Source organism: Oryctolagus cuniculus, chromosome 7 (genome assembly GCF_964237555.1).
Source record: "Oryctolagus cuniculus chromosome 7, mOryCun1.1, whole genome shotgun sequence".
In the NCBI taxonomy this organism is placed as follows: domain Eukaryota; kingdom Metazoa; phylum Chordata; class Mammalia; order Lagomorpha; family Leporidae; genus Oryctolagus; species Oryctolagus cuniculus.
The window spans coordinates 53,464,713-53,606,374 of record NC_091438.1 but is presented as its reverse complement, the minus strand read 5'-3'; the positions used below and the strand labels follow the sequence as shown (position 1 = coordinate 53,606,374).

Below are 141,662 nucleotides of genomic sequence, written 5' to 3'. Positions count from 1 at the left end.
TTGAGGTCTGCCATCATCTAAGGCTCACCTGGATTGGATGAGGCTGGCTGAATGGGCTGTCCACCAGAGAGCCCACAGCCTCTCCAAAACAGCCTGCTCAGGGCAGCTGGACTTCACGCCTAACATCTAGCTTCCCCCAGGACAAGCATTTCGGAAGAACCGGGCACAAACTGCGCACTCAGTCTAATGTAGCTTAAGTCATTGAGCACATTTCCCCTGCATTCTGCGGTTTACAGATAAACCATCAGACAGATTCAAGGACAAGGGCATTGGGTTCCACCTCTCCATGGAGGAGGGGCAAGGTCACACTGGGAAAGAGCACATGGGCTGACAAACGTTGTTTCACCCACCTCTGAAAGACACAGTCTACCTCCCCCATTGGATCCAATGCTTCCCAGTCTTGCTCACCTCATAGCACAGTGGAAGCATGAGTGTGTGTTTGGCTCTTGACAAACCAATTGGGAGGACCTGCTAGGCTAACTGCCTTTGATTAAGGAAGCTTCCTTCCCTTTCTTTATAGAGCTGGTGTGCATTCAAGGGCAAGATTTCTCACATATTTCAGAACGATTCTTGAAATCAGCCAACAGAAAAGAAACTCCCAAGCTCGGATCCCTCTGTGCTTAAGGTATCTCTGCTATGAGGATTTCCTGTCCACAAGATTTGAGACAGCTTTGCGTCCGATCTCTCCTGAGCTCTAAGAGAGAGAAAAGGTGCATTATGCATGCATTGGGCCAGTCTAAAATGTATGCTACTGATCAAAAATAATAACTGCAGTTGATTGAACAATTTGAATACATTAAAATTCATGAGTTCCTAATGACTTCAAAACAGTGACAACAATAGAATCATGACAGCAATGAGGCACCACCTCATGCAGACAACTGGGAAGGACCAAGCATTTCTGTTACCTTTGCGATTGGAACTGCGTGTCACGGGGTGCCGATGAGCAAGGCGCTGCCTCTCAGCTCCCAAACCACCCTTCTTTGCTCTGCTTTGCGATTCTGGTGCTGGACCCTGGGAACATTTCTCGGGTCCCCAGCTGGCATGTGGTCAAGCTGTGGTCAGTAGAGGGTGCTGGAGGACGTGGCAGGAAGAGGCAGTGTCTCTTCTGGCTTTGGTGTGTTTTCCTTCGTTTCCCCACAAAGCGCTGTGTCTTAGCAGCAGCCCTGTGGGTAGCTTTCTATCAAGCATCATTAACACTGTGAGGGGCAGTTTCTTGCATGCCAGCCCCAGCCTGAAGTGCTTCAGTGAACTTCTCCACTATCCTGAGAGCCCCAGTCACACCTGTCTCCATTTGTGGGTGTGCGGAGACTCCCTTCCAGGTTGTCACTTCCTTGGGGACACTGTCTCAGCTCCAGAAGTAGTGTCTGCTCTCTATATCTGCTGTTCCTAAGTTCTTTAGCATTTCTTAATTCCCAGTTAATATTTTCCTATATTAAAAAGTCTCCTGTTGCAATTACTGTGTGGTTTGTATCTGCTGTCTGTACGCTAAGTCACATGGTAGTCAAATAGTTGATGAGGGAAAGTTCTTCTATAATTCAAAAAGACCACCTAATAAAAGTATAAGGAATGAGGTAATTAGTATATTTTACAGTGAAAAAAATACGTCTGTGGGGCTAACACTGTGGCGCAGCAAGCTGAGCTACCATTCGCAAGCTGGCATCTCCTGTCGGAGTGCTGGTTAGGGTACTGGCTGTTTGGCTTCTGATCCAGCTCCCATCTAGAATGCTCCTGGGAAGGCAGTGGGTGATGGCTCAAGTCCCCCAGCTCCTGTTATCCATGTGGGAGGCCAGAATGGGGTTCCTGGCTCCCAGCTCTGGCCTGGCCCAGCCCTGGCCGTTGTAATTATTTAGGCAGTGAACCAGAGCATGGAAGATCTCTTGTTCTTTGTCTCTCCCTCTCTCTCTCTGTCTCTCAGCCTTTCAAACAAATAGATACTGTTTAAAAATAGATCTAGGCAAACATAAGCTGTGGAAAGTTAAAGCCATTAGGTAAAAGATGGGAGACTTTGTGGATAGACCCGATTGCTCTCCCCAGAACTCAGAGGTGGATTTGCCATGAGCTAATTGTGTGAGTTTTAGAACTCTCGCTGGCATGAGGCCAGCCCAAGACCTAGGACCTGATTTTACATTTGTAATTTTGATTCCCTGCTCTTGAAGAAAGCCCCTGAAGTTACACAGAAGTCAGTCTGCACAAAAGCTGGATCCAGCCACTGTGTGAACTGGCTCATTGATTTTAGGTTCATAAGAAGAGAGACAACCAGATGCCCTCAGCCTGCTTATCCGATTCAATAGGGAGAAGTGCCAGCCAGCAAATACTTTGGCCAAAAGTTAAAACCTCCGACTGATCCAGCCTCTAGATACAGTGGCTGGTTTATACAACCACATGGGATAGAAGAAGATGTTAAAGACACTACAAGAATGCAATTGCCAAAAACAAAAGATGGAAGAGTCTGTAGAACAAATTGCCCAGCATTTTCAAAAGATAAGTGGAAAGTTAAAAGAAAAAAAAAAAAGAGGTTAGGGCAGGAAGGGGGGCTTTGTAGTGAGAAGGGGCCGGCACTGTGTCATAGTGGGTAAAGCCTTCACCTGCATTGCCGGCATCCCATATGGGTGTCGATTCGAGTCCCAGCTGCTCCACTTTGGATCCAGCTCCCTGCTAATGTGCCTGGGAAAGCAGCGGAAGATGGTCCAAGTGCTTGGGCACCTACACCCACGTGGGAGACCTGGAGGAAGCTCCTGGATCCTGGCTTCAGACTGGCCCAGCTCCAGCTGTTGTGGCCATTTGGAGAGTGAACTAGATAGATGGAAGATGTCTCTCTCTCTGCCTCTGCCTCTCCTTCTCTGTAACATTCAAATAAATAAACCTTAAAAAAAAAAAAAAAGACTTGAGAAGTATCGCCAAAAGCAATATGTGTACCTTCTTTGGATCCTGATCAGGCTGATAACCATGTATGAGAAATTGAATTTTTATGCTGTTGGATATTAGATGATATTAAGGATTGTTGTTGATTTCTTTTAGATGTAATGGCATTGTGGATAGATTTTTAGAGAGTCCATATCTCTTAGAGATATATAAATATTTTTGAATGAAATGATATAAAGTCTATATTTGTTTTTTAAAATAGTCTAGCAAAGGGTAAGGTAGTGTGGGTTATAAATAAGATGAAATTGGCTTTGTGTTGGTAAATTGGGGAGCTGAGTGGTGCATATATGGGAGCTCTTACACTGTAAATACACTCATCCTATGCAAACACACTTCAGTGTATGTTTGAAAAAATCACAGTAAAGAGTTTAATGATATAAAATACCTGTTACCATACATGGCATATTATCTGCATGTTACTAATAATAAAATTCACATAATATGTTGTAGTTTACAGAGCCTTTTGCATTGTAATGGTTTTTTTATTTATTTTAAAGGCAGAGTTACAGAGAGAGAGAGAGACAGAAACAGAGAGAGAGGTCTTCCATCTGCAGGTTCACTCCCCAAATGGCCTCCACAGCCAGGGCTTGGCCAGGCTGAAGCCAGACGCTTCTTTGGGGTTTCTCATGTGGGTGCAGGAGAAGCTTCCTCTGGGTCTCCCACACAGGTGCAGGGGCCTAAGTACTTGGCCATCTTCCACTGCTTTCCCAGGCACATTACCAGGGACCTGGATAGGAAGTGGAGCAGCCAGGACTTGAACCTGTGTCCATAGGGGACGCTAGTGACGAAGGCAGCAACTTTACTTGCTACACTACAGTGTTGGCCCATTGCATCATAATTTAATGTAATCCTAACCTCAAGCCCACAAGGTAGATTTCATTATCTTCGCTTCACAGGGAACCATTTCAGAATGGTAAGTCAATGGCTCAGAAGCCAGAAGCCAGTACAAAGCAAAAATGGCACTCAGATCCAAGTCTTTGATTTCTGAATTCCATGCTCCGCCTGGTGAGGTAGAAGAAAGGTAGGGTGACACTGGCTAAGTCCCTGGACTTCCAAGCCTGAGAAAAATGAGAGCAGTCATACTTAGCTTGCTTTCTGCCTAGTTACTAGGAAACTAAAGTCAGATAATTTCTGGGAAAGTGCTCCGTAGATTATAAAGTGCCTTGGCAATTCAGATCAGCTAACACACAGCTAGTTTTCCAGCAGGGGCTGCCACAACAAAGGAGGCAGGTGAGCTGCTCTGGGGATGGGTGGTGGGCAATGCAGACTTTGCCCCTGGTGATCTGTGCGTCCCCTTTCTGCAGAGCCCCATCCATTGCTCAAGCCAACCCTTTGGTCACCATGAACCGCTAATGCTGAAGAAGCTTTCTGAGCGGGGTAGCTGAGCGCTTGCCCTGGTCCCTGGTGTGCTGTGTTGCTGGAGCACCCCACAGCTGTTTATAACAGGAAGCTCCACGGCTTGTTTTGGGGTTGCTACAGTAAGTGTGGGATTGCCTGGTATCTTCTGCTCTTGTCAGGAGTCTCTACTGGATGGCTTACATTAAGGCATTGGTTCCATGAATTTTCATCAGGGAACACCTGGCAAACAAAAGCCTCCCTGCAACTGGGTACGGACATCCCAACAGCCCCGTCCAGAGGCAGCATCCAGGCAACCACTTCGGGCACCTGGCCCTGAATCCCACATTCCGTGACGGCAAGGTGAGACTACTGGTGACTGCTGACAGGAGCACTTAAATGTCACTCCAGATTTTGTTTTCAACAGGTCAGCTATTAAGATTCGCATTTGTTTTATTTCTTGTACAGTAGTAGCTCGAGAAGTTAGGAAGTCTCTTTACCTCTCTGTCTCAATTTTCCTAGCCATAAATTAGAAAAAATAATACCACTCCCATCTAGCTCCTGGGTTAAAATGTAACAAGATCGGCCGGCGCCGCGGCTCACTAGGCTAATCCTCCGCCTTGCGGCGCCGGCACACCGGGTTCTAGTCCCGGTCGGGGCGCCGGATTCTGTCCCGGTTGCCCCTCTTCCAGGCCAGCTCTCTGCTGTGGCCAGGGAGTGCAGTGGAGGATGGCCCAAGTGCTTGGGCCCTGCACCCCATGGGAGACCAGGAGAACACCTGGCTCCTGCCATCAGATCAGCGCGGTGCGCCGGCCGCAGCGTGCCGGCCGCGGCGGCCATTGGAGGGTGAACCAACGGCAAAAGGAAGACCTTTCTCTGTGTCTCTCTCTCACTGTCCACTCTGCCTGTCAAAAAAAAAAAAAAAATTGTAACAAGATCATATGTGTAAAAATTTGGCATGCCCTCATTTCTCAGGGCTTGACCCAGTGCAGATACTAAATGGTAGCATCACTATGGATACAAACACAGCTGTCTCTTGGGATCCGAGGGGGGGTGGAACCCCCGTTGGATACCACAATCCATGGATGCTCAAATTCCTTTTATAAAATAGCACAGTATTTTTAAAAACATACATTCCTTTATTTGAAAGGCAGAGTTATAGAGAGGCAGAGGCAGAGGCAGAAGCAGAGAGAGAGGTCTTCCATCTGCTGGTTCACTCCCCAGATGGCCACAACAGCTGCAGCTGGGCTGATCTGAAGCCAGGAGCCTGGAGCTTCTTCAGGGTCTCCCGAGTGGGTGTAGGTGTCCAAGCATTTGGGCCACCTTCTGCTGCTTTTCCAAGGCTATGCACAGGGAGTTGCACTGGAAATGGAGCAGCTGGGACACAAACAACTGCCCATTTAAGATGCCAGCTATGCAAGCATCAGCTTTACCCACTAGGCCACAACCATGGTCCCCAAAATAGCATAGTATTTACATACAATCTATGTACTTGCCGCTAGTATACTTTAAATCATCTCTAGGTCACTTATAATATCTAAAACAACATAAATGCTATGGAAGTAGTTGTTATGGTGTATTCTTTAGGAAATAATGACCCAAACAACTCTGTATGTGTTTAGTAGAGACACCATTTTTGTGTTGAAATATTTCCTCATATTTTAAGGTTTTTGTTTTTTGTTTGTTTGTTTTTTGACAGGCAGAGTGGACAGTGAGAGAGAGAGACAGAGAGAAAGGTCTTCCTTTTGCCGTTGGTTCACCCTCCAATGGCCACCACGGCTGGCACACTGCGGCCGGCGCACCGCGCTGATCCAAAGCCAGGAGCCAGGTGCTTCTTCCTGGTCTCCCATGAGGGTGCAGGGCCCAAGCACTTGGGCCATCCTCCACTGCCTTCCCGGGCCACAGCAGAGAGCTGGCCTGGAAGAGGGGCAACGGAGGCAGAATCTGGTGCCCTGACCGGGACTAGAACCTGGTGTGCCGGCGCCGCTAGGTGGAGGATTAGCCTAGTGTGCCGCGGCGCCGGTCATATTTTCAGTTTTATTTATTTGAGAGGAAGAGAGAGAAAGAGGGAGAGAGAGAGAGAGAAAGAGAGACAGAGCGCGACTGACTCCCATCTGCTGGTTTACTCCCAAAATGCCTGCAACAACTGGCCAAAGGCAGGAGCCAAGAACTCAGTCAAGGTCTCCCATGTGGGTGTCAGGGACTCAGATATCTGAGCATCACCCGCTCCCTCCCAGGCAGCTGGAATCAGGAGCAGAGCAGGGCCTTGAAGCTGCACTTGGATATGGACTGTGGGTATCCCAAGCAGCATCTTAACTGAGCTGAGTTAAACGCCTTTCCTTCACTGCAGTGTGCCCAACCTGCTCTGAGTTGATGTTGGATGTAGAAGCCATAGATCGAGAGGGGGCAGCTACATTTATTAAATTGTGCATTTCATGGGGCTAGTGCTGTGGTATAGTGGGTAAAGCTTCCACCTGCAGTGCTGGCATCCCATATGGGTGCCACTTCAAGTCCCGGCTGCTCCACTTCCAATCCAACTCCCTGCTACTGTGTTTGGGAAAGCAGTAGAAGATGGCTCAAGTCCCTGGGCCCCTGCACTCACGTGGGAGACTGGGAAGAAGCTCCTGGCTCCTGGCTTTGGATCAGCCCAGCTCTGGCCATTGTGGTCATTTGAGGAGTGAACCAGCTGATGGAAGATCCTCCCCCTGCCACTGCTTCTCTGTAACTCTGCTTTTTGAATAAATAAATAAATCTTTTTTTTAAATTGTGCATTTCAGTCTGTGGTCACCATAGGCATTCAGATTAGAATGAGATTTATGTGGATTGAGGATTGAGACAGAATCGTGTGGACACAGCAGGGCCTGGGTATGGTTGTCAAGCACACAGAGGCTGTGCTGGTTCCTGCTCAGTGACAAATCAGAACAGAACAGCAAGTTCAGAACATCAGTGGTGAGTACATGCAGGAGCATTGCTGTACATTTTCTTCAGAATGTTTGAAATTTGTTACAATAAAATGTTAGGAAATCAAATTTAAAGTAGAGGTGGTTGTGGCACAAGTTATGCTGCCTCTTGGATGCTGGCATTTCATATGGATGCTGGTTCGAGTCCTGTCTGCTCCACTTCCAATCCAGCTCCCTGCTAACGTGTCTGGGAAAGCAATGGCAAGGTGTCCCAAGTGCTTGGGCCCCTGCTACCCACATGGTAGACCAGGTGGAGTTCCAAGAGCCTGGTTTTGGGCACAGCACAGCCCAGTCATTTGGGGAGTGAACCAGAGGATGGGAGATCTCTCTCTCCCTTTTCCCTGCTATCCCAATCTGCCTTTCAAATAAATCAATCAAACCTTAAAAAAAAAAAAAAAAGTTTAAAAAAAATCCAGTGGCCCCTCCAAGCTGCACAGCCGTGGTTAGCCTCTCAGAGTAGTGGGGAATCATTGACCAGATCTATAAACTCACTAAATGGATTCGAGGGAGAGAGAGGAGAAGGTGGGGGAGGTCGAGGAAGCAGCCCTCTGCTGATGTGGACGGAGCGCTGGGGCCGCGGTCCGCAGGGCGCATGCGAGCCGCCAGGAACGTCTGCATCGCTTGGACCGGGCGCGGGACTTTCTCCGCCAGACAAGCAGTGATGGTTTCCAGTCCTGCTTCCAGCCCGCCCGGGGAGCAGCGCTATAAACAATTCCTCTGCTCTCCAAATGGAAAATCCAGTCCCAGGATTTCAACAGGAACATCAGGAGCTCCAGAAACGCATCTCGCTCTTCGGAGCAGAGTCAAATGGCAAACGCTCCGAATTACGGTAACAGTGAGTCTCGGAGGGCCTGAAAATGGCAAGTGCGTGACTACCCAGTGTTGTGCAGATGATTCATCGCAGCTCCATTTCTTGCTGTGGTTTAATGGATTGCACAGAACTCGGGATAGGAACCCACCGTGCGGTACTTACGTCAGACAGAGGAGGGGTTGCTACGCACAGTAGCAGGTTACAGTTATAGTTCCTTTGAAATTTCGTCAAACCACAGGATACATGGATATACCTGGACCCTGGACAAAGGCTTAATGTTTTAAATCTTATTGAGGGAGCCAGCGCTGTGTTGTAGTGGACAAAGCCGCTGCCTGCGTGCCAGCATCCCATATGGGCGCCAGTTCGAGTCCTGGCTGCTCCACTTCCAATCCAGCTCTCTGCTAATGGCTTGGGAAAGCAGCAGAGGATGGCCTAAGTCCTTGGACCCCTGCACCCATGTGGGAGACCCAGAAGAAGCTCCAGGATCCTGGCTTCGGATCGGCCCAGCTGCAGCTGTTGTGGCCATTTGGGGAGTTAACCAGTGGATGGAAGACCCCCCCCCCCACCCTCTCTCTTTGCTTCTGCAACTCTGCCTTTCAAATAAATAAATCTTTAAAAAAAATCTTACTGAGGACAATAAGCATCTGTTGAGAACTCACTATCTGCAATGCAAATATATAGAAAATAACCATCTTGCTGTGTGAGGTGAGTTATGTAATTCCAGAACTGTTCACATGTTGCAAGAGTAATCTTTTCCTCCCCTGCACATCCCTTCAAGAATCACCATCATTTTCACAGTCGTGCAGGTATTAAATCTGGGGCAAAGTTGAGATGCTACACTCAACGGGTTAGGAGTCGTTACTGTTCTCCGATTGCATCCTGTGAGTGCTGTAATTCTGAAAAACTAGCTTCAAAAATAAAAAATGCCAGTGGGTTGGAAGGGTATGAGCTAAAGTCAAAGTCCACCTCCCCACAACTCCCCCATCTCTCGTTTCCCAGGGTCACCTTGGTAACAGATCTCTGCATCCCCTTTAAAAACATTTTTGCCCATATACAAACATGTGTGACCCAGATGTTGGCCGTCCATCTCATCTCTTTGGCTGGCTCTCTTTTGGTCCCAGGCCAGGCTTGACACAAAACTCAGCCCTCTGACCAGCACTTACAAGAAATCCAATCACACTAAATATATCCTGATTTTTTAAAGCACGGTTAAAGATTGATGGGCTTGGACAGAAGGGTCACATTGCACAGCATCAGTGTCTCTCTCTCTCTCAAACCACACCAAGCAGGACTGGGCTGAGCATGCCCCTCCCTGGACCTGCAGCCCATGCCACGACCTGGGTGCACTCCTCCTGGCTGTGGTGCGGCAGGTTCTCACGCAGACGGCCTCAGTCTTTCCTGTCACACCTGGGCCGAGATCTCCGTGTTGCTTTCCTTAACCCCACTCCCTGCCAACCACCCTAGCTGCAAGAAGGCACATTTTCGTTCATCAGTCCTTGGAGGGTAGATATCTTGGCAGCTTCTGGTTTTCTTTAAATGCGTTAAGCAATCTGTTATTAGTGTCTTAGAAGATCCTCTCTGTATGCTTGCGATGTGGCGGTTGGGTAAATTATGAGAAGTGCAATGTCCAAATCAAGGACATAGGCATTCACACTCCACATGTATTTTGACAACCTGCTCCATAAAAAATGACAGACTGTTCATTCCCACAGGACATGGGAGCATACACGGGGTTTCTCCTTTTGAATTTTTACTAAACCTTTTCATCTTTACCAATTTCATGGTGAAAGGTAGCATCTCATTATTCTTTTAATCTGCATTTCTTTAATGATGAGTGGAATTAATCACTATCTACACTGTGAACATATATGAAGTCTATATAGCAAATAACACTTTTTCTGTAATATGAAAATTATGTAATTACAGAAATGTATCATATTTTGCAACTATTTATTTGCCACTCATAGATCTTTATTTTAGAAAAAGATTTGTTTACTTGAAAAACAGAATGACAGAGATAGGGAAAGACACAGAGAGAAAGAGATCTTCCATCTGCTGGCTCCTTCCCCAAGTGGCTGGAATGGTCAGGGCTGTCCAGACCGAATCCAGGACCCTAGAACTCCATCTGGGTCTCCCTTGTGGGTGGCAGGGGTGCAGGTACTCGGGCCATCTTCCACTGATTTCCCAGGTGCATTAGCAGGGAGCTGGGTTGAAAGTGGAGCAGCTGGGACTCCAACCAGCAGCCATATGTCTCATGCTAATTCCTCAATAAATGTTAGGGCTTCCTTCCTCCGATATGTGAGGCTGGCGTCATAGGCGGCAGTGTAGCTTGCCGTGCCACAGAGCTAGCCCCTGCCCCTCACACTTCTTTTCCTCTAACTGCCAGTTCTTCTTCTCAGTGTTGGCCGCAGGAAACCCCTCTCCTTCTGGAAGGTTCTTCTCCCTTTGCTCCCAGGGTGTGTCCGTCTCCTGATTTCCTGGGGCACCTTTCTTGTCTTGCTGGCTTCTTTGTGTCTCCCTGTCTCCAGAACATTGCTGTCCCTCAGGGGTCCCTTCCACTGCACCCACTTTCCCTGTGATCTCATCCACTTGCCCTGTTGTAGTCACCTTTTATTGACCTCTTATGTTCCAGATGTCTTGCCAGGTGTGCTAAGTGCTTCTCGTGGTAACTTGTGGAGTCAGCGTTATCATCTCCAGTTTTACAAATGTGGAATTGAGGTCACAGCGTCACCAGGAAGCGAAAGAGCCGGGATTGGATGACAGGGCTCTTTCCATGGTCCACCTTGCCATGGCCTCACTCACAATCTACAGGGAGATAATCCCAAATCTGTATCACCACTTGAGGCCTCTCCCCTGAGCTCCAAGGCCCCCATAACAATTCTCTACCTGGACAGCTGCAGGAACCTCAGAGGCATCATGCTCACTGTGCACCCGCCTTCCCAATGATCCTGGCCTCAGTCAGTCACCAGGGCCTGTGGACCCCAGGCCAGGCAGCTTAGCCCGTTCTGCTTCCCTCTGCCTCCCCATCAGCTCAGAGCCCATTGCTTCTGGCCCGGAATAGACCCTCAGACCCTCCACATTCTAGCTCTTTCCCACTCGGCTGCCAGAGCCGGCTTCTCCAATAGGCATAATATTAAATCCACAGAGGAAGAGAATGCTCTTTATCTTATAAGGCTCTTAGAAAGAATAAGTGAAGCAATCTCTATAAAATACACAAGGGATTTTGCCATGAAAAATGGGTGATATAAAAAAGTATGCATGAATGTCAGAATTTTTTGCACCAAAACGAACTTATCTTCTAGTTCTATTTTTCCACTATGTTTTTGAAGCAACCTCATTTGGCTCATGCTAATTCCTCAATAAATGTTAGCGCTTCCTTCTTCTGACAAAGTTAATCTGGTAATGCAAGTTCCTGTAGTGCAGTAAGATCTAAAGGTCCAAAGACTTTCTAAGGCCCTGCCCTGCCCCCTAGGCTCTTACTACACACCCTCAGTTCCTGTCATCCAAATTCCTCACTTCTGTCTCTGAGCCTTTGCACAGCTCGTTCGCCCTGCCTGGAATTCCCTTCCCCTCCTACTCTTCTAGAGGCATCTTTACATTAAATGACTTTCACCACCATCTGGACCCTGAATCCCTCCAGTTTCCCAGGCATCTGCTCTGTGGCCTATTTATTCTTTTTTTTTTTTTTTAAAGATGTATCTATTTATTTAAAAGTCAGAGTTACATAGAGAGAGGAGAGGCAGAGAGAGAGACTGAGAGAGAGAGAGAGAGAGAGAGAGATCTTCCATCTACTGGTTCACTCCCCAGTTGGCTGCAATGGGCAGAGATGCACCAATCCGAAGCCAGGAGCCAGCAGCTTCTTCTGGGTCTCCCACATGGGTGCAGGGGCCCAAGGACTTGGGCCATCTTCTACTGCTTTCCCAGGCCATGGCAGAGAGCTAGATTGGAAGTGGAGCAGCCAGGACTTGAACCGGTGCCTATATGGGATGCCAGCACTGCAGGCAGCGGCTTTACCTGCTATGCCACAGCGCAGGGCCCATCTTTTATTTAATCTTACAACATTGCATTGCAATTTCTCACTTGCCTGCCTATGTCTACAACAAGGCTGAGAACTTTGGCTGTGTCTTTCCTGTCAGTGCATCCTTAGTGTGTGGCTCTCAGGAGGTGCTTTAAAATGGGGGTGGTGGGGGAGGGAAACAGGTGTTTGGTAGAGTGGTTCAGACATGGTGCGGAATTCCCACATCCCATATCAGAGCGCCTGGGTTTGAATCCCGCCTCCACTCCTGATTCCAGCTTCCTACCAGCGCATGCTTTGGAAAACAGCAGGTGATGGCTCCAGTAGTTGGTCCCTGTTACCCATGTGGAAGACCCATTTTGAGTTCTTAGCTCCTGGCTTTGGTGTGGCCCAGTCCTGGCTGTTGCAGGCATTTGGGGGAGTGAACCAATGGATGGAAAAATCTCTGTCTCTTTGTCTTTGAAATCAATTAACTTTTTTAAAAGCATAGAAATATGTTTGTGGCACGAATGTATCACGTGTATTGATAAGTGCCCATCACGCCTTCTCCTCTTCTAACACACCAGCTACGAAGAAAAGGAATAACAAGTACTCCGGCAGCGTGAAAGCCCGCAGGCCACAGCTCACACTCCCGTCCTCAGCACGCCGACCTGCAGTGTGAAGTTAGCCCACTCACCGCACCCTCCGAAACCTCACATTTAAACCTGCAAAGTCAGCGTCAGCCAGGACAGCCAGGCTGGTCAAAGGACATGGCGAATCTGAGAAGCCCCAGTGCAGACAGGACACAGATGTTAAGTTGCTAGCTGTATGGCGAGAAAGATGAGCAGTTTTTCCTCATCCATCTTGGTGATCACAGACAACATTTCTATACCAAAAGGTAGGCTAATAAAAAAAAATAATAAATGTATGTACTCAGGTTTTATATGACATGGGAGACTTCAGAAACGAAGACCAAGGGCTGGCATTTGGCACAGCAGGTGAGATGCCCCTTAGGATACCCACATCCCATATAGGAATTCCTGGGTTGCTGGAGTTGCCACTCTGCTCTTGATTCCGGTTCCTGCTAACGCACACCCTGGGAGGCAGCATGTGATGACTCAGGTAGTCGGGTCCCTGCCACCCACATGAAAGGCACAGACTGAGCTCCTGGGGCCTACTTTTTGGCCTGACCTAGCAGTGACTGTTGCAGGCATTTGAGGAGTGAACCAGTGGGTGGATAGGAGATGCTGAGTGTCTAAGTGCGTTTACCTTTCAGATAGACTAAATGAATAAACAAACAAGTCTCTGTACGTGTGTCTGCCTTTCAAATAGATTAGGCAAACGAATAAACAAAGAAAAAAGAAGTAAAGACCTAAAGATCCAGGGAAAACTGTTCTTATGTGTAGGTTTGATGAAGAATGGACAGCCACGTAGAAACGTGATTGGACCAAAGGGTATGATGTAATCGAAACAGAGCGAGCGGGCACCCAGCAAGCCTGTCGAGATTCTTCTCGGCCCCTGGGCAGCAACCCTGCCTCCCAGGTATGGGGCTGGACCCTTCTGGAAAGAGGATCTTCAAGGCAGAAGGGAGAAGGGGGAGTGACCTTTCTAGGAGATATGGCTTGTGTTGGGGGCGAAGGGCTCTAGTTTCTATGATCTGCCTTGGGGAGGAGGAATTCTGGTTTCTATGAATAGCTTCGGGGAAGAAAGACAGGCAGGAGACAGGAGGGCGGGAGAAGGTCAGAGAGACTTTGCCTTTGAGGCCGCCTCTGCGGGCTTCCCACGTCCTTTGGTTCAAAGGGCTCCGCGTGCTGAAGTGCCACACTTTGCAGTATCAGTTCCTGAGCCCCGACCCAGCCAACGCCAGAGGAAGAGCAATCATTTTTAGGAAATGGAATGACACCTGGAAAGAATGCAGGCTTTGGAGTCAGGCAGAATTTGATTCACAAGGTTCTTCTATTGTAACAAATGAGCCCCGGGATCACAACACCGGGTTAGCGTTTGCTTACGGGACAGGTCCACCATGGCCACGCGGCTCCTGCTCTGCTCAGCGCCCCAGAAGTCGTCCTAGATGGAGTGTGGCAGACAGGGATCCCCCAAAAGCAAACTCTGAGAAAACATTAACATTAATATGAATGACGCTTGTGAGGCTGCACCCTTGGGTTGACACCCGTGCAAAAGCAGAAGGAAACAGGCTGAGCAGGGACAGAAGCTGAGCTGCAGTGTAAGTCCAGTGCCAGCCTTGACCTAACCTGTGGGCTCTCTGTACACGGAACAGCCCTCCAGATCTGTCCTCAGTGGGGCCAAGGCAGCTGGAGCCTCATGCCCCCAAGCCAATCAGGGGTGGTCCTCGGGCAAGGCGGCTCTCTGTGGCTGAGGCAACCTCACAGAGCCTGACAGCTGGCGGCCACCTGTGGACAGCACTCCTGGTCCTTGGGACCATACAGCCTTCATGGAAAGGGACACAAGGTCACATGTGGAGGTTCCTAAGCATATGTAGCTGAACCCTAGGGACACATTCCAGCTGCAAGACGGAGACGTGAGCACAAGTGGTTTGTTTAGGAATATGGAAGTGAGTTCGGGGAGGAGAAGAAGGGAGAAGGGGGAGTGACCTTTCTAGGAGATATGGCTTGCGTTGGGGGCGAAGGGCTCTAGTTTCTATGATCTGCTTTGGGGAGGAGGAATTCTGGTTTCTATGAATAGCTTCAGGGAAGAAAGACTAAATTCAGAAGTTGCTTTATCTTTGTAAGCTTCAATCTACTTATCTGTAAAGTGTGAGAAATGCATCTAGTGCACCTTAAGAATCTACCATAGGGCCCCGGGTTGTGGCACAACAGGTTAAGCCTCCACTTGCAACCCAGTATCCCATACCGAAGTACAGGTTCAAGTCCTGGATGCTGCATTTCAGTCCAGCTCTCAACTAATGTGCCTTGGAGGGCAGTGGAAGATGGCCCATAATACTTGGATGGCCCTGATGGAGTTCCTGGCTCCTGGCTTTGGCTTGGCCCAGCTCTGTTGGTTATAGCCATTTCGGGGAGTCAATCAGGGGGTGGAAGATTCTCTCTCTCTCTCTCTCTCTCTCTGTCACTGTGCCTTTTAAATAAACAAATAAATCTTTTTTAAGTGAAAGAAAGCTATTAAAAAATCTATGATAATGAAACAACAGTTGATGTTCAGTTACTAATTTTGAGTCAAATGAAAGAAACAGAGCTTCCACAATTCATTTCACTCATTTTATTATTATAATTTACAACAAACACATTCCCTGTATTCTTCTTGTGTATCATATAACACTAAAATCATAAATAAAGGTCATTCCTTTGACACCACATTTTGAAATTTCCAGACTGATTTCAAATATGTAAATAAATAGAAGCAGATTTTTAAATAGTGTTCCACAGTGGACACACGGCAAATAGGAACTATTACTAGGACTCAGGAACTACTAAACCTCAGGCTCACTAATCACAGCCCACAATGCATTTGGATGTGAGTTTCCCAGATCAATAACCTGCTCGAGGGTCTACTTGGTGGCAGGGGAGCTGACCTATCCCTGTGAGGCCTTATGTACACACAAGTCCTGGCAACTGACCGAGAGCAAGACCTGTCTCAGGCTGAGCACTCCGGGCCAGGCTCTGCTCCAGACACCAAGGAAGAGGTCAAGTGTGCTCCAGGGGAGCCTGAGCTCCTGCCAGCAAGAGGCTCCCTGTTGCAATGTCATCACAATGAGACTTGGAGATTCCTCACCTGCCACAAGCCAGACAGAGCTTTTGAGATGCAAACCATATACGCTCTCAGAGGAGAGCATTGAAAGCAAAGAGAGAAGTCACTTTCAAAGAACCAGCCCCCCCCCACCCATACACATGCTAAGCACACAGAGCTTTGGCAATCTGCTACGGAAACAGAATTTTAAAATACACCTTGGTCTACTTCTTCACATCAGAATTGAGAAGAAACTGGATTTATGGAAGGTGAATTTGTGCTCCCAGATTAGTCTCATCCACACACATGGACACATGCGCCACACTCACACGTGCAGACACGTGTGACTCCTTTCATTAGGAGGTCAAATAAGGAACGAGCATGTGTACCCTCAGCAAGAGAGCAACATTCGATAATTATGAGGACGGGCTTGAAACTACATAAAAATAAAATCCACAGAAGCCAGCAGATGGCACTTACTCATAATTTTTGTTATGATTTCTATTAATTGTCAAATATTCTTCATCCTGCCTTCCCAGTAAGACGGGTGCTTTGCTAACATGGCACAGTAAGTAATGTTTTCCCTTTGAGATATTAAACAGGCCTGTTACATAAAATGTCTCCACCTACATCACTAGCCCAAGACCCATTTTTCTCATGCATATATTTATCACATCATTCTAGGCGCATGCGTGTCCAGATATCTGTGTGCTTCCAAGCGTGCAGGACACTTGACAGATGTAGAAAGTAAAAGCTAACACCTTCATTTACCTCCAGAAGCAAATCCAAATCAAAGAATTGGTGTTTCTAAAACAGTCACAATAAAACCATTTAAACCGCATTGTCTGCCAGAAATAGAAGTGCAGAAATACCACAGGGAAGCCACTTGGGTGATTTCCTTCAGTCTCCTGTTAGAAGCAGGAACAAGGTGTAGGCCCCCCCAGGCTGATCTGCCTCACCCGCCAATCCCTTCGCTGTCTCCCCACATGGGCTCCTCTCCCCCCACCACACCTGCACCGTGCCTCATCTCTTTCAGCCTTCCAGTTCCCTCTGTTTCTCCTTCTTCTCCTGGTTTCCTTCACCTCCCCCTCTCCGGCTTATACACTGGTCTTGTGATCCTAAGTCTTGCAGGGACAGATGCTAGACCAGTCAGGGTTCTTGGTTTCTGACACCAGAAATTGACTCTGTTAAGAAAAAAAAAATATTGGCGAGCATTCAGATAGTTTACAGAATCGACAGGAAGCCTGGAAAATCTGGCTCAGTGAACAGGCGAGAACCAAGGGGGCTGGCACCAGAGTAAACAGCCAAGGTCACACCACAGAAGCCACTTGCTTGGTTGGGGACAGTCACCGGCGCCACGGCCACCAGCTGCTAAGGACCATCTCTCCCACTTGACTCTGGCATCCCGTGCATGCTCCTGCGGGTTTGCTTCCTTCCTGCTGACTTCATGCAGACTGGAGAGCCCAGTGCCAGCACTGGGAGGGCAGGCCGTGCATGCTCCTGCGGGTTTGCTTCCTTCCTGCTGACTTCCATGCAGACTGGAGAGCCCAGTGCTAACACTGGGAGGGCAGGCCTCGGGAGCTGCTCTCCAAGAGCAGAGCTGTTGTTCTGGCTCAGGCCAAGGCAGTTGGAGGGCCCAAGGCCAAGGTGCTGGCGCGGCCTACCAGGAGTGCGGGAAAAGGCAGAGCTCAGGGAGTGCTGGAGCTTCGTGAGCACAGATGTCACAGATACTGCCTGTTTCAAAGTTTTGTGTATTTATTTATTTACTGGAGATTGAGAGAGAGAAAGAAAGGAAGACAGATAGGGCTCTCATCCACTGGTTCATTCCCCCAAATGGCTACAGCACCCAGGGCTGGTGCAGGCCTAAAGCCAAGAGCCAGGAACTCCATCCAATTCTCCCACCTGAGTGGCAGGACCTTCACTACTTGAGCCGGCACAGCTTCCTCCCAGGGTCTGCATTAGGAGGAAGTCGAAATGAGGAGCCAGAGCCAGGTATGGAACCAGGCCAATGCTCCTCATGTTGAACCTGCTCTCTCCTGGTCACAGAAGGAAAGATCTGTATTTCCAAGCTGAGGGGGCGCAACATTTAGGGGAAGGACTGGTATGGGGTGGGGGTTGGGGTTGGGGGTGGGGTATGAGATCAGCTATGCCAGCTCTGGAAAGACAAACCATAAAGTGCAATGCAGCAGAGGCTGCAGCCCTGTGCCTGGTTAGCTCACATCCATTCTGCCCTAGACAAAGCAAAGAGTGATCGTGGCTGTTGAGCACAACTCTTTATTTTTGGGTTCTGTTTAGCCAATTTACATTCCAGCTCTTAAACACTACTCCTTTGACCTCCCACATCTTAACCCTTAATGGATCTGGACCGGCCTCTTTCTAGGGATGAAATCTGAAACATGATTCCTAGCTCAGTGCAGGGCCTCATTTGCTCATGCTGCCAGCTGGTCCCAATTACGAGCTGGTTTGGGTAATTTGAGAGTGGAGGGTGTCCGTGCAGTAGGAGGAGTATTTTCTAAGCATGCCTCTTCCCCTAGGACCCCCAAGCCCAAGTAGGACTAATGAATCCCTTAATATTCTAAATTATGAGGTGATTTTTGCTGGTTTTCCCAAAAAAGGAAATAAAATATATAGAAATGAAATCATCTGGTGGCATGCCTGATTGCCATGACCGGAGCAGAGTGGGGAACGAAGGCAGCTGCCTACATCTGGCACTGCTTCAGCCTTGCCTGCGTTCCTTGGCCAATTACCTCAATTTTCCTCTGTGTTTTCACACAGGGGGCCTGCGCTGCTACAAGTTTCCTTTGTAGTAGGCTATTCCCAGGCAAGTCTTTGGGGGAGCTCCAGCCTGAATTTTAAAGAGCTGTACACATATCTGAGTTCAATTTTGTGTTATTTTTAAAAACTTGATGCTTATTGAGCATTTATTATGTCCAAGGCATATTCTGGGAATTTGAAACTGGACGAAGTTCACAGTCTAACAAGATGGATCTCTTTCCAAGGGGGCAGAGGGTGGAAGAGTCTGTCCTTGGCTGGGAGGAGCGTTTTGCCACTGGCGTTACTTAGAATTGCCACGGAACACGGTGATTATACAAGCCAGATGGATTTTGGTTGGTTTTGTTATCATTTTTAACCTCTCTACAGTCATACATCCCTTATTGCCTGTACTTGGGTTGTCTTCTTCCCTGGACCCCCTCCCCATCTGCCACTCCTCCAAGCTGATGCCATCACAGGTACTTTGAGGAAGTAACAGAGGAAAAAAATGGCATCTGCAGATCTCAATGTCTCTGGAAGACAAGTCCTCGTGCCTAAGCAGACTCGTGTTGCACTGGCTGGTGAGTGCCAGCCTGAGTGCTGAGACTTGGTCGTTAGGGGCCTGTGTGAGACACTGACCCCACCCACATAGTGCTCCCATTAAAAGTGAATTTATGCCGGCGCCACGGCTCAGTAGGCTAATCCTCCGCCTAGCGGCGCTGGCACACCAGGTTCTACTCCTGGTCGGGGCACCGGATTCTGTCCCAGTTGCCCCTCTTCCAGGCCAGCTCTCTGCTGTGGCCCAGGAGTGCAGTGGAGGATGGCCCAAGTGCTTGGGCCCTGCACCCCATGGGAGACCAGGAGAAGCACCTGGCTCCTGCCTTTGGATCAGCACGGTGCGCCAGCCGCAGCAGCCATTGGAGGGTGAACCAACGGCTAAGGAAGACCTTTCTCTCTCTCTCTCTCTCACTGTCCATTCTGCCTGTCAAAAAAAAAAAAAAAGTGAATTTATTCAGAGACAAAAATGTGGTCCTAGAGACACGCACAGGTCCTAGAGCCAGATTATCAGTGTTTGTAAGCCTGTTCCCTTGTCTCACCAAATTTTCAGTTGGTATCTTTGGGCCTAAGTGTCCTTCTGAATGAAGCATGGGTAGGAATACTCTTTCCTGGAAGGATTCTTGTAAGGATGAAATCAGGGAATACACAAAAAGCACCTGGCTCATGGCAAGCACTCAACACGAATGCTTGCTGTGATGATATCATCATTGTGTTAGAAGATGTTTGATACCATGTGTAAGTCCAAGAACAGTTTAAAAAAATATTTCCCTGAGGGATGGATGTTTGGCACAGTGGTTAAGACACCTGCATCCCACATTGGAGTGCTTGAGCTTGAGTCCTGGTTCTGCGTCCAGTTCCAACTCTGTGCTAATGCACACCCTGGGAGGCAGCAACAGATGGCCTGGGTCCCTGCCTCTCACATGGGAGAGCCGGATGGAGTTCCTGGCTCCTGACTTTGGCCTGGCCTAGCTCCAGCTGTTGCAGGTACTTGGGGAGTAGATCAGTGGGTGGAAGATCTCTGTCTGTCTGTCTCTCTCTCTCTCTGCATGTGTGTGTGTCTCTATCTCTTTGCCTTTCAAATAAACTAAAAAAATAAATAAATGTTTTTTTATACGTTCTTCATAAAACTCTGTTCAGGTCCGTGAATTGGACAGGTCATGCGGGATGAGGAGACAGACCAGGGAGTCAGACAGGTGTGTGCCCCGAGGCGAGCTGTATCCACACAGGTGCAGAGCTGAGGGGTGTCCGTCACAGCACTGCCGCTCACCCTGGTCTGGAGATGCCCCAAAACAAGGTGGGTGTGTCCTGGGCTCTGTCCTCAACCACACTGACCCACATTCACCATCCACCTGTGACGATTCTTGCCTAAGTTAACAATTACACTAATAGCGTCTTCTCATACAACTATCTGTTCTGCATTTATTAGCAGACTTTCTATACTAGGAAACAATTTTCTTCACACTCATATGCTCATTTATGTAACTGTATCTCTGCGTGAACACCCAGACTTCCGCTGGATCCCATGGATCATCATGATTTATTTCAAGCCTCCAGTGGTTCCAGCCCGAGTCAGTGGAAGCCCCTGCAGGACAGCTTTGTTGTGTTTTGGGACGCATCCTTCTCATTCTTGGGGAAGCCTCTTACCCTGCAGCACAGCAAGACACTCCGGTCTTCCATCGTCCCTTCCCTGACTCACTCTGGAAGCAACCATTTGTCCAGGGAGTGGCGCGGGGACCTGCTCTGAGCACCAAGTGCACCTAGTCTTCAGTGCCCACTGCCCCAGCGAGGTCAGTGCCTCTAGGCTGTGTGTGTGTGTGCACATGCCTTTTGTTCCTGAGTATAATGTGTGTGTACATACATATCTTTTATTTCTGTGTATACTGTATGTGTGCACACATCTTGTGTCTGTGTGTACTATGTATGTACACATCTTTTGTTTCTGTGTATACTGTGTATATGCGTATATGTCATGTTCCTCTGTGTACTATATAGCATACACTATCTGTGTGCTAGGTGTGTGTACATACATGTCTTCTGTTTCTGTATATACTATGTGTATATACATATCTTTATTTCTGCATGTACTGTGTGTGCACACATGTCTTTTTTCTGTATGCACTGTGTGTACACACATGTGTTTTATGTACTGAGTGTGTACACACACGTCTTTTGTTTCTGTGTGTACTCTCTCTGTTTACGTCTCTCCAAGCTATAGTTTATAATAATCATTGCAGTTTCAGTCCAGCACCATGAGCTTTACTTGAGCTCCCCTTCCCATATTTGTGCCTCACTTCTCCAGTGGTGAGAAACCTAGGTCCCGTTATCTTTTTTAAGGTCTATTTATCTATTTGCATTCACCTGAAATGAAGAGAGATTCATTTTCCCATCCACTGACTCATTCCCCAAGTGGCCACAACAGCCAGGGCTGGGACAAGCCAAAGCCAGGATCCTGTAGCTCTATCCTGGTCTCCCACATGGGTGGCAGGGGCCCGGGAATTTGAGCTGCCTTCCCAGGATGTATTAGTGGGAAGCTGGTCTGGAGGTGGAGTAGCTGGGACTGCAGCCGGAACTCTGGTATGGGGTGCGGGCTCCACAGCGCCTACCCCTAGCTCCTACTATCCTAATCTGCCTGTGTTCCGCCTAACTCCCAACACCGCTGGGTCACACCCCAGCTTTTAGCCCTCCTTGGGCCTGCTTACCTACCTTGTTCAGGTTCTTTGATGAAGAAAGGGAGCAAAGGAGCCAGTAAATATTTTTTAAAGATAGGAAAGAGAAAGGATGGGAAAGGAAGGGGAGGGGAGAAGGAGGGAGGACAGGGGAGGGGAGCATGAGTGGCTTCTCCTCCTGCTTATCTTGGCCTCCCTCGTGTGTTAGTGGCATGCTGGAGGAAGGCACCATTCCAATGTTTAGGGAAGGAAGAAGAGAGGGGAGTTGGAGAAGAAGACAAGATAGAGGGGCCAGAGGCTTATCCAAAGAAATGCACCAAGAATAAATGTGTTTTTCTTTTCTGTATTTGTAGTGGCTTCCCTCCATAGTCAAGGATAAAAAAAAATCACATTGAAGTGTGTTTTTGCTGTTCTGTGAAGCATCTCTGAAGTGCTTCCCGTAGTTGCTTACATAAACGTCGCGGCTCGGGCCCATTGTCCTGGAGAAGGGGAAATCACCTGGGAGTAGATGTTCTTGTTCAGTGACAAAAATGCGCAGTCCCTCTCAGCTCCGTAAATGCAGAGCGAGGAGGCCCCTGGTCTCAGAGAAGCTGTGACGGGGTGTTTTCTCCCTTCCCTCTCTCTCTCTCTCTCTCTGGTCCTTAAACGTCCTCCAGTCTTTCCTAGGCAGAGCTGGGCCCTCTGGAAGTGGGGAAACTAATTTCCTGAGAGCCCGGCGTCTCCGGGGAGGGAAGGGACCGAAACTCAAGGTACAAAGTTAGAAGTGTAGTGCTCACAGGCGGTGCCAGGGTCACAGAGCCCTGTAGGAAGGGCTTTGGCCTCCCTGCGGGGTCACAGGAAGACTCCGAGCTTCTGATTTAACAAAAGGAGGTGAGGGAAAACCAGGGTTCATAGGAGCTTTTGTGACAATGCAGAAGGGAGAACGCATGGTGGCTCGGGCGAGGAGATTACCTCTGGCTTTGTTTGGAAAGTATCGTTGGGGGACCAGTGTTGTGGCATTCATGTGCACCCCAACCTCTGTAACCGCTTTGCTGAGCATCTCGCTGGTGCACTCTGGCCAGTCCGTCGGCCTCTCTGCTGCCCCCTGACTGCACCAGGCACACTCCCACCTCTGGGTCTTTGCAGCGAGTTTGCCTCCTGGAGTGCTCATTCCCGAGTGGCCATGTGCCTAACTCCACACTTCTCTCAGCCCTTGGCTCAGACATCTTCACTCAGTGAGCCCTTCCCTGGCCACCCAAGACTTCCCCGCCCCATCGCCCCCATATCACATGGTCCCTGTTTCTTCCTTACTTTCTCTCCTTGGCCTCCATTTCCATGTGTAAATTTTATCTTTTTGATTGACTGTCTCTCTCAATCACACATGGGGTCATGAAGGTATCCATCTGTATTTGTTTTGTTCACTGTCCAGATTCTAGAAAAGTGTGTGGCTCACGGTAAATGCTTGCCTAAATTACCTTTTGTGTATCACAAACCATCCTAAAACAGTGACTTTAAGCAGCAGTTGATTATACTGTTACAATCCCACAGGTTGATGGGAATCAAGCCACTGGCATGGGGTACTACAGGCTGTTGGCTAGGAGTTCAAGTGCGACTGTTGTCTGGAGTGCCCCGTGTGACCCCTCCAAGTTCACTGGGCACCACTGCAGCCAGTGAGTGTTTGTGGGAGGAAGGAGGACTGTAAGGGAGGGGCGGTGGTAGGAAAGAAGGCATTGGAATATTTAGAAAGAAAGAAATGAAGAAGGTGAAGAGGAGAAGAGGAAGAAGGGGAGACATGGATTTCTGGGTACAACGGCATTGTGATGGCCCCAGAATATGCCCTATCCTTTTCCTGCCTGCCCCTCCTTCCCCATCTCCAAGTTGCACAATGACCTGGCTTGGCAACAGAAATTCATCTAACGCTGCCTATCAGAACTGGAGTACTCTTGGCAGAATCTTTCACAGTGTATGCCCCAAGTTCAAATTGGAGCCCAGGCACGATTCCAAGAGAAGAACAACACAGCACTTTATCTTGATGTTGCTCTTTCCTCTCGCTTATAAATAAGCAAGCGTTATCCTTGTACAAGAGAGGAAGCGGAAGCGAACCAGTCCTATTTGGATAACCAATAACAAAATCTTTGAATCAATATTATACTGAAGTGGTTAAGTAATTAGCTGGAATCAGAGGCAGGCTACGGCGGCGTCCAATTCATAAAATGTCATTTGGAAGAAATAAGAAGCAAAATTTCCACATTAAAAACTGAAGTCAGTGAGGGATGTAAGATGCTAGAGAGTAAAAATAGCCTTATACCCAATGAGGTGGAGCAGCGTCTCAACAGTTGCCAGGGTGTTGAAACTGGGCTTACCTTGAAAGAGCTTGGAGTCACTTCTCAGTCCCAGAACCCCCGATGCCCTGTGCCAGGTGGGCACCTGTTCCGAAACCTCCAGCAAACACTTGCCTAATAAGGGGGTTTACAGGCCAACTCCTGGGCAAAACCTCAGGTTTCTGAAGCTGCAGTGTCTCAATTCCAAGACAGATGGAAATTTGTTTTTCCTAGAGATATTGATAAAGATATAGATTGCACATTTCCTGAGCTCGGAATAACTGATGTAACCCAGGTTAAAGTGGCATCCTGTTTATTTACTTCAATTCCTGGTTTCTCGAATGCCCTTTTAACCTCCCAAATCTGCTCATTTTAGGGAAGTTGGAATAACTCAAAAAAGCAGCTTCTCACATATTAGGATTAGGTTTGGATGTAAGCCGTTGAACTTTCCGCACCCCTCCACATCAACGTTTGTTTTTCCTTCACACAAGCCTGCGTAGGTAGACCCCAGAGCGTGAAGTTTCACAGGGGCAGACACTCACTCAGATCCTCCTTCCCCCAATTTTTCTTCCTTGTCTGTACGATCTCCATTTCCTGAATCATCTCCTTGTTCCTAACAGCCACTTCAGCTCCAGCCTCTGTAACCTTATTCTATCCAGGGGGGAAAGGGAACACATGCTGGGGGAGGTGGGGTGTTGTGGGACCGTGGGTTAGGCCACTGCATCCCGTATCAGAGTTCCGGTTTGTGTCCAGCACCTCTGCTTCCTTCCAGTTTCCTGCTAATGCATGCTAGCAGGCAGCAGGTGATGGCTCAACTGCTTAGGCCTCTGCCACCTTTATGGCAATCCAGGATGGAGCCTGACTGTTGTGGGGCATCTGGAGGTTGAAACAGTTGATGGAAAAACGTCTCTCTGTCCCCTCTGCTAGAAGTTGCTCATGTTACGTCTATTTACACCCAACTGACCGTGATGCAAACCTCTGCTATTCCCTGGCTTGGAGGGACTCGGGAAGACTGGGCCTTGGGTCTTTTCCAGCAACACAGGGCTGGCTGAATATTAAGGCTGTAATATTCTAGAATACAAGAAGATAAATGTGGTGGGGCAATGCAACAGTTTCTGCCATGGTTTATTCCTCTGACCTCTTCAAAATATATGTGCACCCCTCTTCTTCCACATAGGATCCACTCCCTCTCCAAGGGAAGACATCCCTAAATCTTCCCAAGGGACTGTCTTCTGCTCAAAATGATGATCTCCGGATGATGTGACCCCAGCTGCAATGTTACACAATCTTGCAAACTATCTTCATCCATTTGGACTGTATAACTCAATACCCCAGATTGGATAATTTATAAATAATAGAAACGTATCACTCACAGTTCTGGACACTGGCAAGTCCAAGGTCAAAGAGCCAGCAGGTGTGTTGTCTGATGGGGGCTCCCTGCTTCAAGGATGGTATCCATTGCTGTGTCCTCACGTGTTGCAAGGCAACCAAGGGCCAAACAGGCTCCCTTTTGTAAGGACGCAATTCCCAAGTGCAAAGGCAGAACCTCAGACCTCTTCACCTCCTACAGACCCTACCTCTTAATCCTGTTACCTTCAGGGTTCAGTCCCATGGCTTTTGGAGGGAATTCGTTCAAACCACAAACTGAAAGACTAGTTATCTGCCTCCCAGCCCACTACTACACAGTAAGAACAGGAACACCACAGCTACAGCACCCATTCAGAAAATGGGATGCGCCAGGAGCCACAGTCTGCAACGGTGGTCAAGTTCTGCTGAGGAAGAATGGAGGGGACTTTCTCAGCAGAAGGGGTCAGCTGTCTGGGGAGGTGCCTCGGCGTCCGTCATCCTCCATGGTGGTATCTGAAGCAGGCGGTGGTGAAGACTCCTTTTTGGGGGTACCCAGCTGTCATTGTTTATTTCCTGCAGATGCAGCCCTGGAGGCATGAGGGTTGCTTTTAGCACTGAATATTCACAGGCTTTGGCAGCTAAGACTTATGGACCTTTGGCAGTGAAATTGCCTCGGAAGTTCAATAGGTGTCTCTTCCATTTGCCTTCTGTCAGTTGCATGCATGATTAACAACAGCCAGAGATCTTGGGCAAAAAGAATTTTTACACTCAAAGACACAGATCTCTTAGTTGTAGCCCTTTGTCCTTGGCCTGCTCCTGCCCCTACTTCTGTGGCAGCTAATTGAGGCCGTCTGAAACATGAGTTAGAAGGAAAGTAGCAGCCTTCATCGGACAGTAACCACTCAGCAGTTGCCAAAGCAGAGCCCTTTGAAAGGCACCTAAATGGAACTTTGGAGCCATTGCCTATGGATATATCTTTTGGGGGTTTGGAACTTTTTTTTTCACTTTTAAGTTCCCAAATGACTGAGCTATTAATCAATTTAGATGACAGACCAAAAGCAGTCAGCATAACCTGTACCTTTTCCCTACCATCTTAAAATTGGGTAAATTTAGCTTTACTTTTCTACTTTCCTCTGCTCATAGACTTTAGTATTTTGTAATCAATTCTTTAATTCCACTCCTGGTACCAACTTATGTTTGATTTAGGGTAGGCTAAAGCGCTACTAGTGACAGACCCAAGAGTTTATTTATTCACTTATCTATTTAAAGATGTATTTATTGATTTGAAAGGCAGAGAGAGAAAGAGAGAGAGAGAGAGAGAGAGAGAGAGAATGAGTAACATCTTCCATGTACTTGTTCACTCCCCAGATGGTCCCAATGGGTAGGTCCAGGCCAAAGCCAGGAGCCTGGAACTCCATCCAGATCTCTTACATGGGTGACAGGGCCCAAATACTTGGACTGTCACCACTGCTTTCTTAGTGCATTAGCAGGGAGCTCAATCTGAGGCAGAGCAACTGGAACTTGGATGGATGCTCCAATATGGGATGCCAGCATTGCGGGCCACAGCTTAGTTTACTGTGCCACAATGCTGGCCAGCAGACCCGAGAATTTAAACACTTGAATATGAAAGAAATGTATTTCCTAGCAAACATTGTGGTGCAGCCGGTTAAGTGCCTACATCCCCTTTCAGAGTGCTGGTTCGAGCCCCAGCTACTCTGCTTCTGATCCAGCTCCCTGCTAATATGCTTGGGAAGCAGTGGATGATGGCTCAGGTACTTGAATTCTTGCTACCCATGTGGGAGACCTGGAGAGAGTTCCTGGTTCCTGGCTTCATCCTGGCCCAGCTTTTGTGGACATTTGGAGAGTGAACCAGTAGATGAAAGATTTCTTTCTCCGTCTCTCTCTCTCTCTCTCTCTCTCTCTCTCTACCTCTTTGTCTTTCAACTAAATAAATAAATCTTTTTTAAAAATTTTTTATTTGACAGGTAGATTTATAGACAGTGAGAGGGAGAGACAGAGAGAAAGGTCTTCCTTCTGTTGGTTCACTCTCCAAATGGCTGCTACAGCTGGCACTGCACCGATCCGAAGCCAGGAGCCAGGTGCCTCCTCCTGGTCTCCCATGCGGGTGCAGGAGCCCAAGCACTTGGGCCATCCTCTACTGCACTCCCAGGCCACAGCAGAGAGCTGGACTGGAAGAGGAGCAGCCGGGACTGGAATCCGGCACCCATATGGGATGCCGGTGCCGCAGGTGGAGGATTAACCAAGTGAGCCACGGTGCTGGCCCCATTCAACTAAATAAGTAAATCTTTAACAAGAAAAAAAGAAGGTTATTTCCCTCTCATGAAACTGTTCAGAACAGGTGTGTCAGGGATTCAGAGACCCAGACTACCTGAGTCTGACTTCATAAGCAGAGCTCCCACACTGGAGATGGTCTCTGTAAGACCTCCTGCCTTAGACATTTGCCTATTAACAAGTATAGATCTGTGGTCTACACAGCAGGAAAATAAACTTTGCTAGGTTGTCAAAACTCAGAGTTTTTAACTAACAGAGTTTTGTGTATGTGGCAATAGGACATCTGTATTAGAGAAAGCCCTTTTAGGCTTTTCTTAATTCCCCCAGTCTGAACTCACAACCCTGTCTGTGCCTCTATTATGAGATTGACACAAACCTGTATTCAAATACCCCCAATACCCATTCCTTATTACCCATGTGACTTGAAGCAAATTATTTAACCTTTCTGAACCTCAGTTCTTTTATTTTGTATTAAAAATAAACCTACCAGGACTGGCATTGTGGCTTAGTGGGTAAAGTTGCCACCTGTAGGGCCACCATCCTTATTGGCACTGGCTAGAGTCCCAGCTGCTCCACTTCTGATCCAGCTCCCTGCTAATGGTCTGGGAAAGCAGTGGAAGATGGCCCAAGTGCTTGGGCCCTACACCCATGTGAGAGACCCATGTGAGAGACCCAGAAGAAGCTCTTGGCTTCTGGCTTTGACCTGGCCCAGCTCTGGACATTGTGGTCATTTGGGGAGTGAACCAGCAGGTGGAAGACCTCTCTGTGTCTCTCCCTCTCTCTTTCTCTCACTATAACTCTGCCTTTCAAATAAATAAAGTAAATCTTATAAAACAAACCTACCCATTTTGTGGAGATTTGATTCATATCAAATATATATATATATATAAAATATGTACTGTTTAGCATTTAGGCCATGTTTAGTAAGTATTTGAGGAGCAGGTGGTTAGGACGTTAGGGTACGCATTTTAATGTGGACAAAGTGTATTTGGGTTCTGCCCCTTGCCAGTGTGTCACCATGGGCAAACTCTCTTTATCAGTTCCTTCTTGGAACTGTTGAATGGAGATGACAAATGCCCGTGCAGAGTGCTGTTGGGGGGGTTACACATAAAGACACCTAGCATAGCCCTGAGCTTATAGCAATCATTCACCATGAAGTTTCCATTTTTTATTACTTCCCTTCTGGTTAAGAATTCAATGTATGCTCAATTAAGTTTGAAAATATAAAAAATTATGAAGGAGAAAATAAAACTTTACTGAACATCTACTACCCAGAGTGCACCGTATTACATCTCAGTGATTTCATGGCAGTCTTTTTCCGTCAGGCTATTATGGTTCGAGCCGTGGAACTTTTGGTTCTATACACAGGGAGTTCCCTGTGTTATAAAAGGGAAGCTGGAGGTCTCTGCCATGTGGACAAAACTCCGCCATTAGGCCCGAAGGCTCCAGTTGTTACCACCGAGCTTCACGTGCAGGGGGGTAGCCTCTCCTCAAGCAGTCAAGGTTGCTTCCATCTTGGGAAGAGATGCTGACGCTGTGGGTGCAGGAGACACTGGAAGACTGGGCGTCTGAGTCAAGGCCCCTGCAGAGGGCCGCTTGGCTGCTCCAGTCTTGCCCTGGGCTACATCCGCTCGGGGAACGTCTAGTGCTCACTCCCATCAATAGCGTATTCTAGTCACAGAGGGATCCTGAGATCTGGCCAAGATCGCAAGACAAGAAGTGCAGACAGAAACACTGAGAAACTGCAACTTGGGGTGGGGCAGAAGGAAAACCCCAGATTCTGGGTTCGCATATTCTCACATACCCAGTCGATCTGAAACATGCGTCCAAAATTTAAATTGGACAGCTATCAGTCAGCACTTATTTCTTCCCCAATGGGCTTGCTTAGTATGGGCACTCAAGGAATAGTTTTGCAATAATCAGTGATAATCTGATAACAGAATAACAGATGAGTTTGTCATTTTTAATTTCTCTACCTCCCCTTAATGTTATCACTGCTTAGACATTTTGCATTAGTCTTTAAAATGTGAATTTACTTACAGCTATTCCTTCTGCCTATTCTAATGCCTGTCAAACCGAGATGAAAGAAAGCTGCACCAAGGCAAGTCTGATTTCCTCCCAATCAGGAGAATCTTCCATGGAACCTGCGCTACTCCAATAAGACAGATCAGAGCTCTCGATACAGTGAGGAGATCTGACCTACTTTAAAACCCAGCAGTGTGTGTGTGATGAAATGAAAGTGAATTGTTTTGCTGAAATCTGACACTAAAAATAGTCCACTGGATCCTTCCCCTGCTTGGGGGAAAAAAAAAAAAAAAACAGCATTAAAATGAGTGTGTGTCTGTATGTCTGGGAATGTCTCCATGGCAACCATTGTCCCACCTCCCCTATCAACAGCATTACCCCACTCGGCGGAAAGAGGGCACATGAACGCTTTTCCCAGCACCCCTCCCAATCCCTTACTCCATGAAATCTAATTAAAGAGTGAAATGAATTTTAGTGATGGTTCTGGAGGCTGGGAGAAGTCCAGCGTTTGGGGTGGGCATATAAAGAGGACCGCCCGGGGGCAGCGGGAGGGGGAGGGCCAGGGAGCCCTGCCCCTGCACACTGGAGCAGCAGCAACTGTGTTCTCATTTTTAGAAAGAACCACAGCTCCCACGCCGAGGAGCTGCAAGGGAGCGATAAACCTGCCACGCAATGGTGTTATTTCTTTAATGGACACCGGACTGCTTGAGCACTTTATTTGCACCAGGGCTTTCTACTTTGCATCTCCTTCCCTGTACACAGCATCCAGTTTGCCTGAGGACTCCCCCCCACCCCCACCCCAACCCTGCTTTATTAATGAAAGTTGTCCCCGTTTCTCCTCCTGCTCTGGTGAGAGGGAGAGAAAGTGTCATTTGAGATAACAGGTCCGTCTCCAGGGGGAGGTGTGAGAGTCGATTGCACTCGTGAACAACCCACCTCCCAACCCCAGACACTTTCGTGGATAGATCAGAAGCCAGGATAGAGAGGGGCAAGGAGTGGTGAGGAAAACACTCTGGGGAGGTTGCAGACGATTTGGGCAAATGAGCTTCAGGGTTTTTTTTTTTAGCTTCTGCTGGGACCTCCCCTCTCCCTTCCCAGCAGCTGCCTCTGCTCCATCCTGCTGCCCCCACCTTCAGTGTCCAGTCAGCTGCGGACCCTCCCACTCTCCCCCTGCGCTCTGGCTCCCCGGCTTTCTGGGCACCTGCTCCTCATTCCTGCATCCAGGTCGGCTGTCAGTCTGGCTTTGTGCTGCGTGGGGTCCCAGGTAGAGCAGAATCGCCCTCACTTGGGCATTGGCTCAGGTCTGAGCTTGTCTCTCTGACAAGTGGAGGCTGGTGGCGGGGAGACTGGGGGCTTCCTGGGAATAAAGGAGGAGGTAGTCAGCCACGGCTTTCAACCCAGGCACTGTTTCAGCAGGACAGAGGGAACTCAGGGCTGGTCACTCACTCTTGCCTTCTGTCCAGGGAACTGAGCACGATGGACTTCATGCACACGGAAAGTCGAAGACGCGTTCACCCAGGTGAGGGTGGCAGGGCCCAGAGGAGGCTGGCACAGGGCAGCTGGCGTGTGACCCGAGGCATCTGTAGGAGACGGTGCCGGCCACAATAGCCACCACCTCTACCTCCAGCCTGCAACCTCAACAGTGGGCATCTCCGTGTCCTTGGGAGGGACAGCCAGGCTGCCCTCCTGCCACAGCTGAGGCAGCAGGGACCCCTTGCTTGCCAAGCCCTCCTGGGACACGATCAGGGAGGCCCCACACAAATGGGTTACTGTCAGGGGCAGAGGCATTCCGAGGACGTGAGTGACGTTGCCCAGGCTGAGGCGCCTGAGGGCGCATGGCTTACCCACCACAGAATCACAAGAACTGACATTTGCTGAGCGCTCACTCTGGGCCTGAGCCTCGGTGAACTCACCTAGACCTGCAAGAGTCTATGAAATTGATCATTTCCTTCTCTCCATTTGACAGGTGAGACAGGAATATTCTCAAGGCCAGAGAGCTAGAAAAGGGCAGAGCAGGGTCTCAACCCACACAGTTCGAATGGCGAGCCCACCCGCCTACCTCCGAGTGGGATTAGCCCATTCACTGGACAAAAACCAACCGCGGGCTTCATCAGTTCATCTCCATCTTTTTCGAAGTCTTTAGAAATGTCCTGAACATCAAAAAATCCATTATATAACCATTATGTAAATCATATCATTAAAAGCATATTCAAATGAGAAAAAGAAGCCACTGCTAAACTCACCAGCCCAAAGCAACTGATTTTACATATGCAAGTTTTTTCTATCCATGCACTTGCATGTTTCATTTGGTGGAATATAATTCTGTATTCTGTTTTTTTTTTCCTGGTTCTACAGCCTTATATTACAAGCATGTTTTCATAAGGTTGTTTTCTTACTTATTTTAATTGCTGTATAGCATGCCTTCAAGTTGATGTACCATAATTGGCTCTGCCAGTCCCCTCTTTTGGACATTGGATTGTTTCCAGCTTGTCACTATTTTAAAAGTTAAAAAAAAAAGTCATCCATTTTTTCCTTTTATTGAATGTCTTGATTCTGTCTGGACAGAACAGAGCCACTTAACCCATGCAATTGGAGCTATTTTGATAACCTCTGGCCCATACTGAAGGTCTACTCAAAGGCTAGAAGTAGGTGAGCTGGAAGGATTTCATTAGGTGCTATTCATCGCTGAAGGACTCGGAAGGAGTGAAAAGACGAATGGAATTACAATCAAAATATTGCTGCCAATGTGCCAGAAACAGCGCAGGCACCAGACTCGGGCCAAGGAGGCTGAGCAGCAGACTAGCCCAGGCAATATTTTTGACTTAACAAATGGCCCGCTGGTCAGAGTTCTAGAGGCCAGGGCTCCTCAAACCAACAGGACACAAGTATACGATCCGAATGCCCTCAGTAACACAAATCCACCTGCCAAGCGCTGCTGTGACATGTGTGAATATGCAAGAGATGTGAATTATTTCTCCTCCTCTTACCTCTGCCATATCATCTTTCCCAGCTCGGATAGAGACTTCCAAAAATCTGACTCGCTACTGACTGCACTGTCAATTTCATCCGGGTTCAGCCCCTCTGGACACATAGAAATGCCTCAAAATCCAACGTAGGCTAGGACCAGATGGGGTTCAGCTTTAACCCTAGTAAAAATGACTCATCTCAGCTGGCGCCACGGCTCACTAGGCTAATCCTCCGCCTTGCGGCGCTGGCACACCGGGTTCTAGTCCCGGTCAGGGTGCTGGATTCTGTCCCGGTTGCCCCTGTTCCAGGCCAGCTCTCTGCTGTGGCCAGGGAGTGCAGTGGAGGATGGCCCAGGTGCTTGGGCCCTGCACCCCATGGGAGACCAGGAGAAGTACCTGGCTCCTGCCATCGGATCAGCGTAGTGTGCCTTCCACAGTGCGCCGGCCGCAGTGGCCATTGAACCAATGGCAAAGGAAGACCTTTCTCTCTTTCTCTCTCACTATCCACTCTGCCTGTCCAAAAAAAAAAAAAAGACTCATCTCCCCATGTCCCAAATGCTCCATTCTGAGCACTAAGTCTAGAGAGGTAGTGAAGTTCAAGCATAGGCAGGGCTGAGTGGAGACGGTCAGGGGCCTGGTGGGTAACATATAAGGAGGCATCACTCTCACCTGCTGACCGTGCACTTGCGTAACCCTGAGAACGCAGCCCTCTGTAAACTTCATGATCCATGCACTTCACCTGCCTCACGCCAGTCCTGGTCCTGACTTGAGGTCACAGCAAGACCCTGGCCTGGCCATTGATGCCCACACTGAGCCCTCACCTCCACTGGGCTTTGAACAACAAGGTGAAAAAATAAGCCACATACAGTGGCAGGGAGCAGGAAAGCCAGGGGATGGGCTGACAGCCTCCTGAGGACCGGCTGGGAACAGGAAGCCTGTGCACTCTAACCAAGGGCCAGCCGGGAATTGCTGGGCCAGACAACACGAGCCATGGCTTCAGGACGGACTAGCACTTGTGTGTTGAAGCCTGCTGAGAGAATTACCATTCCACAGCTGTGTGTACTCACACTGACGAGCGCATATTACACAATATTATCAGACTTTCTCCTACGCAAGCAGCATTATTGGCCCGTTGGGTGATTCACGAGGTTCCAACACAAGCCGCCAGGGAGAGAGAAGCTCCCAAGATGTGGGTGATGAGGGAAATTGTAGCACTTGGGAACACAGAAGACAGACCGGATGTCTTTTCAGGCTGGATCAACAAAAAGCTTTGACAGAATGAGACATGATTTTCCTTTATTGGAAGTAGTGTAGGTCCACAGTTCTTGGTACAATTTGTTCAGTGCAGGAACAATGTGGTGAGTATACCAGCGCTGAGCAGTTGGGAAAGGAGTGAGATGTGAAAAATGAGGAGGGAACCAGGTGAGTTCATGCTTAAATAATAGATTCTCTGGTAACAAAACCAGAGAGAGCACTAGAGCCTGCCCAGGTCTGGTCGCTCCAGCTTAGATTTCCCTGTAGGCTACCTTCAATGTGCCCATGCCCGGGGCAAGGCCCTCCAAGGCTTTCCTGTTGTCTGAGCCAGTGGCTCCAACTGACACTGGATGTGTGTGCATGAGTCTGCTGGGGGTACTTAACAATTATTTGTTCTTGCCTGCCTCCATTTCTATTCTTGGATAGTTTTTTTTTTTTTAAATATTAGTACAGTAGTGATGGATATTCGTTTTGACAGGGAGAACTCAGAAATTTGGTACTAATGGCTTGCATGATAAAAGTAAGAAGATGAAAACCTTTAGCCTGATGATTGAGGTCCCTTGCAATTTAACTATTCAACCCCTTCTGCTTTTTCGCTTCTTAGACCATCCACTGCAATTAAATGAATCTGGTCATCCAGCAATTCCTCTTTTTTTCTTTCTTTCTTTATTTTTTTAATACTTTCCTCCTCTATGTCTAGTTTGATAGAACACCAGCAAATGAGGTCCCATCCGCTAGGATACACTGAGGCTCCAACCACTTTCTTAGTAGGAATTCCAGTCCTGTGTATGACACCCCTTCCCAGATCAGCACTCCAGGGGTAACTGTCAGGTTCACACTTCTCGGTGGAATACAGCCTATCGTTGTCTGAGGGGGAAAGGTGGTGATTCAGCTGAAACCAGTGCTCACCAACATGACTGCTGTCTCCCCCACTGGCAGCTGTCCCCGCAGCTTGGCAGATTAGATACCATCAGCATCATTGGAATTAACGCCAACTGTGCACCCAGGCACACCAGTGTTGATGCTAAGACCTTGGCAACACAAGGGAAGAGTGATTCCAGGAATTACAGTATGGGGATCCAGAAAACACTCCCTGCCTCTATGCTTGACTTGGTCAGGGCCCTCTTGAAACAAAACTTCCAGAAGTGAGGGAGCTTCATGCCTTGCAGTTTGTGTACTGCACAGTGGTGCCCAGGTGCCAGGTGGTATTTTTCCCAAAGTGCTTTGAAGTAACTTGTATTTACTAAAGATGGTATCCACAATAACTCCCATTCCTTAAGTTCATCCAACATGTGACATTGACCCTCCACCCCTTCCCTTTAAATTGGGGTGGATCTTTGTGACTTCCTTTTTCAGATTCATTTATTTATTTGTGAGAGAGAGAGAGAGAGAGAGAGAGCGCTCTTCCATCCACTGGTTCACTCCCAAAATGGCCATAACAGCCAGAGCAGGGCCAAGACAAAGCCAAGAGACAGGAATTCCAACTTGGTCTCCCACATGGGTGTGACGGGCCCAAACATTTGGACCACCTTCCACTGCCTTCTAGGGTGCATAGGCAGGAAGCTGAATTGGAAGCCCAGCAACCAGGACTCAAACTGGCACTCTGATATGGGCTGCTGATGTCGCGAGTGGCAGCTTAGCTGTGCCACAATGCCAGTCCCCTTTGTGACTTCTTTGATTGGTTGAATATAGCAGAAATGATGTATTGTGACTCCCAAGGCTAAGCCATAGAATGTCACGCTCTTCCACAGGGCTCTGTCCCAGATATCTCATCACCTCTGCTATCTAGCACAGTGTGCACCCGGTGAGCTCTGCGAACAAGCTGCCTATGTTGTTGAACCCTCAACTTCCTCATCCACGGGATGGGGATAATATTAGTCCCTATTTCACGAGGATTAAATAAGGTCATCCGTACAAGGGTGTAACATTATGCCTGGCACATAGCAAGCACTTATGTTTGGTAGGTGGCAAATTATTATCTGTTCACTGATCAACCAAATTGTGCTGTACTTAGACTGAAATGGAAATGAAAATCCACTCTGTATCCAGTAGCATAGAAGGCTCTTCATGTCCCTGCTCTAGTGATGTTTCCAGTCTTGTGTGTACCTACTGCCTGCTCTGAGCTACCAGAGGGACCCTCCTCTACCGGCCCCTGCCCCACTTGTCTCTGCCTTTTTCTCAAACGCCGCATTTGCTTTTGCCATTCCCTCCTCCTGGCAGATTCCCTTCAAGTCTTCATTCCCCGTTCAGCTAATTCGCCAGCACTTCCGTCCTCAGTCTGCAGCTACACCTTCTGGAAGTGTTTGTTGACCTGAAGGTGAGATCAAAGGTCCCTTCCTGTTCATCCTATCATGGCAGTGACTCACCACAGGCCCATTGCCTGCTAATCTCTCCACTCCTCCCTCACCTGGAAGCTCCTGGAAGGCAGGATTTATGTAACCTGCACCATGGAATTCCTCCTCATTCCGAGAGTCCAGCCAATAATGCTCATGCCGTGTCCACTGGCTGAACAAATGTCTGTGAATGAATAGCACCATAGACCATGAAAGAAAGGTAACAACACTCCCTCTCTCCACTTTCAGAAGACACAGAGCTGTGTAAAATGTTTTGAAAAGATCGCCATGAAAACAGATTCAAAAATAACCTGGTCACTTAATGGAATAAGCTCCAGTTATCTGGGAAAACAATTTGCTTGTGTTGCTTTAACAGAAGATTCTAAATAAGTGAGGATGTTGTTCTCGACTTTCTCTGTTGGCCTTGCAAATAGATAAGCTCTTGGAGGTCAGGGGATGGCAGTAAGAAAACCCATCACCCCTACAGTCCCAAGGACTCTGCCTTGAAGCCTTAGTTACTTCACACTTAGAACTGAAAGGAACCTCATTAGTGAGTGAAAATTGTTTGATAGAAAACTGAGTCATTTAGGACTTAGGGGGAATGGGCCACAAAGCAGCTGGAGGGCAGAAGACTGGAATACCTTGCTGTTCCCCCAAGGATCTGGGCCCAGGTGTCTGCACTGAATGGCTTTCCAGGCACCCCACCAGCCCTGCCAAGGTTTTAACAGCTAAGGCCTTCTGTGTATGCAACAAGAAAATACCTGTGACACCTTTTGTCTGAAAGTGATTAGCACAGCATTTTGTGATAGTCCTTTCCGAGGAAAGCAGATGACGCTTAGGCTGGGAGAACACCTCCAATTTCCACTGTGATGGGGCCCAGTGGGAGGAGGGGTGGGAGAATGACAGCAATTTCCCACAGAAGGGTTTCTGGCACCCAAGGCTCCACCTTGGTTTGTGTGGCCAGAACTTTGTTGGAGAATCAAGTGCCATAACCGATGCTTCTTGGTGTGTTGCTTGTCCTCAGAAAATCCCGAGACTATGAGACAATGGCAGTAACTTTGAGAACACCCAGTGGGTTTCCTCCCTGCTGGGAAGGCCCTGTTCTGGGCAGGATACAACATGCTGGTTCTGGAGCTCCGAGATGACTGTTTTTCTGCTACCACTCAGGGTGTCCCCTCACTGTCTGTGCCTGCCAGTCCTACGCCTTCCTGAGGTTCTTTTCCCACGGTGGATCCTCCACCGAGTCCCACATGGTGCAGTCCAGTAGAGGAGACTCAAACACTCACAACCAAGCTTCAGCACCCTGTGAAGGAGGGGTGTGTGGGGAGCAACTGAGACTAGACTAAGTTACTGGAATTAAGACTTATTCTATGCATCTGTTCTCCCACAATATGGCGCTGAGGAGTAAACTTCTACGCAGCTGCCTCTTGCCAATTTGACTGATAAGCTGCAGGAGCTGATCCTGCTCCTGATTGGAGGAGAGCAGCGTGCTCGGCGTGTGTGTGTAGCAGAGTTGGGATTGGTGGAAGAGGACTATAAAGGAGGAGAGAGACAACAAGCACGAGGAACATCTGAAGGAACACCTGTGCAGCCCCCGAGAGAGCCGGCCAGCAGTGTGCCGCTCCTCCGCGGAAGTGGGGAAAGTGGCAGGGGGAGCAGCCCCTCCACGGAGGTGGAGGGGCCGGCAGCCAACCCGGGAAGGACCAGCAGCAAACCCGGGAAGGGCCGAGCAGACGAAAGAACAGCGCAGGGTCCTGTGTCGTTCCTCCTCGAATGGGGGAGCGACAGGGGTGCAGGAGTCTGAGCCGCGCGTCTCACAGCTCCGGGGCCTCACTCACACAGGGCTGTTAACCAGCCTCACAGAGAAGCTGCAGGTGGCTGTCTGGCCTTGCTTCTTGGTTCTCTTGGCACAAACAAAAAAATCTTTAACATTAGCGTCCCAGTGGTCTCGCTCATCTACAGTTGCGGCTCCCTAGATTCTGACTTGACATTTGACTTGACTTTTCTTCTGGTTAAAAACAATATTACTCCCAGCGAACAAAACACTTTCAAGTACTTTGTGTCATATGAAACGCAGTACTCCGGGGAAGGGAATGCGGCAGTGATTATTGCCTTATTTTACAAACCAGGCAACCAAGGCCCACAAAGGTCCCTGACTTGCCAATGATCGTCCATGGAAGAAAGAGTAGAGGCCCTGCCTCCTGGCCAATTGCTCATTCCGCCAGAACAAACAGACTTTGGGACCTAAACAGAATCGCCTGGTAGTACTCCTGCTGGCTCTCTCATCAGCCTCAGCCTCACCTACGCATTTCCAGGACCCCAGGAAGGCTCGCGGGTGCCCACGCAGGAGTCTCTCCAGCTGACGTGTGATGTCTTCCATTCTCCTCCCCCTCATCTCTGGCTCCCATCAGGCCCCTGATGCCCCCTTGCTGGTGCCCGCAGTGCCAGATCTGCCATTCAGGGTCAAGTCACCTGTTCCCCAGGGAGAAGGGGAAGGTAGGAAGCCAGGAAATGTCCCAGCAGCCACTACCGTGGCCTAGTGCAGTCAGAGGGGCCGACAGTGAAAGGAAGGTTTCAAGAGAAGTTATGCGTCTCTCTCTTTAGGATGACTCCTTCCCAACAGTCTCTTCTTCTCTAACTTTCCTTGACCCTTCATGTAAACAGTCTGCTGTGGCCTATCCCTTTAATCCTCTGGATAAGCCTATATCATCTGAATTGCACCCAGAGCTGGATTACAAAAATACCTGGACAAGATACTGCCCAAGGAAGCCGAACAGTGTTGATAAGAACTGGAATGACTGCCACGTAACCCAGGCTCCCTCCAGGCCTGGGAATGTTGGTTTCTCTCCCAGAAGCACTCACCATCCTTGAGTGGTAAATTAAAAAAAAAAAAAAAAAAAAAGCAAAAACTCATTACCAGGATTGACCTACCTTTGGGGGCCACATGCAGCTATGCTGTGCACATGTGCCAGCGGCTTGGTGCAGCTATACCTGATACTGGAATCACAATTACATAAATTCAGAACCTCTACAGGGACTTACAGAACTGATTACAAAGATCAAGTAATCTAGTTCTTCTCATTTATACTTATTTACTTTTTAAAAAAGAATTATTTATTTGGAAGAGAGAGAGAGAGAGAGAGTGAAAGATATCTTTCCATCCATTGGCTTAGTCCTAAAAAGACCCTAAACAGCCAGGACTGGGCCAGGCTGGCATCAGGAATTCATTTATGTCTCCCACTTAGGTGACAGGGATTCAAGTACTTGATCTATCATGGGGCTCCCATCAGAAAGCATATGGATCAGAAATGGGCAGGACTCGATCCCAGGCGGATGTGGGCACCACTCATTTACATGTTAAACCCTTTCATATTCATCTTAGGAAATTGTTTTGTTTAGAAAATTGTCAAAGAAAGCTGAAACAAGAACATCAGAAAAGAGGAAAATATTTTGCCACATTACTGGTACCGAGTTGGTTTTGAAGTGGCAGCAAATTAGTGAGAATCTGTTTCCATTTAGAATTTTTATTAATAGAAAATTCAGTTTATTCTTTAAATCACTAAATTTGTACCAAATATTTCAAATCTATCCATATCCAGTGTTGTGGTATAGCCAGTTAAGATCCTGTTTGCAACTCTGGCATCTCATGTGAGCGCCCATTCGAGTCCCAGATGCTTGGCTTCCAATCCAGCTCCCTGCTAATGTGCCTGGGAAGGCAGTGGACGATGGCCCAAGTCCTTGAGCTCCTGCTACCCATGTGTGAGACCTGGATGGAGTTCCTGGATCCTGACTTTGGCCTGGCCCAGCCCTGGGTATTGTTACTATCAGAGGAGTGAACCACTGGATCAAAGATTCTCTCTCTCTCTCTCTCTCTCTCTGTCTCTCCCCTGCTACATTGCCTGTCAAATAAGTAAATAAACAAATCTTAAAATATGTATAGATCAATGTGAATAGGCACAAGCTTTTTAGGCTGCCAAAATGCCCAACATTTTGGTTGGGCTTTTCCCTAGGTGGCAAAGCAGAGCAGATTCCTCCAGCACACCCCGTGTTTGGTTTGCTCTTCATGAAATGAATTAAAGTAGAAGGTTGACAAATGTTTGTGAACCAAGCACCTTTAAAATCATACGAGTCTTTGAAGTTCTTTGAAAGAAGTCGACAGTTGACTGGAGTGCAGAAACCCGCCAGGTAAGGGATTTCGTCGTGACAGTGTTGCTTTGGTAATACGATCTGATGTGAAGAAGCAGCAACTGTTCAAGCGCCCCACCCAGGCAGGCTGGAATCCTCCCTGGAGCCCAGCTCATTCTCCTCTACTCCTCACAAAAGCCCGGTTCAGCCACTGTTTTGGAGGAAAGCTGCGGGCCAGACTGGAGCCAGACGGAGCAATCAGAGCAGACGGTCCCCAGGCTGTCACCCAGGGCCTCCTCCTAGGGGCGGTCAGGACTCCACAAACACAAGTGTGGACACACATCCCAAACCCAGGCTCCCCCTCCGCCTGCACTGCCAAGCCAGGGCGTTGCAAGTCGGAATGTGCTCACCAGATTCCCCGGCCTCCAGTGAGGCTGCAGGTTCTGACGACCCGGGGCTGGGCGAGGCCTGAGAGTCTGCGAAGCTCCAGGGACGCCACAGCTGCTGGCCCTCAGCCCACGCTTGGAGCAGCAAGTGCCCCACCTGATGCTTTAGGGTCGAGAAGAAGGGGCAGGTCAGGATTAAGATCAGCACTCTGGAAGAGGAGCTGAACACAGGGGCCCGTGATTATAGGACGACGTCACAGTGTTCATTAAGGCACATGCCTGCGTGGAGAAGCTGGGGCCGGGAGGTGGGGGTGGGTGTGGGGGTGGGGGACTGACCAGGGAGCTCCAAGGCTTCTGGCAGAGCTTGATGGGTTTCCGGTCTGTGGGTCCTCTGGGCCCAGTTCGGAGACCGCGGCGTGACTGTTTAGCGCCTGGCGTGGCGGCCTCCCCCGCACTCTCGTTGTTCTGCTTAGCACCCGTGTCCAGTAATCCTTCTCCATAAATGCTGGTGGACAGAATGAGTGAATCAATTACTCATTTCATTTTTACTGTGGTGACATATATAACACAAATGTACTATTTAGCCACTTTTAAGTGTGCGATTTGCTGAGGTTAGGTAGATTCAGTGTTGTGCAGCCAGCACCATGCCCACTGCCAGAGCTGTCTCACCCCAAAACACCACTGTGCTTCCCCCAAACAGAAACTCCTGTTCTCCACCACCCCAGCCCCTGTTAATCCTATTCTACTTTCTCTTAGTCTGACTGTTGTACCTACACCAAGTGGACTGAACCACACAGTATTTGTTCAACTGCTGCCTGAAATGCCGGCATCCCATAGGAACACAAGTTCAAATCCCGGCTGCTCCACTTCCAATCTAGCTCCCTGCTAATGCATCTGGGAAAGCAGCAGAAGATGGCCTAAGTCCTTGGGCCCCTGCACCCCTGTGGGAGACCTTGAAGAAGCTCCTGGCTCCTGGCTTCAGCCTGGCCCTGCCTGGGCTGTTGGCAGCAATTTGGGAAGTGAACCAGTGGATGGCAGACCTCTCTCTGTGTATCTCCCTCTCTCTCTCTGAAACTCTGCCTTTCAAATAAATAAAATAAATATTTTTAAAAAGTATTTTTGTGCAAAAAGTTTTTAAAATCTATGCAGTTTTTTCATAATTCACATTTTCCATGAACTTTTTGAAGACCCCTGATGCATCACATTTTATTTATCCATTCATCCCTTGATGGATACTGGTGTTGCCTCTGCCTTTTATTTATTTATTTATTTATTTAAAAATTTTTATTTACTTGAAAGGTAGAGAGACATAACTTTCATCAACTGTCTCAGTTTCTAAATGGCCTCAACAGCTGGGGCGGGGCCAGGCTGGAGCCAGGAGCCCGAAATACCTACCCTCCCACATGGGTGGCAGGGGCCCAAGCACGTGGGTCATCCTCTGCTGTTTCCCCAGGTGCATTAGCAGGGAGGCGGATCAGAAGTGGAGCAGCCAGGACTCAAATCAGCACTCCAGAACATGGAATGCCAGTGTCACAGCTACATCATAAGACTGGCCCCCTGCCTTTTCCATTTCATCTAGTGAACACTGCTGCGATGAACATGGGTGAACAAATTTCTGAATGAGCTCCTATTTCCAAATCTTTGGGTATAGTCCCAGAAGTGGGATTACTGCATCATACAGTCACTGAATCTTTAACTTTTTGAGAAACTGCCTTAACATTTCATATAGTTTTAGATGTTCAATAGCTAATTCTTTGAGTAATACAGGAGATAAGAATTTCAGCATGGAAATTCTCCTTGCTGAGGCATGGTGGGGAGGCCTTGGAATCTGGTGATTTCTGAAATGGGTATCCCTCCTCTACCTTCCCTACCAGATGCTGGGAAGGGCAAGCTGCAGGGTGGTCTGTGTCCCATCATCTCATCTGTGCCTGGTAGGCCACTGGATGGGACTGTCAGGCCTTGGGACTTCCGGACAGAGCAGCTCAGGCCTCGTGGGGAGGTCCTCGCCCAGCCCGCAGCTGCAGAGGAGAGAGATGGCACAGTGTGTGGCCAGTGCTGCGTGGGTTTCTCCCCAGAGGGGAGTACCTCCAGAGCAAAGCTGGCTGGCTCCTCCTGCTACAGGCGAGATGGCTTCCGCCAACGGTGACACTCGCGGTGACATTTTTCCAGGAGCTGATCTAACTCAGAGGCAGCCAAACCTCAGGGAGCACAATCCACCCAAAAGCAGAGAGCTCTGAGGGTGCGGCTGGCTGAGGCTAAGGCGGGAAAGGGCTGGTCCACAGCTGGAGGCCATTAAAATGTGGCAAAGGCTCCCTTCTTTGTTCTCAGATCAATTTAAAGGGCTACCAGCCTGTAGGGCAGGGAGTTAAATTCCTGGAATGGGAAACTCAGGAATACCCAGACAGACTCCTGACTTTCAAACACAGGATGTCTCTCTTTTTTTTTTTAAGTGCTCATTGAAATAACAGATTTCTAAAAAAAATCATTCACACCCCCCACCACCACAGCACACTCAATGTTTTCATTTTTCCATGCTCTCGTCCATAGCTGATGCAATTTTTATTGCTCTTTTTACTCCATCCGTCATGCCTAGATTCTCCTTGTCTCCTTCCTGCTGCTGACAATGGTTGCTGGCGTTGGAGGATAGAAGAGAGAGTCTCCTTCTTTCCCTGTGTCTCTGGGCTCACCACCTTCTCAAAACAGACAGACAGACAGACAGACACACACACACACTCCCTCCAGGTGCTCTCTTGGTAGGTAACATGTTTTCATTCACTTCTTGCAGTTTCTTCTGTAGCATCTGTGCGGGCAGGCACCCGTTTGGAACAGAAACGGGCCCTTTCAGCTGTATGCCTGTCCTGGTCTTCAGGTGACTAGAGCTGAGCAGTGCAAAGGCACGCATAGACGGGGCTTGCTGGTGGACGCCAGCCCGGGCGTTTTGCTGCCGAGTTCTCGCTCTCCCTTCCGCTTCACTGCGAACAGCTCTCAGAAACTGCGCTTGGACTGAATGACGAAGGAGCATGTTTACTAGCAGATCTACGGTGTCAGTGCACTAACAGCACACATCGCAGGTTTCTCCTCTCACAGTCTTTTTTTTTTTTTTTTTTTTTTTTTTTTTTTTTTTTTGACAGGCAGAGTTAGACAGTGAGAGAGAGAGAGAGAGAAAGGTCTTCCTTTTGCCGTTGGTTCACCCTCCAATGGCCGCCGCGGCCGGCACGCTGCGGCCGGCGCACCGCGCTGATCCGATGGCAGGAGCCAGGTGTTCTCCTGGTCTCCCATGGGGTGCAGGGCCCAAGCACTTGGGCCATCCTCCACTGCACTCCCTGGCCACAGCAGAGAGCTGGCCTGGAAGAGGGGCAACCGGGACAGAATCCGGCGCCCCGACCGGGACTAGAACCCGGTGTGCCGGCGCCGCAAGGCGGAGGATTAGCCTAGTGAGCCACGGTGCCGGCCGTTTTTTTTTTTTTTTTTTTAAGATTTATTTATTTATTTGAAAGTCAGAGTTACACAGAGAGGAGAGGCAGAGAGAGAGAGAGAGAGAGAGAGAGAGAGAGAATCTTCCATGCAATGGTTCACTCCCCAGTTGGCCACAATGGCCGGAGCTGCACCGATCCACAGCCAGGAGCCAGGAGCTTCTTTTGGGTCTACTGCGTGGGTGCAGGGGCCCAAAGACTTGGGCCATCCTCTATTGCTTTCTCAGGCCACAGCAGAGAGCTGGATCAGAAGAGGAGCAGCCGGGACTAGAACCGGTGCCCATATGGGGTGCCGGCGCTTTACGCCAGGGCATTAAGCCACTGTGCCACAGCACCGGCCCCATCTCTCACAGTCTTGCAGCTGTGACTTGGGTGTTCCAAGCAGAGACTGGGTCAGATGGAGGACCACAGGCTCTTTCTAGCACCTCTAAACTAGCACTGCTTAGGATCTTGTCTGGACAGTGACACTGGTCCTTGGGGGCTTTTCTCCTGCAATGTTGGTTTCCTGTCTCCCGTGTCACCGACTCTGACTTGGAATGCTCCCCGGTACAGGTACAGGTAGCCCTGATGACACTCTCTCCAGAAAGCTCACTGCTCTTCCGCAGGAGTGGGCATGCAGGGGAGGCTGGGATGGGGACTCAGACGGGAATCCCTCCATCCCCTGCTAAGTCTGGGTGAGCTAGCACGCGGGAGCCCCGGATCCCCTTCCTGTAAGGTACTGGCTTTCATTGATCAGTTTTCTCTTTTAAGTGAAGAGCAGCACAGTTAGATTAAGCTCAGGGATTTGAAAACCAATATTGGGTGAACTAAACCGCAGTGTAACTTTGAAGTCACAGAAGGCTGGGACTGATCCTGGCTGTGCCAGAGATTAAACTTTATAAACTTAGAAAATGGGCTGTTTTCTCAGCCTCATCATTGGCATCTGTAAGCAGGAGTTGTTACTACCACCTCCCTCCTACATTTGCTGTGACGTTCAGTTAGAAAATGTCATTGCCTCTGCAGCACCAATGCTCTACACTTATGGTTTAAAATAACAATTACTGAGCATTATTTTTGTATTAGTTCTCTAATTTGTATTAATTAGAATGATTTTTAACTGCAAAACCCCAACGTAGTTGGTTTAAAATTAAGCAAAGTTTTTTTTCCCTTCTGCTTCTCTTTTTAAAGATTTATTTTATTTATTTGTAAATCAGAGTTACAGAGAGAGAGAGAGGGAGAGAAGACACAGAGAGAGCTCTTCCATCCGCTGGTTCACTCCCCAGATGGCCACAATCACTGGGGCTGGGCCAGGCCAAAGCCAGGAGCCAGGAGCTCCTTCTGCGTCTCCCATGTGGGTGCAGGGGCCCAAGGTCTCTGGCCATCGTCTGCTGCTTTCCCAGGCCACAGCAGAGAGCTGGTTCAGAAGCAGCTGGTTCAGAACTTGCACCCTTATAGGATGCCATCTCAGGCATTGCAGGCAGTGGCTTAACCATTACACCACAATACTGGCCCCGAGAAATTTTTTTCTCATGTAGCAACAATTTTCCAAGGTATGGACAGATCCAGGGCTGGTTAGTTCAGTGTATCATCACCCATTAAGGACCCAAGTAATTTCCATGCTTGCTTCCTGCTGTATTTGTCCCAGTGGCTTTGTCTGCAGACCAGTCTCTCTCTCTCTCTCTCTCTCTCTCTCTCTCTCTCTCTCTCTCTCAATATTTTATTTATTTATTTATTTGAGAGATAGAGAGGAAAAGACAGAGAGAAATGTCTTCCTTCTGCTGGGTCACCCCACAAGGGCCAAAATAGCCAGAGCCGTGCCAATCTGAAGCCAGGAGCCAGGAGCTTCTTCTTCTGGGTCTCTCCTTACAGAGATTGAAGCAATTGGGCCATCTTCCAATGCTTTCCCAGGCCATAGCAGAGCGCTGGATTTGGTGCCCATATGGGATGCCATCACTGCAGGCAGAGGATTAACCTACTGCGCCACAGTGCCAGCCCGAGACTAGCTCTCTTTATGTCTATACCTTGGCTTACACACAGTCAGCATCACAACCAGGCACAATGGCATCCAAGAAAGATGAGACCATGTGTGTCAATGTCTTTAACAATAAAGAGAATCTCCCCCTCTGGCCCTGAACGAGTAGCTGGCATCACTCTTGCTCTCTTGTCACAACTAGAAAACTTGACACAATGCGTGAAGCAACTGCTTTCCAGGGTTGTCCATTTGCAGTCCAGGGCAATCCCTGAAGGAAGAGAAACAAATTAGATGAGTCACACAACTGCTGGCTTCCTGCTTAAGGAGCTTTCAGGACCAAAGAGCAGTGGGGAGACCCAAGCAGAGCATGGCAGACCCCCTGAATTTGGGCGCAAAGATCTGAGTTGAGGAGGTGGGGCTTGAAAAGTATGGGGCAGGGTACAGGAGAGGCGAAAATGATGCAAAGACCCCTCCCCGCCCGAAATATGCCTAAAGGGAAATTTCGAGTCTTTGGAGGATGCTAAGCTGTGCAGACTCAGATTAAAACTGCAGGGAGACAGGCTGTAAATAACTAGCTTTTTTTTTTTTAAAAGATTTATTTATTTGAAAGGTGGAGTTACAGAGAAACAGAGGCAGAGAGAGACAGAGAGAGGTCTTCCATCTGCTGGTTCACTCCCCAGATGGCCACAATGGCCAGAGCTGCACCGATCCGAAGCCAGCAGCCAGGAGCTTCTTCTGGGTCTCCCATGTGGGTGCAGGGGCCCAAAGCCTTGGGCCATCTTCTACTGCTTTCCCAGGCCACAGCAGAGAGCTGGATTGGAAGTGGAACAGCCGGGACTTGAACTGGCAGCCATATGATATGCTGGCTCTGCATGCAACAGCTTTACCCACTACATCACAGTGCCAGCCTCACTCCCAACTCAATTTTAAAATGAGCAAAATACTTTGACATCTCACCAAAAAAAGATATATAGTAGGGTACTCCCAACATTTCACGGAAAAATGGAATGAAAAAACAAGCTTATTTTGGTACAAATTTTGAAATTCATGTATTCTTGTAGTTTTTCATAATATGTATTTTTCAGAAACTTTAAAAAACTCTTTAAAAATCAATTTATATGAAAGGCAGAGAAAGAGAAAGACAGAGTTCCCATCCACTGGTTCATTCCCGAGGTACCCACAAGGACCTGAACTGGGCAGGCCTGAAGCCAGAGGCTGGGATGCAGCCCACGTTTTCTACACTGGCAGCAGGAACTCAATTTTTGAGCCATCGCCACTCTCTCCTCAGGATCTGCAATGGCAGAAACCCAAAGTTCGGAGCTGGAGTCAGAAATCAAACCTAGGTATTTCTTTCTTTTTTTTTTTTTTTTTTTTTTTTTATAGGCAGAGTGGACAGTGAGAGAGAGAGACAGAGAGAGAAAGGTCTTCCTTTTGCCGCTGGTTCACCCTCCAATGGCCGCCGCTGCAGCCGGCGCACCGCGCTGATCCTGGCAGGAGCCAGGATCCAGGTGCTTTTCCTGGTCTCCCATGGGGTGCAGGGCCCAAGCACCTGGGCCATCCTCCACTGCACTCCCTGGCCATAGCAGAGAGCTGGCCTGGAAGAGGGGCAACCGGGACAGAATCCGGCGCCCCGACCGGGACTAGAACCCGGTGTGCCGGCGCCGCAAGGTGGAGGATTAGCCTATTGAGCCACGGCGCCGGCTCCAAACCTAGGTATTTCAATGGAAGATAGGTATTTTATTTTTAAAGTTTAGAAAGATTTATTTATTTTATTTGAATGAAAGGGGAGAGAGGGAGTAAGAGAGAGAAAGAGAGAGAGAGAGATCTTCCATATGTTGGGTTACTCCCCAAATAGCCACAACAACCTGGGCTGGGCCAAACAGAAGCTAGGGGCCTGGGACTTCATCCAGGCCTCCCACATGGGTGCAGGGGTCCAAGCACCCATGCCATCTTCTGATGCTTTCTTGGGCACATTAGCAGGGAGCTGGATGGGATGCAAATGGGTTCTCCAACATGGGCTGCTGGTGTTACAGGTGGCAGCTTAAACCCCTGCATCACAATGCCAGCCCCAGAAAATGAGTATCTTTACCATGGCTAAAGGCCTATTCCTTCAAGAACTGTCTGAAGTCTCCTCACGGATGGCAAATAAGCACCTGGGAGAATGCTCTGCACAATTAATCACGAGGGAACTACAAATCAAAACCCCAATGAGAGATCCTGATACACCACTCGAACAGCTGGTGAGATGTCAGTGTCTGACAACACCAAGTATTGACAAGGAACTGAAATTCTCTTACATTTCCGTTAGAAATTTTAGATAACATTACCCCAGCCTGTTACTTCCAGAAATAGTTGAACAGTTTCTTATAAACTTCAGCATACCTCTACTGCATGATCTAAAAATCCTACTCCCAGATATTTTCCCAAGAGAAATGAATATGCATGTCCACAGAAAAACACGCTCAACTGTTGATAGCACCTTTACTGCTAATGGGCGAAAACTAGAAAGAACCCAAGGGTGCGTCAACGGGTGAGCAGATAAACACATTGTGTTGCAGTCCCCCAGCGGGAGAAGAAGGAATGATCCTGAGCACACCAAGGTTGACTTTCAAGAGCACTGGGCTATGTGATTGAAGTCACCTAACTGTACATTGCAATTTTTAGGAGATTTTAGGAAAAGAAAAACAACAGTGGTTCAAAGCAGGTCATTGGTGGGCTGGGACTGGGTGTGCGGGAGGAGCTGTCCACAAAGGCGCCCAGGGAACTTTCTGGAGAGATGTGAGTCTTTTATCATAAGTGAGGTAGTAGTTACATGACTGTCCACATGTGTCAAACCCCATCAAACCACACACTTAAACTGCTGAGTTTTATTATATGTAAAGTATAATCAATCTTAAAAATTAAAAAACAAAGCAACCCCAAAATGAGTAATGTTAAGAAAGCTGGGTGGGGCCAGCATTGCGGCACAGGGGGTCAAGCCCTGCCTGCAATGCTAGCATCCCATGTGAGAGACATTTCCAGTCCCAGCTGCTGCACTTCTGATCCAGCTCCCTGCTAATGCACCTGGAAAGCTGCGGAAGATGGTCCAAGTGCTTAGGCTCCTGCACCCACGTGGTGGGCTTAGATGGAGTTCCAAGCTCCTGGCTTTGGCCTAATCCAGCCCCAGCCATCACTGCCATTTGAAGAGTGAAGCAGGAGGTGGAAGATCTCTCTCTCTCTCTCTGTCTCTCCCCTTCTCTCTGTAACTCTGCATTTCAAATAAGTAATAAACTTATTTGAAGGTGCATACATCCATAAATGAGGAAGCTGGAGTGGTTGCATTAATAGAAGAGAAAGAAGACTTCCCCAAGAATCCCTCCTACATAAAACTCCTCTTCACAGCTCATGGGCCAGAATTTCCTCCACATGGTCATGCTTAAGCCAATCAGTGGCAAACACTGAGCGCTCAGTGTAGAGCAATCAGGATTCATCCACTGGGACAGAGGGTGGAGCCAGCCTCCTTTGAGACCCCTCATGCAGCAGTGCTGGGAGGACCCCTGAATGCCACTGAGGTTCCATTAAAAAGGAGGACACGGGGTGTGTGCCTGAAGGTAACAGTAGGTGTCACCTCTCGGTGACCCAGCACCATCAAGGCTTACTTCTTCCCGCCATAGCAGCACGAGGCAGGTGCTGGGGTGGAGATGCAGGGCTCCTAGTCCTCCCCTAGCTAGCAGCTCTGTCATCACAGGCCTCAGTCCCCAACTAGCGGCCTGGGGAAGAGAGTACAAAAAAGCCACACAACTGTTCTTAACTTGCCCCCTATTGAATTCACACCTGGCATTTCTGCTCGCACTCCGTAGCGCGCATGAGTCATGCAGAAAACACAGCCCCCAGCAAGACAGCTGATCCCAGGGATGACTGCATCCTGTGGAGCTGGGGCCATGTTCTAGCAGACGTCTCCTCGTCTGCCACGGTGGGGCTGACAGAGTAAAGGTCCAGAGACAATCCAGCAGCTTCAATGACATAAACATTTCTCCTTTCTCAGCCATCTCCAGGCACATCTTTGCCAGAAGCGTTATTATTGTCCCGTTTTGCAGATGTGGAGACTGAGGCCCAGAAAAGTAATCAACTTACCTGAGGCTAGAGAGCTTTTACAACTGGGGGAGCCAAGATGTTCCCCCATATGGCGACGCCACGTCTGGTTCTCTTCACTGCTCTTTTGTGTTGCTTGATGGAAAAGTTCACTGCTTTGGTCATTTGGCTCAGGTGAGTGTCAGAAGGAAAACGTCTGAGAATGGCCACACAGATGAGGAGCAGCTGTCTGCTTTCGCCATGGTGCCACAGACCATGGAAATGCTACCCCAGCCTCTCTTGACCCACGTCTGGATAAATAAGAAAAGCTTGGTATGAGTAGGTCTATTCAAATGAATGGTTCTCTCTCATTTGTCAGGAATCACTATTTCCCAAGACTCTCAGTACTTCTTGCCCCAACCAACATCAAGTGCTTCACTGGCTTTTAACATGCAATGAGAAGTGGTAGACTTTTTTTTTTTATCATAACCGTACACTGTCCTGGCCTTATATGCCTGTTTATCACACACATGCAAGAGGCTGCAGCAAAAGGATGGTATGGAGGCAGGGCAGCAGTCAGGCAGAAGGGAGGGCTGGCAGAGGACAACTACAATTTATTGAGATTGTGGTACTTTCCAGACCCCACTTTTCATTAAAAACAAATGCACCACGCTCCCTACAGCTGTGGGGGCCAGAGAAGCAGGTTGGAGGAAGAGATGTCAGGTGAGTTCATTCTGATACACAGTCCTCGGTGCATTGCCTGAAATGTGTCGCTGAGCCCCTATTTCTTTCCCTAGAAGAGAGAGAGAGCTTCTTTCAAGCCATTCACTTCTTTAATCAGAGCTCAGGAACTTTCCAAGTTAATTTATTTTAAGCAATTTCCTGCTGAAAATCCAGCACAGAGGTGGTCATACCCTCCATTTGAAGTGCTAATAATTCACATTGTAACTCTAGTCGGCTCCCAAGTCTGTATTTGCTGTACTTGGTGGACTCATTTTAATATTCCGTAATCGCCTTAATACACTATGTAATCTTGGACAAGTTACTTAGGTTCTCTGAGCCTCAGGTGCCTCCTATGTGAAATGAGGGGTTTGGGGTAAGTGAGTGGTTTCGCATTAATATTTTACCCCAAATAAAATTATATGTGGACTCCAATGTACAAAAGAGATCAAAGTAGAACTACTCTAATGGGAGCTGAAGTGCTTATTGAGTGGACCTACTGTGTGTCGGGCACTGTGCTGGATGCCAGGGACCCGAAGTTTAATGGAGCTGCATCACTGCTAGACGCAGGCATTAGATGCAGAGCCAGAGGCACGCACAAGGCGTGGGGGGATGGCAGCCTGAGGAAACAGGGGGAGCCCCCAGAGGCGTCATGAGCCACTGCAGCAGAGGCCCCCACTTGTGTCTCTTGGCCACGCTTGGGGTTGCCACACAACCACATGGGTTTCTGTACCTGTCTCCTCCAGAGAGCTGGACTGAAACAGGTGCAAGTTGGAGGCGTGGAGGAGTTAATGTTGCTAGGGGCCACCTCAGTTGCTGAGGGGGAGGGTCAGGGAGTAACAGCCCCGGGGACAACCTGAGACACATCCTCCACAGTATGCCCATGGCTGTACTCACCTGGACAACACACACCTCGCTGGCCTTCTCTTGGCCCCTGGCCTCTTCTCCCTCTTCCCTGTTGCTGCTCTTTGAGATCCTGTCCCAGCTACAGGGCTTACAGCCAAATCAGTATCTCTGGCCATGTGAAGAAGCATGGAGGGCATCCCTGGGAGCCTGGAGACAGCAGAGACTCTGTGGAGGCAGCAAGAGCTCAGAGCTGGCTGGCCCAGCCCCTTTGAGCAGTTGACTGTATAGAGTTGAAGGTCAACTCCCATCCATCTGCCCCAACACTCTCAGACCACTCCCACCCCTCAACCTTGTGTGCTTAGAGAAAGCAAACTGCTTCTAATATTTGCCAACCCGTGCAGCCAGCTGCACGGTGCACTTTTCCAGGGTTAGGAGGGGGGACGGTGAAGTGTCTGCTGCTCTTGGCAACCGTGCCCTTCTCCAGGGGCTCCTGTGCCCTGAGGGGCATGGCAGTGCCCTCCTCACACGGGGCCTCAAGTCCTGCGGGCTGATGCAGCCGAATCACGTTCCAGCCTTTCTCTGGAAGCAGAACTCATTGTGATTATTACCTCATTGTATTTAATCTGCAAATGAGGAGGTAGAATTTAAAACGCCTCTTGAAGGGCAGGAGGTGTGGACTAGAATTTTATAATAGGGAGGATGGTGGGAAAAGAATGCTTCCTACATTGAAACCGTGTGAATACAAAAAAAGAAATGAAAATGAGGGAGAAGGAAAATGAGGGAGAGGGCAAACAATGGTAGCAAGGTAAAAAGGAGCTAGAAGGGGGGTTATACAAAATTTATGCTTAAGTCCTATTCATTGCTAGACAGAAGCCGCAGGTTGGGCCACAAGCTTTCTAACCAGTGCTGTACTATGAAAAGGGAAATACCAGTGATTATAGTATTTACAGAGACCTGAAAATAAAAGGAAAGCAGTCGCTAAGGAAGAGCACACGTTTGTGTGCCTGAGTCCTAAGAGAGAGGCTGCCGCCGTTGCAATGAACAGCTTCTGTGACCCTGTCCTTCTGAGAAGCACAATGACAAACCGCAGCGGGCTGCTTCTCGGGACAGCCCTCGAGACAGGCTGATGGCATCATGACAAAATGCAATTCCGTGAAAGCAACTTTGCAGAGGTGCGGGTGGGCTATATTCGGGCATTATGCTCACTGACGGTCTACTGAATTCATCATTCAGTGGTAGATCTGAGGGGAGCTGGAAGAATGCTCAGACTGTATTTATTTCAGTTAGTCTTCCATAAATATTGTTTTTCCTCAGCTAAGCTTTTAAAAAATACGGAAGGGCAGTAAGTTGGAACTCATCATCTAGGGTAGCTGTTCCAGGTGGTTGCTTAAGCACAAAATCACCTGCTCTATCCATCAATCAGCCCAGCTGGGGCAGATCTCTGACATCCGCTTGTGAACGCGCTGGGGCTGTACCAGGACAGGTCAGAAGTGGACGTCCAGTGTTTTCAGGGATACCCAGGATTCTGCTCAGAAGGTGATTTTGCTATCTAATGTGGAGGTCAGTGGGTCATGGAGACCTCACAAGCTTCGTCATAGAGCATGAGTGCAGTAGTTTTAGGCTGGAAAAAAAAAATTAATGCAAGGGTAACAATCCTGCTTCTGCTGAAGCAGATGTAAAAAGCGTTCAGTAAAAGACTCATGAAGTGGCTGTAAAATGTACATCCTGCAAGACAGACAACGCTGCTAAATGCACCCTGCAGCTGAGTGACTTGCTCAAGGAGATTGAGCTACGAAATGGATCCAAACAGGAAGATGCCTCCTAAAAAATGATAGCCCGGTTCCGGAATGTAGATGTTTCTCAGTATACAATGGAGTAAGATGAGCAGACATAAACTCAGCACACACGGAAAATATCTTAAATCAAAACTGCAATAGGTTAACCTAGCTACCTTAAACATACTCAGAACACTGACATTAGCCGACAGTTGGACAAAGCCTGTTTTACAGTCAAGTGTTGAGTACATCGTGGGGCTGACGGAGAGCTGTGGGAGTATCTTGTATCATCATCAGTCTGGGGGTAAAAAACCAAAACTTAAAGTTTGAAGTGCTATATGGTTTTTTTTTTTTTCCCAAGATTTTTTTTTTTTTATTTGAAAGGCAGAGCTGCAGAGAGAGAGAGGGAAAGACACAGAGAGATCTTCCATCCACTGGTTTGCTCCCCAAATGGTGGCAACAGCTAGAGCTGGGCTGTTCTGAAGCCAGGAGTTAGGAGCTTCCTCTGGATCTCTCATGTGGGTGCAGGGGCCCAGGCACTCAGGACATCTTCCACTGCTTTCCCAGGCCATTAGCAGAGAGCTGAATTGGAAGTGAAGCAGCCGGCACATGAACAGGTGCCCATATGGGATGCTGGCGTCATAGGCTTTACCTGCGATGCGCTGACCCATCCCATGTGGTTTCTACTGAATGTCTTTCACACCATAGCGAAATTGGACAATCTCAAATCCACCTGCCATAAGTCAGGGACCGTCTGTGATTGATCCAGGCCCTCTCCATGGACAGTAGGCAGCAGGAGTGGTAATTCCAGTTTTTCACAATGGACCACAACATCTACATATGAGCTTCTCTGTTCTCTGATGGTAGGCGGTGCACATCTAGCCCAGCCCTAGATCGGGGCATGGGGAAGCACAGCAGAGACCAACAGTGAACTTTGGAAGAGGGATGAGACAAGAGAGTTGGGTAGATGTAGATAAATCACACAATCTTGAGGTTAGAAAGGACCTTTTTGAAGGCCAGCTTGTCTGTACCTCACTCCCCCCCACTCCGTGCAGTGACTCCTTGATGGCCTCCCTTAAAGGGAGGTATTTAACCTCTGGCTAAATGTTTTCCAGAAAAGAGAGGATACCACGATACCACTGTCCGTGAGTGTTTCAAAAAAGGCCATGAGAAAATGGAATTATGCTGCTTGTTTTGGTGCAAAAATTTTTCGAAATCATGCAGTTTTTTTCATAATACAAACTTTTCATAATTTTTTTGAAGACCTTTGAATAACGTACCTCCTGCAAACTAGGCCAATTCCATCTCCTGCAATTTTTACCCAGTGACTCAAGTCTACATCTCCTTTATAATTTTTATTTTTTTCTTCATGTCTATTTGAAAGGTAGACAGAGAAAGAGAAATATCTTCCAGCCACTGGTTTACTCCCAGATTTCCCCAATAGCCAGGGCTGGGCCAGGTCAAATTCCAGAGCCCAGAATTCCCTCTAGGTCTCAAGTTCTTGAACCATTATCTGCTGCCTCACAGTGAGCAAATTAGCAGGAGGCTAGGTTGGAGGCAGAGCAGCTAGAATTCAAAGCAGTCCCTGAGATATAAGATACGGGCACCCCAAGCAGCTCTTTAACTGCTGTGCCAAATGCCCGCCCCATACTGCATTCAACATGCAAAGCTTCACAACAACCTGAAAATAGCTTACTCAGCGTTCTCTTCTCCACCTCTTTCGGAAGAACCTATTTCCATAAAGGAACGCCTCTCTGGATGAGGGTTGCCAAATTTAGCAAATAAAGACATAGGATGCCCACTTAAATTTGAGTTTCAGATAAGCAAGGAACGTGGTTTCCGTAAAAGTGGGCTCCATGTAGTATCTGGGACATACTTATACTGAAAAAGGATTCCTCTTTTACCTGAAATTCAAGTTGTGCTGGCCATCTTGCATTTTACCCAGCAAGCCCATGGTAGGTGCATTTTAGACTGAAAGGTTGACTTTGAAAGGTGCCGAGAACTTAAGATTCCAGCTGAAGCCCCAAGTGCAGCTCGAGGGCAGGGAGAAAGTGGCTGGGGAGATGAGGACACGCCCCACTCTCTCCTTCCTCTTTCTCATTCCCCTGCCCTCCAGCTTGCTTGTGAAAACCAGGATGGAGCTCTTGCCCAGCGAACCAGCTGGGTGCCAGGGCAGGTGGAGAATCAGATGGACCTCCTGTAGCCTTGCCGGCCGTTGCTAACCTCGGCGACACGGCAGCCCTTCCTTCTCACAGTGGATCATGCTGTCTCTATTCATTTTAGAAGCTTCTCTCAGCCCAGCGATGCCCACGCACGATGGCGGTGGCCAGTGCCTCCCTTTCTGCTCACCTTCCTTTCCATTGCCTTTGCTCTTCTGGCGTCAGTCTTCTCCCAGGCCTCTGGATCTCGCAGCTCTTTGGACACACTGCATTTGAAGACAAGCTCCGCCAGGGCAAGGCCAAGGGCATTTCCCACCTAATAACGTGGCCTTGCTCTGGTAGAACACTTTGACTGCAAAGACCTCATCTCATCCTGTCCCCGCTTTGTTTCTTTTTCTTTTTGACAGGCAGAGTGGACAGTGAGAGAGAGAGACAGAGAGAAAGGTCTTCCTTTTTGCCATTGGTTTACCCCCCAGTGGCTGCAGCGCGCCAGCCGCAGCGGCCAGCACTCCACACTGATCCGAAGCCAGGAGCCAGGTGCTTCTCCTGGTCTCCCATGGGGTGCAGGGCCCAAGCACTTGGGCCATCCTCCACTGCACTCCCTGGCCACAGCAGAGAGCTGGACAGGAAGAGGAGCAACCAGGACAGAATCCAGCGCTCTGACCAGGACTAGAAACCGGGGTGCCGGTGCTGCAGGCGGAGGATTAGCCTAGTGAGCCATGGCGCCGGCCCCTGTCCCTGCTTTTCCCCTTTCACGTTTTGACCCTGTGTGGCTGCAGCAACAGCCCCGTGTGAAGTGGGTGCCTGCAGTGTGGGTGGATGCTCTGGAGACACTGTGGGCTCATCATAGGCAGTTGTCAGGACATTTTTTCCCCACGATCTCCCTTTCAGGCTAAAGAACGGATGAAAAGAATGGGTAGTTGGGAGGTCACAGAGCAGCGCCAGCACTCAGCAGAGGCCTGCCTAACCAATTCAGAATAAATGAGGCCCCTTGCTGTTCTGAAGCTAGTCCGATGGGCATTCCATTACCTTCTCTGTGGCCTCACCAGACTGACTCTCACTCTCAGGAAATCAAAGTTTCTTCCCCCCACCTCTCCCATTTCAATTCTTAGTCTCATTCTCTAATTCTAATATTAAGTGTTAAATTTCCTTGTGGTTAGTAAATCCTTATTTAACTTTACTAGGGGAAATATGAAGGCGCTTCAATAAATTTGTGGCCAAATGGAATTAAAAGATGTTTATTTGGGGAGCACAAAATTTTTGAAATCCTTCCATACAAGGAATCTTCAAAAAGGTCATGGAAAATATGTCTCATGAAAGAACTGTGCATAGATTTTATTTTTTTTTGCATCAAAGTAAACTTAGCTTTTATAATTCCATGAACTTTTTGAAGTACCTTCATATATGTATACATATTTATGTACACAGAACAAGGGATACTTTGCTTAAAAATGACTGATGAAATGAAATGTTGCTGGGAACACAGTCCTTCCTCTGAGAATCTGCTGAAGCAGGGGTCAGGGCCATTGGTAGAACTGTCAGTTTCAACATACTAAGCCTGGGTTAACCTTAGAACAATCAGCAAATTCATTCCTTGGGAAGCTTTTAACATTTCCATTCTCAAAGTTAAATAATGTGGTGTTTTTGTCTGCTCTCAGCAGGAAAACGTGTTCAGAGTGAGAGTGTGAGGACCCACATGGGGTTTTCAAGGCAACACCTGTAGATGGACAGATGATGTGTGTAGGCAAGTGCCAATAACGGCTGGTTGACCAGCACCCCTAAAGAAAATCGTCGGGATTCACCCTCCTGGGGAGTGGGTGTGGGTTAGTAAGAATTATTGGAGAGTGAGCGAGTGAGTTCTCCTGCTCCTGGCAAGCTCGCAGACTAATCAAACTGAGAACAATTGGTTGGGGCAAAAGTCTGACCCGTATAGGAGTTTACTCACCCTGGCAAATGAATCTCTCTCATAATAAAAGCTTCATCAAATTCCAGAATCATGAATTAACAAATTGCGCTGGCGCACTGTTGCAGGTGCCCTCTTTCTTTAGGTAGAAGCATTTTTTTATCCTTTAGCAGTCCAGGCTACGCAAAAGGTATGGTGGTTGTGGCCGGCTGTCTGGGGTTACTCATTTATGCTTGTCTTCTGCTACAAAAACGGCTTTTTGCTTAACTCACGACACAGGTGACTACCCGCCACCAACAGGTATCCACTTCAGGCCTCATTCTATTTGCCTTGCCTGGATAGTCTTATTTATTCTTACCATTTCAACTGTTAACCACTGTTACTTCCATGGCTGTAAGATGCACCATTAATTTAATAACACCTGGGGACAGTAGTGGGCGAAGAGAAGAATCCCTAGCACATTAGATATACAACACCGACTGTGAACTCATCCCTAGATTCATACCACAGCTAAAGACCTTGACACTCCATAATGTCTGCCTTGACCTACTGATCTTTAAAGACATTTTCGTTGTGAAACTCTTTTGTTTTTGGCAACCACTCCCTTGTGTCATGCCTGTGCTTGGAACATGCTGTCATACTACTAAGTCATGATTCACAAACTCCAGGCACCTGAAGAGCAAGAATGGTCTGACTCACAGCTGTAGTACCAGCATCCAGCGTGAATGCATTCTATACACATGTACTGAAGACCTACTATGTGCCAGTCATACTCATACTCCCAGCCTTGCATTTGTTTTGTTCTTAGATCTACCCTGCAGTAGCACCAGGGATGCGAGATGAGTGTGCCAGACTGTTAGGCCCTTGCCTTATCCGTGGGATGAGAGCAGCATTTGAGCCATGCTAAACTGAACGTGATCAAGTGCGCAAATGTGCAGCCCAGACGTGAAGCACTCCGGGTGGTTAAGAAAGAGAAAGATGGACGAGCCGAAATCTGAGCTTCCACAGGGCCAGGCCTTAAGCTTCTCTGTAGCTCCAGCACCCTGCAAGGCCTAACATACGGCTTGCATTCGAGGATGATGGAATGAAATAATAAAAACTGCCCTGTGAAATTCTAGGAGAGAATCAGGATGGGAAGGGAAAAGGAATTACAGCCTGGGTGAACAGTCTTAGGAAAGTCTTGTTTTACTGTGGCAAAACATGCACAACGTCAACATTTACCATTTTAACCCTTTTAAAGTGTGCCATTCAGTGGCATTAGGTACATTAACACTGTGGCACCACCGGAAATGAAGTTGTGCGAGTCTCTCTCCGAAGGGTTCACACCCAGCTAATCACGCACTTGTTGGTTCAGATAAGGCTTGTTGGTGGGAAAAGGATGCCTCAGAGTGAAAGCCGTGTTCCCAGCCAGTTGGGGCGGAGGGCATCTGTGACTTGTTTCCCCTCACATTAATAAAAGCTGTGATGACTCCAACCGTGGGCACCAGTGCTGCTCCTTGTCCTGCTGAATCAGCCTTGTGAAGTTTTGAACTTGGAACCTCAATACCGCGGGGTCTTTTGTATTCAAACCAGAAGCACAGAACTCCACTGTGGGTAAGAAAGAGACTTCTGGCAAGTGGTTGTGTCCACTTAACACACACGAAGTCTTCGAAGCTCGCTCCACACGCAGCCCGGGCGGACACGCGGGCTCCGTGGGAGCGCTCATCTGTGGGAAGCTGGTCCAAGGAGCGCCACGGGGTCGGGGCCCAGGCACGGAGAGCGCTTTCCGACTTCGCCCCTGCCCCTTCGAAGCCAGTCCCTGGGCACCGCCCTGTGGGACACAGAGGTTGCACCCGTGGCCCTGCCCTCGAGGCCTTCCCGCCCTCTCAGTCCTGGCTTAGGAATTTTTTTTTTTTTTAAGCAGCCGGCTCGGGGCGGGAGCTGGGGGGCTCATGGCGACACGCGTGGGTGACCTCAGAGGGGGAACGCAGGGCGTCTGGGGGTTGGGGCCGGGGCAGTGGGATTTCCAGACGACGCTGCCCAGACCAACTTTTAAAGGTCGGAGGAAAGTTTCTCGTGGGGGCGGGGGCCCGAGGGGAGGGCTGGGTGGGCTGCGACGCCTCCTCCCCTTTAAGCGGGTGGCCCCGGCGCCTCCTCCGTTACCTGGAGCGGGGAGGGGCTTGGGAAAGTTTGTGTTTGTTGCTGGCAGAGAGCCGGATGGGAGGCGCGGGCGGGCGGGCGCTGCGGCTCTTCCCTTTTGCTTTCGCGGAGCGGTCGGGGCTGCACACTGGGATCGGCGGGCCGGCTCCCGGGCCCGGCCGGCTGCAGGAGGGAGGGCCGGCGGGCGTGTGAGAGGCGGGAGGGCGCGAGCGGAGCCCCGGGCGCACGTACGCCCCGGCGCCGGGATTGATCGGCTCGCGAGGAGAGCGGAGCAGGCGCGCGGCCCAGGCGGAGGAGCGCCGACTCTGGAGCAGCCGGAGCTGGAGGAGGAGGAGGAGGAGAGGCGGCGGGGAAGAAGGAGGAGGGGGCGAGCAGCTCCGCCGCGCGAGCATGGGGCGCCTGGCGCCGAGGCCGCTGCTGCTGGCGCTCCTGTGGCTGGGTGAGTGCGCGCGGGCTCGGCGGGCGCGGGGCACCGGGGCTGGCGGGGCGCGGCTGCGGCGCGCGGCCTGGGGCGCCCAGGGTGCCCGGGCGGCTCCCGGGAGACCCGGCCGGGCGGGGAGTGGCCGACGTCGCTGGGCCGGGCCGGGCCGGACCGGGCTGAGCCGAGCCTCCCCACACCTCACCGCGGGGAGCGGCGCGTGGCCGGCGGCCCTCACTCTGCCCGCCCTACCTGTTGGCCGCCGGGAGCCCGGCTCACCTTGAACTCGTGGCCCGGAAGGTGCCCGCGGTCCCAGCGCGCGTCCCCGGCACGGGGGGGCGGGAATCGGAGCCCTTGGTCTGCCCGCCATGGGCGCGCCGGGCGCAGCACCCCGGACGCTCGCGGACCCTTGCCGAGGGGCGGGCTCCGGGCGAGCCGGAGAGTCCCCAACTTGCTCTGCGAAGGTCGCGGCGGCCGGAGCGTGCGGGGACGGTGGCTGTGCCAGCCCTGCCGTCATTCCAGGCGCGCCTCGATCTTCTGCCTCAGCCTTGCCTTTGAGCGTTTCTTGGAGCTGCCTCGCTGCGTGTTTGTACACAAAGACCCAAGGAGAGCCCGGCCTCTCCAACTTTTTCTACCTGTTACTTTTCCTCCCTGACTGTCCCTTGCCTTCCCACCCCGCTCCGGAAGCCCCTGGTGCCTCTGGACGCCTCGGCCCGGCGCCCTCCCCCCACCCAAGGAATCTTTCGTGGGCTTTTCCCCTCTCCATTTTCCATTCCCTCTCTGCACAGACACCATCTTCACGTGGATAGCGTGGGTTTCGGTCCCAGCCACAGAAATCTGCCTAGGACGTGCCTACCTGAGCTGCGGCTGACCCTGCCATTTCTGTGACATCCTTGAATCCCTGTGGTCAGTGGCAACCAGGGCGAGGTAGATCCTGTGACCTGGTCGGTGGGTGTCTTCCAAGCCCCCAGAGAGGGCAGGTCTGAGTCTGTGACAGACTGCATGGCGGGTGGTGTCTTCCCAGCTGAGCACATGCTAAATGGCTTAGGGTCCCAGGGGCCCAGTGGAGAGCTTTCACAGCCCCTCCCCTCCTGCTGGCACCAGGACCCACCCTGCCCCAACCCCGGGCTGTGCCTCCTGCTGCCTGCCACCAGCCTGTCTGGCTGCTGCTGTGTGTTCTTCCTTTGCCTCTGAGCCGTTTTCTGGAACTCACTTCCTAAGAGAATTCATCCAGCAACCTGTGTGCAGAAAACTTTGAGATCTCTCGTTGGTTTCATAGCACCTTGTCTGTGGTCTCTGATTCTAGAGCTTTTAATCTTTCTCCTTCATGTCGGGAAGCTTCTAAGTTCTGCATTTGTTGCATGTTGCTGGTGATAGTTTGTACCCATTAATCAGCTTTTGTGTCTGCGACCCATGGTTGCACAGGTTGTGTACTGTGCAACTCTAGGAGTTTATAGCCTGGGTGAATGAGTCCCCCTAGGGTGGTGAAGTTCCCAGCCTGCACACCAGTTAAGGGATGTGATAGGGGCTGGGTGTTGTGGCACAGTGGGTTAAGCTACCCGCTGGGGCAGCTGCATCCTATATCAGAGTGCCAGTTCCAGTCCTGGCTGCTGCGCTTCCAATCCAGCTCCCTGCTAATGCACTCTGAGAGGCAGCAGAAGATGGCTCAAGTGCTTGTGTTCCTGGCGCACATGTGGAAGTTCCAGATGTAGGTTCGGGCTCCTGGCTTTGGCCTGGCCCAGCCCTGTCTATTGTGGGCATTTGGGGAGTAAACCAGTGGATGCAAGATCTCACCTTTCAGGTAGCTGCAAATCAACATGAAAGAAGGCAGGTGGGCTAAGGTGGGAGTTGGAGAAGAATGGGTAATTGAGGTATGGGAGTGGGGCAATGAAAGGTGGGAGTTGGAGAAGAATGGGTAATTGAGGTATGGGAGTGGGGCAATGAGAGGCTGGTGAAGCCAGCAGAAGTGGAGAAATCTGCCTTGTACAGCAGTGCTTCTGGCTGGCTGGACGTCTCCTATTGGCTGCGCAGGGGCTGTCTGGTGTCACCAGCCAGAGCCTTCTCACCGGCGGGCTCTCTGACCTGTTGGTGTCTCTCAGTCTCACTTGCCCTGGCTTCAGCCTGACCCCTGGGACGGCTCCCTGCTGTGTACCGCCTTGGCACTGTACTGATTCCTGCAACTTAAAATGTTGATAAGCCAGATCATCTTTCCTCCTGTGGTGCGACCTGGGTGTGCGCCCAGTATCACTGCTCTCCTGCACCTGTGAGTTCACCCTGTCTCTCCGTTCTGTGGCTGCTCCCATCCTTTCTGCTTCTCTCGCGGGCTCTCTCAGCCCAGGTCCTGGTGGGGACCCACTCACTCGCACAGGGTCTGACGTCTTCCTGGTGGGTGGATGTCTCCCTCCAGTCTCCCCTCTAAGGTTGTTGCTTTCCCTCTAGAGGGCCGTGTTTGGGGCGCCCACCTTTGCCCACAGGTTTCTTAAGCTTTTGCTCCAAGAAGATGCTGCCCCTTGTGTCCTTTCTGGCTCAGACAGGTGATGCTGAGTGACCTGTCTACTCTCTCTTTGCCTGTGCCGTCCATGCATTCAGTACGGCATTTGAATGACTGTCCGCCACAATGTGATCAATCCTGGGCGTCCCAGCCACATGCAGGGCACACACAGTGTCTCACTGAGTGGTGGGTGGGGACGAATGGACAGGTAATAAAACCACTGACTCTAAGACGGAATGAAACACCTGCCGTAGAAACCAGGTGTGGGGAGGAGGCAAGGAAGAGGATGATTCATTGTGACTGGGAGGTTGGGGTTGCTTATGCTGGAGGGGGTGACATTTGAGCTGAGCCTTGGGGATAATTAGAATTCTGAAAGAACGGATAGAAGAGCATTCTGGTCCCTAGGGAGAAGCATGGAGTGTGGATGAGGGAAAGAGCTGGGCTCATTCAGAAATGGCATGTGAGTTTCTTGCAACTGGAGGTAGGTGGTGGGGGCGGGTAGAACAATGGGGGAGCAAACTGAAAGGTGGGTTTGGTGTAGAGGGCGTCTTGCAGGCTTTGCAGGCTGAGCTGAGAAGGCTGGACCGCGGGCTGGATTTGTTGGCCCGCTGGGTGCTGTCGGGCAGCCTGTGCTTCTCTCAGCATAGCATTTATTTATTTCACTGTATACTTTCTTGGTCTCAGTCCCTCCCCTGGGGACAGGAACCTTGTTGGGCTCATGGACTCGCTGTTACTAATAGAATGTGTAACACATAGTGGGTGCTTGATAGCTATCGGCTGATTGAATCCATTTAAAGGTGTCCTTTTGTCTGTGGGAAATGGGTAGCCACTAAAAGTTTGCAGGGGGATGAGATTAACACACCAGGGTGATGTATCTGAAGAGGATTAAGTCCCCAACTGGGGTGCAGCCTGAACTGGAGAGTAGAAGAGGAATTGTGGAGTGGGATTAGCATATTCTCTTCATGTCTTTCTATTCTGTTCTGCAAATCTATTAAAATATTCATTAATGACAAAAGCATTACATTTATATTTTTAACATTCAAATGCTGTAGAAGGGTATCTTATTGCTTAGGGAGGTTAGAGTGGCCTAACATTGAGCCTCAAAGCAGAGCGGTGCAGATGATAGAAGTGTCTTACAACATGGCCACCTGGATGCTTCAGAAGGAGAGCTGGGTGGGGCCCCTGCCACACGTGGCCGGGCTGGCTCCCAGGCTGCCGGCAGTGGTGCTGTCTCGGGCCGTGCTCTCTAAGATCTCTTTGGGGATTGACCTCACCATGAAGAAGGAAGGGGGGAAGTGTGGAGGAAACCGGATGGTGGCTCGTGACCCACGCTTGGCAGTGGCGCACATCCGTTCTGTATCTGCTCCATTGTCCCATGCCAGAGTAGCTGCAAGGGAAGCTGGGAGGTGCAGAGAAGCCTGGCAGCCATGTGCCAGCTGCCATGGAAGAAGGGACTTAGGGGGCCGGCTGGCAGTCTGCGTGTGAGTGATGAAGGATGGAGGGTGATGTGCCTGCCCTCCTGCCCAGGTGTGACCGCCTCTTAGGTACCACGCATGTCTGCCTGGGTTCTGACTCTTTGTTCTTTTCTCATAGCTTCTGTAGGGGCTCCGCACCTAACAGGCCCAGAGTAGCAGTCGCTGCTATTTATAGTGTGAATGGCAAGCATCAGGCTCTTCCTCATACTCTGCTATTTCTTCCACACAGCAACACTTTGAGAAAGGCACCGTTATCTCCTCGTTACAGACTGGGAAGCTGATGCCCAGAAAAGTCACCTAACAGACCCTACCGATGCCCCCGGCAGAAAAGTCACCTAACAGACCCTACCGATGCCCCCAGCAGAAAAGTCACCTAACAGACCCTACCGATGCCCCCGGCAGAAAAGTCACCTAACAGACCTTACCGATCCCCCCGGCAGAGCCAGGGTTTGATCGCCACTGCATTCTGCCTCTGCTAAGGAGAATGGACCGATGGGCCCCGCCACCTGGGGCCGTGTGTTGCTAGAGATTAGTTCAGGTGAACAAGCCTGATGTGTTGGGAAGGGGAAGATGTGGGGTGAGCAGAGTGCAGGCAGGGGCTGTGCCAGCATGCACCTCGCAGCCGCCCTGCGCCCCCGGCAGGTGACCGTGCCTGCTCGGAGGACAGGGGCCACAAAGCAGCCTCCTCCAGGAAACACTGGAGGGGGACACAGCAGCAGGAATCCTAGTGAACGCATCCAGCTTTAACGGTCTTTGAAGTGCTGTGGCCTTCAGAGATTCCCTGGCACTCATTTCAGCCTTGTTAACAGAATTCCTGTATCTGCCAAGCTGATTAATGCCTGCCCTGGCTATAATTATTCTTATTAGCCTGCTGAATAGGAACTCTAGTTGTCAGTGATCATTCCTTACAAGGCAGTGGGGCTGGTCGGCATTTATAGGCTATTTTGTTTTAGGGATGAGCGGTGGAGCTGATTTCTCCCCCCGTAGATTGAAAGTACATTTTCATAAGGGCGCTGTGTTTGGCAGTGGAATAAGGTGCGGGCTTGTCTGTCGGTGTGTGTCTGTGTCTCACTTCATCAAGTGAAGCTGGGTGAAGCTGTCAGGGCAGTCCATAGCCATTCGGTTTAATTGCATTGGTATCTTAAAGGCAAGGTTGCAAGGCCATTTGACTCTGCTTTGGGAAAATAACTTGAACTGGCAAAAATTCTTCATAATTCATCTTCTGGAAAAGGCAAAGTGCTGCGGTTGGCACAGTCAGTGGTTTCTTGGACGCTGGAGTATTTCTCTCCACACCAACTGTAGTCTTTGGAAAGCAGGAACATAGACTGTGTGGTTAAGGCTGTCGCGTACCAGCAATGTGATTCCCAGTAGACAGAGATAATGGCCCTGTGCATGTGTGTGTGTGCCTCAAATCCAATTTCCCCTCAGTACTCCCTAAGTGTTTGTGCTAGATTATGGAGTCACTAAGCAGCATGATTCGAGTTTAAGGATGACGTCCGGGGCCTTTGCTGCATCCTGTTTCACACCTTGATAAGCAGCTGGAACGAGAAAGCCTTTACATCACTCGGGATATTTCAGAAGAGCAGGAAGTACCTTGTGGCTAGTCTTGCTCTGTCTCAGATCAGATGATGCTGGCCTAGAACGGTGCAAAGCAGAATTGTGTCTCAGGGTTCAGGATGGATGCTACCTGGAATTCTAAAGAATTAGAGACGGTGTGCAGACAGATGGGTCATTTCTCCAGGCTTAAAAGTGAGACTGAGCCAAGACTGTCTTGATAATGGATTCCCCGTGTCCTTATTTAGAGCTGAACCAAGCGAGAACGTCCTAGCATATGGGCCAGGGCAAGGATCCCACATGGGTTCCAACTGGGCTGGAGATGTGTCATGATATTGATGCCTTGCCTCCCTAGGGTTCCCAGGTCAGAGGCTACCCTAGGGCCTGTTTGCCCAGAGAGCTGTACAGAGATTCTCACTCGCTGTGTGTACTGTGACCTGACAAAGGTTAGCCTGCCTTTCACTTGATGAACCATAGCCCCTGAACCTGCGAAGAGCTGTTGGAAGACAGAAGTTAAGAAGCCCAGTGGTCAGGTGAGCAGCTCCTGTATCCATTCAGCAAACACTGAGCCCGCCAGGTACCGGTCTGAGCCCTGGTGGGTCAGCCTCAGGTCTGTTCTCAGGGAGTGACAGCACACACCGGACCTGCGCTTGGTGCCATCAGCAGAAAGTGGACAGGTTCTTGGAATGCCTGCCTGCAGTTAGGGGGCAGCAAACAGGAGGGAGAGTTTCTAGAAGGGTGGGAGAAAAGCCGAGAGCACACCCTGTCGGAGGCCAGGCAGAGATGGGTGTGAGTGGACTTGTTGGAGAGCGTTGGTCGCATGCTGCTGCCACACCAAAAAAAGCTGGCAAAGAGCGGCCTTGGGGTTTGGAAGCTGTGGCGTGTGACCGGTAGCCAGGGAAGAAGTGGAACCATGAGCAGGAGGAGTGGGTGAGGTGGGGCAGGGACTCGGAGTCGGGGACTAGCGCCAACCTTTTCCGGTGGTGCTGAGTGCAGGGCCACTGTGAAGGCGGCAGTTTGGGGCCCAGCAGAGAGGCCTCCGGGAGACTCTGACCTCCAGCAGGCCAGCTGGGAGGCGCTGGCCGGGTGGGGCGGGGTGGCGTGAGCCAGCGTGACTGCAGGGCCTGGGTCAAGCAGACAGTGGGGTTGGCCTCAGAGTCAGGAGGGAAGAGAGAGATGGAGGGGCCGTGGCAGGAACGGGGTGGTGCAGAGTGTGGTCTCTGCTGTGTGCGCTGCCCTTGCAGCTCTAATGCTGGGCCCAGAGGCCCGGACATGCCAGCTCAAGTTACCTGCAGTCTCCCGTCCTTCTCTGCACACATTTAAACTTTCCCCCGTGTCCCCCCCGGGGTGGCTTCTCCGTGTTGATCTGTGGAGCTACCTTACTCTCTGCTCTCCGACAGCTGCTTCTGAGACAGGCTCTTGGAAGTAGAGGTATGAGCGGTGATAGCTGGGTGGCCAGTAGTCATACACGCAGGTGGTCAGAGTTTTTGCCTCTTGCACTGTTTTGGCCAGTTTTACTAGAATTTCTTAATGGGATTGGGGCAGGCAGCAGGGTATGACATGTGAGGAACATGGGTGCCAGGTGTTGTAGGAAACTTAGACAAATTGGAGGTGAGGGGGCAGGTATGCTGGGGAGGAACCAATGCAAGAGTTCCCTGCTTCCTAATGAACGCCTGCCTGTCTTCTCTGTGGTGTGTATGTAGCATGCTGCCAGGCACCGTGCTCTCCGCGTAGTATAAGTCCCTGTGGTAGGCTTTGTGACCTCCTGCGCTGGGTGCTGTTTGTGCTGCCTCTGGATGGCTGAGGACACTGAGAGAGATTTAAGTAACTCCACTTGCATCGCAGGTGGCAGAGCTGCTAACAACATTCAACCCCAGACTGTCTGGGCTCAGCACCACAGTCCACGGCTCCCTCTTTCTGTGGTCCAGATCATTCAGAGTCAAATGTGTCTTTGAAAACACAGAAAGAAATTGATTCGGTTAGCTGAAAAGTGATGTTTGTTTCCATCTCTTTTAAGATTCTGGCCCCATGCTTCCTTGCACTCGCGTTTTGTGACCTTGAACTAGCTTCTGAAGAGCTTTTAGCTCCTGTAAATTAAGGATTGGGATAGCTGATCCCAGAGGTCTCCCATTCTGTCTTCAGAAATCTTTGAGTTCACGCTGACCCCTGCTGTTGCCATATGGGCCTCTTGGTTGGGCCTGGCTGCCCTGGCTCTGTGCCCGTCTTCTGAGCCCTGCTCGGGGCTGCAGCCAGTGGCTGTTGTCTCTCACCTGCCTGGCCCGGCCTCCAGGGCTCTAGGAATTGTTTGTTGTTCTGTGCTTGTGTCAGCAGCGGCTTCCTCATTCTAGCTCATTTCCTGTGCTGTGAAACTAGAGATCTTTGGCTGGGGCTCCCTGAGGTAGGGAGATGCCCTCACCGCTTGGCTAACTGGACTTTCACATAGACTTCCAGGGAAGGTCACAGAACCAGCAAAACCAAAGCAGCATTTGCAGATCACAGACTGCTGCTTCTTTTGATTTTTTTTTTCTTAAGAGAGAAAGGGAGAGGCAGAGAGAGGCGTCTTCCATCTGCTGATTCACTCCCTTGATGCTTACAACTTCTGGGGTTGGGCCAGGTTGAAGCCAGGAGCCCAGAACTTCAGCTGGGTCTGCTGCAGAGGTGGTAGAGACCCGAGTACTTGGGCCGTCCTCTGCTGCTTTCCCAGGCACGTTAGCAAGAAGCTGGATCTGAAGAGGAGTAACTGGTACTCCAACATGGGATGCAGGCATAACATACTGTGCTACAATGCTTACCCCTCTCTTTTTGCACGTTTTGATTGAGAATCTCAGCCCTGAATAAGTGGGGTTGAATAATCAAGTCTCAGCCTTCGGAAACATGACTTGTGTTTTCTTCCACGTTTAGCCTGCAAGGCTGGGGAGGAGCCTTGGAGACAGTTATGCCTCCCAGGCTTTCCCTCCCACCCCCACCCCGGCCCCCATACATCCCAGACCGCAGAGAAATGAACAGATGCAGGCGTCTTCAGATGGGTCCAAATGTTGACAGTGCTGTGGGTTTTATAGCCTTTCTGAAAGACAGGAGAGCTTTAATTGTCTCCAATCAATAGACTTAACTGGCTGAGGGGTGCAGTCCTGGTGTTTGGGGACTTCTTCCTTATCCTTCTCTGGATGGGAAAGGGAAGGGTTCACAGTGATGCTGCCTATAACACTGACCCAAAGGGTCTCTCCTAGAAGACGTACACATTGCCGGTGGGAGCCCGTGTTGGGGACCTCCATGCTCACTGTGTCTTGGCTGCTGCCCAGCCCTCCCTGGCTCCTCTGCGGTGCTGCACACCACGCTGTTGCTAAACCCAGTGATGTTATCTCACTTGGCTTTGATGCACGTATTTTTGAGGCTTACCAAGAATCCTCCAGGAGTGTATTCTGGGCCGTGTTGGAAGCAGCTTGGTGTCTTGTGCTCCTCCAGAGGTGAAAGGGCAGAGTGCTTTATAAATGCGTCGGCCCTCCCCAGTGAACAGAAAGTGGAGGATCAGCTGATTTGGCATCTGTCCAGCGCACTGCCACTTTGCTTATGTTGCAGAGAGGAGTTAAAAAAAAAAAAAAAGGCACCACCTTTGGCACAGCTATTCATTTCTCCATTTTCTGAAAGCTGGCACTTCCGAATGTTTTCTTATCTATTAGAAGATGTTATAGTCCATCATTTTGGTTGAGAAAATCCATACAGTAAGTGCTGAGTTAAGACCCTGCTGCCTATGCCAGCGTCTGGCCCACGGAGGGCTCTTGGTTGTCTGAGTCGAAGGCAACACGGCTGTGACGCTGAAGGCATCATTTGCGCTCAGTTACTATTCTCTGCTGCGATGCACGACATTGCTGCTTTCCCTTGTAGTCTTGTGTTTTAGTACTTGAGCAGCATTTAGGGAATATTTACTGTGTTTCTGACACTGTGGGAGATTACAAAAGAATTAGGAAATGAAGCCCACAATAGCAATGGAACCGGTTATAACTGAACAGCTGAATGGATCAGAGGTGCTTGTGAAGGGGCTGAGTGAATGAGCTCTTAGGACGCTGTGCGTGCATGTGGGGCTGGGAGAATAACAGGGATGAAGCTGAGGGCTGTGACTGTCATTATGGAGAAGCTCTGTGGAGCAAGTGGGGCTGGGAAGTGGGGAGCCCGGAGTGGGGGGCGTGTTCCTCCCAGGTGGGAGTAGCTGAATATATGCGTGGTTGTCCCATCTGTGGGTTAGCCGACTTGAGCTGGGGAAGTCAGAGAGACCTCAGGGCACGTGGATATTGAACTTGGGGGAGAGAAAGTATATGAGCCAAACCACCCCAAGGGGCGTTGGCCGCGCCATCAGCGGCCCCTGGAGCAGCTGGGAGCCGGCGTGCACAGGGCTGGCAAGGGGCTCAGAGGAAGCTTGCCTGCTAAATGAAGGTGATCAGTCAGGCTGTAATCCTGTTTTCTGCTTGCTTCTTACAAGGAAAACGGCTCACAGAACAGTTACTGATGTTCCCCTTAGGTAGTTCTGTGGAGCATTTCTTCAACACCTGATAGCAAACCCAGGCCGGTTTTCAAAGAGGGCTGGGGGACTTTAGTTGGTTTTGTACGGAAACAAGGTTTATACAATCGTGTGTTGTAGTCACCGGGGTCTCACTTTAATAACGATGCAGCCCGCAGACACATTTCAACCCGAAACCTTCAGTGTGAGTCCCAGGAAGCTTAGTGTCATACTTGGCTCATGAGGAACTGGGGGAGGCGCCTCAGCTGCCAGCACATCTCTGGGTTGTTGGGGAGGCCCCGTGCACCCTTGGGGATCCCCGTGCCAAGCTCGCTCATACCACCTGCTAGCACACAGCAGGATGGGTGAGGGCCTCGGAGGCAAGGAGGAGGCGCGCTCTGCATTCATGCCGTGCGATCCATTGAGGCGTGGGGGCCTCGCCACAAACACCAGAGACCTGAGCACTGAGTTTTGGTGACTTTCGTGCAGTTTTCCCAGGCATCTCTCGCTCCGGGCCCTTAGAAATGACTGTAAAATATGTGCCCGCCTTGCCTTTCTTTGCCTTAGAATAATTTTCAGTTGCTAGACTCTGTGGACTGCAAGTGAAGCCTCCATTTCCCAGGGAGATGAGAACGTATTTGGATGCAGCAGTGTCACTGCTCTCCACGGCATGGCCCGTGTCCACCTTGGCCGTGGGCTCTCATGGCGCCGCATTCCTCCAGGTCATGGCCATCGGATCATGATGATTCATTTACTGTGGTGAGTGTCGTCTGTCACACTCTGGACCATCAGCGCCATGAAAGCAGGGCCTTGACTTTGCTTGCCTTAGTGTGTGGGAACTTGAGACTTTGAACAATCGAATTAATTTATGGACCTAGGAAACACTCACTATCCATTCAGAATTCGTGAACGTTTTGAAGACCCCTCATATGTGGAGTCTGAAAGTTTTTTCAGCAAAAAAAATAAATAAATACACTTTAAAAAAACATTTAACTTGTTTCAAAGATGGAGAGACAGAAAGAATTCTTCCACCTATTGGTTTACTCCCCCAGATGGCCATGATCATGGGGTCTGGGCCAGGCAGAAGCCAAGAGCCTGAAATTCCATCTGGATCTCTCACGTGGGTGTCAGGGACCCAAGCACTTGGACCATCTTCTTTGTCTTCTCAGCTGCATTAGCAGGGAGCTGGGTGGGAAGTGGAGCAACCAGGATCTGAACCAGAGTTCCCATAGAAGGTGCCGTTGTCATAGATGGCGGCTTAACCCACTGCACCACAATGCCGGCCCCTAGACTTAATCTTTTGAGTCAAATTTTCCATGACCTCTAGGGGGTGCTTTTGTATGTGTTAAAATACATGTATGCAGGGCGGCGCCACGGCTCAATAGGCTAATCCTCTGCCTGCGGCACCGGCACACCGGGTTCTAGTCTTGGTCGGGGCGCCGGATTCTGTCCCAGTTGCCCCTCTTCCTGTCCAGCTCTCTGCTGTAGCCCGGGAGTGCAGTGGAGGATGGCCCAAGTGCTTGGGCCCTGCACCCCATGGGAGACCAGGAGAAGCACCTGGCTCCTGGCTTCGGATCAGCGCGGTGCGCTGGCTGCAGTGCGCCAGCCGCAGTGGCCATTGGAGGGTGAACCAACGGCAAAAGGAAGACCTTTCTCTCTGTCTCTCTCACTGTCCACTCTGCCTGTCAAAATAAATAATAAATAAAATACATGTATGCAGAGCATGTATACAGTTGTGGCCCTCCAGTCACAGAGGGGAGCAGGGGACTTACTCTTTTGTATGTGTGCTGTCTGTTTTTGTTACTGCCATAGCATTTAGGAAAGAATTGCTTATGACTTCATTTCTGAGGGAGGTTTTTGCAGTAGAGTAGGGAAAATTTGGAGTCCACACATGAGAAAGAGGGATGAGAAGGGTCTCGCATGCTTCCTGCTGTGGGTTTGCTCAGATTTTCCCTTGGCAGTGCGTGTGGAAGGCCAATGGCTCTTGGGTTCACATTATTGTCTCCCCACTCCCTCCACCCCTTCCTGCCTTTGTCGGGTAGATACAGCCGCTCCCATCCCCAAAAGGCAACTATCTCTGCCTTCCGGGGCTTCACGCTGGTGTTCACAGTACAGAGATGTAGACTCCTTCAGGCCCAGTGCGTCCTGCCAGCACTGTGGCTGGGTGAGTCCAGGCCACAGACCATCCGCTTGTCATCACTGGTCTAGTGAGCAGCTGGCCAGGCAGCCAACTCGGAGCCCCGGCAGGGCAGTGGGGCTGCTGTGTGCAGCATGTGCCTCGGCTCACTCTCTGCCTGGTTCATGGCCACTGGTTGCTCTTTACCCCATGCCAGCCTGATTCTAGAGCTCAGGGCACACAAAGCATGGTCTCCTGATGCCTAGAGCTGCCGTTCCAGATGCAGAAGCATGGTACCTCTGGAGGAAGAGAGGTGGCACTGAAGAACTATCAAGGGTTGGTAGAGACAAAGGAAAAACGAAGCTGAAAGTTTAGGGAGAAGGAACAGCCTTTGCTTTCGGCAAAGAAAAGAGGAACATGATTGACAAGATCCCTTGTACTTGCACGTATCACCACCTGTGTGTCCTCTCTACCTGGGCATGTGTTTTTAAAGGCCTTGGTGCCATGCCTGGATTGAGAACCTTTTGTAAGGATCCAGACAGCCTAGGTTTTTATTAGCTTTTATTAGCCCCGAGGAAGAGTGTTAATGAAACCAGTGTGGTGGAATTTGGCCTTTGTAATACTGGGATTGTGTTATTTTCTCCTGGGCCAAGAACCGGTCTCCTGAGGGATGTGTGGCATTTGCTGTGATCAGACGAGCAGGCAGGCTCAGAGTGAGCATGGGGGTGTGTGGTACCTTCTGAACTGTACCTGCACTCAGGGCGAGGCTGGAGAAGGATCTGGAATGGCTTCAGAAGGTAGACTCATTTGAGCTCATTAAATCTTGATCAGTAGGTGTTTTTTTTGTTGTTGTTGCTTTTTGTTTGTTTGTTTGTTTTTGGTCTGGTGGGGAATGGGTGGGTAATTTGTTGGGCTGAAGAAAGAGCATAGGGAAAGAAACACACCTATTTATGAGATGAGATCGGGCGTGTTCCGGGTGGTATGGCCGTGGATGGAAATACACCTGTTTACAAGAGCAGGTTGGTGCTTTCAAAAAATTTATTTATTTATTTGAGATAGGGTACTCCCATTCACTGGTTCACTCCCTGAATGCCCCAGATGGCAGGGGCTCGGCTGGTCTGAAGCTGGGAGCCAGGAGTGCAATACACATTACCCACATGGGTGGCGGGAACCCAGTTACTTGAGCCTTCGCTGCTGCCTCTCAGCAAGCACATTGACAAGAAGCTGGAGCGGGACTCAAACCAGGCATTTAACCACGAGGCTAAGTGCCTGCACTCAGCAGATCAGTTTTAAATGAATGAGGACAACTTATTTAGTGGCCAGAGTGGAGGGTGAGGCTGTAGGGTCTTCAGTGGCAGAGGATTGAGATGGGAGATTGGGAAGAGCCTCGCGTGCCACCTGATGGGGTCTGAGCCTGACATCACAGGTGACTTTGTCTGCTTTCTGTCTGGTTCTTCCTCCCCCTCGATGCCCCAGGTCCCTCATTTCTTTTACTTACTTGATGTTTCAAAGGATTCTTGTCTTGTTGGAGGCTCGTCTCCTCCCAGCTTTTCTCTGAAGCTGCCATTGTTCTGTCCTCACTGATTCTGACACTTGGCTCGGTGCTGGCTCATCACGCTTACCTGATGATGTGGTTCACTCAGGGGGTGGGCAACAAAGGACCGCTGAATGCGGAATCAGATTGATGTAGTTATCCTTTGTTTAAAGAACACGGAAACCCAGAGTTCAATTCCTTGCAAGCCTACTGTCACACCCTGCTCCATACTGAGCCTCACTGGGGATGCTGGGCACGCCCCCGCCCCCCAACCTGTGGCATCAGTGATTGGCATGGGCAGGCCAAGGCACTGCTGGGGAGGAGGGATGGGTGAGACAAAGGAAGAGCTGCAAATGGGAATAGTGAGCAGGAAGATGGGGGAGGAAGGAGGAAGCTGTCCAAGGTGAGGAGCAGGAGAGAGTTCGTTACCAGTGGTCTTGGGTGCCTTGTCTGCTCTTCTAAAGCCAGTGTGAATCCCCTTTTCTCTTTAAACCAGAGGCTTGGGGAGGACCAGGTGTTCACACAGCACTTGGCAGATGAGGTTGGCCAGTGTGTACATGGCCGGGTAGTGAGGAATGCTGGGCGGTGCTTGGTCCTCTAGCAGCTGTTAATTTGATAGATAGATAGTGCCTCAGCCTTTTTTGGTCTGCCCTTTAGACAGAGAATTGTGTAAATCATTTCATGCTTATTGAGTTATTTTGGTTACTCATCAGTATGGATTGCCTCAAAGTGTTTTTTTGCATCTTTTTTTATTATTATTGTTTGATCACATAACTTCTGGGAACCTCAGTTTCCTTATTTAATCCTCTCCAGGTTGAGTACTAAATCATGTGAGCAGGATTTGGAAACTGTAAAGCAATGCTATAAATGTAAGGTGGTTTGTGTCAATTACTGAGTCCTTAAGGGCAAAGCCGTCTGCTCAATACTTGGTTTACTGTATTAGTTAGGCTCCATCAAGGAAGCAGAGGTATATAAATATTGTGGAATAAGGCATTTATTAGAGGAATTAGACCTTCCACAACTATGGGAGGAGCTGGGGGAGTGAAGGCCCGAAAGGGCAGAGTCACCAGCCAGCCCTCCTGAAGCACGAGTGGGTGGACAAACTGAAACCTGCAGAGGCAGCCGGAAGCCAGGCAGAGAGAGGATTGCCCCTTCGCTCCCTCTGAGTTTGCAGCCGCACATCTGTTGGTCCTGGGGTCACTGGTCTGTAAGAGCACATCTGGGAGGAGACAGAAGTGTAACGGTCAAGGACGATCGACCGCCAGAGTCTGACGGCTGTGGCTTCACTTGTACGTCCCACATCCCACGTGAAGTTCTGTTTTGCCCCCCTCTAACCTGGAACTGCGTAATGAGAATCCTGGGACATGCAGTTCCAGCTTCGTGAAGCTGACACTGCACAAAGCCCCACTAGTTCATAATGAAGGATTCAAGGAAGCAATTTAGCTTGGTGGTTGAGATGTCCGTATCTCACACTCAGATGTCTGAGCTTGATTCTGGCTCTGGCTCTTCATTCCGGCTTCCTGCTCTTGCACATCCTGACAGACAGCAAGTGATGGCTCAAGCAGTCGGAGAGACTTGAGTTGAATCCCCATTTCCTGGCTTCAGCCCCAGCCCAGTGCCACCATTTTGTGGGAGATGAATCAGTGGATGCGAACTCTCTCTCTAATGCAAAAATAGTGGTAGTAAGAAAGAATTAAAGACTTGACCTGGCTCTGACCTCTTGGGATCTCCTGAAGTGATGTCATGGTTTTATGGCCCAGTGCTACGCTGCTAGGAAGAAGGAATTCAGTTGGTTAATGCCCAGTTTGATTCTTTGCTGTTTTGTTTTTAAATTATTTTTTATTTAGTTTCATTTTATTTGAAAGGCAGAGAGACAGAGACAGATGGAGAGAGACACAGAGATCTTCCATCATTGGCTCACTCCCCAAATGCCCAAAACAGCTAGGTCTGGGCCAGTGCTCAATTCAGGTCTCCCACGTGGATGGCAGCAGCCCATCTTGGGCCATCAGCTGCTGCTTCTCAGGGTTGGATTAGCAGGAATTTGGATCAGGAGGGGAGTCAGGACTCAAACCCAGGAATGGGATGTGAACATCCCATGCAGTGTCATAACCAGTATGCCAAATGCCTCCCCCAGTGACTTGGTCTTTGATTTGAAATTTTTTTTATTGGAAGTCAGAGAGAGGCAGACAGAGATCTCCCCTCCACTGATTCCCTCCTTAAATGCCCACAACAGTTGGGACCTACACCCAAGCCGGGAGCCAAGAACTCAGTCTGGGTCTCCCATGAAGGTGACAGAACCCAGGTACTTGAGCCATCACCTGCTGCTTCTCAGGGTGCCTGCATGCAGGAAGCTGGCCTAGGAATTAGAGCTGGGACTCAGACTCGGGCATTTTATGTGGGATATGGGTGTCCCCAGCTGCATCTTTTTTTTTTTTTTTTTTTAATTTATTTATTGAAAGAGTTAACATACAGGGCCGGCACTGTGGCTCACTAGGCTAATCCTCTGCCTTGCGGTGCTGGCACACCGGGTTCTAGTCCCGGTCGGGGCGCCGGATTCTGTCCCAGTTGCCCCTCTTCCAGGCTAGCTCTCTGCTGTGGCCTGGGAGTGCAGTGGAGGATGGCCCAAGTGCTTGGGCGCCTGCACCCGCATGGGAGACCAGGAGAAGCACCTGGCTCCTGGCTTCGGATCAGCGCGGTGCGCTGGCTGTAGTGCGCCAGCCGCAGTGGCCATTGGAGGGTGAACCAACGGCAAAAGGAAGACCTTTTTCTCTGTCTCTCTCTCTCTCACTGTCCACTCTGCCTGTCAAAAAAAAAAAAAAAAAGTTACATACAGAGAGAAGGAGAGGCAGAGAGAGGTCTTCCATCTGCTGGTTCACTCCCCAGCTGGCCACAACAGCCGGAGCTATAACAGTCCAAAGCCAGGAGCTTCTTCTGGGTCTCCCATGTGGGTGCAGGGCCCAAGGACTTGGGCCATCCTCCACTGCCTTGCCAGGCCATAAGCAGAGAACTGGATTGGAAGTGGAGCTGCCGGGACTTGAACCGGCGCCCATATTGGATGCCGACACTGCAGGCGGCAGCTTCACCCATTATACCACAGCACTGTCCCCAAGCTACATTTTTTTTTTTTTTATTTGACAGGTAGACAGAGAGAGACTGAGAGGACAGAGAGAAAGGTCTTCCTTCTGTGGATCACTCCCCAAATGGCCGCTACGGCCGGTGCTGCGCTGATCAGAAGCCAGGAGCCAGGTGCTTCTTCCTGGTCTCCCATGCGGGTGCAGGCGCCCAAGCACTTGGGCCATCCTCCACTGCCTTCCCGGGCCACAGCAGAGAGCTGGACTGGAAGAAGAACAATTGGGACTAGAACCCAGTGCCCATATGGGATGCCGGTGCCGCAGGCAGAGGATTAACCAAGTGAGCCATGCCGCCGACCCCCTCAAGCTACATCTTAACAGCTGTGCCACACACCTCCCCTGACCTAGTGTTTAAGAAGCAACTTAGGATTTTGCTCCTCAGTTGCCAGTGCCACTGCATCTCTGTCTGTCTTCCTGGCCATTCTTGTCCGTAATTCAGGAGAAGATGATGATCTGGCAGCAGAAGCAGAGTGAAGCTGCATTGATTGTGAAGAGCCCATCAGTTCCGATGGAGCGCGGAGTCTGTTTCCTGTCACCTCCTTGCTGTCGTGTTTTCCCCAGGGGGCGTTACGAAGGCTGAGAAGGTTTCTGCCTAGCAATGGCTATAGATAGGGCCGTGGAGCCAGACACTGTCAGGTGCATGCTAAGCGAGAACAAGGCGTACCTCTGGGCCACCTTCACCTTTCCACCCTGTTATGCTGCCTCTCCCTTGTGTTTCTGTAGCCAGGCACAGGCTAGCAAGGACTCAGGGAGCGTCTTTGATGGTAATCTGAGCCTCTGGGAAAAATAAAAGACTTTGTGAGATCTAATGGCCACACCTGGACTTTATCATCACTCAGAGTCCTTTCACCTTTTAGATTGTCAACTCTGATATTTCCGTCTGTGCTGCAAACTCTTGCCTTTATACCTTTCATATTCCCTCTGTCTTTTGAACCTACTCTTCATCCTCTGACTTTCTGCATTCCTCTTTTACTGGGCCATTCTCACTCGAGTTGACTCCTCATCCTGGGGGGTCTCTGGTCGTCAGCCGTGAACTGTGAACCTTTAGGGCTCTCGGCCATATTTCTTTGCCAGTGCTCATATTGTGTTTGAGTGACACACCAGTCTTCGTGGATACACCTGAGCTTCATCGTCTTGCTGAGGAGTCTCAACGCCTACCCCGCTGAGTTTCTAACAAAGTACGACATCTTATTCTGTTGCCTCTGATGCTTTATCTAAACCTTTCCTGTGATCTTCAGCATCGGACCCCTTTCCACTATCCTGAGCCAGCAGAGATCAACCAAGGGTTCTTCAAGCTTTTCACCGCAAAACTTCTCTGTTCTTACTCATTCTTTCCTCCTTTAAAAAAAAAAAAAAAAAAAAAACTATTTATTTGAAAAGCAGAGTAAGAGTGATAGAAAGAGAGTGAGTGAGCTTCCATCTGCTGGTTCATTCCCCAAATGCCCACAGAAGCCAGAGCTGGGCTAGGCTGAAGCCAGAAGCTTGGAATTCCATCTGTGTCTCCCCCATGGGTGGCAGAGGCCTAAACACTTGGGCCATCATCCTGGGCCTCCCAGGATGTATTTATTAGCAGGAAGCTGGATCAGAAGTGCAGGTGCCAGGACCCAACTGGCACTTCCATATGGGATGCGGGTTTCCCAGGAGAAGCTTAACCTGCTGAGCAGTGACACCTGCTGCCTTTTCTCCTTCCAACCTGGAAAAAGTACAGGCTCTGTCTTTGACACGCTTCTCTCTCCCTATATGACCCATGACTTTAAATACTACCTGTCTGCTGATGACTCTTCAATGAGTAACTCTTGCTTGGACCTCCCCTGAGCTCCAACTTAACTATGCGATTGCCTGTTCCACTGCACCTCCCTGTGGAGTCTAACAGAGACATTAGGTATAAAATGACCAGAAGAGGGCTGAGTGTGTGGCACGGAGGTTAAGATGCCACTTGGGATGCCTGCGTCCTGTGGAAGATGCACACTGAGTTCTGGGCTTCCAGGTTTAACCTAGATCAGCCCTGGCTGTTGTAGGTATTTGTGGAGTGAACTGGCTGATGGAAGATCGATCTCTCTCTCTCCCTCTCAAATACATATGAATGGATAAGTAAAATAATTGGTTTTTCAATAGCCCAGACAAGAGCCCGGCTCTGCCCGGTGCAGGCCTGCTTCCCTCAGGTTGCTCCAGGCGTCTCTGTAAGTGGCCTCACCGCACACGGCGGTGCTCAGGCCACAAGTGTAGATCATCCTCCGTTCCTGTCTTCCTCACTCCCCGTGTTCAAGAGGCCAGTGCGTCTTTCCCTTTATACGCCAGCTCTGTCCCAAGCCCACCTACCCTTGAGCATCGCCAGCTTCAGCCCGAGGCCTGGTGTCCGCCGGCTTTTGCTTGGCCTCCGTCGTTTCCGTCCGGTTGGTGACCTTGCTTCCAGAGTGGCTCGGCTGCGATCTTCCACACAGCGGCCAGGCTTTCCCATTCCCCTGTTGATGTGATCCTCGGCTCAGCCACAACCCGAGGTCCCTGCCCGCCACTCTTTATGGTGCAGTCACTCTCATCTCTTCTGCCCCTGGAACTCGCCAGCCGTGGCCACTGTGGATGGAGACTTCCTGTTTGCTGTCCTCGCTGTCTGGAGCACTCTCACCCCAGAGCTTCAGCCGCTGTCTCTTTCCTGTTGGATTGAACTCAAACCTGACCCTCTCAGAGACGCCTTTCCTGACCACACCTGGCCCCGGTCACTGCTGGGTTGCTGTACTGGGACTCGATGGGCTCTATTGGTGGCCTTGTTTCCTCACTCTCTCCTTACTGGAATGTAAGCTTCTTAAGCAGGACTCCTGTATTCTCTCTCTCCCTCTCTCTGTCTCTCTCTCTCTGGAAGATGTGTTTATCTGAAAGGCAGAGTGACTGATAGAGACAAAGAGATCTTCGATTCTTTGGCTCGCTCCCCAAATGGCTGCAACAGCCCATGCTGGGCCAGGCTGAAACCAGGAGCCAGGAGCTTCTTCTGGGTCCTCCATGTGGGTGCAGGTGCCCAAGGACTTGGGCCATCTTCTGCTTTCCCAGGTGAATTAGCAGGGAGCTGGATCGGCTATGGAGCAGCCAGGACTCGAACCAGCTAATATGAGATACCTATGTCACAGGTACCAGCTTAACCCATTGTATTCCAACGCCAGCCCCACAAGCAGGACTCTTGGCCTCATGCCCGCAGTGCCCACGAGGTGCTCAGGCTGAGTAGCTGCCTTCCCAGGACAAACCTCCCAGCTGTGCCCTGGGTCTCCTGTTGCCTGCCCTTGTCTTTCCTGCAGTGCGCCCTCTCTTCCTGCATCTCTGGCTGCCCCTTCTCCCTTGGCTCTCACTCTGAATCCCGCCCCCTACCACTGTGAGTTCCTAGCGATCACCCAGGCGTCCGTTTGCTTGTCTTCTTGGCTGCCAGCCTCCGTGGCTTTCCTGCGTGTTTGACATTGCTGGTCATTTTCTTTTCCAAACAGAAACACGGTAGTGCTCTACAGATACTGTGCATCGCAGGTCAGCGTAGGAAGCAGCTCCTGCCTTGAAGGAGCTTGAGGTCACCTTGAAGTCGACAGGCAGGTCCGTGAGTAAGACAGTAGATGCTGCTCCCGACCCATCCTCCTTGAAGTTTTTCATCCCCTGACGGCTAGTTTTCTTCCCAGCCGGCTGCTGACTTCCCTCTGCGTGTGTCTCAGCTATTGGAGTTGACCGTGGTCTTGTCCCTTTCCTCTTGTCTGTTCTCGCCTCTTGGTGACCTCTTTAACTCCCACATTGTCACCTGCAGGCCAGCTTCTCCCTGCATACGTGGGATTCCACCTTCAGGTTAGACGCGCATTTTTTAGGGACTGCCATTCCAGCTGCCCGATGGGCTGTGCAGATCTCACCAGACTCTTTCTCCATCCTGTTTCCTTTAGAAAATAGTTCTCACCAGCTGTTGACCTTCCTGTGACCTCTCTCTTGCCGCCAGCTGACCCTTCCTCTCACACAGCTCTAAGAGCAGCTGCCTTTCCACCCCTGGCATTGTCCTTGTTTGGTTCCTGTTGCCTCTCCCCGGTCAGCTGGCTAGCGGGCTCCCGAATGCTCCCTGGACCTCCAGGTCTGCACTGTCGTGTGCCCTGGAGATCCTGTTTTTTTTTTTTTTTAACAGGCAGAGTGGACAGTGAGAGAGAGACAGAGAGAAAGGTCTTCCTTTTTGCCGTTGGTTCACCCTCCAATGGCCGCCACGGCCGGCGCACTGCGGCTGGCGCACCGCGCTGATCCGAAGGCAGGAGCCAGGTGCTTCTCCTGGTCTCCCATGGGGTGCAGGGCCCAAGCACTTGGGCCATCCTCCACTACCTTCCCGGGCCACAGCAGAGAGCTGGCCTGGAAGAGGGGTAACCAGGACAGAATCCGGTGCCCCGACTGGGACTAGAACCCGGTGTGCCGGCGCCGCTAGGTAGAGGATTAGCCTAGTGAGCCGCGGCGCCGGCCGAGATCCTGCTCTAATCACCCTGCCCATCACGGCTCCGGTGCGTGCCCACGTGACCCCTCTAGGGCTGTGCATTGGCTGCCCCCCTTATCTCCAGCCACCTTCCTGCTCTATGTCCCCTGTTCAGTCTCCCCTCTCCCAGCCACTTTTCAAAGGTCCGGTTTGAATATCGACCCTGCATAAGGCCTTCCATGAGAATGCCCTCTTTTCCTTTTGAGTGCTGTGTCCCTTGTTAGTAGCTCACACGCGCCCTGTGTGACAGCTTTCCTGCACACGTTATTGCTCTCCCCACAGGACAGGCGACTTAGAAGATCCTGATTTACCTTCCTCTCTCTGGTGTCGCCTGGCATGGGGGCTTCTTGTTCAATAGTTGTCTGTTGGATGAGTAATATGCATGTTGTCTTAGGCTTGTCTAAGGAAGGCCCTAGCTGGGCTTTTTTATTGTTTTTTTTTTTTTTTTTTTTTCTTCCTTAAGTCTAAGCGCTGCTCTAGTATAACCATATTTGCTTTCTGATGGGGTTTTGAAGCACTGCCATATGTGACTTCATTACACATTCTCTGCTGGCAGTAGCTTGTCTAATGTGTACATTGCTGCATTTTCATCGCTTAGGGACTGCCTAGATGAAAGCTGGCCTGGTCCCTCCCTGCCAGGCCTCTCGGTGGCAGACTTGGGGAGGCAGAGGTCTGGTAAAGGCACCGTAAGGGTGTGCAGGTTGACCTGTGTGCACTGGGAGCGCTATGGGCCCCGCTTCCTGAGGACCTTATATGGCCTGCCGAAGGGGGATTTAGCTGTCCTTTTACAAGGCAAACGGAGATACCATAAGCCCTTTAGTTTCAATCTTTCAGTGCTACCTGTACCACTGGATTCAATAGCTGCCGATTCTTATCTTCCAAATGGTTCAGATTGGAGAGTCAGATTGTGTGTGTCTCGGCGGCTCAGTGAGATGATAAACTTGAGCAATAATAGAAACAACTGCAAGACTCCTTGGCAGAGATGCTGAACTTCATAAGTCTTGACTTAGAATCATGTTGGCGATAATCTGAGAAATAAAATTATTTCCTGTGGATATCAAGAAGAGGTGGAAGGGGCAGATAACGTTTAGTCTTATTGGTTGTCTCTCTTAATGAGTCCTCATTGTTGCCAATAACGCTATGCGATCCACATTCCAGGAGTAGATGTTTACCTTGAAAACCTGGTATGACTTTTCCTGCCTGTCCCCACCCCTTCCCTGTGATAGAGGAAAGCTCAGGCATTTAATTACTCTAAGTATTGCAAAGGTAGGGAAGTGGTTATCTGGACACAGTTAATTCTTGGGTTTTAAGTAACTAGTGCTGAGAAGTCAGAGCGCAGGGCTTGTAGGATTTTGGGATAAAGTCCCCTTCACCATTTTTGAGTGTGAGTGTAAAATGTGAAGGTTAATACATCAGATAACATTTGAAGAAATTGAAAATTGTTTTCCTTTTTAAATTTTATATTTTATCATGCTTATTTGAGAGGCTTAGACATCGGCAGAGAGCTCCCGTCCTCTGGTTCATTTCCCCAAATGACTGCAACAGCCTAAGCTGAGCCAGGCCAAAGGCAGAAGCCCGGAGCTCTATCTGAGTCTTCCAGATGGGTGGCAAGGAACCAGATGAGTGCATCAGCCACATGAGCCTGAGCTTGAATCCCTCTCGTGATGGCTGTTAACAACAGCCTGTAGGCCATTCAACTTCTTCAGTCTCCGTTTTCCTCATACAAGTGACAGGGGTGGCAATATTACCCGACGAATGTGTTCTGGGCGTTAATTAAGGTAACTGGTGAGTAGCACTTGGCTCAGTGCGTGGCGTGTAAGAGACCAACAGCACATTATCATTGCTGCTCTTCACTCTAGCCCAGTCTCGGTTTTGAGAAGAGACCTGGATATTTGATAATAAACTAAACTGAATATATTACAAAATAAATACATGAAAAATGCTTATGATTTTAGCTAAAGTTGTAGATTTTTGAAAGATACATTTATTTCAAAGACAGGGTTGTGGGGGGTGGAGGGAAGGCAGAGACCTTCCATCTGCTGATTCATTCCCCAGATGGATACAGCAGCTAGGACTGGGCCAGGCTGAAGCCAGGAGCCTGGAACTCCATCTACATCTCCCACGTGGGTGGCAGGGGCCCAGCTACTTGGACCATCTTCCGCTGCTTTCCTAGGAGCATTTACAGAGAGCTGGATTCAGCCAGGACTTGAACTGATGCTCATACTGGGTGCTGGCATCATGGGCAGCAGGTTAACCCTCTGTACAAACAATGCTGGCTCCTCTAGGTTATCCAGTTAATCCAATATTTCTTACTATTCCGTTTCCTTCCTATCAGTTTGCTATCCATTGTTTGTGGTTACCCTAGACATTAGAACATGCATTGCCCACTTATTAGTGTCCACCAGTAGTCCTTTTACCATTTCCTGGATAATCAAAGACCTTGGATATCCGAGGTCCAGTTTATTCTACCCCTGCCCTCACTTTTTATGCTATTGATGATGTATTTTAGTTATGTGTGTTTTGAACTCCTGAAGACATTGTTTATATTGTTTAGTCAGTATTCAATAGTTGCCTACATAGTAACTTTCTGTTGTTCTTCTACCTTCTTCTTCTTCTTCTTCTTCTTTTTTTTTTAAATAAAGATTCATTCATTTATTTGAAAGTCAGAGTTAGGGAGAAAGAGAAGTCCTCCATCCGCTCCTTAACTCCCCAAATGGCAGCAACAGCCAGGGCTGGGCCAGGTTGAAACCAGGAGCCAGGAGCTTCTTCTGAGTCTCCCATATGGTTGCAGGGGCACAGGCACTTGGGACATCTTCTACTGCTTTCCCAGGTGCATTAGCAGGGAGCTGGATTGGAAGTGAAGCAGTCAAGACTGGAACCGGTGCCCATGGGATGTCGTGCTGCAGATAGCAGTTTAATTCACTGAGCCACAGTGCTGGCCCCTATAGCTGTTTTTTTAAAACTATTTTGTTTGTTTTTAAAATTTATTTGTATTTATGCAAAAGGCAGAGTGACAGATACAGGTCTTGCTTCTGCTGGTTCACTTCCCAATGCCTACTTCAGCCAGGGCTGAGCCAGCCAGAGCCAGGAACTCCATCCGGGTCTCCCACACGGGTGGCAAGGACCCAGGTGTTTGAGGCATCATCTGCTGCCTCCCAGGGTGTGCACTAGCAGAAAGCTGGGATCAGAAGTGGAGGTGGAACTGCACCCCAGGTACACTGATAGAGGATGCGGTGCCCAAGTGCAGTTTAACCTGCTGCGCTGTAACTCCGGCCCGTCTAAATGGCTCTTATTTTCTGGGGAAAGAATGTACAATGATTCATTAACAGGTAATGTTTTCTGGTATTACATTTTTAAAAAGATTTATTTATTGATAGAGTTACAGAGAGACAGAGGCAGAGGCAGAGAGAGAGAGAAAGAGAGAGCGAGAGAGAGATCTTCATCTGCTGGTTCACTCCCCAAATGGCTGCAACAGCCTGAGCTGCGCCGATCCAAAGCCAGGAGCCAGGAGCTTCTTCTAGGTCTCCCACATGGTGCAGGGGCCCAAGGACTTGGGCCATCTTCTGCTGCTTTCTCAGGCCATAGCAGAGAGCTGGGTCAGAAGTAGAGCAGCTGGGACTCTAACCGGTGCCCACATGGGGTGTCGGCACGGCAGGTGGAAGCTTTACCTGCTATGCCACAGCGTCAGCACTTCTGGTATTAAATTTTAATGGATTTTATCATGGATTCTTGTGTCACTGAACAACATAGTGGTGTTTTTTTTTTTAAAAGATTTATTTGTTTATTTGAAAGGCAGTGTTACAGAGAGGCCGAGGCAGAGAGAGAGAAAGGTCTTTTATCTGCTGGTTCAATCCCCAAATGGCCACAATGGCTGGAGCTGTGCCAAACCAAAGCCAGAAGCCTGGAACTTCTTCTGGGTCTCCCACACAAGTGCAGGGACCCACTTGGGCTGTCTTCTACTGCTTTCCCAGGCCATAGCAAAGAGCTGGATGGGAAGTGGAGCAGCCAGGACTTGAATAGGTACCCATATGGGATGCCGGCACTGCAGGCAGTAGCTTTACCTGCTGTGCCACAGTGCTGGCCGCCAAAACTAGTATTTTCAATAGTATTTTTAAGGCTGGTTGAGAAGTGGTTTTTGTATGAAGGTTTGTAACATTGACCCCTGAAAACAAATAAAGTCATAGTATTAAATTGTTGCTTAAAGACATCTTTATGGGGTGCTAAACTAATACAGTTTAGGTACAGAAATGTATTAAGCTCTCCATTTCAAACCCTGGGAGTATTTGGAAAACTAGAGGAACATTTTCCTTTCCTTTTTTTCTCAGTTATCAACTGTTACAAAAGGTTTTGACAAAAAATTGGCAACGTGTGACTATGTAGATATTCTTTTTGATTTGAAAAGAACCATATGCTTTATTTTTTATAAGCTATATTTATTTTTCAGTATCATTAGCTCTTATTTAACCATATTAAAGGAAGTCTGTGCTAAATACCAGATTGTTTGTGGCAAACTGGAATTCTGTTACCAAAATTTAAACTCTTGATTTGCATGGATGAGGCAGCATCCCCGCTCTGCATGCAAGACACTGCTCAGGTTTATGTCTTCCGATTAGAATTTGATCTTTCAAGCATCTGTTCATATCTGCTCCACTTTCCCAGTGGCACTATAATGTAGCCATTGTCGGAGGTACTTGTGCAGGCTGAGTTGGAACGTGGAGGAAGCAGCACCCAAGTGATCCCAAGGGAGAGGGGAGGCTTCACAGAGGAGGGAGTGCTGGGAGGCCAGGCCAGTTGAAGGAAGCCCAGGGGAGCATGGTGTTTCCAGAATGTGAAGGGCTCCCTTTGTCCAAGTATGAGCAGGAGGGAGTGGCAGGATGCTGGCTGTGAGCGTGGCCGTGGGCCAGGTGGTGGACGATCGTGTGTATCTTTTAGTCATTCCTTTAGTAAGGATTTACTGAAATATGTAGACTTACTTTGTACAAGCCCCTTTGCAAGCAGCGGACTTCAGCAGTGAATAAACAGATAAAAGCCAGTGTATATGGAGCGAGTGTTTGGCACAGTGGTTAAGTCACCACTTGGGACAACCACGTTCCATATTGGAGTGCCTGGTTCCAGTCCTGGCTCCTCTTCTGATCCAGTTTCCTGCTAATCTGCATCCTGGGAGGCAGCAGGTAATGGCTCAAGCTTGGATTCCTGCCATCCTGTGGGAGACCTGATTTGAGTTCCAAGTCCTTGGTTTTGTGCTGGCCAAGTGCCGCTCTTGCAGGCATTGGAGAATGAACCAGCAAATGGGAGATGTTTTTCTGTGTCTCCCTGCCTTTCAAATAAAATGAAAACATTTTTTTTTTTTTTGACAGGCAGAGTGGACAGTGAGAGAGAGATACAGAGAGAAAGGTCTTCCTTTGCCGTTGGTTCACCCTCCAATGGCCACCGCGGCCAGCGCGGTGCGGCTGGCGCACCGTGCTGATCCGATGGCAGGAGCCAGGTACTTATCCTGGTCTCCCATGCGGGTGCAGGGCCCAAGCACTTGGGCCATCCTCCACTGCACTCCCTGGCCACAGCAGAGAGCTGGCCTGGAAGAGGGGCAACCGGGACAGAATCCAGCGCCCCGACCGGGACTAGAACCCGGTGTGCCGGCACCGCAAGGCAGAGGATTAGCCTAGTGAGCCGCGGCGCCAGCTAACATTTTTTTTTTAAAAGAGTCACTGCTTATATGAAACTTATATTCTAAATGGGAAAAATAAGACAATAATAGTAAAAATACCAAAATGCACATGTAGTAAATGGGTGATAAATGATAAGAAAATTCGAGAGGGGCAAGAATGGAGGGGGGTTGTCATTTTAGGATGATTGGGAAAGGCCTCTTCAAGCAGACAGCCTGGGAATAAAGATGGGAGGCTGGTGAAGAAGCTGGTGGGGTGGATGTCTTAAGAATGTCCTGGGCATGGGGCTGGTGCTGATGGGTTAATATCTGCCTGTGGCACTGGCATCCCATATGGGTACCAGTTTGAGTCCTGGCTGCTCCACTTCTAATCCAGCTCCCTGCTGATGGCCTGGGAAAGCAGTGTCTGAAGATGGCCCAAGTCCTTGGGCCCTTGCACTGTGTGGGAGACCCCTAAGAAACTCCTGGCTTCAGCTCAGCTCCAGCTGATGCGGCCATCTGGGGAGTGAACCAGTGGATGGGAGACCTCCCTTTCTGTCTGTAACTCTACCTCTCAAATACATAATTAAAAATATTAAAAAAAAAAAAAAAAAGGAATGTCCTGGGCTGAGGCAATATGCAAAGGCCCTGAGGTTGGAGTGGGTCCTCTGGGTTCAAGGAACCCAGAGGAGGAAAATATGGCTGGGTGTAGTGGAGAGGGGGAGAAGAGCAAAGGGGGCCCGGCCCTCTGGGGCTTGGTGGCCTCTGCGAGGATCGTGGGTTCTTTCTGGATGAGTGACTGGAGAGTTCTGACCCAGGAGTCATGTCTTTAAAGGATCACTTTGTTGGGGCTGGCACTGTGGCTTAGTAGGTTAAGCATACTTCTACAATGCTGGCATCCCATAGGGGTACCGGTTAAGGTCCCGGCTGCTCCACTTCAATCCAGCTCCTGCTATGGTCTGAGAAAGCAGTGAAAGATGGCCTAAGTGCTGGGGCCCCTGCAGCCCCGTGGGAGACCTGGAGGAAGCTCCTGGCTCCTTCGGGTCAGCCCTGCTCTGGCCATTGTAGCCATTTGGGGAGTGAACCAGTGGATGGAAGACCTCTCTCTCTCTCTCTGTCTCTCTCTGTAACTCTGCCTCTCAAACAAATGAATAAAAAGATGACTTTGTTGTGTTGAGAGTGGTGAGGAAGGCTGTTGAAATCACGTAGTCGCAAAGGGTGGCAGCTTGGCCCAGGGTGTTGAGTCAGGGATCTGGAGGACAGAGCTCGCCCCACAGGTGACAAGGAAGGAGCTGTGACAGGCTTGGACCATGGAGTGACGTAGGATTTGTGTGTTAAGAAAATGATTTTGGGCTGGAGCCGCGGCTCACTAGGCTAATCCTCTGCCTGCGGCACCGACACCCCAGGTTCTAGTCCCGGTTGGGGCACCGGATTCTGTCCCGGTTGCTCCTCTTCCAGTTCAGCTCTCTGCTGTGGCCCAGGAGGGCAGTGGAGGATGGCCCTGCTTGGGCCCTGCATGGGAGACCAGGAGGAAGCACCTGGCTCCTAGCGGCCATTTGGGGGGTGAACCAATGGAAAAAGGAACATTTTCTCTCTGTCTCTCTCTCTCTCACTGTCTAACTCTGCCTGTCAAAATAAATAAATAAATAAATAAAAATAAAAAAACAAAGAAGATGATTTTGGAAGCCATGTGGAAGGAGGATTGGAGAGTTGAGACAAGGGGCAGGGTCAGTTCCCAAAGCTGCAGTCTCTAAGAATAAAGACGGAGACAGTACAAGAGCTGCACTGGCTGACGCCTGGAGGTCCTGCAGGCAGTCTCATCGACCCTCGCCAGCGTCTTGGCAAGGGATGGGCATTGAGCAGATTCACCTGCTGGGAAACTCCTTTGGGAACCTTGCCCAGGAAGCAGGGTGAATGGTGACGGTCAGGTTAGTTCTAGGGACAGCCTTCCCTGCGGGTAGCTGCAGACCCCTGCCACGTGCCAGGCTCAGCCATGAGTGCTGTCGGCGCAGTAGCTGCCTCCATCTTCCCGGCAGGTCTGTGTTTCCCAGCCGAGGAGACTCCCGCATAAGGAGATGAAACACTGGGCCGTGTGGCCTCCGAAGCAGCTCTACCACGATGCTCCCAGCTGTCTCCCGGGGAGACTGAATTGCCTGGTCCTCTCTAAAAGTAAATGCAGGGGGGCCGGTTCTGTGGCTCAATAGGCTAATCCTCCGGGTTCTAGTCCCAGTCGGGGTGCCGGATTCTGTCCCGGTTGCCCTCTTCCAGGCCAGCTCTCGGCTGTGGCCAGCGAAGGCAGTGGAGGATGGCCCAAGTGCTTGGGCTCTGCACCCCATGGGAGACCAGGAGAAGCACCTGGCTCCTGGCTTCGGATCAGCACGGTGTGCCGGCCGTGGCGGCCATTGGAGGGTGAACCAACGGCAAAGGAAGACCTTTCTCTCTGTGTCTCTCTCTCACTGTCCACTCTGCCTGTCAAAAAAAAAGTAAATGCAGGGGCAGGGTCTGGCCTGCTGGTAAGATGCCCACGACCGGTATTGGAGTGCCTGGGTTTGATGCCTGGCTCTGGCTCAAGACTCCAGCTTCCTGCTACAGTAGATGCTGGGAAGCAGCAGGTGATGGCTCAAGGGACTGGATTCCTGTCACCCATAGCCACGCGGGAGACGTGGGTCGAGTTCTTGGCTACCAGCTTTGGCCTGGCTCAGCCCTGGCCATTGTCAGCATTTGGGGGGTGAACTAGGAGATGGAAGTGTTCTCTCTCTCTCTCTCTTTCTGCTTTACAAATAAAGGAAATGTAAAATAGGTGCTCATCTCTTTGTGAATCATGATGATGATGACTTCAGAGAGGTGATCACTGCTGGTGCTAAGTACTCATATGAGTGGTCTTCAAAAAGGGTGTGGAAAATATGTATCATGAAAAAACTATACACATGAATTGCAACATTTTGTACCAGTTTTTTTTAACGATGTATTTATTTGAAAGGTGTAATGACAGATAGAGACAGAGATCATCCATCTGCTGCTTCATTCCCCAAATGGCTGCAACAGTTGAGGCTGGGCCACTCTGAAGCCAAGAACCTGAAACTCCATGTGGATCTCCCACATGGATGGCAGCACGTCAAGTACTGAGCCATCATCTGCTGCTCTCCAGACACATTAGCAGGGGGCTGGATCGGAAGCAGAGGAGCTGGGACTGAAACCAGCGCTTTGATATGGGATGCAAGCATCCTAAGCAGTGTTAACTCACTCTGTACCACAGTGTCCATCCCAAATGTGTGTGTGTGTGTGTTTTAAAGATACGTTCATTTGAAAGGTGAGTGAAAGAGAAAAGGAGAGGGTGAGAGAGATCTTCTCTCTGCTGGTTCATTCCCAGATAGGCACAATAGCCAGGTCTGGCTAAGGCCAGGAGCCAGGAACTGCATCATCCTGGTCTCCCATGTGGGTGGCAGAGGCCCAAGCACTTGGGCCACTGTCCCGGATGCATTAGCAGGGGGTGGTTTGAAATGAAGTAGCTAGGCCTCAACTGGCACTCCAGTATGGGATGCCAGCATCCCAATGCAGTGGTTTTACCTGCTGTGCCACGTTGCTAATTCCCCCAGATATATATATATATATATATATATATACACACACACATATATATATATATATATATTTTTTTTTTTAACAGGCAGAGTGGATAGTGAGAGAGAGAGACAGAGAGAAAGGTCTTCCTTTTGCTGTTGGTTCACCCTCCAATGGCCGCCACGGCTGGTGCACTGCGGCTGGCGCACCGCGCTGATCTGAAGGCAGGAGCCAGGTGCTTCTCCTGGTCTCCCATGGGGTGCAGGGCCCAAGCACTTGGGCCATCCTCCACTGCCTTCGCTGGCCACAGCCGAGAGCTGGCCTGGAAGAGGGGCAACAGGGAAAGAATCCGGCGCCCCGACCAGGACTAGAACCCGGTGTGCCGGCGCCGCTAGGTGGAGGATTAGCCTAGTGAGCCACGGCGCCGGCCCCAGATATATCTTATGTTACCATTTTTCACAAACTTTTTGAGGTATTGTCATATTACTTCAGTGCTGTTTTGAGATACCAGTGACAGAAATGAGCTTTAAAAATATGAAGCGGGAAGGGTGGGTGTGAGTAGAATTGGAAGAAACTGAAGTGTCCTTGGTAAGAGGGTGTGTGTGTGTGTGTGTGTGTGTGTGAAATGGTCCAGAAGGAGTGGCTGGGTCCCGCAGCTCAGAAGCTGCATCGGGTCAGTGGGTTGCACTCCGTCCCCCTCTCTGGCCCTGTTGGGTCTCTGATACGTGGATGGCTCCCGTGGTCCGAGTGAGCCTCAATTCTAGCGGAAGTGGAGGTGTCTGGACCAGAAGCTGCAGCATATATGAGCTGGGGAATGTCTGATTTTCCTGGCTTCCGGCTCTGGGATAGAAGGTGTAGGGTCAGCCCCACCTGAGGGACAGGGAGTGCTGTCTCAGGGTACAAGTGGGAATGGGAGGCGTGGGGACGGGGGTGTTGCCTTGAGGGGAGGGGAGGGAGCAGTAGCCTGTTCCAGCAGCTCTCCCACAGTATATGGGCTTCGTTGCTCCGTTTTCTGCAGGGAGATAGGCCTGCACACACAAGCGGTGTTACCACCAGCAGCAACTATCTGTAAGGAGGGCCTGTGATGCAGGGTTCTGCAACTTTTCTTAGAACTGGAGTTCAGGCTGGCCCTGGCCCCAGCTGGGCCCCAGCAGGCATATGATCCTCCCACGCTCTTTTCTTGCATGGCCACTTCCTTTCCCTTCTCAAGGTGAACGGCCATGGGTGAAGAAAGCCAGAAATAGCTTTAAGAAGGTGCTCCTCAACTTTTTTTTTTTTTTTAACCCTGACCCAAATCAAGATATGAGGTTTTCTTTCATGGTAATCCGATTCACACATAGTTTTCTTTACTTAATAAATCATAATGAAACAGCATGTACCCCTTGCTAAGGGCGGTGCACCCCAACACTTTCCATTCTATTTAGTTTCATTGGAACTCTTACATGTGCTGGTCACAACCATTACACATTCATTTCACAGCCCTCAGAAGGGTGACGACCCAGAGTTTGAAAAACATGAATATAACCCACAAAAAACCAAGCAGCATTAAGACATTGGCTGGAGCTGCTACAACAAAGTCCCACAAAAGGGGAACATACAGGACCGAATTCTGTTTCTGTACAGTTGAAGATGGTGGAGTCGGCAGTCTACCCGCCCCAGAGCCTGGTGGCGGCAGGGGCAGTTTTTGGTGTTCCTTGGCTTGCAGTCTCCTCGCCGCCTCTGCCTTCACCCTCACAGGTGTTCTCCTGGGGTGCATGTCTGTGCCCATTACACCCTGTTTAAGGATGGCAGCCACTTTGCATTAGAGGCGCACCCTGTTCCACTGTGACCTCATCACAGCCAGTTACACCTTCAGAGTCCCATTCCCAACGTCCCGTTCCGAGGTCCTGGGGCTTGGGCTTCCATGTCTGAATTCTGGGTAGGGGACACTATTGCATTTGTAATAAATGATTTAAAAAAAAAAAAACTCAAGACTGAAAAGAAAGTTCCTCTTTTATTGAACCCTTGCTATGCGGCAGAACCTCAATTAGGCACTTTATTACATTCATAAAATGAAGCCTTCTTGCCCCGTCTTAGAGCTGAGGAAGCTGTCTGATCGAAACACAGGTCTCCTTGGTGTCGGAGCCCACGCCTTCTCCCGGGTGGCTTATCGCTCCGGGTGTGCACTGAGCATCAAGAAGGAGCCACAGTGCTCTTTCTGGTCCTAACTGAAATGTAAAGTTAGGCAGTAATTGCACCGTGACATTGTTCTGAAGTTCACTGCCGTGAGGTGAGGACATCTTAAAGGACTCGCAGTCGCCAGTCCCCAGGGCTCCAAGAGGGGCCTGTGCCTGGGAACACCCAGGAGCCAGCACTGCCTCGCTCACAAGGCCCAGCGGCCAGCCAGGCTCGCTTCCTTTGTGCTGCCCCGTCTCCCTCTGAGTTTAGATCAGAGGGAAGAGCAGAGAGAAGGAAATGAGCCAGAAAATAGAGAATTAATACTTGGTAGAATCATCATATTTTAAAAGTAATTTATAGGCAATGTCAGATAACAGGAGTTAAATCATTTTATCAGCGAGCCACTCTGGGGTTTAGGAATTGGCGACTATTCTTGTGAATCTGGTCTCGCAGGTTGCAGGGAGTGGTCTGTAAGGCTGAGGGTTGATGCAGGGTGGGCAGACATGTAACCCCTGGATTAGCTGTGTGCTTTCCTTTTGCACACGCAGTTCTCCATCAGCCCAGGTGATGTGCCGTGTTGGACAGCAGCGGGAAGGAGAGGCTGGCCAGGTTTTTTTGTTTTGCCTGTTTTAATACCTCACCGACCTCCCCTTCAATCCCAGGGAGCTGGCTGAGTGAGAGGTGCTCATTTCAGGGTTGTGTTCCGGCTCATCCTCCTAGGGACGGGCCTAGCCTCCTCCCGCACAGACACCACCGGCCGCCTCTGTGCTTCTGTGCCTGTGAGCAGGAGCCCCCACGGGGCCGCAGCCTTTATCCTGGGAAGCCCTTCTGTGACGGAAGACCCGCCTCTGTTCTCTTGTCATTGCAGCGCTGTGTCGGGGGCGCGTGGTGAGAGTCCCCGCGGGGACCCTGGTCCGGGTGGTGGGCACCGAGCTCATCATCCCCTGCAACGTCAGCGACTATGACGGCCCCAGCGAGCAGAATTTCGACTGGAGTTTCTCGTCCTCGGGCAGCAGCTTTGTGGAGCTGGCCAGCACCTGGGAGGCGGGCTTCCCAGCCCAGCTGTACCGGGAGCGGCTGCAGAGGGGCGACATCCTGTTGAGGCGAACGGCCAATGACGCCGTGGAGCTGCACATACGGAACGTCCAGACCCCAGATCAAGGCCACTACAAGTGCTCAACGCCCAGCACGGATGCCACCGTCCAGGGCAACTATGAGGACACCGTGCAGGTTAAAGGTACAGTACTATAGAGGGGTCTCCGTGCCCAGGGCCAGGTCTCCCTCTGCCACTTGCCTACGGCTGATTGAACTCCTCTGTGGCTTAGGTCCCCTCCCCGTGTCCGATGGAGTCACAGTGGCTTGCCTGATTGAAGGCAGGTGACTTCTGAGGGCCTGGTGTGACCCCGCAGCTTCTCACAGCCAAGGAGTGAAATAGCCTGGGTGGGGCTGGAGAGCCCAGCTCTGGTAGTTCATGCTCTTGAGTCCAGTTGCATGCCAGACTACTTGTCAGCTGTGTGACCGTGAGCATGACCAGCCTCAGCTTCCTCCCTGTGCCACCGTGTCCACCTTCAAGGTTGTGAAGAAGTGGTAAGGTGCAAAAGCCTTCGCACAGAGCCCTAGTAAGTGTTCAGGGGTGACAAGGAGGGGGTGCCCAGGTTGATGTTCAGGTTCATGGGCAGAACAGATGCTTTGAAGTGCAGGTCTTTGTGACCTTCCTGGTTTAAGGACCTGTTTCTACCAGATGTCGTATGTGTTCTGCAGAGAGAGCATGACATGGTCATGGCCAGCTTGCTGTCTTCACCGTGCTATGTGTACGGGATGTTTGGGGTTTGCTTTTGGTTTTGCCATTTTCCGTGTCCTCTTAAGATTTACTTTCAGTTCTCTGAACGTTCAGTTCACATTCAGTTCTCTAAACCCCTGTAAAGAAGGTAAGGGCAGGATATTCCATGATTTAGTCACGAGGAAATGAAAGAACGTAGAGTAATTACTTGCCCAAAATCACACAGCTAACTAGTGAATGAGCAAGAACAAAGAATTTTAATTGGAGGCTGACAAAATAGAAGATTATTATTATTACCCAATTATGCATTTATTTGTGCCTTGCCGTATTCCCCCTGAAAATTATATCTGGGTAGCAATGGATATAATTATCAGGAATGCAGAAAATGCGCATGATGATATAAAAAGACAGCGCTGGTCCGGGCACTCATTCCCTCTGTAGCGATTTGTCGAACCCTCCCATTTCTCAGATGCTGTTCGCTCACTGGGCAGGCGAGGGGACAGAGTGGCCACGTCTGTTCAGTAGGTATTAAAACCTGGAAACCTCAGATCTCCTCTGTGACTGCTCCCTCCCAGCTGTAGAGAATCCTGAGTATGTTTTTAATAAAACAGTCCCATAAGACCTGCTCACATTGGCGTTAAATAATGCAACATGTCACACCTCCATTAGGCCAGATGTGCCTTTGTCTTCCCTTGCGATCCCCATCTTTGGAGGGGGAGAGTAGCAGCAGAATTCCCCCCACCCCTTGAGTGGTTCCGTTTCTTCTGAAGTCTCTGGGAGAAGGAGGAGGAGCAAGGCTTAGCTCATGAACGCAGGTGGGTGATCATGAGAGAGCTTGGCTGGCTGCCCAGGGGGAGTCTCTGGCAGGCTGTGTGCATGGTCCCAAGTTTTATGGGTCTTAACTGCTCCTCTTGCCCAGACGCTGAGATGGTTTCTGGGGGTGGAACGGGGGAACAACCCAAGAGGTAGCGGCTAGCGGTGTTTGAGGAGTCTTTCACCCTGCTGCCAGGCCAGCCCCCTAGATCCTCCCAGCCCTTGGTAGAGGCCCCCTCCCTGGCTGTCTGAGGATGGGTACTTCCCACTTCTCTTCCTTTTTTTTTTTTTTTTTTTTTTTGACAGGCAGAGTGGACAGTGAGAGAGACAGAGAGAAAGGTCTTCCTTTGCCGTTGGTTCACCCTCCAATGGCCGCCACGGCTGGCGCGCTGTGGCTGGTGCACCGCGCTGATCCGATGGCAGGAGCCAGGTGCTTCTCCTGGTCTCCCATGGGGTGCAGGGCCCAAGCACTTGGGCCATCCTCCACTGCACTCCCCTGGCCACAGCAGAGAGCTGGCCTGGAAGAGGGGCAACCGGGACAGAATCCGGCGCCCCGACCAGGACTAGAACCCCGTGTGCCGGCGCCACAAGGCGGAGGATTAGCCTAGTGAGCCACGGCACCGGCCCCCACTTCTCTTCCTAATAGCTCTCCCTGAGGCTGCCTTTCCCCAGGCTCTGAGGCCGAAGAGTCCTGTGCTCTCCCTGGCTGGCCGCTGCCCCGCGGGTGCCTGCCCCAGGCCTCCAGCCGCGGGCAGCTCCCGCCGTCCTAACTCCTGACTTGCAGACCGGGCAGGTTCCCTCCCGCAGCCCTGTGTCCTCACACAAGGGGTGTCTGGCTGTCCCATCCTGTCATTTTATCATGACTGCGAGGTGCCGGCCACCATCCTGACACCTTGTCCTCTTTGACACCCTCCAGTCTCACAGCAGCTCCCTGAGGACTGTCTGGCTGTTAAGTCCCTTTTAGGAAACTGAGGCACGGGGGTGAGGCACAGGGGTGAAGAGACGTCATCAAAAGAAGTCTTTGCCATCCTGTGCTGCCAGGTGGTTTTATTAGCGTCTGGTTTTTTTGGTCCTGCTTCAAGTCAGAAAGTCAGTTGAGATCACAGATGAGTAGAAGAGGAGGAGTCTGTCTCCGTTTGCAGCCGTGGTCATAGCTGACGACCAGGGCATCCTGGCAGGTGTGGCCCTTGCTGCAAGGGTGCTGTGAGCAGCTGGCTCATACTCTTCTCTCCCCACAGTGCTACCCGACGCCCTGCACTTGGGCCCAAGCGCAAGGCCCGCCCCCAGCCTGAGCCTGCGGGAAGGCGAGCCCTTCGAGTTGCGCTGCACAGCTTCCTCCGCCTCGCCACTGCACACGCACCTGGCAGTACTGTGGGAGCTGCACCGCGGCCCCGCCCATCGGAGCGTCCTGGCTCTGACCCACGAGGGCAGGTTCCGCCCGGGCCCCGGCTACGAGCAGCGCTATCACAGTGGGGACGTGCGCCTAGACACCGCCGGCAGCGACGCCTACCGCCTCTCCGTGTCCCGAGCGCTGTCCGCCGATCAGGGCACCTACAGGTGCGTTGTCAGCGAGTGGATTGCAGAGCAGGGCAGCTGGCAAGAAATCCAGGAAAAGGCCGTGGAGGTAGCCACCGTGGTGATGCAGCCAACAGGTGAGCGCCTGGGAAGGCTGTACTGCAGACTGTGTGTTGCTTGGTGACATTGATGGATGGGGTGAAGAACTAGCCAGGGAGCTCCATCTTTTTCTGACAGTGATTATTTCCACTTCCGGTGGACGGTGCAAGGAGCCGGGTGGTACTGATAGTTTGGTGAAGGGTGCATTTGTTCTCTGCAGTTTGCTGAGGGGCACGTTGTTCTGTGCTATGTGCTCAGTTTTGCTTTGCAGCTGCTTTTGTCTGAATTTGTGCCCGTGGGGAGCTGTAGCTCATATGTGAAAGTATGCCAGAAAGTTCATGGAAAATGTAATTAAAAAGTACATTTGTTTTGGTGTGAAATTTTTGAAATCATGCGTAATTTTTTCATAACATGTACTTCCATCAACTTTTTGAATTCTTTGAATGCATGGATTTGAAAATTGTTTTATACAACCAAAAAAAAAAAACTTGCCTTTTTAAAAAAGATTACTCATTTTTATTTATTTGAAAGAGAGACACTCAGAAAGACATAAATCTTCCATCTGCTGATTCACTCCCCAAATGACAACAGCTGGGATGAGGCCAGGCCAAAGCCAGAAGCCCAGGTGACAGGAACCCAAGTACTTGAACCATCATTTGCTGCCTCCCAGGCTGCACAGGGGCAGGAACCTGGATAAGAAGCAGAGGAGCTGGTGCTGAAAGCCAGGCGCTCTGACGGGGGCTGCGGGCGTCCCGAGCAGCAGCCTCACTGCTGCCCCTTGCCTGCTGCTTTAACTCCGTGTTCTGCAGACATTCTGCAGTGCCCCGGTAACCCTGTGGCAGTGCCTTCCACCAGAGGTCATGTCCATCAGTCCCTGCACCAGAGTGAGGTCCCACCTGCTGCACAGAGGGGCTTTGAGGTGTGTCTGTTCACACGCTGTCCCCTCAACTTTATCTGTTTGCTGTCCTTAGTCCCTGCATCTGCCTTTGCCCACAGCCACTGGTTGATCCGTGCTCACTGCAAAGCTTCTCACATGACCAAGATCCTCTGGGCTGGCTTTTGGGGCCCTTTAGGCGTGCCCTCCCCTGCTGGGTGAGGTGCTGTCTAGGGCTGGGCCTCTTGGTGCTTTGCTGTGTCATCCACACCCCAGAGGCATCCGGGCTTGGAGTTTCTTTATTTTCTTTTTTAAAGATTTATTTTGTTTATTTGAAACCAAAGCTAGGAGCCAGGCGCTTCTTCCTGGCCTCCCACAAGGGTGCAGGGACACAGCACTTGGGCTATCTGCTGCTGCTTTCCCAGGTGCATTAGCACAGAACTGGATTGGAAGTGGAGCAGCCCGGACCTGAACTGGTACCTGTAGGGGATGCTGGCATTTCAAGCGTCGGCTCAACCTGCTGTGCTACAGTGTTGGCCCCAGGGCTTGGGGTTTCTACAAGAAGTTCTTTGTCTTGGGATTCAGTCTTTTTTTTTTTTTTTAAACCCCCCCCCCCCCCCCATTGCAGCTGCAGAAGTAATTAAGAAAGTAGAAAATGCATTTTAGAAAACACACTTAAACAAATAAGAACTTGAAGCCATTGTGGACTCACTGTTCAGTAGGCATTGATGGAGAACTTCCTGTGGCTCAGCTCTGTGCCGGGCCCTGGGATCCCAGGAGCTGGAGTCTCATTCCTAGGCCCCATGGAGCTTGCAGCTTCAGCAGAGACAAAGTGTGACGAGACCACTGCAGGGCAGTGTCGTTGCTGGGGCTGGGTGGATGAGCCGGGTGTCCTGGGAGTCCAGTCTCTTCAGCTCCCAGAGTACTTTGCTGCCGTTGCGGCTGCCTCCTGTATCTGCAACTGGGAAGACCTTGGCTGGACTCACTTCCTGAGAGGAATGTGCGTGTGGCTGCTCTGCTGCCCAGATGGGAAGAAAGGCAGAAACAGTGTGCACAGCGAGCGTTTGGTCTCTGTAGGCTGCACCGTCCTGAGCGCACAGGAGCTGTATCTGGTAGAAGTGGGTGCTGAAAGCCAGTTCTTAAGTGCTCGGTCATCGCAGAGAGTGGCGGTCAGTCTTGGCCCCACATGCAGAAACCGCTTGGCCGGTGGGCTCAGGCTGCCTGTCTTGGCATGGTGATGTGCCTGGAACCCGCCCTGAGAAAGCTCCAGCTTTTCAGCTTGCGTGAGACGCTTTCAGTGAGGTGGAGGGATTCAGAGTTGCAGCTCTGCAGCGCGTTGTCTTCCTGTGCAGGAATCTCAGTCGTAAAGATGTTTTTGTTTTGTTTTGTTTTTCCCCATTTTGAACACACCTCAAAGCCCATAATATCCTTTTGTAAGACTGGGGCACTGGGCAACACGTAGGCAGGCAACGGCGTCTGGCTCTCACCCGAGACCTGTGGGGGGGTGGGGGGGCTCCCAATTCTTTTGTGCCATGGATTTCTTTCATGGTCTTTGGAGGCCCACAGACCCTGTCTCAGAGTAAGCATGCTGTAGTTTGTAAAGCACAATACACAGCCAGCAAAGGAGAGCAATCACGTTGAACTAGCTCTCAAAATATTTTAAGACAAATCTGCTTTTAGTAATGTTATGCTTCTTTGTTAATGCATTCGTAATAAGATACAGTGGCAGACCTAACCACCAGAGGGATTTCTAAGCAGCAGGGAATGGGAACGCCTTTTCAGGGCGTCTGCAACAGCTATGATGTGATGAGAAGATGTGTGTGATTTCTGTTGGGGACAGAGTCCCAGAGACAGGTAACGCTACACTGGCTTGTTCTTGCTTTCACAGTGAGAACAGATGCTGTATTGCAGGTAAGGGTAACGCAGAGAAAGGTGGGATCCCATGTGTCGTCCACTGAAGATCACAGACTCCCCCCATTCTCTTTGTGGACCAGGTTATGGTGTTCTCTTCCTGTCAGCGTCTGCACCGTCTCTACCTTGCTGTTCCTGTGTCCTGACCGCTTTGTTAAGATCAGTAGCACAGAGCCCCTGAAACAACAAAGCCGTGTTACCTGTGGTCTGAGTGTTGCAGACCTTGCTGCCTAATTTATGAATTCAGTTACAGTCCGTGGGAGAAAGCCTGCACCACTGGCGCCTTTGTCTCATGCCCCTGCTGCATTTACAGATCCTTAGAACTGCTTCTTTTTTTCCCCTTCAGCCTGCTCCATCCTGTCCCCTACCAGTAAACCCCTGAATCCAGGATGTGTGGGACCTATGGCTAGGGGTGCAGCAGATGTGTAGCCACTTGTACAGAGAAAATTACAAGGTGCACTACATGGTTAGAGACTCTCTTGCCTGTATTTCTAGAACCTGAAAACTATTATCTCCAAGCTCACAGGCCACTGCTGCATGTTGACGGCTTCTTCACTGGCCCCACTCCCTCCCAAGATCTTTTCCTTCCATAAACTGTCAGCCCAGTAGAGGTGACTCCAGCAAGGACCCCAGGGGGCTCTGGTGTAGGCAGGGAGGTGGCTAGGAAGGAGCTGAGGTGGCCGGCCCCCACCTGCAGCCCTGCCTTTCCTGTCCAGACCCACCTCTTTCCATGCAGCAGAAAACCGCATCTTCTGCAATTTCACTGGTTAAAAATATCCTTTATGGCTGCCAGTTGCTTCCATGCAGTGAACTTTAGTTCATTTAATGTTGCTCTACTAAAGTGACCCTGGCTGACACTCCCGCTCCTATGATGCACCTGATGCCATGAAACTTACGAGATTTCCAAAAAAAGGCGAGGAAATGGGCAGCCCTAGAGCCCTATGCCAAACTCTGCCCTTTGAATATTCAATTAAACCCCGCCCACCCTCTATGCCTCCCAGTGATTTAAAGGGATGGATCTAAACCCTGTTGAGTGCGTGTCTCTCTCTCTCTCTCTCTCTCTTTCTTTCTCTCGCTCTCGCTCTCATGGATAAATCTTGCTTCTCTGCTGCCCTTTACTTGTGTCTCATCCTTGAATTCCTTCTTGCGTCAAAGACAAGAATGTGGACCCAGCCACCCCACAACATGACCACAGGGGCTGTGTGCAAAGTGGTTCAAGCTATAGAACCCAGCCCTGGGCAGCAGCTTCCATTCTGAATCTTCTCAAAAGCTACCATCAGGTTACTTTTGGCCCCTTGAAAATGGTGAATGAGGAAGAAGCATTTGGAGGGTGGGTGAAAGGAGAGATTAGGCTTTGTTTTTTTAAAGATTCACTTAATTGTTTGAAAGGCAGAGTTACAGAGAGAAAGATCTTCCATCCCCTGGTTCACTCCCCAAACAGCCACAACAGCCAGACTGGGCCAGGCTGAAGCCAGGAGTCAGGAGCTTCATCTGGGTCTCCCACGTGGTTACTGGGCCCCAGGTCTTGGGCCATCTTCCTCTGCTTTCCCAAGTGCATTAGCAGAGCTGGATTGGAAGTGGAGCAACTGGTACTTGAACTGGAGCCCATATTGGATGCTGGTGCTATAGACGGAGGCTTAACCTATGCCACAGCACCAACTTTGAGATTGGACTTTTAAATTCCTTTCTCTAATACTTTGTCCATTGCATTTTCTGTTACCTCTCAAGGGCATTCTTGAACTTGGCTTGAAATGTTGTCAGGCAGGTGAAAGGTCTTTTCCGAGTTGGGCTCCGGCCTCTGTCCTTGGGCCACCGTGGAGCAGTGGTTGACTCTGACCGCTCTTTGCTGGAAGGCCAGGGCCGCACCTCCACCTAAATCCTCTGGGAGGTGTTAGCCGTTCAACACCTAAGTAATTGTTCCCACACCATTATCACGACTTGAATGTTTTTCTACTCTGATTACAGATGTTCAACTTCGTTTTCAAAACCCTCTGAATAGAGGAAAATGTTTCCATGTAAAAAGCTTCAACAGGGGAATGCTGAAACTAGATCTGCCTTGAGTCTCTGACACCAAACACTTCAGTGCTTTGTCTAAATATAGTTGGCTTTTAATTATCCACGCTAATGAGAGAGAACAGTAGCATGGATAATCCAAAGACCATTGTGTTTTGGTTTCAGGATGTATGTCAGATGCTTGACTTTTAGGTGGGTATGTCTATTGAAATAAATGGTATTCCAAATACATTACATGTTGAAGACTTGTTCATAAGGAAAATTGTTTGATTTTACTTTCCTGGCCCTTCTCTTAGGACTTTTCCCTTTTTATGCGTAAATTGGTTTCATTGGCACCTCCTTCCCTGTTTTCCAGGCCCCAGTAGACACCATGTGTGGGTCGCAGTCAGAACTAAGTTGTCGGGGCTGGTGTTTGGTACAGCAGTTAAGCCACTACTTGGGACACCCACATCCCATTTTGGAGAGCCTGGTTTTGGCTCTGCCTCCCATTTCAGCTTTTTGCTAACGTGCACCCCGACAGGCAGCAGATTTAAGTAGTTGGGTCCCTGCCACCCACATGGGAGACCCAGATTGAGTTCCAGGATCCCAGCTCTAGTGTGACTCAGCTCCAGCTGCTGCAGGCATTTGGGGAGTGGACCAGCAGATGGAAGATCTCTCCTTGTGTCTGGGCCTGTGTCTCTCAAATAAAGAAATAAAAACATTTTTTAAAAGAACTGCATTGCCCTTTTTTCCTGCAAAATCACCCGCTTTGATCATGCACACAGAGAAAATGTAATTTCAGTTTCGTGATGTTCGGCAGACTTATACAGGGCAGAGCAGGAGCCACTGTTGTGGTGCAGTGGGTTAGGCAGCCACATGCAGCGCCGACATCCATGTTCCACACCACAGTGCTGGTTCAAGTCCTGGCCGCTCTACTTTCCATCCAGCTCTCTGCCAACGCACCTGGAAAGGCAGTGGAGGATGCCCAGTGCCTGGGTCCCTGCCATCCACGTGGGAGACCCAGATGTGGTTCTGGCTTCAGCCTGGCCCGGTCTTGGCTGCTGGCGGCCATTTGGGGAGTGAACCAGCAGATGGAAGATCTCTCTTTCTCTCGCTCCCTCTGTCATTCTGTCTTTCAAAAAAATTAAATCCTTAAAAAACAAAAAAGGTCAAGAGCATATTTCCTGGAAGCAGCTAGCCTAGAGTCGGACCCCAACCCTACCGTGTATTAGCTGTGTCGCCTTCAAGAAGTTACTTAGCTTTTCTGTGCTTCAGTTTCCTTTAAGACGATGATAGTTCCCACCTCAAAGGTCACTTTGAGAGTTGATCGTTCTAAAGCACTCAGAATACTGCTTGGCGTAAAGTAGGTGTATATAAGTGTATGCTGCTGTTAGCATTTTTGAGAAAAAAATATATGCTTCATGAATTTATTCATTAAATATCTTGCAAATACAGCTGTCCAAAACCTTCTAATGTTGGTGCCAGGAACAGGAACTGAAAAGGAAAGTGGGTGGGGAAAATGTCGTCCCAATCATTTAGATGTATTTGTTTTTCATTTCCAAGTTCTCCGAACATCGGTGCCCAGGAACGTGTCTGTGGCTGAAGGCAAGGATCTGGACCTGACCTGCAACATCACCACGGACCGAGCAGACGACGTGCGGCCCGAGGTGACGTGGTACTACAGCAGGACGCCGGACAGCACCTTGCCCGGGCCCCGCGTGCTGGCCCGGCTGGACCGCGACTCCCTGGCGCACAGCTCCCCTCACGTTGCTTTGAGTCACGTGGACGCACGCTCCTACCATTTACTGGTTCGAGATGTTAGCAAAGAAAACTCTGGCTACTATTTCTGCCATGTGGCACTCTGGGTACCAGGCCACAACAGGAGCTGGCACAAGGTGGCAGAGGCCATGTCTGCTGCAGCCGCTGTGGGCGTGACCTGGCTAGGTGAGTGGTCCGAAGCACGGCTCTTGGCCTCCTCGCCAGTTGCCTCTGGCCTTTGTGCTTTCCGGAGGACTCTGGGCACTCAGCGTTGTGTGTTATTTGGGCATTCGCTCTATCAGGATGAGCATTCTTTAGCTCAGCTGAATCCCAGGTGAAACCGGCTGCAGCGGAGTCCGGCAGGCAAGGGAGATGTTCAGATAAGAAGGCCTTAGTTGTCTCAACACCCTCATCTGAGAGGATATAGCATCCTTTGTTGTTGAGATGTGCAGGTTCGGAGCCCTGGGGAATGGATTGTTGTTAGACAGAGAATCTGCCGTTCCTCCCTCCTCTTCCTAGACTCCTGGCTGCTCCCTGACCAGAGCTGGTGCTTTTCCCAAGGCCGCTTCGGAAAGAGAATTCCTTGGGTTGATGGAATTTTTTCCACTAATACCCTGGAATCCCTGGATGATTGTGTTTGCAGACACCAGTTGTGGGGAGGGGCCTCTTCTCCTGGGTGCGCTCAGCCCGGACATGATCCCCGGGGAGGAGCAGGGGGCCGCTCAGGATTAGCCGCCCGGTAGCGCGTCGTGTCTGTGAAGATGGCTGGCTGCTCTGTCCCCCGCCACGCCCGTCTTCCCATCTCTGTCCCACTTGGTTGCCCACTGGGCAAGCTTGTCACCACCTTTTCCTAATTGTTTTGTGTCGTTGTGAGTAGACTTAGGAGGGCTGGGATCCAGCGGGGTGAGGAGAGCTTCACTTCCCACCAGCCGTCCTGTGGGGATGGGACAGGCCTGTCAATCAGCACTCCTCTGTCTTCCCTGAGGAAGGCGTTTGGCATTGCTCTGAGTACTGGGAGGCGAACAGATCTTGAAGGCCTTTCCTCCTCTGATGGTAAATGACCTCCCACCGTGAACTCCAGCTCATCCGCAGCTCTGCCTCACCTCTGCACTGGGATCTGTGCTGAGGAGATAATAGTGTCTGCCCCATCTGGCCGGCTCTCCCTAGTCAGCCTTGGTTTGCCAACGATGGAGAGTTTGCAAGTAAGACCAGAGGGGACAGGGAGAGGAACAGTAAGATGGCAAGTGGAAGGGCTGGTACAGGCTAAGCCGCCATCTGCGGTGCCAGCATCCCATTTGGGTGCCAGGTTGAGGCTGAGCTGCTCCTCTTCTGATCCAGCTCTCTGCTATGGCCTGGGAAAGCAGTAGAAGATGGCCCAAGTCCTTGGACCCCTGCACCCGCATGGGAGACCTGGAAGAAGCTCCTGGCTTCAGCCTGGCCTAGCCCTGGCTGTTGTAGCCATCTAGGGAGTGAACCAGCAGATGGAAGATGTTTCTGTCTGTCTCTCCTTCTTTGTAACTCTGCATTTCAAGGAAATAAATTATAAAAAGGGGGGAAAAAAGGCAGGTGGGGCAGGCACATAGGTTAAGCTGTCCCTTGGGATACCTGCATCCCCTGTCAGGGTGCCTGGGTTGAAGACCTGGCCTAACTTCTGAGTCCAGCTTCCTGCTACTGTGCACCCTAGGAGGCAGCAGGTGGTCGCTTAAATACTATTCTAGAGGCCTGGCTTTGGCCTGGTGCAACCACAGCTGTTGTGGGCATTTGGGGAGTGAACCAATAAGCCAAAGATCTACCAGTGTCTGTCTTGCCTTGCAAATAAATAAAAACAAATTCTAAAAAAAAAAATAAGCAGAAGAGACAGCCCGTTTTGCAGTGGAGACCAGGCAGGATGTGAGGGTTCCTGTTAGCAAAGTGATCCTTTGATAGGTGGAAAGGAGAAGGAGCGGGTTTGTCTGGTGAGCTTTTATTCCTGCCGTCTAAATCCCATGCAGGAGACTCACCATGAAGTACTGAACTGGAACAATGCTGGCCCAGCCAGAACTCTCCTTAGCAACCTTCAAAATAAAACAGATGTTGTCAGCACCAAAAGAGGAGTTTTCATCTCTGGAGCTGAATCTGCCTCACAGCTCTGATCTTCTGTGCATTGTGTGGCGCTGTCAAAGCCCAGCGCTGGCTCCCCGCACCCCTCCGCCGTCAATTCCGAATCCCAGCTCCAGGATTTTTTTTTTTTTTTTGAAAGTGCTGCCTGCACTCCAATTTGAGGGCTTCTTTGAAGTACTGGTGCATTGATCGGGGCGTACCCTGGGGGAGATGCAGGGACTGTCAGCAGCGGGGGACTCTGGGAGGGGGTGGGCTCTTTTAACTAGAAGGGGTTTGTCGGGGGCTGTGCTCTCCAGAGAGTGGAAAGAAATGGAGAGACTAAATTGTGGCAGAGGCTCCGTTCCCATCCTAAGGACCCCGTGGCTTGTTTCCCCAGGAGTTTCTGGCTCGCTGTGGTGCCAGTCACCCATGTGCTTGACTCTCACTGCTGCTGCCAAGCTCAGAACCCTGGCTCCCTGGTGCTTTGCACAGAATAGGCACTCGATGGTGTTGGCTGAATGGGTAGATCAGCCAGAATCGACACATGCATTACGTTGTAAGATGTGTGTGTAGGAAAACCGGAATTGTGAAGAAAGCAGGAATATTTGACTCGTAGATGACTCAGAGCTATTGGCCCGTGGGTAAACCCTCCAGGAGTGTGTGTGTGGTAGGAAAACCTGCTTTCTTTTCCTCTTAAATCTCTTCCTTGCTCGTGCCTGTGACTCGCACAATTGCGCTGGCTGGAGGCTCATCAGCAGACCTTGCTGCATGGCCCCCCAAGAGACCGAGGGCCCTGGCCTGCCACTAGCCTGTGGCCTCCAAGTGTGTAACACATGGATGTGCGTGTGAATCCCAGGCCAGACACAACGTGGGGCCTCTGGGCAGTGTCTGAGAAGAGGTAAAAAATGGCAGAAAGACAGGTGACCTGCCAAGCACTCTGTTGTGTAGGTCGTGTGCCATGCTAGGTTATGCGACTATGGAATATTGTCACAGAAGAATGCTTGAGAAGGAGGCAGGTGTGACACACCCACTCGATGTTGCTACTTGGTAGGCTACTTCCTGAGCACTTACTGTGTGCCAGGCACTAGGCTCAGGACTTGCCCTAAATAAATAACCCTGTGAGTCCGGTACCAACTCTGTCCCCATCTGAGAACCAGTATCTTTTATTTTGCTTATGATTTTGAGGGTCAGGAATTAAGAAAGGACCCCATCTCTTATACACATGGGGACAACTGGGGCTGCGGATGCCCCTACCCGATGGCTTTCTTGTGCACCTGGCACTGTGCTCCCAGGCCTCCCTTGCCCCACATGCATCTCCTCCCCCAGGCCCCCACTCCGTGGCTTGGGCATCTCCCAGCACGATCTTCTCAGGATGGTCCCATATCTTACACGGCAGGTGCCTCCCAAAGGGCAAGAAGCGGAAGTTGCTGGCCCACTTACAGACTGTGCCTGGGACCAGCACACGATCACTTCTGCTGGTCTGTATCAGTCCTATCCGTCCGGAGTCCACTCAGGGTCAAAAGGAGTGGAGAAAGAAGCCCCCTCTGTGGCAGCAAGGTCACACCGCAGACGGGCACATGGAATGGGAAAGGCCATGGCCGTCTTTGGAAAACAGAATCTACAGGTTAATGCTTGATCTGTGGTTTGACATTTAGGACAGCTGGGAGAGAATGACAGCCCAGGATCCAGTCTGTCCACCCTGTTGTCATCTTAGGTCAAGTGTTTTCAGCCTTGGGGATCCGCTTCACCTAGGAGACTGCAGAGCACAGAGTCGCAGAAGCCGGGCAGTTCTTGTCCTCCTCTGCTTGGGGTTGCCGCATGGAGGCAGGCGAGTGTGTTGAAGCCGACTGGGGTCTTCTCCAGTGCCTGTTGCACCAACCCGGAAAACATCAGGGCCGGGGTGTGAATGTGGCTGGCAAATCCAGGAGCCCGCACAGCAGTCAGGAGCTTCGTGATGAGTAAAAAATTTTAGAGGCTGAGAAAAAGTCTCTTCCACTTAGGATTTGTGTCCTACTTTGAAGGAGAGGGGAAAACAAACAGATTTAAGTTGGCTTGCAAAATGGAGCACAATTTAAAGCAAGAGTCATAAAAATAAGATCAAAAGGGGTAAAGAAAAATCTTAGATATCGCAAGGTGGTTGGGACAAATTAGTTACTGCCCTTGAGCACTGAGTTTGCCTCCGAGGTTTAAGAAGAGTGGAAGAGAGGTTTAAACAGAGCTGAGATTACAGCTTCTCCACCGAGGAGGGAAAACAAACTGCAGAGACACAAACTTTTTCTTGGCACTGAATTTATCATGTGCTTTTTATTTTAGGGGCATTGGATGACATAATGGACAGTGCTTTCAGCCGCCGTTTTACAAAAGCCCCTCCGTGATTGTTTAAATGGATGCTTCTTAGATCCACTCTCTATAAAAGCTGTGGGCATAAATCTTAAGTGTGTGAAGGAGTTTCTGTAAGAAGCTGAATTACTGTAGGGGACAAATGTTGCTTTGTGTTGAACCAATCTAGTAGATGGCGAAAACTTAGAGAGTCTAGCGGAATGACTCGTTAATCTGCATATTAAGCCATCTCTCCCTGCTATCAGATGTCTTAAATGAGCCTTTGGCAAGAGCTGGATACTAATCAGTTCATGGTTGAGCTCTCTGCCCGGAGTATCAGACTTCTGCGGTGTTAATTGGAGAAGGTTCTGCAGGCTCGGGAGGAAGCAGGGCTGAGTTCTCTTCAGGCTTGAGAGCCTGATTTGCATTCCTTGCTGCTGGAGGACCCGCCCCTCCTCCAGCAGTGTGCTGTTGAGGAAGGTAATTATTTTTTCTTTAAAAGGAGCTGTTAATCTGCTAAGTACTTGGTAGAAACTGCAGGGTTCTGTATGCCACGTATTGGAGATAAAATTTAGGTCTGAAGGTTTCTGTAGGGAGATTATCATCAGCCGTGTGTCCAGGATTATTCCCGAAGGCAGGAGAGTGTGGCCAAGCGGTGGAGGCAAGGAGACCCGTGTTGAGTCCTGCTCCACCAACTGGTTGTGTTTGGGGTGTGTCACGTCACGTGCCTCAGCTTCCGTGTGCTTCATTTAGTGGGATGATGCCTGTCAAGTGCCCGGCACATTTTCTTGGTAGAGATGATAATTTATTACTGCTGAGGCCCTTCCTCACCGAGTTCTTACCCTACTCGGAGGGTACGGGGTGAGGAACTGGAGCATGTGTGTCCTGGAAGCACCTGCGCCTGCCCCAAGCCTGCAGATCCACCTCCTTCTCTGGGCGGAGTGAGTACGCAGAGTGTTGCTGCTCGGGGTGTGGGCATAGGTGTTGTGTTCTCCTGGTATGTCTGCTGCTCTGGAATGGCTCATGCTGGATACACTCTCATTGTAATGACTCTGCAAGCTGGGTCCAAACATAGCTCCGTAGTTAGAGCTCTCCCTGTGTAAATATTGGAGAATATCGAATTGTGCAAGCTCGTGCAACCCTTTGACAATTAGTCATTACACTCAGCTGCCTCTAAAGGCCCTGCCCTGTTAAAGATCATAAACCACACCGTTGTCATCATCAGACGGCGCCCTCCTGTGTCCTGTAAGTTCTCGCGCAGCCCGCTCACCTAACCAGCTGCCCCAGGTTCACTAAGTTTCAGAAGAGCTGAGGACACAGCCCTGCTGCGCACCGCATGGAACCCAGGCGCCAGCTTTTACCACCCGCTTGTCTTCCCAGATGTCCCCGACTTTGAGGAAGGGTTAATAACCTGGGTGTGTAACAGGGTGGTGCAGTTTGATCATAGTGGGAGCCAGGCCGTGGCTCTGTAGCCTCCTGTAATTCTGCTCACGTGTGCCGCGCAGGGGCTTAGTCTGCTAGTTTAGCTCTGCTGGGCTGTGTTTTTTTTGCTGGGGTTTGTTTGTTGTATTTTTTCCTTTAGGAAACCAACATGAAAATACTGCCAGTCTCATTGGGTTGTTGTGCAGATTAAGAGAAAATAACAAGGAGCGAAGATGGCCTGGCACATGTAGACAGCCCTCCATAAGTGCCAGTGTGGTCCCTCTTCTGTGACACTGGGACAGTGGTACCCTCTTTGGAGAGCTGTCAGGAAAGGGGAGGAATCTGTGTGGAAACCTCTGGGTCAGGTCCCTGCACACAGAGGGCACATAATCCTTGTTTTTACAACCGAGCTAAGGGTTCTGAAAGCTTTTCATGGCTGGAAAATTCTAACAGAGGAGTTGAGAGGCCTGTAGTGTTTAAAAAATCTTGCATTTGGAGAGGGTCACCTCCTGAGCCGACACTCCCGGGCTGCAGATTCGGGGGCGGATCCCTGTTTCTGAGAACACCAGTGACGCTGCACCGGGCCCAGCTTCAGTGTCCTGTGAACAGGCTTACGGTGCAGACTGTTGTTGGTTTTTAATGTTACAGCTTGAAGCTTTCAATGACAGTAGGAGAAATAACCAGCAAATTCAACAATTACTAACATTTTACTGATCTCACTGTCTCTCTTCCTTCTCCTGAATACACACGTACACTTTCTTTCTTTCTGGAAGGAGTATAAAGCATGACCCAGACATCATGTCTTGTCATTGTGCAAAACTTCAGTATGCATCTTTGACTGATAAGCCTTTTTTTAAGCATAACCACCATTGCGTTCTTAGCTGATTTCTTGATGAGATCAAGCAGAATGTAGTGGTAATCAGTGGTGAAATGCTTGTGCCAAAGATGAGCAAATTTTTATGCAAAACGTTAAACTTAGTTCAGGAAGTATGTTAATGTCTTTCATGTACAAGGCACTGCGTGCGTAGCAGGTGCAGATGAATGAGATAGAAAGTCCCAGGCTCTGGACAGAGTCCTGTAGAGGTGTATAAGACATCCATACAAATAACCAAAGTCCAAGGCAGTGTTCAGATAAAATCCTTGGAGAGCAGGGAGCCTGGCAGGTAGTAGGAGCGCTGTGCACGTGTGTTGAATAACAAGTAGAGGTGTGATATGCTGAGCGAGTTCAAAGGAGGCATTCTTTGTTAAGTAGCAAAGGCTACACAGAGAGGTGTCCGCGTGATGGGCCTTGAGGACCACTTTTTTAAATGGTAAAAATAGCATTTAAAGGATCATTTCTGCACATGCGCCTGAACAGAAATAAGGAAGAACCCACCCATACTCTGGCCAGTCTGACACAGTGGAATCTTATCTGCTCTAGGGGTGTTAAGTCTAAAGTTGACCCACCAGGCTGGTCGGTTCACAAGCTAGGAATCCACTTGTTCTTGTCTGTCTGTCTGCAATTGAGGCCTTGTTTCCTGGGGTCTGCAGTTGGTTTTAGCAGGATGAGACCAAACCAGTGGAGTCCATACAGAGACTCTTCTCCCCTGCCGGACTGGGGAGACTCACAGTGTGCAGTCTCCCTTGGACTCTCTCGTCTCTACATTTGGAGCCATTGGGTTTAAACAGATCTACTGTGGGTGGAGGACAGAGTAGATCAGGAGAATCTGCTCAGTCATTTAGCAGCTGGGCAGGTGCCCCACGTGCTGAGGCTGAGGGGCCAGTGGGAAGGGAGGCCTAGCGGTGAAGGGGTGCTGAGAGTGAGGTGCTGCCCAAATGTGGGGAAGGCAGTGGGCAGCGGGGCTGGGCCCACGTGGCGGAGGGTGGGGCTGTGCTCCTAGCTCTGGCAGCGAGGAAAGGTCATGGGAGGTCAGCTGAACAGGTGGCCCGGCCGTCCCGTCAGCCCAGGGGTGGCATTGAGGTTGTCTTAGCTTCAGGCAGTGAGGGCCAGGGTGAGGGGGTTGTCTGTGAAGTTTTCACTTCTGTTCCCAAGTGTTTCTAGAGTGCCTGGGAACAAGAGAGATGAAGACACTGAGGGGTAGGATGTGTGAGGATAGGAACCTCGAGGGCGGACAGCAAGGGACAGGGACAGTGGGAGACGGCACCTGCTTCAGGCTGAGGTGACCAGGAGTCTGCAGGGCTGGAATGTGGCTGCAGGAACAGACAGTGGAGTGGGTTTATTTGGAGTTGGTTCTGGTGTGTGTGTGGCAGAGGCAGAACAGGAGGGAGGGGTGCTGCACTGCGGATGTGCCTTACTTGAGGTGCTATGGAGACACCAGTCAGATGCCAAGAACTCTGCTGTGGGCCTCTGCTGGGTCTGGAGCCTCAGGAGGAATTTGGACCACAGCATGGGACCACTGGGTTCGAATGTCTGGGCTGTGGGGCATGAGGTGGGGAGGCTGCCCTGGGGGTTGGCATGGGCCCTCACCTTGCCTGCCTTTTGCTAATGGGTCAATCAAGTCATCACTTCTCTGCCCTCCTCTTTATTTTTAGTTGACAATTAAGATTATGTATATTTATGGTATACAGCATGATGTCTTGATATGTGCATACTTTGTGGAATGGCTAAATTAAGGCAATTAACATATCCATTGCCTGACATATATTTTTGTGGTGGGAACATTGAAGACTTAATTGGACGTTTAAAATCTCTGAGCAGTGTTCAAGGATACAATGTGTCGTCATTGATTAGAGTCACTTTTGTTGTACTGCAGCTCTCCAGAACTTGGCTGCCCTGAGATGTTATGTCCTTTGACCAACATCCAACCCTTAGGCTCTGATCGCCACTTTTTTACTCTCTGCTCCTGTAGGTTTGACATTTTTTTTTTAAAGATTTATTTATTTATTTGAAAGAGTTACACAGAGAGAAGGAGAGGCAGAGATAGAGATAGAGATAGAGAGAGAGAGAGAGAGAGAGAGAGAGGTCTTCCATCCGCTGGTACACTCCCCAGTTGGCCACAACAGCCGGAGCTGCACCAATCCGAAGCCAGGAGCCAGGAGCTTCTTCCAGGTCTCCCATGTGGGTGCAGGGGCCCAAGGACTTGGGCCATCTTCTACTGCTTTCCCAGGCCATAGCAGGGAACTGGATCAGAAGTGAAGCAATCGGGACTTGAACCGGCGCGCATATGGGATGCCAGCACTGCAGACGGCAGCTTTACCTGCTACGCCTCAGCGCCAGCCCAGGTTTGACATCTTGAGGTCCTTTGACTTATAAGTGAGATCATCAGGTATCTGATGTCTTTCAGTGCCTGGCTTAGTTTATTTCAGATATCATCTTCTAGGTTCATCTGTCTCCATCCTTTTAATGCTAGAATCATATTCCATGTGCACCTAGACCAAGTTTTCTTACTCGTTGATAGACACTGGGGTTGATTCCTTTTCTTGGCTATTGTCAATAATGTAAACAGCCACTATCTTCCATCATAATTTTATTTTATTTTTTTAAATTTATTTAGGGGCCTAGCACTGTGACATAGCGGGTTAAAGCCCCGGTCTATAGTGCCGGCATCCCATATGGGCGCCAGTTCAAGTCCTGGCTGCTCCACTTCCAATCCAGCTTTCTGTTATGGCCTAGGAAAGCAGTAAAAGATGGCCCAAGTCCTTGGGCCCATGCACCCATGTGGGAGACCCAGAAGAAGCTCCGGGCTCCTGGCTTTGGATTGGCACATTGCGGCCATTTGGAGAGTGAACCAGTGGATGGACGACCTCTGTCTCTCTCTGTCTCTGCCTCTCTGTAACTCTGCCTTTCAAATAAATAAAAACAAATCTTTAAAAAATATTTATTTATTTGAAAGAGTTACAGAGAGGCAGAGGCAGATAGATCATCCATCTGCTGGTTCACTCTCCAATGACTGCAACAGCCAGGGCTGGGCCAGGCTGAAGCCAGGACCTTCAGCCAGGTCTCCCACGTAGGTGTAGAGGCCCAAGCACTTGGGCCACCCTCCACTGCTTTTCCAGGTGCATTAGCAGGGAGGTGGATTGGAGGTGGAACAGCTGGGCCTTGAACCGGCACCCATATGGGATGCCAGCTTTTCCAGGTGCATTAGCAGGGAGGTGGATTGGAGGTGGAACAGCTGGGCCTTGAACCGGCACCCATATGGGATGCCAGCACTTTCGGTCAGGACTTTACTTGCTGTACCGGCCCCTCATCATAATTTTAACAAAACACCTTTAAGAGGGTACAGCTCTGGGAGGATGTGCCCGGGGGTGGAAGTAACCCTTGGCGGATGGAAGAGTCCATCTGGGAGGTGATAGGAGAGGACTCCTGGCGTTTCCATTTGCGCTGGTTGGTCAGGCTGAGGTGATGGCCCACAGAGACCCGTCTCCTGGGTCAGAGTCCCATGCAGTAACTTAGCCGTGTCACCGCCAGCACTGCACCCAGCCTTCCTTTTTTTTTTTTTTTTTTTTTTTTTTTTTTTTTTTTTTTTTTTTTGACAGGCAGAGTGGACAGTGAGAGAGAGAAACAGAGAGAGAAAGGTCTTCCTTTGCCGTTGGTTCACCCTCCAATGGCCGCCGCTGCAGCCGGCGCACCGCGCTGATCCTGGCAGGAGCCAGGAGCCAGGTGCTTTTCCTGGTCTCCCATGGGGTGCAGGGCCCAAGCACCTGGGCCATCCTCCACTGCACTCCCTGGCCATAGCAGAGAGCTGGCCTGGAAGAGGGGCAACCGGGACAGAATCCGGCGCCCCAACCGGGACTAGAACCCGGTGTGCCGGCGCCGCAAGGTGGAGGATTAGCCTATTGAGCCACGGCGCCGGCTCTGCACCCAGCCTTCTAACAGGTGTTCTGGCAGTCAGCGGGACATGGGAAACACAGAACTTAGAGGGCAGTACGTTTGGCTCATCCGAGAGATGAGGATGTGCTGGGAAGGTGGTGGAAAGGACGCGGCCCTAGGTTCAGAGCCGCCACTTTGCAGCTGTGTGGCCAACTTGTCAACCTCTTTGAAGCTCCTTCTCCTTAGAGTGCACCAGGGCCCCTGAGTGGTAATTCCCAAGCACTTGTGGAGGTGTGTGTGTAGGAATCCAGACGCACACCAGGAACTTTGTCTGTTTTAGTTCCTTACATACGGTAACGTTCTGAGCCAGTTGCTCTTATCCCCGCTGTTCCTGGTGGAGCATTGCAGTGGTTACCCTGGCCCGGGGTCACACAGCACACCAAAGGCACAGCCAGGTTGGAACACTGTCTGAATCCAGAGCCCTGGCTCTTGCCTGCTGCTGCCTCTGCGTCCTACCATGTGCAGGTTCATGGTCTTGACACTGCCTGACATGGAGTTGAGACTGTGAAAGAGGCGGTTAGCGTGGGGCCGGTACAGCTCGGTCTGGGCGGGACCAAGGGAGAGTGCGCCTGCTTCGCACACAGCTGGTTCAAATCCACCCTTCCCCTGTGGTTGTCCTGGTTGTCCAGGGTCTGCATTCAAGTCTGCAGCTTGGGTGTGGGTGGCTTGAACGTCTCTTGTGTGCATGCTGGTATAAGCACATCTCGGCAATGTGTGTCCCACACTCAGCTGCTGCTGGGGAGGGGGCCTTTGGAGGGTCAGCACCCTGCCCACAGCGGGGCGACCTCAGCACACGCACCTGGATGGCCGCTCAGGTCTCTTCCAGCTTGGATATCCCAGCAGCCTGGGGCCTCTCTCCAGCAGGGTGTGCCCCTGTGGGCGGGCAGGGGCTGCGTTGGGTTAACTTTCTGTGGCACAGAGTCCAAGCTCACTTGTAATTAAATGCTTGCAAAGATGACATCGGAGGGAATTAGGATTTGGAGTTCTCTCTGTATCTCGGCCCAGTGAATCATTTTTGGAGAAGTCACGATGTTATAAATTCCATTAGGAGTGTAAATCACACGAGAACAGTTCCTTGATCTCAGCGGTTTATCATCCGTGTGAGTCATAAATAAAAGCAACGCTAAATAAAACTAAGTGGTGATGCAGATAAAGACGGTGTTAGCAAATGGGAAGTTCTGATAGGTCAACTTGTGTTTCTCCTAGAAGGCAAAGTGGGACGGAAGGGAAACGGGGTCTTTCCTAAAGGCTGTAGTGGGGAGGCAGCAGACACTTATTGAGTGCCTGCCTCAAAGAAGGCAGCGTGTTTGGAGCTCGGGGAGGAGGCCCCAGAGTGGATGGCTGGTATGCAAGAAAACAGAGCTCAGGGGAGCACGGAGGAAGAGCGTCACCCCTGGGACTCAGCACCTGGGTGACTCAGCCGCTGCCGTGGCCTGGGAACCTCAGGTCATGAGACGAAACCCACAGAGGAGACTGGGGGAGGAAAGGAGGCTACGGAGAGGATCCACCCCTGGTTTTCCTCGGCAAGTCTGCAGGAAATCTTTGCCAATGGGGACAGAAATATGGAGGTGCAGAAGTGGATGCAGCGAGCCTCACAGGAACGAAATGATAGAGATAGAGAAAAGGGGGGGGTGCAGATTAGAATATGCAGGGGGAGCGATGGCCCGAGGGCCTGCCTCTGGAATGTGGCCAGGGAGGGCAGGGACCCAAGCCGCTGTGGGATCCACGGGCCTCGGCTCCTGGAATGTGCTGGGGGTAGGGTTTCCAGCATTGCTCCCCTGGGCACTCTGCAGGGCCGCAGGCTTGCTTGGCATGGTAGACGGTCTCCGCAAAGTGTGAACACAGCTTCCCAACAGGTCCCTCACAGGAGACTCCAGCCTGCTGGGAAAACTGACGGCACAGTCCCCCACGCCACCCCCAGCCGGAAGTGGCTTCCTGGCGTTGGCCTTGGGAGGCTTTCTTGGTGGGGTATGGGAAGCGCATTTTACAGAGACCCCCTCTTGGGACCTCTTCTGTCTGCTGTGGTTTGTCCCCTACAGGTTCCTGGGCTGGAGGCATGGTCCTCACCATGGTGAGGCTGAGTTGGGGCAGGGTGCGGGGGGTGTTAAAGGTTTATCTACTTGTTTGAAAGTCAGAGTTACACAGAGAAAGGGAGAGGCAGGGTGAAGCATCTGCTGGTTCACTCCGCAAGTGACCAGGCTCTTCACCTGGGGTCTCCCATGTGGGTGCAGGGGCCCAAGGACTTGAGCCATCCTCCGCTGCTTTCCCAGGTGCATTAGCAAGGAGCTGGATTGGAAGAGGAGCAGCTGGGACATGAACTGGTACCCATATGGGGTGCTATGCCATGGCACCAGCCCCTGTGGTCTACCTTTAAGATTGGGGCCTGGTAGAGGCCATGAGGCCACGGGAGACACTGCCCTTGGAAGGGAGGAACACTGGTCCCTTGGAGTGAGTGAGTGGGTTGTTAGCAAATGAGGCCGCCCCACGCACTTGGTCTGTTCCGCTCTTTCCCCTTCTCTGCCATGTGTGACATGGCCAAGGGAGCCCCCAGCAGAGGCCCAGCAGATAGGGCTACCCAGTCTTAGACATTCAACCTCCAAAACTGTGCACTAAATAGACCTCTTTCCTTTCTAAAGTACCCAGCCTCGGGTGTTTTGTTAGAGCGAGAGAGTGGACTCGTGTTCCATCCACTACAAGGACTCTGGTTTCGGGCTCTTGTCAGTGGGATAGGTGTTTAATTGGCAGCACAAGAGCACGATCTGTCTCGCTGCTTCTGCAAAGTCTCGCTGTGTTGCTCTGTCTGACTGTTTTATCCTGGCCTCTCTCCCTGACCCCTTCAGAACCAAGCTATCAGGTATACCTGAATGCGTCCAAGGTCCCCGGGTTCTCAGACGACCCCACCGAGCTGGAATGCCGGGTGGTGGACGCGAGGAGCGCCGAGGCGGGCGTCCGCTTTACGGTCTCGTGGTACTACAGAATGAACCGCCGCAGTGACGACGTGGTGACCAGCGAGCTGCTTGCAGTCATGGACGGGGACTGGACGCTGAAATATGGCGAGAAGAGCAGGCAGCGGGCCCAGGACGGAGAGTTCATCTTCTCTAAGGAGCACACGGACACGTTCAATTTCCGGATTCAAAGGACTACAGAGGAAGACAGGGGCAATTATTACTGTGTTGTTTCTGCCTGGACCAAGCAGCGGAACAACAGCTGGGTGAAGAGCAAGGATGTCTTCTCCAAACCTGTCAACATATTTTGGGCGTCAGAAGGTAGGCGCTTCCTTCCGTTCATGATCTGCTTTGGTTTGGTTTTTGCTGAAGTCATCCCAGGGCGTGCCTTCAGGTCACGTTAGGAAGCCATTCGCCACTCTACAATCCTCTACACCCACTTTGTACTCAGCACCACTACCCCTATACCCCATGCCCTGGAGAACCTTCTGGAACTCACTGCCAGCACCAGAATCCCCTGTTCCCTGAACAGTTCCTCTTTCTTTATCTCGCATTAAACATCATCAACCTCGCTTGCTGAGACCAGCTTTCCTGGAGCCCTCCGAAGTGGTGGTGTTTTCTTCCCTGCTGTAACCAGGCCTAGAGGTGGGGGGCAGGTGCTCTCCTGAGTCCTCACGCAGCTTGCAGATCGCTTCCCTCACCCCAAAAAATCTCCATCTTAGACTCTCGAGTCGTCAGACCAGACCACTGCCGCTCACTGTCCTTGCCGGTGCCTCTTCCGTCCTCCGTTCTTGGCAGCTGTTAGCTTTTGTTTCGTGGCCACTCTCTCTAATACTGCTCCTGTCTCCCTGACTTCAGTATCCAGGCAGTGCCCTGGGCTGCAATTGAAATCATCCTAGGAGCTTAAAAAAAAAGAAAATACTGGTGCTTGGGTCCTACTAAAATTCTGTTTTAATCGATGTATTCCATGTTCAGTGTGAACACTGGAATTTTTTAGTGCTCCCGTGGCGGTTTTTAGGTGCACCTAGTCTGTGTCTCTTGTCGGCCTCTCTCCAGTCATTGTGTTCCTTATCCCATCTGCTTTATTCCCATGCTTAGACCCTTCATTAGACCATGTCACTCTAATAACTGGAACCACTCCCAAGTATCCTGTTCCCTAAACATCTCCTATTCCTAGATTAGTCCCCTAGGACACCAGCAACCGCCCTTCAACCCTGTCGGGCTAATGGTCAGTTCATCCCACCACCTTCTGTTGTCCTTCGTCCCCCACTGTCCACTCACCTCTCTCTTCCCAGTGTGACCGTTTATCAGGAGAGTGTTAGACTCGTCCTGCCGTGCCTGCCATTGGACTCTTTCATTCTTACATATGTCCAGGAGTGGGAGGTGGGGATCAAGTATGTGCTTTCCAGATCCCCGTCATTCATAATCACTCCCTTGCACATACCCGTAACTCCCTTGTCCTGCCCTTGGTTTGCGTTTATACTCCACCTAAACCACAACCTAGTTCAAAGCCAGCTCCCTGCTGTCTCCCTGCCTGCATCTATAGAGGTAAATGTGGTTGGAGAAAGAAACATTCAGGCATGTTGACCGGTCTCCCTTTGAGTCTGTGATCATTTATGTGCAGTGGGCTCTGAGCACTGCGTTTCCTTCATCTGTTTGCCTGTGCTCCTGAATGATTATTACCCACGGGGCCTTCTCTCTCAGCAGCTCCCACCCCTGCAACTCTTGGTCCTTCTTCCTATTTCCATTCAAGAAAAACAGAATCAGGAAAATTCACCCGCACTCTCCCCCAGTAGCTGAGCCCGTGTTGCTCACCTGATACCCTGGCAAAGCCAGCTCCTCTGACCACTCAGACACCCAGCTCTTCCTCTAAGTCTTTAGTGGTTGCCTCTCTTCTAAATTTTTTCCATTGGCCCATCAGCATTCTGTTAGGTCTCGTTTTATGTGTTGGTTTTTAAAGCTCACCTAATCTTGATCCCACCTCCTCGTCTGCTTTTCTGTTCCGCATCCCCTCTTGCCCACCTCATCTTCTCTTGTTTGTTTTCATTTAGAGCCACAGTATTTGAATTATCTATACTTGATGTCTCCAGTTTTTCTCCCCCCACTCTCTGGTACTTCCTCTGGTCTTTTCCTCCTACTGCTCATGTTGGAATGACCGGTGATCCACACATTGCAAAATCCAGTGTCAAGGTGTCAGTTGTCTCGCTTGACTTCGTAGGGGTCACCTAGGTATTTTGGTGTTTCCCTTGGTTTATAGGACGCTGCCTTCACCAGGCTCTCTTCCAGCCGTACTTGCTACTTCTCAGCCCCTTAGCTAGTTCACGTTCATTTTCTGACCTCAAACATTAGACCACTTCAGGATGTAGTCCTATACTCCTATTTAACCTTTATTCCCTTGGTAATTGCGTGAATTTAAATATCATCTAGACACCAGTGACTCCCAAATTTACATTCTGACCCTAACCTCTTTCCAGAGATACAATATTATTATACTGTCTTTTTCTTTCCTCTAAAATGAATTTGAGAGAGTTGACATGGACAGACAGAACGAGATCTTCTAGCCCCTGGTTCACTCTCCAAATGCCTGCAACAGACAGGGATGGGCCAGGCTGCAGCCAGGAGCCAGGAACTCCTCCAGGAGTGGCAGAGACCGAAGTATTTGAGGCAGTTCGTATTGGAACCTCTCTTGAAAGTGGCCTCTCCAGCTTTAGCCAGCTCTCCTCTCCCAGCCTTCTCAGGCACCATTGTGCTACTTGTAGACCATAATTTTCTAACCCATCTCCTTGCTTTTGTCCTTGCACACAGCAACTAGAGCAACCCTGGGCATCACCAGGCAGCTCATGAAACTCCTTGGCTCTAAACCTTCACAGCTCCCTTCTCGGTGAGAGCAAAACGCAGAGGGCTTCCAGGAATGCTGGGTGCCCTCCGCCAGCTGGCCCCATTGCCTCTGGCCTCACCTGCCACTCACCCCACGCCCACTGTACTTCAGCCACTCCCCGGATGTACCCCCGGCTTGCTCCTACCTCACGGCCTCTGCTCTGCCCGTGGTTCCCTCTGCCTGGCGTGCTTTGCCTCCTTGTCTGCCTTCAGGTCCTTGTTCCAACACTGCCTTCTCCATGAGGGCCTCCCTCCCTCGCTCGCCACTCTGTCTGGGGTTGTCATAACACTCCCCACCCCACCGCCACCCCACGCTTTCTCCCTTCCTTGCCTGGTTTCTTTTCTCTGCGCCCTGTATCAACATCTGACCATATCATACATCCTACCTGCTATACTCTGTCTTCCTCTCCTGGATGTTGTGTTTACTGCTGTACTCCCAGGTCCTGGAATTTAGAAGGCTCTCAGAAAGTAGTTGTTTAATCAACAGATGGGTGTACTGTCTCTCCAGACAATCAAGGAAGGATGTGGTTGGCTCACTGCAACATCAGAAATCAGTGGTTCTAGAGAGACAGTGGCGTAGCAGATCTGTTCTACTGGCAGATTTGAGGGGAAAGCCCAACGTCCAAATCTCCTGTATTCCAAGACAGATTATAGGATTAGCTGTCTTACCAAAGGAGGAAAGAAGGGTGTCTAATTCTTGTATTCCTCTGTTCAGCAAATATTGAAGTAGCTTCAGAGTGACGCTGTGCCCTTATAATAGGGGACTTCTAGTGTGTGTGTGCTTCGGCTACTGTTTTGACAGAGAAGCAGAGTAACGCGCTCAGACCTGAAGTTACGCTGCTGTGTACACTTGCTCACAATGTTCAGTCGGGCTCTCCAAAGTGGAAACCGAGTGGAACTGGAAATGCTGCAGACCTCTCAGTAGTAGATCTGTTCTGTGGTGTTAGGCTCACGTGATTCAACAGGGAGAGGCCGCTGCTCCCATCCCCGCCCCTCCAGGCAGGCTGGGCTCGCTAGCAGTCAGTCGTTTGTCTGCACTCAGCAGATGCTCAGCGGCAGGAGAGCAGTGGCCTGGCCAGCAGGCTGGCGCCTGCCACCTTCAGCGCTGCATTCCCCAGCTCACCACGAGTGGGCTCCACCTCGCATCCCTGGGGCCCGGTAGCCTCTCGAGTGTTTTCCCTTAGTGAAACCTCTCAAGGACTTGAAAGTCCTAAAAAAAAAAAAAACCAACAAGTTTCCACCATCAATTCCTTCTCCCCCTGTACCCATTAAATACGTTTTTTTTTTTTTAAAGTTTTTGTTTATTTGAGAGAAAGAGAGAGACAGTTCCCATTATTGGTTCACTCCCAAAATGCTCACAATGACTGGGGCTGGACCAGGCCAAGTTGGAAGCCAAGAACTCACTCCAGGTCTTTCGTGTGGGTGGCGGGGAGCCAACTACTTGAGCTATTACCTGCTGCCTCCCAGCGTGTGCGTTATCAGAAAGCTGGAATCAGAGGCGGAGACGGGATTCAAACCCAGGCACTCCGATAAGGAATGTGGGCCTTTCAAGGCAAAACGCCCACTGCCCATGAAATCCTTTCTGACTGCGTCTCCCAGGATGCTGGTTCTCAGCCTGATCACGGCTGCACATGATTCTCTTCCGAGTTTCCAGATGCCCCCAGGTGCCAGTGTGGGGCAGTTTGCAGACGCAGCCCTGCTTCCTTGCGTTTCGTCTTTAGGTGCATACCCACTTCCACGGATCCTCTTGGAAGTCACCTCGTTCTGTACTTCTTTCCAGAGTCGGTGCTCGTGGTGAAGGCGAGGCAGCCAAAGCCTTTCTTTGCTGCAGGAAATACGTTTGAGATGACTTGCAAAGTGTCTTCCAAGAACATCAGGTCGCCGCGCTACTCTGTTCTCATCACGGCCGAGAAGCCCGTGGGGGACCTCTCCAGTGCCAATGAGACCAGGTACATCATCTCCCTGAACCAGGACTCTGTGGTGAAGCTGGAGAACTGGACAGACACCGCGCGGGTGGACGGCGTCGTGTTAGAGAAAGTGCAAGAGGATGAATTTCGCTATCGAATGTACCAAACTCAGGTCTCCGATGCGGGGCTGTACCGCTGCGTGGTGACAGCCTGGTCCCCCGTTGGTGGCAGCTTGTGGCGAGAAGCAGCGACCAGTCTCTCCAATCCCATAGAGATTGACTTCCAAACCTCAGGTGAGCCCTGTTGAATCAGGTTCGGGGAGAGGGGTTCATGGAATTGAAGTTTTAGGTATTTGAGAGACGGCTGCCAACTGCTGGTTCACCCCAGAGATGGTCACAGTGACCCCAGGCTGGGGCCAAACCTGGGAGATGAGAACTCAGTCCAGATTTCCCACGTGGTGGCAGGAAGCCAGTTCCTCGAGCTGCCATCTGCTGCCATCCAGGGTCTGTAATACAAGAAGCTGGAATCAGGAGCCAAGTCGGGTCTTGAAGCCAGACACTCTGATACAGAAAGTAGACATCGTAACCGGCATCTTAACTGCTAGGCCAAACCCTACCCTGACCCCAGGGGGTTTTTTGGCCTGTTTTTAAGGTTTATTTATTTATTTGAAGGCAGAATTACGGGGGAGCCTGAAACTCCACCTGGGTCTCCCTCATGGGTGGCAGGGACCCAAGTACTTGGGCCATCTTCCGCTGCTTTCCCAGGTGCTTTAGCAGGGAGCTAGGTTGGAAGTGGAGCAGCCTGGACTTGAAGCAGCACTCCAAACTTTATTTATTTGAAAGTCAGAGAGAGAGAGAGAGAGAAAGGTCTTTCACTTCCTGGTTCATTCCCCAGGTGGCTGCAACAACCAGGGCTGGGCCAGGCAGGAGCCAGGAGCTTTTCCAGGTTCTGCACGTGGGTGCAAGGGCCTAAGCACTGGGGCCGTCTTCCGCTGCTTTCCCAGGCACATTTACAGGGAGCTGGGTCTGAAGTGGAGCGGCCAGGGCTGGAACTGGCGCCCGTGTGGGATGCCGGCATCACGAGTGGCGGCTCTACCAGCTACCCCTCCACCCCGTTTTGTGACTAACATTGAGTTGTGTGGCTGCTCCACGTTTTGTTTATCCATGCATCGCTTGATGGATATTTCCAGTTCCTAACTGTTGTAAATAAGGCTGCTGTGACCATTTGTGAACAGGTTCTTGTGTGAGCACATAGATGTTCCTTTCTGACCTCATTTTTAAGAGATAAACAAACAGCTACTTCAGATCCTTTGGGAGCATGGCAGAGCATGAGGACAGAGAGGAGGGACGTGAGCGTACCGAGGGCCCGCATGACTTGTCAGCAGTGGGAGATGAGAGCTGGGACCCCGGCCTTACCCACTCACAGGACCCCTCCACCCTAGTGAACCTCCAGGACTGAAGGTGCTGGCGACTGTTCCTGGCCCCGCCCCCGAGAGCCGTGTTTCCATAGAGGGGTGATCATCCCAACCTTGTTGCTCACCGTGCGTGTGGAATGGAAAAAAGATTCCCTGTTAAATAGTCAAGTAGCCAGAACTGCCATGATATGGATGAATATATCTGTTGGCTCAATTCGTTAAGAATGGTTATTAGTGGTAGTCATCCATGGGAAAGTTAATTAAAACACGCACATTTGTATGTCTGTTCTAAAATTAGTTTATATTTGGTAAATAGGATGTTTATTCGCTGTAAGGCGGAAAGGTCCACTTTTTTAATGGTACAGGTACAGAGACACATTCCTGAATAGAAGTATTTCCTCCTCATCTTGTGATTCATTAAGATCCTCAGACAGACTGTGTGTGTTCCAGCAGGACACTGATTGAGAAGTTTAATCCCCAGCCTTATTTAGAATATCAGTAGAAAGGATTATCATTTGTGAATTTAAGAGTAAATATTTTCACTATTTCCAGTTTCTGAATGTATAAATTTATACTTATTTATAAAAATTCAGGTATGAATTGAATCAGTGTGATGAATGCAAATATTTGTTGGATTACTGGCATTTAAATTAAAGCTAAACTAGACTCTAATGAAGTTTGTTTTCTATTAGTACTATTTTATATTATCATAACCATTTATAGCGTGTAGTGAAGTCTCCCAGCCTCTCTTAACCTTTAAATTGCTACAGGGGGAATATTGATTTACGCTGGTAGAGATGGGAAGAGCAGAGAGAACAGGTCTTTTCTGCTGTGTATGTTTTCTATTTGTTTTCAGTAAGAACTAGACTGAGATGCAGTGCCTACAGTACAAAAGCCACTCATTTAAAGCATACAGTTCAGTGGTTTTAGTGCATGCCATCCCTGCTAACTCCATTAGTTTTAATCACTGTTCCTATGAGTAGCCACTCCCGAGCCCCGCCCCTCTGCCCCTAGCAAAGACTAACCCACTCTATCTCCCAAGATTTGCTGCTTCTGGACATTTCACACAAGTCAAACCATATAGTACGTGGACTTTTGTGTGTGGCTTCTTTCACTTGGCATAATGTTTTCCAGGTCCAGCAGTATGAATGACGACTTCATTGCTTTTTATGGCTGAATAATACTCCACTGTACGAGCATGGCACATTTTGTTTTTCTGTTCATCCACTGGTGGACATGTAGATTATTGCCACTTTTTGGCTATTACAATAATGCTGCCATGTGTGTGATCTGAAAATATCTTATCGCATTCTTTGGGTGGTCTTTTCACTTCTTTGTCCCTTGAAGTATCAAAGTTTCTTGTCCCCTGAGGCCTCAAAATTTTTAATTTTCTTTCAAAAAAAGTTATTTATTTTATTTGAAAGGCAGAGAGGAGACAGACATACAGAGACCTCCCATCTGCTGGTTTAATCCTCAAATGCCCACAACAGTCAGGGCTGGGCCAGGTCAAAGCCAGGAATTAGGAAGTTAGTTCACGTGTCCCACATGGGCTGGAGGATTGAGGCATTGCCTGCTGCCACCTAGGGTGTGCATTGGTAGGAAATGGAATGGAGTGAAGCCAGGACCCCACCCCAGGCACTCCCTAGGGGATGCAGGCCTCCCTAGCAGCATCTGAACCACTAGGCCAAATGCCAGCCACAAAGTTTTTAATGTTGATGAAGTCCAGTTTATTGTTTTTTCTCTTTGATTGCTTGTACTTTTGGTGTCCAAAGAAATCATTGTCTAATCTGAGGTCAGCAAAGCTTATACCTGTATTTTCTTTTAAGGATTTTCTGGTTTTAGCTCTACTCTTAAGCTCTGTTCTACTTTGAGGTGATTTTTGTATGTGCTGTGAGGAAGGGGTCCAACTTTATTCTTTTACATGAACGTATACAGCTCTCCTGGCAATGTTTGTTAGAGTCCATATTCCCCCATGACTTGCTTTGGCACCCTTGTCAAAAAACCATTTAATCATGAATGTAAGGGTTTGCATATTTCTTGACTCTAAGTTCTAGTCCACTGATCTGTATTTCTGTCCTTATACCAATATCAGTTTTTGTTTGAGTTCTGTAAGTTAGTTTTGAAGTCAAGATGTGTGAGCCCTCTGATTCTGTTCTTTTTAGAATTGTTTTGACCATTCTGGATCCCTTGTATTTCCTTGTGACTTTTAGGATCAGGTTGCTCATTTCTGCAGAAAATCAAGCAAACCAACCAACCAGCTGAGACTTGAATAGGGATTGCGTTGAATCTATAGAACAATATGGGGAGTATTGTCATTTAACGGTATCATCTTCCAATCCATAAATGTGGGATGTCTTTCTTTTTCTTTAGGACTTCTTTAATTTCTTTCAGTGGTGTTTTGTGGTGTACACTGGGAAATAATACACGTCTTTTGTTAAATTTATCTTAAATATTTTAGACTCTTTGATGCTATTGTAAATTAGATTGCTTTCTTAATTTACATTTCAGTTTGCTCATTGCAGTTATGTAGAAACACAATAGATTTTTCTATGTTGGTCTTATATCATTTTTTAAAGATTTATTTTTATTTATTTGAAAGAGTTACAGAGAGAGGTAGAGGCAGAGAGAGAGGTCTTACATCCACTGATTGATTTCCCAGATGGTTGCAACTGCCGGAGCTGGGCCGATCCAAAGCCAGGAGCCAGGAGCTTCCTCCAGGTCTCCCACACGGGTGCAGGGGCCCAAGGACTTGGGCTATCTTCCACTGCTTTCCCAGGCCACAGCAGAGAACTGGATCAGAAGAGGAGCCGCCAGAACTAGAACCGGCACCCATATGGGATGCCAGTGCTTCAGGTGGTGGCTTTAACCCACTGCACCACAGCGGCGGCCCCGTATCATATTTATTAGTTCTAACACTGTCTTACGGATGTCTGGCTTTTAAAGACAACATCATATCACCTGTGAATAGAGGTTGTTCCGCTTCTTCCTTTCTGAGCTGAATGCCTTCCATTTGTTTTTCTTGCTTAACTGCGCTAGGTTCTGGAACCTCCGTGACTGTGTTGAATAGAAGCAGCACAAGTGTGCATCCTGGGCTTGTTGCTGATGGCAGGAGGAAAGCGTTCAGTCTTTTACTACCAAGTATCATATCAGACAAGGGTTTGTCATAGATGTCCTTTAGCAGGCTGAAGGAGCTTCCTTTGATTCCGAAGTTACTGAGGGTTCTTCTGGAGAGTTGTTGGGTGTTGTCTGACTCTGCTTTGGTGTTCCTTGAGATGAGATGATGATGTGATTCATATCCTTAATTTGTGTAGCTAAAGGCATCAATTCCATCTTGTTTTACATTTTTATTTAATCTTTCTTTTAATCTGTTACATAGAAGAAGGAAGACATGAAATCTTTCCAAGCTTTTCTGAGTGGAGAGTGCATATTGAATCTTATTTTTCAGTTTTCAAAATCTTAGCCTAACAGATAAATTGCCTGCAGCTTCCAGATTGAATGGACTGCCTAAGATTTTTATTTTATTTAATCCGTGGAGTTATCATGGTCAGTTCACACTTTAAGTAGGAGAAGCTGCCATCACATTCACCCAGCACAACGCTGTAGCCCTGAGTAGCCCCAACAAACATGGACTTGAAAGCAGAGACTTTGCTTCCTAAAATTCAGCAGCATGTTTTAAGACTCAGGATGAGAAGGTCTTTGCAGTGTCCACCCTCCCGTCCCGATTTCAGGGCCCTGGCCTCTTGATGGAGTCCAGTGTCAGGAGGAAATTAGGAAATCAGAAAGGTAATGATGTAACCTTGGGCCTTTTAATAGAATAAAAGTGCAATTTTTCTCCTTAATACAGAAAATGTGAAAATAGAGTAAAGTAAAAGGAAGAAGAAGAGAATCCTGCAAACTGAGATGATTCTTTTGTGTTCATTTCCTGGGTGTGTTTTCCTCATGACTTTGACATTAGAACATATACACTGTTTCATAGCTTGCTTTTTCCCACTTAATGTTATAAGATAAGCAGTGTTGGTGTTAGAATAAACTCTAGGTAAATACCAGCTTCAGTGACTCCATGGACTAGGATTTGCTGAATTGTTACGCTACTTAACAAACAGGCAGATGATCTACAATTTTTGCTTTCATAAAAAGACTGCCATTGACAGACACTTATTTTAGAAGCTGGGTTAGGACATGGTTTGTGTCAGCATTCGTATTTAAAAGCTGAGGGGTTCTTGTGCACTCTGCAGGCTGGGAATCGGGCACCCTTGGTGACTCTGGTTGGTCACAAACATTGTGTGCCGTTGTCTGTCACCTGTGGGGCTGACCAGACAGATCCCCTCACAGTAGCAGCACGACCACAGAGAGTGACCGTCGTGAAAATATTGCTGAGCTTGGGATAGCGACCCAGCAAGCTGTGACCGTGCTGGAAGGAAACCCCCTGCTGTGAAGGGCCCACCACACGAAGGCCTCGTCCTGGCCATGTCCACTTTCTGGGCCACAGCACGGACACTGTCCTGGTTGCCACAGCCACGGCTGGTAGGGAGTATAGGAACTGTCACTCGTGACCCAACAGGCACTGGTGTTCTTTGGGAACATAAAGGAAAAGTGAACTATAGCCCATCTGGGTAAGCCTTTCTTTGCTGTTTCAAATTAACTTGATAAAAAATAAGAATCCATTATGGAGATTTCTTTTTTTTACTTTTTTTGTTAAAGATTTATTTATTTATTAGAGAGGCAGAGAGAGAGAGGTCTTCCATCTGCTGATTCACTCCCCAGATAGTGCAATGGCCTGCTCTGATCTGAAGCCAGGAGCTTCTTCCGGGTCTCCCACGCAGGTGCAGGGGTCCAAGGACATGGGCCATCTTCCACTGGTTTCCCAGGTCATAACAGAGAGCTGGGTTGGAAGTGGAGCAGCCAGGACGTGAACTGGTGTGGGTACTGTAGGCGGTGGCTTCACCCGCTACGCCACAGTGCTGGCCCCGAAGATTTCTTAATCTTTTGTCATTTTGTGTTCTCTTAAGAAAGGGCCTTGGTGTAGTTCTGTTTATTATGTGACATCTGTAATCCATGATAATACTGTGCACACCCTGTTGCTGCCATCCTGCACCCACTCCCAGGTGGCCATCAGAGGCATAAAGAACCACCCGGAGACCCGTGCCCGGCCGGCTCAGAGCAGCTGCAGGGCAGGTCTGGGTGGTGGGGCCCGAAGGAGCTGGGGCCAGAGCTGAGCGCACTGAAGGAGGTGTCCAGAGTGGCTCAGGATGCCCTGCCCTCGTGCTCCGTCCCTCTCTGCGTCTCCTGGGACTGTTGTGTTCTCCTTCTGCCTGGAGTTCATGCCCCCAGTCCCGCGCTCCAGGGCTAATCAGAAACCTCAGCAGGACCCACCCAGGGCCGCCTGACCCCACAGGGTTCCATGTTCTACAACCACCCTTCAGCTTTCTCCCAGCAAAACAAATCTGTCAGATACTTGGTGTAGGGAAAGCAATGCAGTAAGGGTACCCGTTAGTAGTTATCATGGTGAAATGGAAATGAGGCACTTCAGTGACTCCCTCCGGGAGTGCCATGGCCTTGTGTCCGCCCCCTCCCACCACTCCCTGCCTGCCTGCCTCTCCTCCCTCTCTCTGTCTCTCTCATAGTCACTTCATCTGCAAGTTTATAAAAAGTGCACTGCGGTACTTTTTCCTTTCTGGCGAGCTGAACGAGAAAGTAGTCACACCTGAATTCTTCTAATGAACTTGACAGTCACCGCCCAGATCCATCTCTCTTTGCTACCCAGGAAACCCAGTTGGGATCAATTAAACCTTGAACTCTTAGATGCGCTTAGCTTAAAGCTATGAAATGCTCCCCGTGCATAGGTATGATGTCCATAGTGTTCTCAGGGAGGAATGCAAGACAAGTTCTACATGGATAGAGGATTTTTGTTTGCTCAGCTTTAGACTTTTTTTTTTTTTTTTTTTAAGATTTATTTATTTATGTGAAGTTAAAGAGAGGCAGAGAGAGAGAGAGCCTTTCATCTGCTGGTTCACTCCCCCAGATGGCCGGAGCCAGGAGCCAGGAGCTTCTTCTGGGTCTCCCACGTGGGTGCAGGGGCCCAAGGACTTGGGCCATTTTCTGCTGCTTTCCCAGGCCATAACAGAGCTGGATTGGAAGTGGAGCAGCCGAGACTCGAACCAGCGCCCGTATGGGATGCTGGCACTGCAGGCAGCAGCTTTACCTGCGGTACCACAGTGCCAGTCCCTAGATTTTTTTAAAGGGCAGTTTTAAGTTACTGCAGATGAGTGGGCAGAAAGTGCAGTGTTCCCATACATTCCCTGACCGCATAAGCACAGCCTCCCCGACTTGAGCAGCCAGCCTGCCTTAGTAGGGCCTGGTGGCCTGGAGCCATGCTTTGTGCTCCCCTGCACTTATGGGAACATTAGCAGTGTCTCCGTGCATTTCAGCCTCTCCACACACAGCAAGGCCTCTGTGCCCATCAGCCAGCACAGCATGATGAGGCCACTTGCTTCACTGGGACCAAAAGCATCCCTGGGCCAGTCCCTGTCCGGCTGATCTCCAAGCCGCCCTGGCCTAGCAGTCCCCACACTGAACCAGAACGAAGCCAGGCTGTGCCGGGGTCGGGGCGGCCTTCCCCTGGTGACCACGGCTTTCAGATGGGCAGGTGAAAAAAGCCAGAAGTAGAAGTAATTCCTTGGGATGGTTCTGTTTTGCTGTACTCTTGAGAGGAAGTTCATATGGAGGCACCCAACGCCCCTGTCTCGGAGGAGCAGAAGGCGGCCGGAGAACACGGCTCCTGTCCGTGTCTGGACCAGTCCCCACGTGTCGATGCCCACACGAGCATCAGTGATGAAATCTCAGAAAAGCGCCAAAGGGTCATGATGCTGGTGTGCCTTCTTCCAGGTCCAGTTTTTAATGCCTCTGTGCACTCGGAAACACCGTCAGTCACCCGGGGAGACCTGGTGAGATTGTTCTGCATCGTCACCGTCGAGGGGGCCGTGCTGGATCCAGGTACCTATCTCCCCCCCACACCCTGTCCCCATGTGGCTTTCTATGACTGTTCCCCCATCTCATCCCCACTGTGTCACACAGATGGCAGGGGCAGGTACTGGATGGTCTCTTTAATCCCGCGATTGCCTGGCTTGTACGTTGTACCGTGTCGGGGTTTCATAGCTGCTGGATGGATGAGCTGTCGGGGTGACCAGCAGGTCCCTCCGGGCCTGCTTTGGGCTAGTCTGACTCGGCCCGCCAGGTCCCACTGCTGACCTGTGGGCCTCGTTCATTTATTCAGATATACCTGAGCCCCTTCAATGCACAGGTGCGGCTGCAGATGCTGGGGACGGTGCCATGCGGAGCGCTTGAAGCTTGCGAGCCAGCTACAGACACCAGCCAGAACTAAGCGTGTAGCATCCCTTAGCAATGAGCGTGGTGAAGGAGCGCAGCAGAGGGGCGCCCCGGGCGCTGTTGCCATTAGAATTCTCAGGAAATCTCTGCAGGCCTTTCTTTTGTAGAAAATATTAGCCGTGCCCAACAGGATGCCCACGAGCCAGGGGACCCGTCGGTCTTACCCCCGAGGGCTTGCAAGAATGTTGACCACCTTCAGGGTGTCTGTGTGTTGCCAACCAGGACTGCGCCCACCTCTGCCTTTTCCCAGGGGCTTCACGTGGTACCTGGCTCATCCCAGGCTGCTTTTTCACCTCTGCTACTCGGACCCCGAGCACTCTGTACCGCCCCACCCTGTCACAGGCAAAGCCTTGGCTTCCAGCAGGTGGCACCTTGAACATTGTGCCTGGTCCCAGCATTCTGTGTAGAGACGGCTGAGGTGTGGCCCAGGCGAGGAGAGCATAGAAAGCGTGGGGCAAATGGCCAGCGGTGAAATCAGAGCGAGCGCCCCGGGCCGGGGGCTGGCAGCAGAGGCCTGGGTGGCCCCATCGCTCAGGCTCTGGCAGGGAGGCCGCCGGTTTGGGGCCAGCGAGTGTCTTCTGCAAGGGGCCTCGCAGGAAGTACTTTTGGCTGTGCGGGCCAGGCAGGCTCTGCAGGGACTCCGCCTCGCACTGACTGTAGCATGAAAGCGGCTGTGGATAATAACATAAGCCAACGGCCAGGGCTGCGTTCCGGCGCGGCTTTATTTACAGAAGCTCACGGCGGCCTGGGTCCAGCCTGAGGGCTGCAGCTGGCTGATGCCTGGACTGTTGAGTGACACCCACCATGACTGTCTTCGGGAAGCTGGACATGCATACACTTCAGAGGTGGGAATAAGACGCATTTGTGGAAGATGTAACGAAAGAAACTCATCAAACCCATCAAGTTAGTTAAAGAAATGTAGAGCCTGGGGATTTGTTTTTTTAAAGATGTATTTATTTATTTATTTGAAAGCGTTAAAGCAAGTGAAGGACAGAGATCTTCCATCCACTAGTTCAATCCCCAAATGGCTGCAACAGCTGGGACTGGGCCAGGCCAAAGCCAGGAGCTTCTTCTGGGCCTCCCATGTGGGTGGCAGGGGCCCGAACACATGGGCCATCCTTTGCCGCTTTGCGCATTAGCAGGGAGCTGGATCGGAAGTGGAGCAGCCAGGCCACAGACCAATGCCTGTATTGGAAGCTGGCGCTGCAAGCCGCAGCTTTACCTGCTACGCCACAGTGCCGGCCCCCGGAGCCTGGGTCTTGAGTAAGCGGCCACTCCTGTACTCAGCTGCCTCTGTGTAGATGGATGGAGGACACGGAGGTAGCACTCAGAAGTGAAATGGAAGGGGCAGCAGAAGAGACCGCCCGGGAAAGGGGCGGGACATGCTCCCCAAAAGCCGGTATAAGGTAATGCCATTTTCACCCTTAAAGCTCACGTATGATACGCACAACCAAATCCTCTAAGTGCTGCCTCTCGGTAAATTAACGGGTCACCGGCTATGCCCTCAATATGGAAGTCTTTTCCTCCAGAGTAATTTCAAAGCTATAGGTGGCTGTTATCTTGCAGATCACAATTTTCCAGAACTTTGCACTCTTGGGCTATGTCAGGGGAGAAGATTCTGAATAATTAAACACAGCTGTGGTTCAGTTTGTCCTCATGCTTCCTAGGGGCTGGAGAGTGCTCCCCTGGCAAGGACGCAGTGCAGCTGGGCTCCAAGGGCCAAGGCCACGGCAGCCAGGGTGGGGCAGGGGCCCTCTGGAGGCGGCGTCTTGGTCGGGTTCCCTAGACACGAAGCCTGACCCAAGCCTGCCAGTGGTTCACGGAGACCCAGCACTGAGAGGCAGTGGAGCAGCCTTGCAGGACAGGCAGAGTGAATCTGGAGCAAGCCTCCCTCCCCAGGCGGGTGCTGCAGCGCAAGGCCTGTCGCAGAATGCGGGTGGTCCACCCAGAGCTGAGGGCACTGGGCTTTTACAGCCCCTCAGGGGTCATTGTCCTGAGGCGGGAGGGCCGAGCAGCTAGGGTGCTTCATGGCCTGCCTGAGGCAGCCCCAGTCCCCTGGAGAAAGGGACAGGAGTGAGAGTTTCAGTGGCTGATGCCTGTAGGGGCAGAGGCAGAGGCCAGTGCACCAGCTAGTGCAGACAGAGCCTCAACAGCATCGTGGCCTTCCCATGCGTGGCATCTGCATGGGACCACAGATGCTGAAGTGTAGGGATGATAAAGTGCGTGGTTGGCCTACTTTTACTGAGCACTTCCTAAGCGCCAGGACCTGTTCTAAGCATTTTTTTTTCTTAGTAACTATAATACATTTAACTTGTGGGTGCTATTGTTTTCATTTTACGGAGGAGGGAACCAAGTCCCAGAGAACTTGGTGATTCACCCGGGTCACGTGGCAGTGGGTGCCCAGCACCACACGGGAGGCAGAGCTGGCATCAGGGGCCACAGTCTTCACACAAGGAAGGGGCTTCCATGGTGACTTTGTGCTTTCCGGGAGCAGCTGGGCGCAGACACCAGCACTGGGTGGGGCCTTCACGGCGAACCTACACGTGAGCGGGGTGCCCACTCGGCCCCGCTGCCCCCAGGGGAGCTGCTCTTCCTGGAGCGAGAGGATTTTCACTCTGGGAAGAAGAAACATGTTCCAGGGCCACAGTGGCTTGAAGGGGAGAGAAAGAAGAGACGATGGTTTTTAGACTGAGCCGAAAAGGAATTACCGTCTGGATGGTTCCGTTAATTCTTGCTTTCATTTAACAGACATTCTTTTTTTAATATGGAAGCATCTGGGCATAATTCATTTGTGACATGCTTTCCGAGGCTGTTAGTGGGTTTTTACTAAATGAATGAATGCTGGTTTTTTTTTTTGTTTGTTTTTCATTGTTGGGAAAAATTGTTTCATCAAACATTCACATAAAAACCCTTCTTGGGAGGATTTTGGGTAAAACAGTGCTTGTGGCCCTGGGCCTTTCTTGGCCACTGCGGCAGTCCCAGAGCTGACACAGCTGAACGTGGTTGACCCTGGTCCCGAGCAGGGGTCGGGGCCTGTGCTGTGCACCGTTTTCACAGCCTCTACAGTCCCTGCTTGTGCCAAAGTCTCCCTTCTCTCAGGCCCATACAAATTTATTTGCGGCTGTTGGAATCTTTAATTTCACAGAGCACTTTGCCATTCAGCAGCGTTACTCTCTGGGACTATTAAACCGTGCTCAATTTTCTCAGCTTGACATTTTTTTTTCCTCTTTTGTTTTGAACTTAAGCACTTTGGCAAGGAGAGGGGAAAAAAAACCACAGTAAATGATAAAGTGTAACTGTAAGTTTTGTGCAATTCATTTTCGGTGCTTGTCCTGCACAGCGTTAGTATCCTTCCAGTCTGGGTTCCTCTGCCTGAGGTGTCAGTTGCAGTATCACTTCATGGCAGCCTGATGATCGGTGTTCTCTGTGGGAGTCCCCTTCTGCCCTGACTGCCTGTGACTCCTTAGGCTACGGGTGGTGGTGGTGCAGTGGTGAGGGCTCAGATCTCTGGGGCAAGCTGTACCCTTGGCTTCCTTGGGCTGTGCAGCCTTGAGGAAGGTACGAGGCCCTCCCAGGGGCAGGAGGGAACGCAACAGCGCCTTCACTGTAGGCTGAGGCGTGGCGCTGGCACTGGCCTGGAGCAGGAATCTCATGCGTGGGAGGTGTCTGTGTCGCCGCTGCCCACCGCGCTGACCCCAGGCCTTTGGCTTGGTAACCTGCAGATGACATGGCCTTCGACGTGTCCTGGTTTGCTGTGCACTCCTTCGGCTTGGACAAGGCCCCCATCCTGCTGTCCTCGCTGGACCGGAAGGGGATTGTGACGACAGCCCGGAGGGACTGGAAGAGCGACCTCAGCCTGGAGCGCGTGAGCGCGCTGGAGTTCTTGCTGCAGGTGCACGGCTCCGAGGACCAGGACTTCGGCAACTACTATTGTTCCGTGACGCCGTGGGTGAAGTCGCCCACGGGCTCCTGGCAGAAGGAGGCAGAGATCCAGTCCAAGCCCATCTTCATCACCGTGAAGATGGACGGTAAGCGCCACACGCACGTCGGCCTCTCGGTGTTTGCGGGGGTCGTCTCTGTGTACCCTGCTGCAGCTGGCAGAAGCCCGGCTCCCAGGGCATTGAGAAGGCACCACAGTCCGTCCTGCTTGCTCTCTAGGCCTGGCCTCCGCCTGTCCCCAGAAGGGGCACAGGCAGCTCTCCCTGTCTTCCCTGCCTTTCTTACTGTGTGCTGCAGGCACCATTGGAAAGGATTTTTTAAGACTTGCTGCAAAGAGTGTTTGAGAAGCCCACCTTGCTGTGTCCTGGGGTTGGCACAGATCCCTCGGGGCAGGCAGAGAACAGGGCAGAGAGGGAGGGCACAGGTCTCTAGGCAGGGCTGAAGCTCAGACACCCGCCCCTCATGCGCACCTGATGGCGGTGCTTCTTAGAGAAGGGCGGCTCCTCCTGCGGTCGCTAGTGCAGATGTGGGTGTCTGGCTCCATGGAGCCAGAGACAGCAGGGTGACCCTCGGCCTTGCTGGCCCACACGGACCACCAGCTCTGTTCCCAGAGCTTCCCAGGGTGGGGACAGCTGTTGGTTCCCGAGAAACATGCCTTCTCTGAAAGTAAATGTGGCCGGCGCCGCGGCTCACTAGGCTAATCCTCCGCCTAGCGGCGCTCGCACACCAGGTTCTAGTCCCGGTCGGGGCACTGGATTCTGTCCCGGTTGCCCCTCTTCCAGGCCAGCTCTCTACTCTGGCCTGGGAGTGCAGTGGAGGATGGCCCAGGTGCTTGGGCCCTGCACCCCATGGGAGACCAGGATAAGCACCTGGCTCCTGCCTTTGGATCAGCGCGGTGTGCCGGCCGCAGCGCGCCAGCCTCAGCACCCATTGGAGGGTGAACCAATGGCAAAGGAAGACCTTTCTCTCTGTCTCTCTCTCTCACTCTCCACTCTGCCTTTCAAAAAAAAAAAAAAAAAAAGAAAGAAAGATAAAAGAAAGAAAGAAAGAAAAGAAAAAGAAAAAGGAAAAAAAAGAAAGTAAATGTGAATTGAAATAATTTCACGGAGAGAATTCAAGTCCAGGTGCCTCCAAGGAGTACCAGGGCCTTTGCAGTCTGTTTCTCTAATGATTTGTCAGTTTAGGGCAGAAGGGAGTTGGAGCCTCAGCTCTTCCATGGGTCACTTAGTGTTCCTTTCTTTTCTTTTAAGATTATTTATTTATTTATCTGAAAGGCAGAGTTATAGACAGGGAGAGACAGAAAGAAAGGTCTTCCATCTGCTGGCCCACTCTCCAAATGGCTGTGATGGCCAAAGCTGAGCCCATCTGAAGCCAGGAGCCAGAACTTCCTCCTGGTCTCCCATATGGTTGCAGGGGCCCAAGCACGTGGGCCGTCCTCCACCGCCCCCTCCAGGCCACAAGCAGAGGGCAGGTCAGAAGAGAAGCAGCCAGAACATGAACCAGCACCCATATGGGATGCCACGGCCCAGGTGGAGGCACAGTGCCGGCCCCCACTTCGCGTTTCTGATCTGGTTCCTCTGGTACAGTCCTCTCTCCTGGGCTGCTGTGAAAATGAAGCCATAGTAAATACAAGGCACTTAGCACAGGTCAGTGATCACCCAGGGAGCAGGAGCATTGGTCCATACGGAGAAAGGAAGACGGGATTTCGGGGGTGGAATCTGCACCTGTCCGAGAAAGAACCTGTGCCTCTGAAACTCCACTCGACTATAATACCGTATTTGCATCTGAGAAATTCCTTGCTTGAAGCGACTCCATATGAGAGCCCAGATTTCCCAAACAAGTAGGGGAGTGATTATTCACTTTGCTAGATAATTTACTATAGTGTTACTTAAAATAGCTCCCTTAGTACACTTCAGTTATTTGATGCATAGAATTGATTTATGCAGTTTTTTAAAGGATGCATCTGCTGCCGAATGTGCGGTGCCCTTATCCTGACTTTTAAAAATCAATCTCCTGCCAAAACCTTAAAAAGCAGGTTGACATTCAAAGGCTTCGAGTGGAATCTTTTTTGCTTCCCCACCCCTTCCCCCAGCGGGTTCGCACTGCGTACACACACAGAGAACTGGGTAGGAAGACATTTGCTCATATAAAGGCTGAGCTGCTCCAGGGCCGTGCTAGGTGCTCAGCACCCACTCCCGAGGGAGGGAGGGAGGGAGGGAGGCCGAGGGGCATGCAAGCCCCACTAACCGGCTCCCCATTTGCTCTCTCCCCTGCCAGTGCTGAACGCCTTCAAGTACCCGCTGCTGATCGGCGTGGGCCTGTCCACCGTCATCGGGCTCCTGTCCTGCCTCATCGGGTACTGCAGCTCGCACTGGTGTTGCAAGAAGGAGGTGCAGGAGACGCGGCGGGAGCGCCGCCGGCTCATGTCCATGGAGATGGACTAGGCTGCGGGGAGGGAGGGACGTTCAGGGCGCAGCGGGGCGAGAAGAGGACCGCGGTCTGGGAAAACGAAGCGTGTGACACGGAACACCAGTCCTCTCTAATCTCAGGTGGGACTCGCGCGCGCTCTCTGCCGCATGTCAAGTTCTGAGCGCAGACATGGTTACCAGCACACAGCTCTTCCTCCCACGGCACTTTCACTTTCCGAAATACAGAGTCCAGTGTGTGTTTCCCGAGCGCGGCTTTCTAATGGTTAACCTGCGTCTAGTTTTTTTTTTCTTCTCCTACTGGTTTATAGATCCGCTGACTTGTGCGTGTTTAGAGCTTTTCGTTGCGAGAGGTGGCGGTGAGGGAAGGGGTGAAGGCCTTGGGAGTTCTTGGTCTCGGGTGGGAAGGCACCTGCCCACCGAGAGTCGCCGTCCAGTGGGGGCGGCGGGGGCTGGATTGGGGCTCGGCTTCCACCCAGTACGGAGCTGGAGGCATGGCTTGTGCTGCCCCGCCCCGCCCCCTATTTTCAGGGGTTTAGACAACGTTGGAAATCTAAACTTGGAGTAAGTAACTTCTCATTGAGCCCAAATGCATTTTTTTTTCAACCCCTTCGCTTCTCTGCCCCTTGGCCACTCGTTTTGTGTTTGTTTTTTGTGCGAGTGCTGAAACGGCGGCCCTGGAATCCAGAACTTGGCTCTCCACCGAGCACCTTATCTTGCCACCTTAGCCTTAAGAAAGAGAATGGAGACAAATACGCAGCCACCTCTGCCCAGGGCAGGAAGAAGGTCTGCGAGGAAGGGCAGGTTGGAGACAAGGAGCGGAGCAGACACTACCCAACGTGGACAGTTCTGAGGCCCTGGGCCCCGGGGTGGGGGAGCCTGCAGGGGAGCCAGGGGGGACCCTCGGGAGCTTGAGCAGAGGCCTAGTAGTGTGGGGGCACCTTGGAGTTCCCCTCGGGTGCCCCTTGTGGGAGGCAGAGGAACTGCAAGTGGGTCAGCTCCCGCATGCGCTGCCCCTTAGCACAAAGGCAGAAAACTGCGGGCTTCCAGGAATCTGGCGTTGTTTGGAAGAACCACGTCTTCTTCGACCTTTTCTGCCCTTCAGGGCTCTTTAGGATCCCCCGCAGGGGTTAGCGAGGAAGGGTGTACTCTGCGGCGTGTTTGCTTCCCTATTGGGAGCACGAGGGAGACCCAGCAATTCACTGGCACATGACCAGCCTGGAAAGTGGGATTGAGAGCAGGCCGACCGGCCCGGCCGTACCAGCCAGGCACAGGGCAGCAGGCAGGAGCACCTTCCCAGGCCCCGGCTTGTGCTGTCCCACACTGGGGGCCCTGCAGGGTCTCTGAGGCTCGCTGGTGCCTGACTGCAACCCTCTGAGCTGTCATCCTGGCCCCAGAGCATCTAGCGCCACCCAGTCCGTTTGTTTTGAGCAATAAAGTAATGCAACATGATGGCCATTCACGGGTGGCTCCTTGTCACCTCGGGGCTGGATGAACCAAGCTCCCTGCTGGGCTCGCCACCTCCTGCCCCTGCCCCTCTCTGCTGGCCACCACTGGTTCTGCACTTACCGCCCGAGGCAGAGTTCCCCCGGGGCTCCCCTGCTCTGCCCACCGAGATGCCCACGTGGGTTGGAAATTCTACATTCTGCCTCAGGCTCAGCACAGAGGCGCTGCAGGCCCGGAGTGTGGCGGCAGGAGGAGGAGGCAGCAGCCTCAGTGGTGGCACATTTGGGCATTTTCTAACCACGCTTTTTGGGAGGAGGTACATCCCAGGTGAGAGGACAGGTGTCAACAGGTGCCCTATCAGTAACAGCCGGGGCCCTGTTACCACACTTCCGGTAAAAGGAGATTCAGGACTGTTATAGCTCAGGTCCATCCTAGAAGGTACTTCCGCTTGGCTGGGACCAGGCGGCCCCTGGTGTGGGTAGATCCGAAGGCAGAGTCGCACCAGGCACTCTGGATGGTGAAAGTGATGTGTGCTCACGCCGTGTGTACCTTCTTGCAAACATGGTACAGTTCAAGGCTAGAGGTGTGGAGACATGGACCTCCACCCTGAGCCTGGGTCTGTGGCCACTGCGAGTCACCTGGGGGCTGGGAGGCAAAGGGGAGAAAGCCCAGGGCTTTGTGCCAAGGATGTAACCCCTTCCAGGGACGTGGCCTGGGATGTGTGAGTGTGACACTCTTTCGTTGTACCAAATAGGGTTCCCCCCACAAAGTGCTCTTCCGGAAGAGGCCAGCGGCACTGGTGTGAATGCAGGATGGACCTGGCCAGGCCTCACGCGACGAAATTGCACTTCTTAACGAAAAGAAACTTTATCTATAAAGCTTGGGGTTTTTTTCTAATCATAAAAATATCTCCCCTCCCCTCCAGAAAGACCCTCACCCACGTTCAGATAGAAGCCTCAAAACGACAGTCATGCTCCTCGTAACGACGTTTGGGTCCCTGACCGCGGGGAAGCGGGGCAGCCCCGCGTGCTGGCATCGTCTGTGACACCGTGGCGTCCGAGCTTGGGCGAGCGCCCCGCGCGTCTCAGACTGGGCGCCCGTCGTTAAGCGACACATGACTGTACTGTAAATTGTTTACTTTACGATGTTTACATCCACGTTTCACTTTTTAACAAAAAGAAAAATGCAAACTGACTTTTTAACAACTTTGCAGATTTTTCATGGATCGGTGGAACTCTGACTCACCAGCTGGATTAAATCCTAATTTAGAAATGTATTTATTTGTGTGTTCCCTCCTCCCCTCCCCCCCCAGCCACGTGGCTCCCTGAGCTCTGGGGTAGAGGAGGCCCCTCCTGCCCGGACCCTTGTTTCCCTGGTGGCTCTTGCTTCTTGCTTTGCAGACTGCCTGCAACCACGATTTGTCACCGACATCTGTGAGCCAAAGACTGAGCCTTTTTGGCAGGAATAATAAGCAATACTACGTAACTTGCTACTTTCTGAAAAGTTGGGTGTTTGGTTTTTTTAGCTTCACCGATGACAACAGAGGAAGAGGGAGCTGGGACTTGGGTAAGTTCTCCTCTGCTGTTTGACCAAATTCTCAGTGAGAAATCTGTGTGCAGATCACAAGGAGAAAAAGGTTGACTTGCTTTCTTTTTTAGTGTGGCACATAAGGATCTGCAGGATTTTCCGTAGACAAAGAAGGGGTCTTGTGGATTTTTGTCCATATCCGATGTTATATGAACTAATTGTATTGTTTTATACTGTGACCACAGATATTATGCAATGCACCATTTGTTTTTTATTTCATTAAAGGAAGTTTAATTTAAATCGAACCTGTGTGAGGAGCTTGATCTTGGCACCTGTTATCCCTTGGTCTCCAGCATGGGGGTGGTGGTGGCTGAATCGCAGGTGTCACCTTAGCACCTCCTGATCCCCCTGAGCCCCTGTGGGAGAATTGTAGGTGCTCATGATGAGAGGAGGAATGCATTCGGGGGGATTGGTGGTGGAGTCCCCACCAAGCTGAAAGGTGGGGGCTGGGAGGGTGCTGCTCCGGGAAGATTCCCTGTCTGTCAGAATTCTCAGGACCCGGTAGGCCTCCTTCCAGGAAAGAGCAGTTCGATACTGTCCCCTTGAATAGAGGAGTAAGCAAATCTCAAGGTTCCATGACTGCTCCGTGAGTGGGACAGAAAGGTGTTTGGTGCAGGCTGGGGCCAAACCGGTCTGGAAGGTTCCAGCCCCTGTTCCAGGAAGACCAAGGCTCTTCCCCAGGAGGCTGGCTCCAGCGGTCCAGGCAGGAGTGGGTGCCCAAGCCCCAGCTCCCCGCTGCCTCCTGTTGGGCCTCGTTTGTGTCCCGGCTGTCTGGGTCGGTAACTGCGAAGCAGTTGCACAGTACAGACGCACAGGTAGTGCCCTGCTGTGCGAAATGACCCTGACCGGCATCGTGAGGCTTCCGTCTGTGTTGAAATGCTGATGCAGAGAGCTGGTCTTTAGCAATCCCCTGCCTGTTGTGTAACTCATCCCTGCCTCAGTTTAAATGGCAACACAAAGCCTTACTTGCACACAATCTGTGAGGCACAGGTGACCTTCACTTACTTGCCTGCAGGCCTTGGCACATCCCCTTTGTTTGCCTGGGGGCCTCTTTCTACCTGTCTGCCTGTACTTCTCTTTCAGGCCCTCTCCTCCCAACCCCCCGACTTTCTCTCCCTTCTAGGCTAAATGAAGATACCTGTAAGATGATCTCATAGCCAGAAACCAACATGGGGGTAGGCCCCAGTGCGGAATTGTGACAGTCGCTCACGATGTGATTCTTAGACTGCGCCGTGCCCTGGAACAAGGACTTCCTGGGTGTGATCACAACCTACAGTCATCCCGAGGGGCGGCCCCAGAAGCTCTCCGGCCTGTTGTCCTCATCCCTGGTGCACTCCGGTCACTGCCACTCCGTTTCTTCTGTGCCACACCCCAGTGTACACAGCACTCTCTGAATTTAAAGGTTTCACTGTTACTTAGGAATGGCAGGGCCAACAGCACAGGAGACCATGGCTGTTCCTCACAGATCTCGGGAGGAGAGGCACAGTGCACCACGGGAGGGCAACAGAAAATACCAGAATCAAGAGGAGGAGGGAGCAAGGGGAACACAGGCAAGAGCCTTCACTGTGTTTTTCACACA

General features: G+C 50.5%; 2 protein-coding genes and 1 long non-coding RNA gene across 3 annotated transcripts; 1 reads left to right on the top strand and 2 right to left on the bottom strand.

The window, feature by feature from the left end:
* Positions 1 to 45,359: 45,359 nt before the first annotated feature.
* On the bottom strand, positions 45,360 to 50,515 carry LOC127493687 (uncharacterized). The gene is made up of 2 exons (XR_007924137.2): positions 50,268 to 50,515; positions 45,360 to 46,422 (listed from the first exon to the last, which is right to left on the bottom strand). It is a non-coding gene; the product is annotated as an uncharacterized lncRNA (long non-coding RNA).
* Positions 50,516 to 58,778: 8,263 nt separating this feature from the next.
* LOC138850566 (basic proline-rich protein-like) lies at positions 58,779 to 60,810 on the bottom strand. Its single transcript, XM_070077814.1, has 2 exons — positions 59,750 to 60,810; positions 58,779 to 59,194 (listed from the first exon to the last, which is right to left on the bottom strand). The coding sequence occupies exons 1-2, from the start codon at positions 60,679 to 60,681 to the stop codon at positions 58,942 to 58,944; spliced, it is 1,185 nt and encodes a 394-aa protein (XP_069933915.1). The 5' UTR covers positions 60,682 to 60,810; the 3' UTR covers positions 58,779 to 58,941.
* PTGFRN (prostaglandin F2 receptor inhibitor) lies at positions 60,051 to 140,328 on the top strand. Its single transcript, XM_008264605.4, has 9 exons — positions 60,051 to 60,185; positions 93,653 to 94,021; positions 96,616 to 97,029; positions 103,332 to 103,712; positions 116,997 to 117,422; positions 121,759 to 122,178; positions 130,185 to 130,292; positions 134,408 to 134,713; positions 136,902 to 140,328. The coding sequence occupies exons 1-9, from the start codon at positions 60,137 to 60,139 to the stop codon at positions 137,066 to 137,068; spliced, it is 2,640 nt and encodes an 879-aa protein (XP_008262827.3). The 5' UTR covers positions 60,051 to 60,136; the 3' UTR covers positions 137,069 to 140,328.
* Positions 140,329 to 141,662: the final 1,334 nt, after the last annotated feature.

Bases quoted from the DNA above. Each gene is read 5' to 3' on its own strand.
- LOC138850566 (XM_070077814.1), bottom strand. From the start codon at position 60,681: ATGACGGCAGGGCTGGCACAGCCACCGTCCCCGCACGCTCCGGCCGCC. The intron at 59,195-59,749 runs GTAACGGAGGAG...TCTTACCCACAG, and splicing joins CAAGCCCCTCCCCGCTCCAG to TGGAGTTCTGTGCTTCTGGT.
- PTGFRN (XM_008264605.4), top strand. From the start codon at position 60,137: ATGGGGCGCCTGGCGCCGAGGCCGCTGCTGCTGGCGCTCCTGTGGCTG. The intron at 60,186-93,652 runs GTGAGTGCGCGC...TTGTCATTGCAG, and splicing joins GCTGGCGCTCCTGTGGCTGG to CGCTGTGTCGGGGGCGCGTG. The intron at 130,293-134,407 runs GTACCTATCTCC...GGTAACCTGCAG, and splicing joins GGGGGCCGTGCTGGATCCAG to ATGACATGGCCTTCGACGTG.